The 136,266-nt window shown below is 38.6% G+C and overlaps 1 protein-coding gene across 3 annotated transcripts; it reads left to right on the top strand.

Moving 5' to 3' along the window:
* Window positions 1–42,290: 42,290 nt before the first annotated feature.
* Window positions 42,291–122,949, top strand: znf280d (zinc finger protein 280D). 3 transcript variants are annotated; one of them, XM_028823828.2, is made up of 22 exons: window positions 42,291–42,490; window positions 73,028–73,187; window positions 79,694–79,783; window positions 79,874–80,217; window positions 83,160–83,265; window positions 87,188–87,439; window positions 87,847–87,999; window positions 89,175–89,284; window positions 89,437–89,666; window positions 93,857–94,014; window positions 94,208–94,308; window positions 94,449–94,595; window positions 97,280–97,414; window positions 103,828–104,054; window positions 105,215–105,307; window positions 105,457–105,597; window positions 113,795–113,857; window positions 114,238–114,356; window positions 114,907–114,946; window positions 116,021–116,063; window positions 117,609–117,664; window positions 121,524–122,949. In XM_028823828.2, the coding sequence occupies exons 2-22, from the start codon at window positions 73,034–73,036 to the stop codon at window positions 122,164–122,166; spliced, it is 3,405 nt and encodes a 1,134-aa protein (XP_028679661.1). In that variant the 5' UTR covers window positions 42,291–42,490; window positions 73,028–73,033; the 3' UTR covers window positions 122,167–122,949. The 3 variants fall into 3 exon arrangements, with proteins under 3 accessions (XP_028679661.1, XP_028679663.1, XP_028679662.1); XM_028823830.2 differs by lacking the exon at window positions 87,188–87,439 and having other exon boundaries at window positions 42,292–42,490; XM_028823829.2 differs by lacking the exon at window positions 105,215–105,307 and having other exon boundaries at window positions 42,293–42,490.
* The last annotated feature ends 13,317 nt before the right edge of the window (window positions 122,950–136,266 follow it).

Here is a 136,266-nt window from a genome sequence, read left to right as displayed (position 1 = left end):
GCAGGCAGGTGCCAGACATACATAAGCACATGATAATGACTCATAGGATGTTTTTCAAAAGATTGGATAAAAGATCAAAAAGAATGAAAATAGATTAAAGATTTCTGAGAAGACAAGTGTAAAAATAAATATTAAGAGTCTAATGATTATATTATCTATGTATACATTTAAGACAAAAAAAAAACAAACTAACCAGTGTGTATATGCTTGTAAGAACGTGTGAAATACGAGTTTTGGCAACTTGCTTTTCATAGTTATCTAAAAGTAACTTCACTGACAACTAACCAGACCTTACCAGACCTTAACAATGGGAGGTCGAGCTTTTAGTTACAGGGCCCCTAAACTGTGGAATGGTCTGCCTGCTACTATAAGAGATGCCCCTTCGGTCTCAGCTTTCAAATCCCGGCTGAAGACTCACTACTTCAGTTTAGCACACCCTGACTAGAGCTGCTGATTAGCTGTACAGACTGCATCTCTGTTGTTAGTCATTAGCGCTAAAACATAAGGAACATGATAGTTAGAATTGGATACTAACCCTCACCTATTCTGTTTCTCTTCTCTGTACTCACATGTGGCACTTGGTGCCACAACCCACCTGTCAAGTTGTTTTGCCTGCCTAAGGTAAAGTCATCCCTGATGGAGGATCGCAGGAATCATGGGAAAGAGGGGTCCTTTCATCGGATTGGCTGGCCCAGCGCTGTTTCAGCTGTGGAATGGCCATATGGGGGAGGCAGCTTGAAGGATGAGGTCTCCAGGACTCTACACAAATCCAAATCTTATTATGGGATATATCATCTACTGTTAAATCCTGCTCCGTACTTCTAAATTTTTTTATTTTTATATTGTATTGAGGATTTGTTCTGTTCTGTGTATTGTATTGTATTGTATTGTATTGACTCCCTTCTTTTGACACTCACTGCAACCCAACCTACCTGGAAAGGGGTCTCTCTTTGAACAGCCTTTCTCAAGGTTTCTTCCATTTTTTCCCTACAATGGTTTTCTGGGAGTTTTTTCTTATCTTCTTAGAGAGTCAAGGCTGGGGGGCTGTCAAGAGGCAGGGTCTGTTAAAGCCCATTGCGGCACTTCTTGTGTGATTTTGGGCTTTACAAAAAATAAATTGTATTGTATTGTATTGTACCAGTTGTCTGGTTTTGGCTGGTGCAAGATCTTACATAAAGCAGCCGTCAAATGCACCCTATAAGGAAAAGGATTTTAAGCATTTTCAGAGACATCAGAACAACCATAGAGACAAGACAAATCTGTCAGATTTGTTATCTACCTTCTCTCCACGCTAAACTATCAAGTGTTGGGAAACATTACTTTTACAAATTCTGCAATTACTTACATAAAAGGTAAATATGTTACACAGTCATTTAGCCCGTTACAATAACGGGCGCTAGAACAGTAGTGCATAAACATTAGTAGGAACAGTCTATATTAAATGGCAAGGGACTTTGACCTCATTCTTTTTATTGGTCGTATTTTTCTTTCTTTCAGCCTTTCTTTTGTTGATGTTTACTTGCTGAGCTGCCTGTTCTTCGTGGGCTGCCACCGTGTATTGTGTGTCTTTAATTTTCTGTGACAGTAATACTGTCTTGTACGTCCGCTGGCTTGTACGTCCGTAATATACCTTTAATTTACTCTGGCGGTAATACAGGCGTGCGCGTCGGTAATATGCCTTTAATCTCCTCTGACAGTAATACTGGCTTGTATGCGGCTGTAATATGCGTCACTGTATTGTGTGCCTTTAATTTCCTCTCGCAGTAATACTGGTTTGTATTTCCGTAAAACACCTCTAACTTTCTCTGACAGTAATATCGCGCATTGCACCGTGCCCCGCACATGCGCACTTCACCGGAAGACACACACACACGGACAGCTGGACGCACATAGGGATTTTATTAAAGAGGATGTAATCCATTACAAACTTACAAAAAAGTAAATGTGTTATATAGTTTCTTATAATAAAATGTAATGCATTACAAATAGTGTGTTACGTTGACATTAGTTTTTTTCTTCTTTTGTACGAAAAACTGAACATTTAACTGGCCGGAAGTTGTTATTAAATCCTACACCCACATATGAACCTTAATGAAACTGTCCAAAAACACAGCTAAATTTGATAACTTTCTTATGTTTTTTAAATACATTTAGTACTTCATGTGCTGTGAAGTAAATAACATCCACCCCCTTTTTCTGCCCCCAGCGTGAGCCCCCAAAGATTCATGGTATGAACGCTAGCTGCTACATTGCCAGATATTTCTGCTTCAATAGATCAATAGCAAATAGCTGGATTAAAAGTAAACTGTCACTTTATTTATATGTTTTTGTTACTGGACAGCACACTCCTTTCTGATTGGCAGTGCCACTAAACCCTGCACAGGAGCGGTCCACAGTCCACCATGTTAGCTTCTTGCCTTACACCCACTGGTGCCACGTTAATCACTGACTCACTGTGACCCTAAACTGGGGAAATTAAATGAATCCCTCAGCACTTACAGAAATGTACAGTACTGATGACTTTTGTTCAGTTCTTTTCACTTGATTGCATGCTACACATGTGCTTAACCTCCTCTTCTGGTACAAGACGGCCACAGTACACATACATGGTGTTACACCGACAGCAGCAGGCTACATATTTGCAAAAAAAATACAATGCTTCTGCAAAATAGAGCAGTAATTTATTTCTGTATTGAATTGGCAGAACTTGCGCCCTGTGTTAGCTGAGATTGGCTCCAGCAGACCCCCGTGACCCTGTAGTTAGGATATAGTGGGTTGGATAATGCAGCGGTTCCCAAACTGTGGTACGCAGAGCCTTTTCAGGTGGTACGCATCACGGTCCCTGAAATTTAATTTATCTGTGCAACACCGTTTATGACATGCCTATTGTGAGCAAAAACCAATAAAACTGTTTAAATACAATAATACATGGATTCCCAAATTTAGTGTGGTGTGAAATTTTGTCATCTGAATAAATAAAACCTATTATTCAAATCAGTATTTAGTTCATTTAACGCTTTCATACTTCCATTTTGCGGAAGTCAACTTCTACTTCTTCACTGTTTGAGCTTTTGGTTACTAGATGAAAGCACAACGCCGACACTATTTAGTCTTCGGTAACTCTGCCTCACAGAAACCGCTCGCGTTTGTTGTTATACGTGTACTGCCGCTGTATCGCATCGTAGTCACTAGATCTAAGCACAAAGCCGATACCATTTCGTCTTTGGTAACTGCGTCACATACACGCCGAAGGCAGGATTTAGTTTCGGGCGGAATTTATCAATTTATGTACATGCACAAATTTTTTCATTAATTATATGCATAAATTCTTCCAATTCTTTAGCTTTTATTCACATTTCGGGGCGGTTGTAGTCAGTGTCATGAATTTGCTGTATATTACCTAATTAAGAATTAATCATTCATTGCAGTACTTGCTTTTTAATTTTTTTGTTAAAAATTCGGGTGGTACGCAGTGCAACTCACTTAACCTCAGGTGGTATATGACGTCCAAAAGTTTGGGAACCCCTGGGATAATGGATGGATGGATGAATTGGCAGGTATAAGCTTTCATAGTACTGTAATCCAGTAATCCTTGTCCGTTTTTTTTTAAGTAAAGAAAGTATTTTTACTTTAGGAAACATTGCATTTAGTTACTTGTTACTTTAAAAAGTAATCTGACTACGTACCCCATGTTACTTTTAATGTGTTATCTCCAACACCGCAAGCATCACACCTTGCAAAGACTGCAACAACTAAAGCTGTAGCCATCTGATATAAAGTTTGCTGTGTGACCCTGCTTTGAATCATTCAGGTTGTATGCTTTCATATCTAACATTTATGCCTGGTTTTACTGCAAATAAACATAAGTAATGGCAGAAATAAAGATTGGGTGTTACGTCACTGAAGTTGCCTTGTTGTTTACTAACACTTAGCAATGATTGGTACCTGTTAATAGGATGTGTTGTGTTTGTTCAGGATACGTTTTTTCAGGGATAGTGGATCGAGTGCAGGCTGTCATATTTATGGCACTGCAAGGGAAGGCTTTTCAAGCAAGCCCTTGGCTTCTGTTTGGGTGTCTGTGCAGCCTTTTCAATGGTAGCCATCTGGCAGCGGAAAGAGTCATATGTGCAGGAGTGTAGCTCTTGAACCGGCTCTTGGCCTTTGCTGAGGTTTTCTGAAGTGCAGCCCTTTTCGGAGAGTGCAGTCCAAAAGTGGACCAACATGTCCGTGAATCCCGACAGGAGTGTGACTCGTGAGGGGATCTGCATCTGCCCCCTGCTAAGGTGTTCAGTTTGTGAGAATGAAGTGCTATCAATCATAAAGTGTAGTGTGTTGGGTTGAGAACTGAGTGAGGAGTGAATATCAAAGAAGTATTGTGGCGTTTACATGTAATTTCAGGCTAATAATTTAGCTAATTCCAGTAATACCAGTAATTCCAGCAAGTTGTACAATGCTATATACTGTATACACTGCCGTTCTTTATTGTGAATTTCCCATTGGGATTAATAAAGTATCTATCTATCTCTATCTATCTCTATCTATCTATATTCTATAAGTGCCTTGAGCATGGGAAAGGCGCTATATAAATAAAATGTATTATTATTATTATTAATACCTTGTTCACCAATATAAAAAGAATCTTAGAGGTTAAAGTGAATTTCATGAACAATTTACCCTGATAAAACTTTTTTATATTTATTTTTTAACGATGATACCAGAACAACTGGCAAATACTTGACTTCATGAGCCACTCTGAATATCTGAGAAAAAAAAAAAACACTTTGTCTCTAGGATCATTTCTAACAAATAAACAAACAAAATAAAAAAAAAAACCATACAAACACAATAGCTAAAAACCTTCCAAAACAAAGTAACTCTGAATTGTATTAATTATTGCAATTCAGATGGCTTCACTTGTTCTTTCCAGAATGCTGTGCCATGTTGAAATCAGAGACAAATGTATGAATTTTAATATCCACCTGATTCATGTTCATTACCCTTTCTAATATAAATAATATATTCAGAATTAATCAATTGAATACAAACAATAATTATTACTATGTGAATGTTATTTTTTTATTCTATTGGATATTTTTTTTTATTGCAGGGCAGTCCTCACTGCCATGTGAGAGTTAACGCAGGCTGTCTGCATGTCAAGGCCTGACACTAACATGTCAAGTTGGGCTTAATAAAGCCATGGAGGGGACGGCTATAGTAATGCAAATAAAAGGCAATGAAAGCCTAATAAAAAGCAGAGTTATTAAAAAAAGATTTTCAAGATTTCAAAACTGAATATCTCTTTAAATACAGAATAAACTCATCCATCCATTGTCTAATCTGTTCAATCCGGCTAAGGGTTGTGGGGGCCTAAAGCCTATCCCAGCAGTACTGGGTGTATGACAAGAACCAAACCTGCACACACTGCCAGTAGAGAATAAACCTTGAAATGTCATGTCATACTTTGACAGGTCTCGGTGTGAACATTATTAGTAGCTCAACATGCAGATTTGTATTTACAGGAGAGGTGAATCACAACACGTTCTCCATCTGTTGTTTTGGTTTGTTTTAATGATTCAGTCTTCCTGTGACTTTTTTCAGTAAAAACAGTTGTACTTTTGATTATTTTCATAGTCAGCTTCAATGCACAAGGGAACTAAGCAGCTGCATCAGGCCTTGCGGCCACCAGGGTGCACTCCCATCTGCTCAGCCCGCCACGAAAAATGGAAAAGATGGGGATAGTGAAAGATGACAAATGACGACTAATAGCTGAGCGCCACACCTATGGGCAAAGCTTGACGTTTTGACTTGGGAAGGCCAGACAAAACATTAAAAAAAATGGACTGCTTCATATTTACATCACATCCATCCATCCATCCATCCATTTTCCAACCCGCTGAATCTGAACACACAGGGTCATGGGGGTCTGCTGGAGCCAATCCCAGCCAACACGAAGCGCAAGGCAAGAACCAATCCCGGGCAGGGTGCCAACCCACCACAGTTTACATCATATCTCATGTCAAATATTATTAAAGTTACAAACTGGACTGGTCTGATAACACAGTGGTGCTGTACAAGAAGGGCCAGAGCAGACTGTACTTCCAAAGGGGACTCAGGTCTTCTGATGTATGAAGCAAGCTGCTGGAAATGTTCTATCAGTCCACAGTAGCCAGCGTGTTGTTCTACACTGTGATCTCCTGGGGAAACACTTTGAGCTCAAAAGATGCACCAACTTATCAGGAAAACCTGCTCCATCACAGGGCAAACCCTGGACATAAGCTATTGCGGGAAAGAAGACAGTGGCAAAATTGGACACCGTCATGAAAAACCCCCTCTATCCCCTCTTCCAGAAGCTGCTTTCTTAAGAAGTGCCTGTGGAGGTCTTTTCTGCCCACTGCTATCGGGCAATTCCATATTTTCTCCAGATGCCCCAAACTAAATGCTGATACTCATTTTACAATTTTAATTATATGCATTATTGATTTAATGATTAATTGATTGTCCTATGAGTCTGTATCCTCATTTTTTATGTTTCTGCTGTGTATGCATTGTGAGATGTATCCAGTTCTATAAAACACATGGCTTATTTACAATTTAAACCCCACACACACACACACACAGTGCCCCATACCACTCACCCTTACATGGGCCTTTAAACGTCCGTGGGCCGCCTTGCTTCCTCTCTCTGGAGCGTCGTCCTCCTCTTGCACCCAACTCTCACTCCCGACTGTAGGAAGGTGGCCCCTTTAATTCTCACCCGGATGTGCTCCAGGTGCTCCCTGACGTCCTTCCGGCGGCATTTCCTGGTGTGGCGGAAGTGCCGCATGAGCACCCGGAAATACTCCGGGCGTCCCTGGAAGGTCCTCCGCCAACCCTCCCAGGTGTTCTTTCCAGAATACTGTGCCATGTTGAAATCAGAGACAAATGTATGAATTTTAATATCCACCTGATTCATGTTAATTACCCTTTCTAATATAAATATCATATTCAGAATTAATCAATTGAATATAAACAATAATTATTACTATGTGAATGTTGGTTTTTTGTTCTATTGGATATTTTTTTTTATTGCAGGGTAGTCCCCACTGCCATGTGAGAGTCAACGCAGGCTGTCTGCATGTCAGACAAAAAACTCCCTGATGTCCTTCCGGCGGCACTTCCAGGTGTGGCGGAAGCGCCGCATGAGCACCCGGAAGCACTCCGGTCGTTCCTGGAAGGTCCTCCGCCAATCCTCCCAGGTGTGGTGGAAGTGCAAACATCCCGGGCTCTATGAGGCTCGGGGCGTCCCCTGGTGGCGGCCACGGGCCCTAATGGGTTTGAGCCTCCACGCTCCATCCCAGTGGTCCCCACCCTAACCAGGGCGGTTGCCCCCTCGCGGCCCGGGGGATGTGTAGTCCGCCTCCTGGTCCTTCCAGGCGTCCCGGCTGGGTCTGACCCCCAGCCACCTGCAACAAAATTTCCCCTTCGGATTAATAAAGTTTATCTAATCTAATCTAATATGGTATATTGTTAGTAATTTAAATTTACAATATGAAGCAAGTCTCATTTACATTAACACGTTTAAAACGTTGAAATTACAAAAAGTACAAATACCATTAAACGATATTTAAATGACAGAAACCACCGCTTTTTTAAAGTCTGTGTGAGTATTTTAATTGTGACAAAGTAAGCACTTTCTTATTTTAACAAGTTGGAAAACGTATGCCTGCATGGAGTTTGCATGTTCTCCCCGTGTCTGCGTGGGTTTCCTCCGGGCGCTCCGGTTTCCTCCCACAGTCCAAAGACATGCAGGTTAGATGGATTGGCGATTCTAAATTGGCCCTAGTGTATGCTTGGTGTGTGGGTGTGTTTGTGTGTGTCCTGCGGTGGGTTGGCACCCTGCCCGGGATTGGTTCCTGCCTTGTGCCCTGTGTTGGCTGGGATTGGCTCCAGCAGACCCCCGTGACCCTGTGTTCGGATTCAGCGGGTTGGAAAATGGATGGATGGAAAACGTATGCATAGCATAACATTCAGGTGTGACTCGGTTAACTGATTTGAAAGTTGGAGTGCTTTTTGTTATTTGCTTCATCAAAGAGACAGAGATCACATTTTTGCGTTTTAAAAATTTTGTTACAGGGGTGAGTGTGACATGTAAGAAAAGGTTTGCTTAGACCAACATGTCGCTGTTTGCACTGGCAGGCTTGTTGCTGGGCACACGTACAAACTCTTAACAATAAAGGTGGCAGAGTGGTTCTTTAGAGCTGGGGTCCCCGACTTCGATCCTGTGGGACCACAGTGGCTGCAGGTTTTCATTCTAACCCTTTTCTTAATTAGTGACCAGTTTGTGCTGCTAATTAACTTCTTTTGAATTAATTTTAATTGACTTGCTGCACTGTGGGATATCCTGAGGATTCACGGGATCCCCTTAAGGTTGCTGGATATCATGGCCAGCCTGTACACTGGCACTGTGAGTGCTGTGCAGAGTGGAGGCAGGACCTCTTTGTTTTTCCCAGTTGATTCTGGGCTATGTCAGGGGTGTGTTCTGCTCTTATGCTGTTCAATGCTTGTATGGACTGGGTGTTGGGCAAGGTTGTGGGGTCCAGCGGCTGTTGGTGAAGAAAGATTCACTGATCTTGACTTTGCTGATGATGCTGTGATCTTCGATGAGTCAAAGGAGGCTCTGATCAGGACTCTCGAGAGACTGAGTGAGGAGTCCGAGTGGCTGGGCTTGCGAGTGTCCTGATAAAAACCAACATCAGGCCTTTAATGACCTCTTGGGCATGGCCATCAGCAGTGTGTCTGTCTGCGGAGAGAGTGTCGACCTCATCGAGAGGTTTACTTACCTTGGCAGTGACATTCATGTCTCTGGTGACTCTTCCTATGAAGTCAGTAGACTGATTGGGAGAGCATGGGGGGTCATGAGGTCGCTGGACAAGGGGGTGTGGTGCTGCTGATATCTATGCAAAAGGACAAAAGTCCAAGTCTTTAGAGTCCTGGTGCTTCCTGTCTTGATATATGATTGTGAAACATGGATGCTATCCAGTGACCTGAGACGAAGACTGGACTCCTTCAGTGCTGTGTCTCTCCAGAGAATCCTTGGGTACCATTGGTTTGACTTTGTGTTGCTCATGGGGTCCCGAACGAGGCATATTACCTTTATTGTCAGGGAGCGTCAGTTATGGCACTACGGCCATGTGGCGCGATTCCCTGAGGGTGATCCGGCTCGTAAAATCCTCATTGTTGGGGACCCAAATGGTTGGACCAGTTCAAGGGGTAGCCCGCATAACACCTGGCTGCGGCAGATAGAAGGTCATTTACGGAGGGTGGGACTGAACCACATGTTTGCCTGGGGGGTTGCCAACTGGGATCCCATGCTGTTTCGTTGTGTGGTGGGTGCGGCAATGCACTGTACCAGTGCGTGCTCCCCAACTTGACTTGACTTGACCTGCTGTTGAAGACTCAGACCCCTTAATTGCTTTTTTCCTTAATTAGCAGCCAAACAGTAATGAGATACAAAATGATCCAGCAAACTGTGTCTATCATACAATATCTGAAAATAAAGAAAGATGAAGGTCTCAGGAATGCTGATCTGCTCGGGTCCACAAAACATTTTATCAGTGCTCTTAGAAAAGAGAAAAATCAACAATTTCAGAAATGTCTGCTATTGCACAATGAGAGAAGCAACAAGCCATGGAATTAAAGAAGGAGTTTAATTAACAACAAGACTCGGCACCTAATTAAGCAACTGGCTGGAGTGAAATTAGTTGGAGTTTGAGGCCCTGACTTCGTTGGTCTCCTGTTGGCTCACTGACTTCACATTTCATTTCTGTTTGGGTGCCATTTAAGGAAAGAAATGAAGCAACTCAGAGGAACGATGAAGAACTTCAGGGGAACAAATCTTAAAAAAGCAAGTCAATTAAAATGAATTCAAAAGAAGTTAATTAACAGCAAAAACAAATTACTAATTAAGAAAATGGTTAGAATGAAAACCTGAAGCCACTGTGGTCCTCCAGGACTGGAGTTGGTGACCCCTCCTTTAGAGAAATGCCATATGTTACCCATTTTTTGGTTCCTAAAAGACCCATCGACATCAAGGTTCCAGAACGAACCTGCATTTATTTAGATTTGTAACCGTCTTCTTACAGTAAATAGCCATGAATAGATGGTAACAGTCAGTCAGTCATTCATTTTTTAACCTGCTTGATGCAGCTGGGGATAAGAAGTAGCAGCTTCAACATTGTGTTGGTGTTTTTGATTCCTGTTCTTTATTTTGCTTCTTTTTGATTTTTGTATTTACTGGCTTTTAAGTTACTGTTTACTGGTCCTGTAATGGATTTCTTTGCTTTAGCATCCACCATTTTGCTCTCATTTTCTTGCCTTGCCTTTTGTAATCTCTTATAAATGAACTTACTAGATATTTATAGTATTCCTCTCCTCCATTCTGTAAATTTTGGAGAATAAGAAGTTTAAAAAGCCTTAACTCCATTTTTGGGTCTGTGTAAGCCAGAGGTCTGCCATTTGAGTTTAGGATTAGGCTGCTAGGGGTAAATTCTGGGAGTAATTAAATGCCTCACCCAGGCAGATAAGGAAAACAACTAAGGGAAGGCGTCCAGGAAAAAAAAAGCACAAAATGGAAACAAAATCAAATAGTGGAGAAAAACCCTGGCAAAAGTGCTAACACAGACAGTGACCTAGTGATAGGTGAAGAAATTAATCACATGTGTAAAGAATGTGCAGAAAACACAGAGAGAAGAAAAGGAAATCAGACTGGGATGATGAGCACATCTTAAAAATAATTACATTAATTAATCAATCAATCTGTCTGCAACATAAGAATACTAAGCATTCACTAAGCTGAAAATCGAGACAAAAGACTAGACTGTAGATATCTGATGGTACAAATAGCAGGGATTAGCTGTCATAACACAGGTGTTACTCAAATCTATCAATACATCTTTGGTAAAGTTGACAACAGTTTAAAAGGCAAAACAAATAAATGAACGTTGGCACCATATTAGCTTCACTGGTGGATTATTGATGATTTTTGCACTTTTGGGATCTCACTGTAATGATATGAAAATATGAACATTTGCACCTCTGCGAAGGATGTGCACAGTGCGTGTTTGTTCACACCTCACCTAATAACAAGCAGGCTATGCATAATTTTACAACTGCACTTGTATTTTACAGAAGTGGTTAAGAAATTAGTTTTCCTCCACAGTAAATTACAGATGTGTGGAAGCCTGCAAAACGCATGTAGCCCTGGGCGAAATTGGATCGTCTGACAGATAATGAATCGAAACCCCTAGCAATGTCACACGGACACTGCTTGGCGCATCAAATTGACCGTAATTCAAACAGCAAGCGTTTTAATAAATAATGAATTTTTACTGTTACTTTCATCAAAAATAAATAAATCACTGCTCTTTACACAATGTGCTGTGAATTCCAGGGCATGCCACCTTTAAACAATTTTCCATAACTTTACCTGAGACACCTTGAAGCAGGCAATTAAATACACTAGTTTAAAAAATGGGTTGCTATGGAGAAGGAAGTGATAATTTACATTTTTTTCAAAAAAATCAAAAATAAACTCAACACGGGGTGCATTTTATAATCAAGTGTACTGTACTTGAATAAGAAAAATCAAGCTGCACTTGGATTTGCTGCTCACACAGCAGATGAAATAAGGCTCCAGGAAGTCGCACCTTGACCCCCATTGAACTGATAAATGGTATAATTTCAAATGGCTTCAGGCTATTGGTCTGTCAACCAAGCGTGAAAGATACATTTCCAGCAGTTTCAATTAAAAAGCCACAGGTTTATAGAAACGACAAATACATGGCAGGTAGCAATTGGTTTTGCCACTAATGAGATCTCTTAATGAACAACAACAACAACAACATTTATTTCTATAGCACATTTTCATATAAACAAAGTGCTCAAAGTGCTTTACATGATGAAGAAAGAGAAAGAAGACAAAATAAATAAGAGATATAATTAAAATTATAAGAGAGATATAAGAGATATAATTAAAATAAGAGAACACTAATTAACATAGAATAAAAGTAAGGTCTGATGGCCAGGGAGGACAGAAAAAACAAAAAAAAACTCCAGACAGCTGGAGAAAAAAATAAAATCTGCAGGGGTTCCGAGGCCACGAGACCACCCAGCCCCCTCTAGGCATCCAGGATTCTCATGGAAGAACTTGATGATGACGATCATGTGGACTTCTGGCCTTGTAATCCATCAATGTTGGGACATCATGGTGCTCTGATCAGGTGGTGGGGGCACAGATCCCCACTACAGAAAACCAGAAAAAGAACAGAAGAGAAAGTAGGGGTTAGTACAGATTATGGAGCCACCAGGAATGATATTGATAATTAAATGCATATACAGAGCATCAGAATTAAACTAGAATGAAGCTATGAGAAGGCCATGTTAAAGTAATGTGTTTTTATCAGTATTTTAAAGTGCTCCACCGTATCAGCCTGGCGAATTTCTATTGGTAAACTATTCCAGATTTTAGGTGAATAACAGCAGAAGGCCTCACCACTTCTTTTAAGTTTAGCTCTTGGAATTCTAAGCAGACACTCATTTGAAGATCTAAGGTTACGATTTGGAGTGTAAGGTGAACGACATTCTGAAATATGGGATGGAGCAAGATTATTTAAGGCTTTGTAGACCATAAGCAGGATTTTAAAGTCAATTCTAAATGACACAGGTAACCAATGTAGTGACATCAAAACTGAAGAAATGTGCTCAGATTTTCTTTTCCTAGTTAAGATTCTGGCAGCTGCATTCTGCACTCGTTACAATCAATTGATGGAGTGTGTTACAGTAATCTAGTTCAGTGGTCCCCAACCTTTTTGACAGCAAGGACCACTTTATTAGATGCAAATTTTTCCACAGACCGGTCGGGGGGTTGGTTGGGGGGGGGGCAGTTTTATACACAATTTACATAACATTTCTATTATTATTAAAGTTATTAAGCAGATTTTTCTTCTTTTTTTGCATATAACAAAGACATATGCTTTACATTTGCCAATCCAACAGATTGCACATCACAAACATTAACACTGCAATCTTTTTTTCGTGTCTGCTGTTTCTATAGGAGGATGACAATGAGTTAAATTCCAATGGATGTTTTTCAAATGTTGACAAGCAATAAGCAAAAGGAATCAATGAAAACCACAGACAACAAAAACAGCAAAAAAAAAAAAAAACAGTACGAGGAAAGTTCGAAGAAAGAGATTTTTTTACAATGTTTCTGTTTGGGGATCGTTGTGCAAACGTGCACAAGTGAGCTGCGACCACAGATCTAACTGCTCTGTGGATGATTCGTTCAGGCATTTCAAGGTCACTTCGTTGTAATGAAAGCATCTGTTGAATGTACGTTGTAGTAACGTGATTTCTATAGACTCATGTCATATGGGGAAACTGTCGGGACCATAAAAATACTTTGTTGTAATAGTCTCTCACCTCGGTCTCTCTCCTCTCTCTGCACCGCTGCAAAGCCCCACCCGCCAAGCGTTCTGAAAAGTCTGAGTGAGTTGCCGTTGCCGGCAGTTCTCTCGTGGCCCGGCTGTCAGATGGCTGTGGACCGGTAGTGGGCCGCGGACCGGGGGTTGGGGACCCCTGATCTAGCTGACTGAAAACAAAAGTGTGAACTAATTTCTCAGCATCTTAAAATGTTATAAGAGGTCTAACTTTTGCTATATTTCTTAAATGAAAAAATGCTGTCCTAGTAATCTGATTAATATGTGATTTAAAATTCAGGTCAGAGTCAATAGTTACCCCTAAATTCTTTACCTCTGTCTTGACTTTTAATCCTAATGCACTAAGTTTATTTCTAATAACTTCATTATATCCATTTTTGCCAATCACTAAAATTTCTGTTTTCTCTTTACTGTATTTAGTTTGAGAAAATTACTACTCATCCATTTAGAAACGGGGTCATCAGGCGCAATTGGTAAATATAGCTGTGTGTCATCAGCATAGCTGTGGTAGCTCACGTTATGCCCTAAAATAATCTGACCTAACGGAAGTATGTAAATCGAAAAGAGCAGTGGACCCAGGATAGAGCCTTGTGGAACACCATATAGAATATCAGGGGTCTTTGAAGTATAATTACCACAACCAAAAAAGAATTTTCTACCTGCCAGGTAGGATTCAAATCAATTTAAGACACTGCCAGAGAGGCCCACCCATTGACTAAGGCAATTTCTAAGAATATTGTGATCAATGGTATCAAATGTGGCACTCAGATCTAAGAGGATGAGTACAGATAAACAAGTGAGTTGTGTAATGAGCAATAGTGGATGATGAGGTAGTAGCAACACCTCCACCAACAATCCCCATTTCTCAAAGGCTTGGGGAGTTTATTTGTATCCTTCATTAATATGACAACTACATGACATTCAAAGAAATCCTGGCCAGAGAATTTTTTAAATTAAGATTCATGGCTATAGATGCTATAGACACAATAAAAAGAAGACTTAAATACGGTAAGGAAGTGAGCTGTTGTGCCCAAGGCTTTAGACTTTAAACTTGGATAAAGGTGCCATCAAACACACAGAAATAATAATATAAAAAAGGAAAAGTAAGTGACTTGTACAATTAATAGTTTCTGTTATCATTTTTTTTTTATTGTTCTCTCTCGTCATTTATCTGCTTATCAGAAGGTTTAGCAGTATGCAGGGGCAAAACCAGGAGGGGGGAAAAAGTACATGAAATGTAATTCTGTTAATCAGTCTGTTGAAAATGCCATAAGTATATTGTGAAGGGCTTAAAATGCAAATTCCCCTCTAAGGGGTTAGATAACTGCCAAAAGTCCAAACATTTTCTAAGCTTGCATTACGTTTTGTGCATAAGTGATACATTTTGCAAGCATTTTAAGAGCAAGTGGCTCATTTTAAATGTGACTAATATAGGTTCTTGGCTATATTCTTGCATAGCATTACTGCTAGACATCAGTGAGCGAGCATGACGTTCATTTGTAAGCACAAGTGACATTTTAAGGAAGCATTTTACGATTTGCAAACACATATTGCACATTTCGAGAGCACACCACAAGTTTTGCAAGTGCAGGTAGAACATTTTGAGCGCACACAACATGTTCACAAAGCGAACACACCACATTTTCAAGGTCTTCTGCCATAGTAATCTGGCCAATGAAAACTGAGAGGCAAGCATGGCACTTTATTCTTCTAGCCAATGGTGATAGTCACTGCTAACCAGCCAGTTGCGAGGCACACTTCCTTCCTCAACTCCAAATTGGAACACCGGTAATTTAAAACCCCCAAAAAAGTGTGATTTTATTTTTTTGCTAAGATATTAGCTACTTGCTGCTACTGTGGCATCCAGATATATACCCTATTTTCATCATGTTACATTACATACTGAAATGAGACAAAGTCTCCAGGGATTATTGTGAGAAGACAAAAAGACAAAAAAGTGTAAATGTAAACTAGAAATCGGAGTCAGTGCCAGACTAACGCCAAAAAGCTGGGAGATCAAAAAGAGCGAACAGGCAACCAAACCACTTGAGTGAGCTAAAAGTCAAAGTAAACTTTTAAAAAATGTGAAACAAACCTAGCATTTGGCCTACTTAGAAGGGATAAAACTATCACTAAAGTACTGTTCGTGTTTGTGAATTAACTGGAGGTTAATTACAAATGTAATTGCAGCCATGTTAATACTGGAAGTCTTTTGAGGTCAGAACCACGACAACCATATACCGTATATATATATATATATATATATATATATAAATAAATTACAAACATCAAAAAAAAATCCAAACAATTGAAAATCCGAGAGGGCAAATAAAGAAATTAATAATAAGCCCAATAGAGACACCAGAAGTATGTACATTTAATACACTAGCCACTTTACCTGTCTAAGATTTGTTGAAATGTAAGTAATCATTAATATTTGCAGTGCACCATCAATTGGAATGTATTTTGTAATGCAGTTTGATATACGATGTGTTGCATTTGTCATTCTAACAGATGCCGCAACACAAACATTTGTTGGAATGGCAAATGCAATGCATTTTATTACTACTAGTTATGAGCATTTTTGATTCACTTTACTGATTTGATTCTTACATTATCCATACTTTATTTTGATATACAGTATATGTTTGTGTGTATATAAGTAATATAATTGTTTATTAATTTATATATAACTGATTATATATAATTATTATATACAAATATTGTCACAAAAATGACACAAAGTCATCAAAAGGTTTGGGGCAGCCACCCGTATAATGTGCCCTGGCTGCAAAAGGGTTAAGTAATTGTGAGATGTTCACAACTTTGAGTCCAAAACAGAACTGACATTGGTTGCCAAAGATGGCAGATTTATATGACGAGAATGGAAGTGGCGTCATCAAAGGTGCCATTACTGGAAGTGACGTCATCAGGAGTGCCGGGACCGGAAATGACACCATCGGTGGCGCCGGTGTGGACGATCACTTAGACAAGACAGCAGGTGTGGTCATATAGCAGCTTTATTTTCACATCATCACAGTGAGCAGGTTTCAGAAAAGCAGGCAATCAATATTACATGACAGCGTCAGGGCTCTTCTGAACAACTGTTTGTTGGGTGGGGCAAAGTTTTTATACCCCTAGAATGCGTGATTTAATATTCATTATGAAATGCAACAGTCGACACTTTTATTTTACACAATCCTTGAGCCCCTTCAACGCCCCTTTTGCAACTTGATTTTCTTGGCCCCTTTGTTATGGCGTTCAGATGTAAACTAAGGGAAAACGTGATAAGGCAGTCTCAGTGTGGAATGCTTAGACCTTGAGTCCTTTTGACAAATATTTTTCTGTTTGCTCAGCAAAGCATGTTTTTAAAGCTTACTTCTGCTTAACTCCTTAGACAAGGATTAGTACAAGGGAACGAAGAGAACATTCATCTTCCACACCGGCAACAGAAGTGACATCATCAGTGGCGCCGGAACCATGCGGGATTTCCCGTGGATGGTCTGCAAGGGATTGAGAAAGAAAATCAGTGCACCTCGCCGCCCCCTGGTCTGGTGTGGAATTACTATTATTCAGGCCCTTTAGCTGTCTCCGAATCACACGTGTGTGGAAATATATAATTAATTACATATTTAATATGATAATTCATATACCATTGCCTTGTTTCCATACACAAACCATGATAACACATTTAAGATGCATCATTAAAATGTTTCATTATAGACTCACAAGTGAATGAGAGTTATACAAGTCATAATGATTCGGTTGAAAAATCATGTGAACTACTGTAGAGTCATTAGACTTATTCTTTGGTAGTCACTTGTTCCTGAATGTGATATTTTAGCTTGTTCTTTTTAATAAATTAGCAAAAATGTCTAAAATCCTGTTTGCCCTTTGTCATTCTGTAGTTTTGAGTGTTGCTTCATGAGGGAACAAATGAATTTAAATGATTTTAGCTTAAGGCTGCAGCATAAAAAAGAGAAAGATTGATGGGATCTAAATACTTCCTAAAAGTACTGTATCTGTTCATTTATTTATTCATTTAGTACTTCTCATTATCTCTCTGTTCATTGAATACTGTTTGAAGGAACCATACATAATACATAGTGCCTTTTCATATCTACGATATGTTACTGTAACAGTAAAACAGAGCACTTTCAATGGTTAAAATAAACATCAAGTCACGTCAAGTCAAGCTCATTCACATAAGGCATCTCCAGTTGACGAAAGGCAAAAAGAAAACAACATCTCCTCAATAAAATCAACCTCTAGGTTGGTCCTGGGTCAGTTACAACAGAACATGGTTATTGGGAGCTGGTGCCGATCCTGGCAGCACTGTGCACAAAGAGCAACCAACCCTCAGTACCAGTCTATCACAGAGCAATTATGAAAAAGGGAGATTTATTTTTAAAGTCCCTTTAGCACTCATCCAAAAGTAATTTTTTTCAGAGTTCTTGGAATGCAGCAATGATATTTGGCTTCCTTTACATTTTGAACAGACAAGCATGTTCAGTTTATATTTGTACTGCCACAAGATGGAATCTGGCAGGTGGGTAATTGAGTAGATCAGAAAATAAATCAAAAACCAAAAAACAAAGGGATAGAAACCAGAGAGGAAAATTATCATGCATCAAAGCCAATATATTATACAAAAATCAGAGTCAACATTTTCTAGCCAAAAAAATTAGTAACTCTTTTAAAAGGTTTTTAGAAAGTATCCATAAACTTGGACAATGAGAGAGACAGGTGTTGCCAGCTTAAGTATTGTCACACTGATGATGTAACATATTGTGATTTCCACGGCCACGCCTAACAGTAAGTCATTATGTCGTGACAATGAACACCCAAAATGGCTGTGTCTGCTGTAAAGCAAGATGGCATTGTGACGTTGCAAAAACATAATATTAAAACAAAACAAGTCTTAAATCAAAATGAAGGTAGACAACAAAAGTGAAATTAAGCTGTTGAGAATGCTGGTCTAAAAGGCAGAGCTTCAAAGAAAAAGTTGTATCTGGAATTGGAAAATTAAAAAGAAAAGATTATATTTTTTTGTATAGTGTATTTGGTACACTATGTTAATCCCCAAGGGGAAATTATCTTTTTGCATGACCTTTGGAGATCAGAGTGCAAGGTCAGCCTAAAACGGGTAAAAGAACACAGACATTGGATGGAAGATGATTGGAAAAATGTATTATGGTCAGCATACTGTAGGAACCCTGAACTAAACCCAGAACTAAACTTTAGGAATGGCAATACCTCACAACGGGCGGCACGGTGGAGCTGTGGTTTAGTGCTGCTGCCTCACAGTTAGGAGATCTGGGTTCGCTTCCCGGGTCCTCCCTGCTTGGAGTTTGCATGCTCTCCCCGTGTCTGCGTGGGTTTCCTCCGGGTGCTCCGGTTTCCTCCCACAGTCCAAAGACATGCAGGTTAGGTGGCCTTAGTGCGTGCTTGGTGTGTGTGTGTGTCCTGTAGTGGGTTGGCACCCTGCCCGGAATTGGTTCCGGCCTTGTGCCCTGTGTTGGCTGGGATTGGCTCCAGCAGACCCTCATGACCCTGTGTTCAGATTCAGCGGGTTGGAAAATGGATTGATGAATACCTTGCAACAAAGATTTCAGCAGTGCTAATGCAATTATGCAGGTCTCTCTAATAACTAATTAGCATTTATACATGACTTATTAAGGACAAGGGGGCTCAGCCCCCTGCTCGCTTCGCTCGCCTACTCCCGGCGTTGGGTATCCTGAAATACAATAGTCGAGCTCGTTTGTTTTGGAGCCGTGCCTGCTTTGCCCGCGGCATTTCAGACGCGCGTTGTAGGCGCCTCCGTTCATTGATTTTATCCAGGCGGGCTCGTGTTTGTATATCCGTCAGTCGAGGACGTTCGTTTTGAACCCGTGCCTGCTTTGCTTCCACAGTTTCAGACGCACGTTGTAGGCGCCTGCATTCATTGATCTTATCCAGGTGGGCTCGTGTTTGTATCGTTGAGCTGTATTGTGTTTGAATTTGGTGTAAAGCGTTCAGCGATTTGTACAATCCCAAGCAGCACATTATTCCTAACTTCACTCCGCAGTAGTGCCACTCACAATACGGCGGTGACGCCTGCACCTTCACTTCGCAGTAGTGCCACTCACAATACGGCGGTGACGCCTGCGCCTTCACTCCGCAGTAGTGCCACTCACAATATGGCGGTGACGCCTGCGCCTTTCGTACTATCTTTGTGGACCTGTGGGGCCTCTGTAGCCTCTAATGTTTGACTCTGGGGTGCAGCACAGAATCCTCTTTTTTGTGTGGTTGTGTCATTAGTGGTAGCTATGGGCGCCTTGTTGCTTCATTTCTCATTCACGTTAGTTGAGCTCTTTCGTTCTTGGGCCGTGACTCCTTCGTTCGCGGTGGATACGACTTTGCTTGCGGTTTATGGAACGCGCGCCTGCGCAGTACGTCTCATGGTCCCATCGCTGTGTCCCTGCGTCCATATCCAGTGTATTCTCGGTTAGTAATATGGATAAGCTAAGGGATTTTAGCGTTAGGTCACTGAAGGAATGGCTGATGAAAATGGGACTTTGCAGTCATACTTGAATAATAAATTAAAAAACAGTCATTTAAAGCAGTAATAGCCATTAGCAACACTAGTAATGCCTTGACTATATTTTTAAATAATAATAATAATTGATAAAACCCTATGACTGGATTAGGTACATTAAGGAAATTGATAGCATGGTTAGGTAGACCATAGTTTGCTTGATCATTTCAAAATATTTCTCTACATTTAATAACATACGCTTCCAGGTAGTAGAAATCAAGACATGTAACTCTAAAGCTAAGAAGTCTTCCACACAAACACAGGTATTTATCCACAAACTTGGATGAGACGTGACTACCAGATCCAACATCTTAACCTATTACATTTATCATGTTAGATGTTGTGACCTGTGTCACAGCCAGGAACCATGTCTTGACAACAGGACTCCAGACTCCATGACAAAGGTGCCATTGCGATGTAACACTTAAAAGGTCTAACTTTCTCAAAATGTTTTGTAGACATAATATTTGTGACCTTTATAGTTCTTGCATTTTAAAACTCCTAAACAGATATATACTTTAATAAAATCAGTTCCAGGGAACAAAAATGTAATGAGAATTGCTGGTCACAACATTGTTGATGTAGCAAGTGAATTTCCCCATGTGGATCAATAAAGTACAAACTACCTATCCATCTTACAATTACTTTCATTATATAGTGCCTTCCATATCTATCTATCTATCTATCTATCTATCTATCTATCTATCTATCTATCTATCTATCTATCTATCTATGTTATTCCTCTCTCTCACTATTTATCTACAACTGACTTAAAAGTAAATTCAAATAAATACTTAAAATACAGTTTTTCCACTCTGATAGTAAATATTGCACATTTTGACACTATCATTTAATTTTCTGCACTGGCAATTGAGAAATATACATTTAGTCAAAGCAAATGCTTGTTTGTATTCAGAATGGATTCCTGAAAATATGTATTAGAGGATAATCTGTTCAAAACTGTGCCTTTTCTTTTCTTAGAAAGATAAATGTAAACTTTTTATTACCTTTAGAAGTACAATACTTTCAGATAAGACACAGAGATGGCAAAGCCTGAGAGAACAATCTGTCTTTCTCATCCTGATACAAAACCCTTTTCTTTGAAATGCTTCGTGGTTCTGCTTATGGCTTTGCATTTTTTATCATCACGTGGAGGAGAAAACCAAAGCCAACAGCCAAGGTAAATAATCCTGTCAGGTGAAAGATTTGACTTCTCATTTCTAAAGAAAATTAATAAGGAAACATTACAGGATAAAAATCACAACTGCTGGCATTTACATTTTGAAGGAAGCTAAGCAGCAGTTCTTACTTTGAATAGTGCAAAGAGAAAGAGAACATGCCTTACAGTAAAATAAATAAAAAATGTGTAAAAATAATCAAAAAATATGCCTTTTGAGTTGTTTTCAAATCAGGAGCATAAGAAATATCCGTTGTATGCTGACACTACAGTCTATATAAGATATAAGGATAGATCATGTCACAAATGTGTGCTTGGGAATCACTTTTGAGGTTTCTGCTAAGGTAAGAGTCACCACTCCAGGACAAGAGGGGGTGCATAATGCTTATAACATTCTCTCTTTACCCTAAAGCTCCAAGAGACTTGATCCAGGGCTATAATGCAAGACGAATGACTGGAAAGGCGGCACGGTGGCGCAGTGGGTAGCGCTGCTGCCTCGCAGTTGGAAGACCTGGGGACCTGGGTTCACTTCCCGGGTCCTCCCTGCGTGGAGTCTGCATGTTCTCCCCGTGTCTGCGTGGGTTTCCTCCGGGCGCTCCGGTTTCCTCCCACAGTCCAAAGACATGCTGGTTAGATTGGCAATTCTAAATTGGCCCTAGTGTGTGCTTGGTGTGTGGGTGTGTTTGTGTGTGTCCTGCGGTGGGTTGGCACCCTGCCCGGGATTGGTTCCTGCCTTGTGCCCTGTGTTGGCTGGGATTGGCTCCAGCAGACCCCCGTGACCCTGTGTTCGGATTCAGCGGGTTGGAAAATGGATGGATGGATGACTGGAAAGAGGCATCTTTTTGGGACCTGACCCCTCTTGGGGACAGAGTTCCTGTTCAAAGTGTTTATGCTTAAAAAAAGCACTTATTTGAAATATTGCAGCCAACTTTTCTGTTGTGCCATTGTGATTGTTAAACTGGGTTTCACTCAGGTGTACTTATTTAATTAATAATTTATAATTAAATAAGTATGTAAATGAATTAGCAACAAAAAATACATTTCATGACACATTTTATACTCACCTATCATTTTGTTATTTTTTTGTTTATTTGCATATTTAATTTATTTATTTCGCTACGCTAACCATCAGGCTGCCAAGTAATTGTATTACAGCTATACTGCCATCTATTGTGTGTATACTGTCATACACGCATGCCTGAGAGACAACTTCAGGGCTTGTTGACTTGTAATTCCTCCCCGAGCCATGGGTTGGTGCTGCCTTGTAATGCCTCTCTTTTCCTTCCCATTGCAAATCCAGAAATCAACATCTCAAGGGCATGTGACATCAAATTTGGTTCTGAGGCTCCTGGACCTGCCCCTTCTGTGTCAGCACCATCTTTCACCAGTCTAGTCACAGACTCATGTCTGAAATGAACAAATTTGGGGCCCCAACCCTTTATAATCTCTCTTTGCCTTTTATTACAGTGGTGTAGTTGGCAGGATTAGACTGGGAAAGATGAGTTTACCAGTTAACCAGTGGTTGTAATTAACCAGTGGCTGCTGTGTTATCGGGGTGGAATTACAAATCAACAAGCCCTGAAGTTGTCTCCCAGGCATGTATGTGTGACAATATATTAAACTCATAAAAGACAATGTAAGTTACACAACTTCAATTTATTTTACACTCATTCTATTCAGTCTCATGGCATTTTTATACTAGTAGGTTATTGTGTGCATTGTTTTCTTGAAGTGTTACATTTAACAATTGTGTGCCGTCTGCTGGGCTGTGGTAATTTAAATTTGACTTGACTAAAAAGTATATTCTTCCTTTTATAGTTTAAAATTACAGATTACAAATTGCATTTCCATAATCCACTCAGTGTTTTATCAGTTTCTAACAAACTTTTGCTTGGAAACACAAAAAAACAGCATGGGGTAGAGATTAAATACATATTAAATGCAGTTAGTTATCAGCCATTTCTAATTTTTATAAAATTTTTATAAAAGTTAAAAAAATCATCAATGATATCTAATTTTTCATTCTATGTTTTATATATGATTTACAATCACTAACCAAACTGAAATGGATTAAATAAATTTGATGTGGTTGGACTAATGGATTTTGAATATGCTGTTTTTTATATATATACTTTATCCATATATTACAGGAACAAACATGCTCATTATTTATGACCTTGTGGAATGTTTTAACATTTGTGATCATTTCAGTGCTTGAAAAGTAGAATTTTAGCAGAACATAGAGAATGACATTGTGATAATAGTGATTACCAAAAATATTACTGGGGACTTGAAAGCAAAGTTAAAGTAAAGTGCTCAAAACAAGAATAGAATGTTTTACATAAAGTAACAAAACTTCTACAAATCACTGAAAATGCGTTAAATTAATCCCTTTATAAACTGTATTATGTACTTGGATTTTATAGAACTGTAGCTGGGTGTCCTGAAGAATCCAGTAATTAATTAAAGCACACTAAGAGAGAAAACATCACCAATTCCTTTTAACATTATGAAATATTGTTGAAAAACTCTCTAGTGTTCAGAAAGTGCCTTTGTACACAATGAGTAAGAACTTGAGTACCTCTAAGGTCAAATTATCCTGCAGGTAACGTGTTTAAAGTTCAGCAAAAATACATAGTCATAAGTGTTCTTATCAGCTTTTATATAAGACATAATGATCCATTGTTAACATTTGAAAACCTTAAAGCATGTGATTTTATTAAGAACTGACAAAGTGCTTTTATACCACAGAGGCAATATACTCCATTTTATGTGCTACTTTCTTCATGTTAAAACAAATGTTAGCATAGACAATAAGAAACCAGAACTACAAATCAAGACAAAAAAACAGAAAACAAATCCAAAAGCACAAATACACCAGGCACCCCAAGCCTGCTGGAACTTCTGGGAGTCTCCTTAGAGTCAGCATCTCCCTCTGGACTCCTGCAAGTGATCCACAGTTTCCCAGAAATTGATGCCAATTATTCGGCTAAGGACATTCCTGGATCAGACAATCATACGAGAACACAATATATAAAGTACCAGTAACGGCAAATCCACTTGACTTGAGAATTCCTAGTTTTCATTCTCTTTTTCTGTACGTTTACCATTCATTAGCTCAGAGGTTGATGCACTTGCTGCTTCCTAAGCAGCTCTTCTTTTCTCCACCCTAGTGGCCCACTTCTTCTCTTCTTTTGTCTGCATCTTTTTATGTTAAAACTGATTGAGTCAGTGTTTGTATTGCAATTATTTAGTATGTTTCCTTTAATTTTTCACTTAAGCTGGCACTTAAGTCTTCAATCTGCCTCAAGAATGATTTAAGATATGAAGAGCTAAGGGAAGTGACAGCGAAGGTGGTAGGGATGAGAATGGCGCCCGTACGCATGTGCCACACGGCCGCCCTACTGCCCGCTGCCGAGAGTTGATTCTACAATTAAATAAAATAAAAATAAAAAGAGGAATAACCTTTGAGGTCAATCATCACCCCGAAAGTGGATAGTAGATGTCACGTTGTATATGTGTACCAAATTTCATGTCAATCGGTCAAACGGCTTGCAAGCTACAGGAGATTTAAAATCCTGGACAGACAAACGAACAGCCACAGTAGCGTATTATATATAAAGATAATATATCTGTGATTTTCTTTGAAAACTGACTTTTGTAATGACTGTATGATATCAATTATTCCACAGCATTTCTTTCCTGTCTTTCTTTTTAAAACTGGTACATCTGATATACACTCATTGAACAAATTATTAGGGACACCTGTGCAACTGCTCATCCATGCAATTATCCAATCAGCCAAACATGTGGCATCAATGCAGTGCATAAAATCCTGCAGATACATGTCTGGAGCTTCAGTTACTGGTCACATCAAACACTAGAATGGGGTGTGAACTCAGGGATTTTGACCATTCCATGACTGTTGGTGGCAAGCGGACCTGTATTGTTTGAGTATTTCTGTAACTGCTGATCTCCTGGGATTTTCATGCAAATCCATCTCTGGAGTTTACTTCAGAATGGCACAAAAAACTAAAAACAGGAAACAGAAATGTCTTGTTGGTGAGAGATGTCAGAGCAGAATGACAGTCAGATTGCCACTCTTTACACCTGTGATGAACTCTTTTCACCCATATCTGAATCTAATAGAATATCCTTAGGATGTGGTAGAATTGGAGATCCACAGCATTAACATGCAGCTGACAAATCTGCAGAAATTGAAGGATGCTAATTATGTCAACATGGATCAGAATCTGAAAGAAATGTTTCCAACATCTTACGGAATTCATGCCATGAAGAACTGAGGCTGTTTAAAGAGTTAAAGGAGGCCCTACCCAGGATTAGTATAGTGGTCCTAAGAATTTGCACAGTATGCATATTTATTTGTCATTCCAGCTATGTGTTTCTCAAGACGAGAAAATGTGCAAAAAAGGAAAAGGGAAACCCACAGAAAGTAAATAAAAACAATACAAAGACAGTGCTAAGTTCACAAAGTCCAACCAATACCTGAGTTAAAAACGTAAAATAATCAATTAAATACTACAGTCAAAAATAAATGATTATGTGTATAAAAACTGGCTTGTTATGTGCATGTTACAGAGAGTTTAGCAGTCTTATTGCATGTGAAAAGAAGCAATTGCACATTCTGCCTCTTCTTGATTTTATGGAGCGATTTCTGCTACCAGATGGTGAGAGAGTGAACAGTTTCATGAGAGGGGTGTAAGGGAGCCACTCACAATGCAGAGGGCTTTCTTCTTGCATCTGTCCTTAAAAATGTCCTCAGTGGAGAGGAGAGAGATCGTACAATCTGACATAAGTTTATTTCTCTAAAATGAGAAATTAGACTACAACCAGGTCAACTTTGTTTTGGTCTACTAGGGCCACATTGTCAATACTGTGTTGCATCATTTAATTTAACTTTCTAAAATTAATATTATTAGTGTATTATTATTTGTATTACTCTCGTTATTTCTGCTACATCACAGCACCATTTTGTTTGCTGTTTGTCCATAGACACCACCCTAATGTTTATAGTGATGAGGCATGTTGCAGTCATGTAGACTTGGTGTCTGATGTTCAATGGATGTGTCCCTGTATTCTCTTCTTTCCAGTTGCTCCTGTTACTTTCTCTCTGTAGACTAGAGATCTACACCCTTTACCACTATTGTTGGAATACTATCTATAGCAGGGGTCTTGTAAAAATTCAGTCCTGGTGGGCACAGTGACCGATGGGTTTTGTTACAGCCCAATTGCTGAACTTGAGTATTTCTGATATATAGTAACAATTAGCTTACCCAGTTTCAGTTATTACACAGGTTATATACTGTATGTCTCCTCATCATCAATATTCAATGGAGATTTGCCTCTGACCTTTTCTTCTTTTCTAATACACCTAATACACCCCAATACTATATATATATGGTATGTTTACATCTTCTCCTCCTATTCATATCTTTTGGTTGGGTATATATTATCAATTTTCCTCTGTCACCATTTATCTTTATTGTGTTAGGCACAACTTCACTTACGATATCTTCTTCCCAAAGGAAAGTCTTTTATATTTGAAACCATTGAGGCTAAATGGTTGTTTGTTTTCATAAGGATTTCATTAATCCCCAGTACCAGCTAACCTCATTTTATAATTTCAGGTATTTGAAGCAGTTAGCGAGATACATTAAAGCACCTTCAGAAACACTGCTTACCTACTGTAGGAGAGAGTAGCTGGGATGTTAACAGCATTTTTCGGCGATGGCCCATGACATACAGTATTATAGATGGGCCTGGTGTTCTTTATTTGGACTTCCTCCATATATAGCAGATTTAGGAAGGATTGAGAATTGTGTTGTAGATTACATTTTAAATAAATACATTTACCATTTTGTGTCCCTCTATCTAAACACAGTAACACATAATAACAATATGAAAACATGTTTTTAGAAAAGTTTGCAAATTTATCAAAAGTCAAAAACTGAAATCTGTCATTCATTTATTCAGACCCTTTGCTTTAGCACTACAAATTGTGGTCAGGTGCATCCTGTTCACTTTAATCCTTTGTGAGATGTGTCTAGAACTTGACTGGGGTCCATTTATGGCAAATTGAATTGACTGGACATCATTAAGAAAGGCACACACTTGTGTATATACAATCCCATGATTCACACTGCATGTCAGGACATAAACGAAGGTCCATGAAGACCAAAGAAGTCCCTGTAGACCCCCACAATCAAATTGTGTTGAGTCATACATCAGGGCAAAGAGATAAGACCACTTCTAGCGCTTTGAGTGTTCCTAGAAGCACAGTGGCCTGAATAATTGTTAAATGTAAGAAGTCTGGAACTGTAGAGACCCTTTCTAGAGTTGTCTGACTGTCCTAGCTGAGAACATTCTTAGTTAAAGAGTGACTAAGCACCCAATGCTCACTTTAACAGAGCTTCAGAATTCCTCTGTTGAGATGGGAGACCCAAACAGAATGACTACCATCTTGTTAGCGCTGCATCAATCTGGTGTTTATGGTAAAGAGGGCAAGATGGAAGCCACTCAAACTTGAATAATAGGTTGGACACTGAGCATGAAGTAAAAAGATGCTCTGGTTTGACTGGACAAAAATTGAACACTTTGGGCAGAACTCCACCTACTCTGTCTGGCAAATGCCAGGCACTGCTAATCATCTGCCTTATAACATCCCTGTGGTGAAGCATGGTGATGACAGCACCATGCTATGGGGGTACTTCTCAGTGGCATGGACATGGAGACCGGTCAGATTTGAAGGAAGAATGAATGCAGACAAATACAGAGAGGTCCTTGAAGAAAACCTGCTCTAGAGCGCACACAGCCTCAACCTGGGGCAATGGTTCGCCTTTCAGCATGACAATGATGACAATGAACTAAAACATACAGCCCAGACAATACTGGAATGGCTTAAGAGAGAGGTTTTTAACTGCCTCTTAAGTGGCTCATCCAAAGCCCAGACTTAAATCCCATAGAACATCTGTGTAGAGGCCTAAAGATGGAAGTTTACAGATGCTTCCCATGCAATCTAACGAAGCTTTAATGAATCTGCCAGAAACAACAAACGGCCTAAATCCAGGTGTGCAGAGCTTGCAGAGACTTACCGAAGAAGACACAAACCTGGAACTGCAGCCAAAGAGGCTTCTACAAAGTACTGAATCATGGCCTGAATACTTATAGGAATGAGAGATTTCTGGTTTTGATTTTTATTAAATTTGTAGTCCTTTCTGTAAACATGCTTTCATCATTATAGGTTATTGAGTGTAGATTGATATTCAAAAATGGCAAATGTGTCCATTTAAAATTAAATCTACAACATAATAAAATGTGCAGAAAGTGAAGGCGTCTGAATATTTTCTGAATCTGCTGTACCCTCTAGGACCCTGGAAGATAGTTTTGGTTTATTGGTGTGCGTTTATCACATATGCTGGATGTTTCTTTTGTTATTAGCATTATCTTCCTTGTTCTAAATTTATAATTATATTTATTGTATTGGGATGTTGTGATGCTGGTTGTCTGTTTTTTACCAGACAAATGTTTTCATTTGAATTTTGTAATAAAAATTGCTACCCAAAGAAAATATCGCTAGGTGTTAAGAATGTGCTCCAAGCCTTGGCTAATTTTTATGTTTGGTCTGTATAATAAGTTTCTTGCAACCATCCATTTTCCAACCCGCTGAATCCAAACACAGGGTCACGGGGGTCTGCTGGAGCCAATCCCAGCCAACACAGGGTACAAGGCAGGAACCAATCCCAGGCAGGGTGCCAACCCACCGCAGAATATGTTTCTTATTAATTTTTATTATTCATATATCACCATTTTCTTTAGGGTTGATGATATTTTCTGATGTTTTGACATTGATATGACCATATTGTTTATGATGACAATGCCCATTTCTGGTCATGTGGGCATGACCTATGACATCACACGGGCATGACTTACAATATCACCACAATGTTATTATTGTAAGATGGTAGGGTACAGTGAGATGTGTCCAGAAATTTGCATTAACAATAAAATGCTCTGAAAATTTCTTGATAGACAGGGATTGGATCATAGATGGGCGGCACGGTGGTGCAGTGGTAGCGCTGCTGCCTCACAGTTAGGAGACCCGGGTTCGCTTCCCGGGTCCTCCCTGCATGGAGTTTGCATGTTCTCCCCGTGTCTGCGTGGGTTTCCTCCGGGCACTCCGGTTTCCTCCCACAGTCCAAAGACATGCAGGTTAGGTGGATTGGCAATTCTAAATTGGCCCTAGTGTGTGCTTGGTGTGTTTGTGTGTGTCCTGCGGTGGGTTGGCACCCTGCTCAGGATTCTTTCCTGCCTTGTGCCCTGTGTTGGCTGGGATTGGCTCCAGCAGAGCCCCGTGACTCTGTGTTCGGATTCAGCGGGTTAGAAAATGGATGGATGGATCATAGATCAAGTTTATGACATTTGAGCTGTTCTCTCATTGGAAAATTATAACTATACGATTTTTCAAGCTCATGTGACAATTGAAGGCTTCCTTTCTTAAGGCAGTTTACATTGTTTTATTACTAAAGGGAGAAGTGTTGGTTGGTGATATCTGTGGTCATGTTTCTTTACAAAATGAGCGTGTATTTCTTTTATTTTTTCTTCAACTAGTACATGGCATATTATTATTTCCAAAATGAGTCACCTCAGGGCCAAGTGAACTTCCATGGTTTCATCTGGGTTCATTGAAAGTACTATTATAAGTGAGTTTTGCTGGATTTTTAATTAATTCTTTACTTCTTTAATTCTAGACTTCTGGATTTCTGATCCCTTTGCTCTGTTTTTTATGACTGTTCTTAGTATTGTATATTGGGACTATGTTTGCTGCAGGGTTTCCCTGTAAGGCAGCTCCTTTTGCCTTTTCTGCTCTTTAGAGCTTCCTTGTGCTACAGCACATTTTTTCTATAATAAATACAGTAGTTTAATTTATAAAGATTCTATGCTTGCCCTCTCATTACTAGATGGAGTTTGAGGGTCCCCTCCACCTCTAGTGGGAATTTTGAATCTGCATTATTGTGACCTATCGTACTCAGGAACCTCAAGTTCATAACAGTAGTATATGAAGACCCTTGTCTACAAGCTTATGTTTGTTAATAGTGACTGCTCAGCTTCCTGTAATTTTGCTAACCTCAACTTCCAGCACCAGACTACTGTGATGTATTTATGTGTCATGTGTTATTTTGAAATGGCCTGTATATGGAACTGTATTTTTTAAATGTTCCATGTGTATGACTTGTGTATTCCATTAGGCTGTTCCACATAGTTGCTTGCCTGTTAGTTATCTTGGTAGTTGTTGTGACTTGAAGTCCTTAAGCATATAAAACCCAATGACTTTCAAAAACACTTCCAACACTTTCATCTTGCCTGAAGAAGGGGTCTGAGTTGCCTTGAAAGCTTACATATTGTAATCTTTGTAGTTAGCCAATAAAAGGTGTCATTTTAGTTAACTTCTCACTACAGTCATAATGGCTAACACAGTACAACACCCTAGTACAGGGGTGTCAAACTCCAGGCCTGGAGGGCAGCAGTGGCTGCAGGTTTTCATTCTAACCCTTTTCCTAATCAATGACCAGTTTTCACTGCTAATCAATTTTGTTTCTCTTCATTTTAGTAGCCCTGTTTCTAAGGGTTCAGTCCTCTGAATTATTTTCTTCATTAAATGACAGCCAAACAGAAATGAGACGTGAAACAAGCCAACAGACGACAAGTTAAATTGGGTCTTCAAACTCCAACCAATTTCACCCCAACCAGTTATCTAATGAGAAGCTTATTCTTGCTGTTAATTAAACCTGTTATTTAATTCCATGTCCTGTTACTGCTCTCTTTCTATCACAGCAGACATTTCCAAAACTGTTGATTTTCTGTTTTTTCTAAGAACACCATCAAAATGTTTTGGTGACCTGAGAGATCAACCTTACTGAGACCTTCACATTTCTTTATTTTTAGATGTTGTGTGATGGGCACAGGTGAACTGGTCATGTGGCGGCTTGTTTTGTGTCTCATTATTGTTTGGTTGCTAATTAAAGGAAAAGAAACTATTAAGGGACCTGAGTCAAGTTAATTAAAACTAAAGAAAAAGAAGTTAATTAGCAGCAAAAACTGGTCACTAATTAAGAACATGGTTAGAATGAAAACCTGCAGCCACTGTGGCCCTCCAGAGACTGGTGTTCGACATCCCTGCCCTAGTACTAAAAAAACTTCCAAAAATGCCCACTAGAGGAGAGTATACCACCAAACCCTGGCTAGATACAAGGGTGACACAAAATCTTTATAAAGAATAAAAATGTTTATTTCCACAAAAATACTCTGAAACAAAAGCATGCTCCATATAGAGCACCAAAGGCAAAAGAGAATCGCCTAAAATAAAAGGCAATCCAGGTGAACAAGTTCCCAATACAGATATCCAGAGCAAGGTCAAAAACATCCAGTAATCCAAGAGTTCACAAAAGCTCAAGAGAAAGACACAAGTAAACTCACCACGCCTATGTATGTTTGAGATGAACCACCAGGAACTGTGGAAGACGTTCCAGATTCATAGGCGACTGGCAGTTGGCCATGCCTTTTGGGGGACCACCCACAAAACACACAGAACATAGCAAAGGCAACTAATATACATAGATAAAACTAAAAATAAAGAATGATAAATATTATCAACATAATTCAACTTATCAAAAATTAACAAAGGAGACATAAAAGATGAATTTAGACCCCCTGAGACATGAGAGTAGTTCTCTGAGTGATACAATACAATTGGAATTCCTTTTGTCAGCTGTGCTATTGAACACAGATACTGCTAATGGTATCATTCCTTTTTTAATAACAAAATCAAGCCAAAACAAGGTCACATGACTCACAAGGAAGCCGGCCCTACTAACCGAGACCAATGAATTTAAAAAAATAATCTTCCACACTATAGTGCCAAGGAGATAAGTAAGAAATCAAGTGAGACTCTTGCAAATCAACTGAAAAGTAAGATATGAGCAAGCAGAGTAAATGCCCAACAGAGAGAATGAAAATGCATAAATTAAAGGGAGAAAGTACGGCTAGATGACAAGAAACACAAAGCTCAAAAGGAGCTGTAAAATGGCTGGCTATCCATCCTGCATTTTCCTTCAATACATATTTTTATGATTTTTCCACAGCTAATTTACTTCAGACTTAAAAAACAGCTGACTTTTTAAAATTAAACATTTATATCATTAAGCCATCTGTTTTAGGCTCTGTGAATATACAACAGTTAGCATTTTACCAGGTATAATCAGTTGTGATATTTTTAATTTTTATGTAATGCTTTTTGAGTTGGTTGTGAAAATAATTTAATGAATTATTTTTAACTTGGATACAAATTGCTAGACATTCTGTATATGTTTTATTTTTTATGTTTTTGTAAAAAGATGTGCCGACCAAATTAACAATGACTCATTTCTGCAATAATTGATTAGCTTTTATAGCTTTAAAAGTAATTTTTTAAATTTAAGAAATTCTAAGCCAGTTAAACTTAAAATTCTCATCTCATTCTCAAACCCACTGTGGTACAGTGTGTCAGGGGTCCATGGCGAATCTGGAAAGCCTATCTTAACTGCACTGGCTCCTCACAGGGATCTCACATAATGCACTGAGTGTGGTTTAATGGCTAATTCATTAGACTTTAAACTTCAAGGCTGCTAGTTCAATTCTGATCTGTGATTCACTTTGCTGCAGTAAGCAAGTGATTTAACCTTCATGTTTTTCATGTGTATAAAAACATATTTATAGCTATTGTAGCTATTTGTACAGTATACAGATCATGTAAGTCAACTTATATAAAGGCATATTGCACTCTCTCATAAATTAAATCATTACTTAAACAAATATGTAACTCTACATGATGTGGCTGGACTCTGGAATATCTGGAGAACCCACAAGGACATGAGAGGAATATGGTCATGACACAGGGACTAGGACTGATTCCTGGAGCTGTACTATCATGCTACCCAGTATTATAATCAATCAAGTCCTTTTATATAGTGCATTAATTACAGCAAATACTTCACAAAACGTCTAAGAATGCAAAGCAAAGCAATAAGAATATTTAAATACATGATGATGTATGGTGATATAAACATCTGTACATACATTGTAATGTTCAGTCTCTTGGGAATCTGTCACATGGTATAACCATCATTCTGCAAAAACAACAGACTGACATGCTGAAAAGACTGTTTCATTTTGACTATTTCTGAACACAGAACTGAACTTTAGGAATGCCAATACAGAACAGAATAACAGGTTACAGGGGTTATAACATTATTACAAACGTTTCTCTAATAACCAATTAGCAGTTAAAAAGGTTAATTAAGGACAAGCTAAGGGAGTTTATCATTAGGACACTGAAAAAATAGCTGCCAAAAACAGGGCTTTGTAGTTATATGTGAATAATAAATTAAAAATCAATAATTTTAAGCAGAAATAGCCATTAGCACAACTAGCAATGTCTTGGATGGGCTTTTAAATCAATTTAATTGTATATTTAATCCATCCATCCATCCATTTTCCAACCCGCTGAATCCGAACACAGGGTCACGGGGGGTCTGCTGGAGCCAATCCCAGCCAACACAGGGCACAAGGCAGGAACCAATCCCGGGCAGGGTGCCAACCCACCGCAGTGTATATTTAATGAAAAAAGGTATCAATTTCTATAAAAACATGAACATTTCTCAGTGTGCCCAGACTTTTAATTGGCATTGTATATTGCCAAACACATAGGTGCTATGGGCCTTTTACATGGAGAATCTGAAGCCAGAAGACAATGATCTGGAAGAGAAGCAATGACCTCAACTCGGACATTGCCTCTTGCCCTGCTTCTTCTAGTTTTACGACTTTAAGGTTCCCCTCCAGAGAATAATGGTGTCATTGCAGCCTGACCACAGAGAAAGGCGCACCAGTCTGTGTTGCCTAGTTCTGTTATTTCCTCCTTATATTTTTACTTCAACTTCTCCTCATGATCAGTCATTAAACAAAGTTACCTAGTAGTACTGTGACAGAAGTAATTATATACAGTATAAAGGACTACATGAATAAACTGAGACAAATGCCTTGACAGTGGCCTAACTTCATGCAATAAAAATAAAATAATTACTTTAATGAAATGGAACCTTGAAACCTGCAAGGACGGGAACTTCTGTTTTTGCAGTATATGACCTTTGCTCCACTTTTTTGATAAAAAGGTTTTTATTGATTGTAGTATCAGTGTTCTCTTCCATTCTTAAGACCTGGCCTTGAGGGTCGGGGAGAAGGGAAGGTATAAAATAAAGAAGGTGAAAGGGTTACAGTCTGAAGAACTGTGTTATGTTATTCGGACATTTACTTGTCTTACCATTACTCATGTTTTCTTGTTTCTTTTATGAAATAACTGTCAATCAAAGCTAGGCCAAATATGACTGAATCATTGGGAAGAGATCATTAGGAGTTAAACACTGGGATTTAAATATTCAATGTGAACTTGGCTATAAAATAGCAATGTCAGGGCTACCCTGACACAATAGCCATAGTATTTTTATTCTGCTCTCCTGGTTGGCAAGCTGAACACTAAAGTACTCTCTGATATGCCATCTCATTTTTACTGAATAGCTTAGTGAAATTTTACCTTAGTGATCGCATTTGTATATTTGTAGTTAATATCAACATATTTTAAATTGTTTTCTGGGTGTCTAATTAATATTTTTGAGAAATAATATACTAGTGGGGCGGCACGGTGGCGCAGTGGGTAGCGCTGCTGCCTCGCAGTTGGGAGATCTGGGGACCTGGGTTTGATTCCCGGGTCCTCCCTGCGTGGAGTTTGCATGTTCTCCCCGTGTCTGCGTGGGTTTCCTCCGGGCGCTCCGGTTTCCTCCCACATTCCAAAGACATGCAGGTTAGGTGGATTGGTGATTCTAAGTTGGCCCTAGTGTGTGCTTGGTGTGTGGGTGTGTTTGTGTGTGTCCTGCGGTGGGTTGGCACCCTGCCCAGGATTGTTTCCTGCCTTGTGCCCTGTGTTGGCTGAGATTGGCTCCAGCAGACCCCGGTGACCCTGTGTTCGGATTCAGCGGGTTGGAAAATGGATGGATGGAATATACTAGTATAATTTTTATGCTTATAGGAACAATACTGTATAATATAACACATTCAGTTTATTTAGTTTTTATTTTTATTCCAATGTTTTGGTAAAAGTGACTTATTGATTGGAGTATGCTATTTTGTTTATTTTTGCATAATGCTCTTCACTGAATGCAGGCTCATATGCATCAAGCAGATCCAGCCTGATTATCAATTCCTTCACTGACCACATGGCAACAGTCTTGAATTCTTGTAGATATCTAACATTTACAAGATCTGACTGCGTCTAACAGAGATGCAGCACAACTACTGGTCCAGTCATCGGTCATTTCACATTTGGATTACGGCAACTCTCTGCTGGCAGGAGTACTTGTATGTGCTACCAAGCTGCTGCAGATGATACAAAATGCAGCAGCATGTCTTGTGTTCAACCAGCTGAGATGTGCACATATCACTCCTCTTTTCAGGTTAGTATACTTGCTCACTGTAACAGCATGTATTAAGGTCAAATCCTTGAAGCTTGCCTAAAGAGTCGTCAATGGGTCAACACCTACGTATGTAGAAACACTGGTGAGGTCCTTCTTGCTCACTTAAGTTTGCTAGTGAACAATGTCTGGCATTGCCACCTTTGTGTGGCATCAAATCTCAATTCAGACTCTTCAGAGTCTTTTCATGTGTAGCTCCTAGCTGGTGAAACAAACTGATCATTTCCATCGGAACTGCTAACTTGCTGAATTTGTTTAACAAGTGCTTCAGGACTTTTTTGTTCTGTAAATTTCTAATTGATAATGGCTTGATAGGTTATTGTAGCTAAGGCTATGTCCAGACTACTACACTTTCATTTAAAAACTAGCATTTTTAGATTAAAAAGATCTCCATCCACACTATCATTTTCACATTATCTACAAAACTGTCTCCTCCAACATTAAAATGACCAAAAACACATATGATGTAGTAGTTTCCCTACACAGGTCATGCATACATAGACAGAAGCATTTATTTGCAGCGGAGAAAATGTAATGAGCAAAACCCAATCAGGGAAGGGACATGTAATAAGCAAAAAACCAATCAGAGCACGATTAGAGTCTGAATTTTAAAAACTCTTGTGTTTTCACCCATCACATTATAATCCTGACATGTCATTTTCAGAAGTAAATGGCTATGGGGAGCATTTTCAAATGTCTCAATTTTTGGGATGTCTATGTTTTAAACAAAAATGTAGTTGAGTGGATGTAGCCTAAGGAAAGAGTAAACTAGTCTTGTGTTTCGTTTGGTTTAAAGCTCTTCACTTGCAATGATCAATTTTTTAACTTTGTCCTGTAATACTTGTTCCTAAACAGTCCCCAAAACTGACATTTACTCGAGTATCTTGACGTCTTTTGTAAGTCACTTTGGATAAAAGCATCTGCTTAATAAATAAAAAATAGAGAGATATGCCGGACTAACACTGTGGATCATTTAAAAAATCTCCTAAATACCCACTTTATTATTTTTTTCATTGCTACATTTTAGTTATATTCCTAATTAACCAAATATTGAAGGAATTAACATATTCTTCAATGAACTTGCAATTCAAAGGTCACACAAAAAAAACATTGGGGATTAATAAAGTGTACCAAATAACAAAATCATTATTACGATAACCACTACTTTTCTGTTTTTTCCCCCTTTTCCCGTGGTGGAACCACCTGATCTCAAAGTTCTCTGCAGCTGTTTGTGATGTGTGAATGAAAGCAGATAATTCAAGCTTCCACAAGACCCACTTTGTCGAATCCTCTAAGGTGAAGTCTAAGAAACAATAAGGTACTTCTTAAGAACATTTACAGTGGTGTGAAAAACTATTTGCCCCCTTCCTGATTTCTTATTCTTTTGCATGTTTGTCACACAAAATGTTTCTGATCATCAAACACATTTAACCATTAGTCAAATATAACACAAGTAAACACAAAATGCAGTTTGTAAATGGTGGTTTTTATTATTTAGGGAGAAAAAAAAATCCAAACCTACATGGCCCTGTGTGAAAAAGTAATTGCCCCCCTGAACCTAACAACTGGTCGGGCCACCCTTAGCAGCAATAACTGCAATCAAGCGTTTGTGATAACTTGCAATGAGTCTTTTACAGCGCTCTGGAGGAATTTTGGCCCACTCATCTTTGCAAAATTGTTGTAATTCAGCTTTATTTGAGGGTTTTCTAGCATGAACCGCCTTTTTAAGGTCATGCCATAGCATCTCAATTGGATTCAGGTCAGGACTTTGACTAGGCCACTCCAAAGTCTTCTTTTTGTTTTTCTTCAGCCATTCAGAGGTGGATTTGCTGGTGTGTTTTGGGTCATTGTCCTGTTGCAGCACCCAAGATCGCTTCAGCTTGAGTTGACGAACAGATGGCCGGACATTCTCCTTCAGGATTTTTTGGTAGACAGTAGAATTCATGGTTCCATCTATCACAGCAAGCCTTCCAGGTCCTGAAGCAGCAAAACAACCCCAGACCATCACACTACCACCACCATATTTTACTGTTGGTATGATGTTCTTTTTCTGAAATGCTGTGTTCCTTTTACGCCAGATGTAACGGGACATTTGCCTTCCAAAAAGTTCAACTTTTGACTCATCAGTCCACAAGGTATTTTCCCAAAAGTCTTGGCAATCATTGAGATGTTTCTTAGCAAAATTGAGACGAGCCCTAATGTTCTTTTTGCTTAACAGTGGTTTGCGTCTTGGAAATCTGCCATGCAGGCCGTTTTTGCCCAGTCTCTTTCTTATGGTGGAGTCGTGAACACTGACCTTAATTGAGGCAAGTGAGGCCTGCAGTTCTTTAGACGTTGTCCTGGGGTCTTTTGTGACCTTTTTGAGTCGTCTCTGCGCTCTTGGGGTAATTTTGGTCGGCCGGCCACTCCTGGGAAGGTTCACCACTGTTCCATGTTTTTGCCATTTGTGGATAATGGCTCTCACTGTGGTTCGCTGGAGTCCCAAAGCTTTAGAAATGGCTTTATAACCTTTACCAGACTGATAGATCTCAATTACTTCTGTTCTCATTTGTTCCTGAATTTCTTTGGATCTTGGCATGATGTTTAGCTTTTGAGGTGCTTTTGGTCTACTTCTCTGTGTCAGGCAGCTCCTATTTAAGTGATTTCTTGATTGAAACAGGTGTGGCAGTAATCAGGCCTGGGGGTGGCTACGGAAATTGAACTCAGGTGTGATACACCACAGTAAGGTTATTTTTTAACAAGGGGGCAATTACTTTTTCACACAGGGCCATGTAGGTTTGGATTTTTTTTTCTCCCTAAATAATAAAAACCATCATTTAAAAACTGCATTTTGTGTTTACTTGTGTTATATTTGACTAATGGTTAAATGTGTTTGATGATCAGAAACATTTTGTGTGACAAACATGCAAAAGAATAAGAAATCAGGAAGGGGGCAAATAGTTTTTCACACCACTGTATGTCTAGTAAAATGCCCAGTGGGAGCTGGGTGGTCTTTTGGCCTTGGAGCCCAGGCAGATTGTTTTTTTTTTCCCTGCTTATCTGGATTTTTATTATGATCTCGCCAGCCATCCAACCTTATCATCGGACTCATCTTTAGACTTAAACAAAATGATTCTACATATAAGGATTTTTACAATTATATATCTATTTTCTGTAAATGTGTATTATTTCTTTTTTTATGTTATTTATTCATTATACAGAATTGAGTTTAAAATTTAACTGTTCATCCCTGAATGATTTAGCCCCATTTTATCTTACTGACCTTTTACTTTCCTTCATGATCGCTGAGGTCCTCAGACATCCCTTATATATAAATACACTATGGGGCTCTGCCCCCTGCTCGCTTCGCTTGCCAACCCCTATGTGCTAGTCACTTCCCGGATCTGCCACTTGCAACGAATCATGATGTGCTTTTGCATAAACATGAATATCAGCTCTGTCTTTGATATCTCTGTCTTTCGAAACTATTATCGCTGACAATTCGTCACATGTTGGTTTATTATATATGTGAGGGTGATCTTTCGGATTCATATAGAAATTCAAGAAAACTTCTTTGTCTGTGTTTTTCAGATAAATTTTGTGTAAAGTGCAATACTTTTGTAAGTATGGATTTGTATCCATTATTGGCTGTAGAATTTCTAATACGTCCGATCGTTTAACTCTTTTGATTCTATGTTGCATTGCTTCTCTATGATCATAAATATAAACCTGCCCGAATTGTGGTTTCTTTGAAATTAAACTTGTCGTAGCTTTAATTGCTGCGGGACCACAGATTCCCATAGCGTATGGTCCTGAATCGTGTAAATCTACGTTTTGAGCATTGAATGATGTGAACGCGAACAGATTATTGTAGATTTGGACATTTTGCCTGTAGTGTTTGTGGATTTTACTTTCACCAAATAACAAATCTTTTATTTCTCGCGGATACGCCTCTTCATTGGGAAGAAACACTACTTTTCCCTGATGGCAACACAAATTAGACAATCTATAAGTCTCTGACTTAAACTTTAAAGCCAAACAATATCTACATACTTCTGTCATATCACCTATGCCTATACATTTGATCTCTTTTTGCTGTTCCATTATTTCACCGAGTAGTAATTTCCGTTTGTTAGCGCTAATGCGTGTCAATTCTTGTGGGACTTGAAATTATTTCTCTGACAATGTCTCGTCTCATCTCTCTCAAAAAGTCTCATCCCAAGGTTTTTTATGTAATAGTGAGATATACTGTATATACTGTTTGCATTGGTGTATTTATGGAAGCTGTACAGCACTTCGGTCAACTTCTGTTGTTATTAAATGTGCTCTATAACTAAAACTGACTCCACTTCACTTAATTATTCATATCAAATTTTTTTTTTTTTTTTTGCTTTTAACTATTAATTTGACATCTTGTAGAGCATTTTGAGTTACATCCTGTGTATGAAAACAAGGGGGCTCTGCCCCCTGCTCGCTTCGCTCGTTTTGAACCCGTGCCTGCTGGGTAGCCACGTGTGAGGATGACGCACGTTTAATACGGAGAGCTTGCCCGTGTCACTCTGGGGCTCTCCACTGTTAACACGGAGCCCCGTACGTACCTGATTATATTTTCCCTTTTTCGAGTAATAATTTTCATTTGTTTACGATACTGTGATGTTTATCGTAATGTTAATAATGCATAACTGTAATGTGATTCACCTATGCCGTATAGATTGGATGTGTGAGGATGACGTATGTTTAATACGGAGCGTTCGCCCGTGTCCCTGTGGGTCTCTCCACTGTTAATACGAAGCTCTTTCCGAACTATTATGCGGTGCATTGTGGAGCACTGCGGACTTTGTAGTGTTTCCCGTTTCACTTCGTATATCGTTTAGTCGAGCTGTTTCTTTTTGGAGGAGTCTCTGCCTGGTTTGCGTCATGTCAGACGCACGTTGTAGGCACTTGCGTTTATTAATTATATCCAGGCAGGCGCGTGTTTGTATCTTGGTAACTCGAGCTGTGTCGTGTTGAACCCATGCCTGCTTTGCCTATGCAGTTTGAGATGCGCGTTGTAGGAATTTCCCATTGGGATTAATAAAGTATCTATCTATCTATCTATCTATCTAGGAGTCCACGTTCATTAGATCTACGCATTAGTGCCACTCACAATATGGCGGCCACGCCTGCGCATTCCGTATTATGTCGGTTCTTACCATGCTGTGTAGGCGTATTTGCCTTTTGTACTTTACTGGTCTTTGTGACGCCCGATGTAGGTGCCTGAACCTTCAGGGTCCGTATCCACTGTGTGGTGTGGACGTTTAACTGTCGTTGGTTCTGCCTTTATATTGTGTATCTCGGTGTGCATGTGTTTAGTGCCTAGGTTTTTTTGTAGCTATTGCATTCCAGGTTTCATCATCTGTAACCCGCTCTCCATGTGTTCGTCCCCGTTGTTTAATCCCATTATGAAGTTTTACTTTGTTTCCTACTCTGTGTTTTATTTCTGACCTCGCTTTATCCTGCTTGCGGCATGTCAGACGGTTCGTAGTCTCTGTCGTTGTACTCTGGGGAGGGGGGCTTTGTTCTGTAACCTGCTCTTCATGTGTTTGTCCCTGTTCTTTATCCTCTTTATGAGGTTTTACTTTGTTTCCTACTCTGACGGTTCGTAGTTTCTCCCGTTTTGCTCTGTTGTGGTGGGGGGGGGGGGCTTTGTGTGGCACCTGCGCAGTCTCTCCCGTTTCACTATGGGGGGGGGGCTTTGTGTGGCGCTTGCGCACTATGACTTTTGCGTCCACGGGCACGACCCTGCGTCCATATCCGGTTTACCATTCTCGTTTAGTAATATGGAAGTAATATGGATATGCTATAGAAATAAAAATTGTTATTGTTGGCCTTGGGCAAGTGTACCTACAATTAAACTTTATTAAAGCCAGGTTGGTATCTTGTGATCTTCTAATAACATAATATTAATAATATAATGGTACACCGGATGAAGGCAACACAGCCGAAATGTCTTTTACTTTTTCTTTTTCAACATTGAAATTATCTTATCCTTTTCCCCTTACTTCAAAAAAAGTCATATTGCACATTTCACATGTTACCCAATATGACAAAAAAATTACAATGCTAATTATAAGTATTAAAAACTGGCATAGGCAACATAGTGTTTTTCTTACGTGTGCTTTTCTACCACAAATGCAAAGCATCAAGTCCCATGTGATTTTAAAAGATTTTAGTGTTTTTGTTTTTTTTCCCCAAAAGCCTAATTACTTTTTAAAATAATAAACACAATACTTTCTGAAATAAATGCTGTCATTTTCAGCAATCACACAATACTTTGAGCAAAAGAGTGCCATAGTTAGTCGACGTCTGTGACGAGCTGACATTTTGTTTTCAACAGCATTCTAGAATCAAATCCCTCCATGTTTAAAAAGCCGATCGGCACGTTTTGTTCTAGGTAACAACGAGCATCAGAAGCGAAGAACATCGCGACTGCAGGCCGAGATTCACTTCTGCAGCGGGTGGCTGGGTGGGGGAGGTGCATCTTTTCCTGGGTTTTTTTTTTTTCTTCCCGGGAATGAAAAATAAACCCGAGTCGACCTGAATTACCCATCATCCACCACAGTACGTTCTAGCGATCTCCCAGGGAAGGCGTCCCGGTGCTACCTAGAAAATGCTTTCTGTTAACAACAAGAGGCTTTTCATCTAATTTACTCCGTGAGATCGCACGGTAAGCTCCTCTTTCCTCTACCTTGGCCTCTTACACGAGCCGGGGCGCTTTTCCGCTGCACTCGGGATACAGCGGTGCATCGGGCTGCCAGTCCAGGCTCGGGGAGAGGCGGGCAGCGTAGCCTGTCCTCTTGTCTGTAACCGAGCCGGACGCCATTTTTGGTTGTTTTTTTTTTTTTTTTTTTGCGAGAACAGAGCGGTGTCGCGTTGCCTATTTAACCAGACGACTGACACCGCGAGGAAGATGAACGGCGAGACAGGAAGCGGGAGCTGGAGAGTCCGTTGCCTGGTGGCAGGAGGCCTCTGTCCTGCACTTAGGTGTCGCACGTGAACGTTTCGACGTGCCTGCTTTTGTGTTGAGGATGTGCGGTGCTTCTGTTCGGAGCCCTCTTGGACCCGGGGCGGGGGTTTGCAGCGCCAGCTGAATGCGTGCAGCGCTGCGGTATTGCACGATAGTTGCGTGGGTGGAAACGCCGCAGGTTGTTTTTGTTCGGTGAATATCACATTTAGATGTTGCGTGAACTAGGAGCCGGAAACACATGGCGCAGAGTTGCGGGAGATAAATTGGAAAATCGCAAACTTGTCCTGTGCAGTGCACACAATCACAATTGTTTCAGAGTGCACCTTAAATGTTAATTCACCAAATGTAAAATAACACCTCGACAGGGGCAGCAAATAAGAAATTTGGAGCGCAGTGCCATGTCTAGCATGTTTATTGTCACGCAACAAGCACATTATGAGTAAATGAAGAATTGCTATGTATTAAATTAGTATTAACCCAAGAGTTCTTTCGGATGACATTGTTCGACAGGTTTGTTGACATTTGTTGACACTCTCCTAGCATTCTTAAGCTATTTTCAGAACAATGAAGATGTAACCCACCCTGGCAGCATTCAGTGCAAGGCAAGGATGGGACACTAGTCCCAAGAGCTAATTTATTATCATGAGTAACCGACCATGCCTGACTTGGAAAGTAGGAGTACCTGGGGAATACAGTGAGTAGGTGCAGGGTCCAGATTCATGATGCTGGAAGCGCAAGGTAGCAGGTGAACCAATGCACCACCCTGTAGTCTTTTTTTTTTTTTTTATACAGTTGGACCACTGGAAGTTTAAATTGTCTGCTTTCGCTCACAGAACACATGTGCACAAACAAGCTTGTAATTAGAAGTTTTCTGGCTTAGCTTGCTGGCCGCACTAGGAAGTGGATTACTACAGTCCTAATACACTTGCAAGAAATAATAGACCTCTTGAACATTCTTGTATGTTTTAAAGATGAAAAATATTACACAATAGCCATCATTGCAAAAATAATGAGCAGAAAAAAGGTCAAAATATTATTTAACCAAGAGTCAGTGTTGCTTTTGTTTTATCCATCCTTCCATCCATTTTCCAACCTGCTGAATCCGAACACAGGGTCACGGGGGGTCTGCTGGAGCCAATCCCAGCCAACACAGGGCACAAGGCAGGAACCAATCCCGGGCAGGGTGCCAACCCACCGCAGGACACACACAAACACACCCACACACCAAGCACACACTAGGGCCAATTTAGAATCGCCAATCCACCTAACCTGCATGTCTTTGGACTGTGGGAGGAAACCTTTTGTTTTATGTATGAGAGAAATCCTACTTAATGTATTTTAGTTTTCCAAAGTACACTCGTGGCCAAAGGTTTTGAGAATGACATAAGTATTGGTTTTCAGAAAGTTTGCTGCTTCAGTGTTTTAGATCTTTTTGTCAGATGTTTCTATGGTATACTGAAGTATAATTATAAGTACTTCATAAATTTCAAAGTCTTTTATTGACAATTGCATAAAGTTTATTCAAAGAGTCAATATTTGCAGTGTTGGCCCTTCTTTTAAAAGACCTCTGCAATTCGCTCCAGCATGCTATCAATCAACTTCTGAGCCAGATTCTGCCTGATGGTAGCCCATTCTTGCATAATCAATGTTTGGAGTTTGTCAGAATTTGTGGGCTTTTGTTTGTCCACCTGCCTCTCGAGGATTGACTACAAGTTCTCAATGGGATTAAGGTCTGGGGAGTTTCCTGGCCATGTACCCAAAATTTCCAGGTTTTGTTCCTGAACCACTTAGTTATCACATTTGCCTTATGGCACAGTGCTCCATCAATCTTGGATGGTTGGGAGAAGTTGCTGTCAGAGGATGTTTTGGTACCGTTCTTTATTCATGGCTGTGTTCTTAAGCAAAATTGTGAGTGAGCCCACTCACTTGGCTGAGAAGCAACCGTACACGAATGGTCTCAGGATGCTTTACTGTTGGGATGACACAAAACTGATGATAGCGACCATTTCTTCTCCGGACAATCTTTTTTCCAGATTCCCCAAACAATCAGAAAGGGTATTCCTCAGAGAAAATAAGTTTACCCCAGTCCTCCGCAGTCCAATTCCTGTACCTTTTGCAGAATATCAGTGTCTGATGTTTTTCTTGGAGAGAAGTGCCATCTTTGCTGCCCTTCTTGACGCCAGGCCATCCTCTAAAAGTCTTTGCCTCACTGTGCGTGCAGATGCACTCAGATCTGCCTGCTGCCATTAATGAGTAAGCTTTGCACTGGTGGTACCCCAATCCCGAGCCATGAAAAAAGAATGGTACCAAAACATCTTCCGAGAGCAACTTCTCCCAACCATCCAAGAACAGATTGGTGACGAACAGTGCCTTTTCCATCATGATGGAGCACCGTGCTATAAGGTAAAAGTGATAATTGTGGGTCCATGGCCAGGAAACTCCCCAGACCTTAATCCCATCGAGAACTTGTGGTTAATCCTCAAGAGGCGGGTGGACAAACAAGTACCCACCAATTCTGACAAACTCCAAGCATTGATTATGAAAGAATGGACTGCCATCAGTCAGGATTTGGCCCAGAAGTTGACAGCATGCCAGGGGAATTGCAGAGGTCTTGAAAAAGAAGGGACAACACTGCAAATATTGACTCTTTGCATAAACTTGTCAGTAAATGCCTTTGAAACTTATGAAATGCCCGTAATTATACTTAAGTATACCATAGAATCATCCGACAAAAAGATCTAAAAACACTGAGCGCAGCATACTTTGTGAAAACCAATACTTGTGTCATATCCTCTCGCATATCTCTGTGGGTTTTATGTATAACTTTCATGCTTTGGTGGATATAAGGAAAGTAGCTTTGTCCTGAATTGTTGCCATATTAACTTAATAAAAAAACGTAAACTCTGTAGAATTTCCATGTTTTATTTTTTTGAGTGGCATAATATGAAAAGAAAACCAAGAGTGTTAGTCAGGTTTATTTTCCATCTGGCGTTCAACCTAACAAGGTCTAAATATTTAATTAGCTATTTGGTTAAAACTTTGTGGATATTAACAAAGTGAGTTTATTCAACTAAATGGATACTAAGGTGCCACATAGAGATTAGTGTTTAGAAAAATAAAGTTTTAGTCATTAGGTTAAAGAACATAAACTAAATAATAGACTGGTATTAGTAATGTATATTGGTTAGAATTATTAAGCTCGTATTATATCCCTGCACATGGGTCATGCATTTTCTTATCCTAGGAGTAGGATGCATAGCATCCGAATTGTACAGTTCAAGAACTGTCTGACAATAGTTTTGTTTATACCCTCTGAATGGATCTGCATCAGATTATACCAAAGCAGTAAACTTTCTTGTAGTAATGTACAGTCCTTGTTTTTAATCTAGATGTTTGTTTAAAGGCAGCCTCATAATTAGCCTGCCTTTAGTAGACTTGTGTAAAGCTCTCGTATGAACAGGAGTTACAGATGGAAGTGTCGCCACATCAATCGAAAGATGAGTTTACAAAGTAAGTGTGTGATGCTTGTATCAGTTTAAAAAAAAAAAGGCAATCCTTTTTCACAGTGCACTGTCTTTGCCTATATTCCTCTGTTTTTCTTACTATCCTGCTAAACTGTAAATTCTCCAGTCTACTCATTTCAATTTGATCAAGGCCTAGTGTTCCGTGTTGCCTTGTCTGGTGCTACTTAGATTGGACATTGCACCCCATGACCACGAATGAGAAAGTGTGCTGCCTCACAACCTTTAGAATAAACTGTAATTGTAATATTTTCTTTCTTTACTCACTGGATTATTCTGGATCAGGTGCTGTTTAATCATAAAAGGTGTGTTTGGTGTTCAGACCGAGTATTTTCAAACACACTGCTAAACTGGTTATGCCACACATACTGCCAGCATTTGTTATATTCCAATTATCTCAGGGTGCAAAGTCAGATTTATTAATTTTTTTTAAATCATCTTTCCTTGAAGCATTGAGGAAGACAAGCATCAAGCCAGGGTCTTTACTCATTCAGTCAGTCAGTCACTATCTGAGTGAGAATACATCCTACAGAATTAGATCAGTCTGCACCTGTATTATCTTATGAGACTCATTGCAACTATATGTTTACACAATGATCCCACCAAGTAATACTTGAACTGGATTGTACATTGCATATTCAATGTATTTTAAGCCAGGTTTACATATTGTTTAGTACTAATTACTTTTACTAAGTTGTCACTTTGCATAAAAGTATTCTCAAAATAAGCAGAAGGGAAGGAATTAAACAGCACACATTACCTGAATTTCACATCGGATGTGGCCTGCAGTTCATCACTTTGTATGAAACCTGTGCCTGAAAACTTAAAATCTAAGAGATCTACAGTAGTCTTATGAGCTAAAGAAGAAAGTATACATTTTGAGTTCCCCTGTCTTGTAACTGAATTGCACATCACAAGGATCATTTGAATTGCATATCTAGTTTGGAATCCCCTGGTTGATGTTACAAGAGGTTTTGCCTTCTGTAGTAGTTGTTAGCTCATAGTGAAGTTAGGCTTTGCTCAGATTGTAGATGGTTATATTTTGCATGACGCAGTCATATTTACACAAGTATTTTTCTTGGTTGCAGTAGAGTGAAGTGCAAGATGTTCTTCCTTCAGAACCTTGTATACTGTATATCCCATGTTTGTATCTCACATTTTCCTATGTCGTAAAAGCTATACTAGTTTTATTCTATGGTTCTTTGCCGGAAGAAATCAGTAAGTTTATGAGGCACTAGCCAATAAAAGATAAACCTGCATAAAACTTTAACATATCAGTTTAAATGTCAGAAATTAAAAGCTTTTATAGAGACCATACTTCTGTCTAGTGAACTGATATCCTTTAGATACTTCTAGATATTAAGATGGATTTATTGTTAGTTAATATTAATATTTAAATTGAACATCTACTCAACTTTTCATTCGTTTGTAATTTAGTCCTGCAGCTTCACAATGATTTTCACAACATCACTGCTATGTGATGTATCTTAGGGCAAAAACAGCACAAGTAATTTGTAATTGATTTGGGGAAAAAAAATCTTTGTATTCAAGGAAGTTTTGCTTCAAATTGGTCTTCATTTTTATGTAGTACTGTAAAAAGTATGCACTGTCAAATTGTGATTTACAGGGTTAAGGACGTTAAACATTATCAAATTTGACATACTTGCCAGCCACATGTTGACTTAACAGTGCTCAGTTGTGAACGTTCATGGCTATTTTAGTATATTAGCTGGCATACCATCCAAGACCATTTCCAATCTTGTGCTACTGCTGCCAAAACAGGCTAACAGATGGGTGGAATATGTAAGCATATATGTTGCATTTTGAAAAATGTATCATAAATATATAATTTTTTTATTTGGCATGTAATATTATGCATGAACAGAATGTTTTGTTGGTAGTTGTAAATCCCCTTGATGGTTTGGTGTGCTGAGTGTGTGTCGTCATGCATTGTGCGGCTTTTTTCCCCCCATTTCAAAGGAGTCATTAACAGAGACATCATGGGCTAAAATTGATGCAAAAAAGCCAGGCAGTTTCTGTTGTTTTTTATTATGATGTTTGAATTTTTGTGACCGTGACATACTGCCAACATTTCATCAAATGTAACTCTAGACTTTGGTTAGATTTGTGCTGGATTCGTTTCACTCAGGGTTTGAATTTCTCATAAACTGTAAAGTGACTCAGTCCTGTAATATGGTTTCCAAGGCTGTTTCTTTTTCAATAATGTACGGTTAAGTTGCTTTTGTTTACTCCTGAAGTGTACCTCCAAATCACTGTTGCATTTTCAAGGAGTATGTGCAAATAATATAACTACATGTAGCCAAATTGAGATATGGGAGTAATAGTGGAATCTTAACAGTGAAGATGTTTTTTTGACCAATGATTTCTTTATTTTATTTTATTTTTTTTTTAAAATTGTTTTGCTGATGCTTTTCTCTAATATTGCTGCAGTGTTAAGTCGGGGTAGATAGATAGCTACTAGGTCTTGCTCCACTATCCTTTATGCTGGTGCACCCTATATACCCATGACTAAAACACGATTAAACATCATTGGATACGTTTAGTTTACGATGTATAACTCGCTAATTGTTCTTGGGTTTAATGGCCTGTTTTAGTTAATATATTTTTTATGTACTTAAACTATGGTTTAGTCCATGGGAATTCTGGAGTTATCTGATGCCATGATTGTTTGATTCCACATTTCATAATACCTTCAGCAGTATGTACGGTAAGTAAACATTTTATGCAATTTATCCTAGGGTTCATTCACATCACAGTGGAACCTCGGGTCACGAACGTCTCGGACCATGTACAAATTGGGTTACAACCAAAAAGTTTGCCAAACTTTTGCATCTGTTCACGACCACACACTCGGGCGACGAACAAGCCAGTTTAGTTTCCCTTCCGGTTCATACGCTCCAATGATTTCCGCACATGCTCAGTCCCTCCCTGTGCATTCCCTGTGCAGCGAGAGAGAGAGAGCTGGCCGTGTAAGGCCGAGAAAGCAGTTAAAGAATGCACAGGGCTTGTTTTTAAAGAGACTGATTTGAGCATTGTTTTAACCTCGTATTTAATGAAGACTTTTTTTCTATTGGATTTTAACCTCCACTTCACTTCTGTTTACAGCGATCGGTTCGTAGCGTGCATTCTTGCAATATTACTTTTCTTGATTGTTTATTAAATTACGGATTTTTTCAAATGTTCATGTTTTTCCCTGTGCTTAAAACTCATTAAAAAAAAAAAAAAAAAAAAAAAAGTGTTTACAGCGAGTGGTTCATAAGGCTATAGCGTGAATTCTTGCAATGTTACTTTTCTCTGTTCAAGGTTTTCTCAGTGTTATTCAATGTTTTTACATTTAGTTTACTATTACACTGTGCATTCTATGGTGTTATTAACTATTTTTGTGCTTAAAAATCTTTAAAAAAATATATTTACAGGTGCTGGTCATAAAATTAGAATATCATGACAAAGTTGATTTATTTCAGTAATTCCATTAAAAAAGTGAAACTTCTATATTAGATTCATTCATTACACACAGACTGATGTATTTCAAATGTTTATTTCTTTTAATGTTGATGATTATAACTGACAACTAATGAAAGTCCCAAATTCAGTATCTCGGAAAATTAGAATATTGTGAAAAGGTTCAATATTGAAGACACCTGGTGCCACACTCTAATCAGCTAATTAACTCAAAACACCTGCAAAATCCTTTAAATGGTCTCTCAGTCTAGTTCTGTAGGCTACACAATCATGGGGAAGACTGCTGACTTGACAGTTGTCCAAAAGACAACCATTGGCACCTTGCACAAGGAGGGCAAGACACAAAAGGTCATTGCTAAGAGGCTGGCTGTTCACAGAGCTCTGTGTCCAAGCACATTAATAGAGAGGCGAAGGAAGGACAAGATGTGGTAGAAAAAAGTGTACAAGCAATAGGGATAACCGCACCCTGGAGAGGATTGTGAAACAAAACCCATTCAAAAATGTGGGGGAGATTCACAAAGAGTGGACTGCAGCTGGAGTCAGAGCTTCAAGAACCACCACACACAGACGTATGCAAGACATGGGTTTCAGCTGTCGCAATCCTTGTGTCAAGCCACTCTTGAACAAGAGACAGCGTCAGAAGCGTCTCGCCTTTGGACTGCTGCTGAGTGGTCCAAAGTTATGTTCTCTGATGAAAGTAAATTTTGCATTTCTTTGGAAATCAAGGTCCCAGAGTCTGGAGGAAGAGAGGAGAGGCACAGAATCCATGTTGCATGAGGTCCAGTGTAAAGTTTCCACAGTCAGTGATGGTTTAGGGTGCCATGTCATCTGCTGGTGTTGGTCCATTGTGTTTTCTGAGGTCCAAGGTCAACGCAGCCATCTACCAGGAAGTTTTAGAGCACTTCATGCTTCCTGCTGCTGACGAACTTTATGGAGATGCAGATTTCATTTTCCAACAGGACCTGGCACCTACACACAGTGCCAAAGCTACCAGTACCTGGTTTAAGGACCATGGTATCCCTGTTCTTGATTGGCCAGCAAACTCGCCTGACCTTAACCCCATAGAAAATCTATGGGGTATTGTGAAGAGGAAGATGCAAAACGCCAGACCCAACAATTCAGAAGAGCTGAAGGCCACTATCAGAGCAACATGGGCTCTCATAACACCTGAGCAGTGCCACAGACTGATCGACTCCATGCCACGCCGCATTGCTGCAGTAATCCAGGCCAAAGGAGCCCCAACTAAATATTGAGTGCTGTACATGCTCATACTTTTCATGTTCATACCTTTCAGTTGGCCAACATTTCTAAAAATCCTTTTTTTGCATTGGTCTTAATTGATATTCTAATTTTCCGAGATACTGAATTTGGAACTTTCATTAGTTGTCAGTTATAATCATCAACATTAAAAGAAGTAAACATTTGAAATACATCAGTCTGTGTGTAATGAATGAATCTAATATACAAGTTTCACTTTTTGATTGGAATTACTGAAATAAATCAACTTTGTCATGATATTCTAATTTTATGACCAGCACCTGTATATGTAGTTCATACGGTCTTGAATGGATTAATTGTATTTACATACAAACCTATCGGGGAAATTACTTCGGGTTACGACCAGAATTTTGGAACGAATTACGGTCGTGACCCGAGGTTCCACTGTACTACTTATATTTAAAAATGGTGTTTTTAAATGAAAACTATCCATACCCATACTAAAATGACCAAAGATACATATGACATAAGTTGTTCATCTACACTGGGCTTGTACCCATCGGGCAAAAACAGAAATGTTTTATTCTTTGCACATGTATACAGTATTGAAACTTTACAAAACACAATTTAGGTGCATACAGGTAAGCAACACAACAAGCACCATGGAAAGCACCTCCTGCATGTCTGCCTTGTCAGGGAATGAGATGTTGTAATGAGCAGGATCCAATCAGGGAAGGGCCACATGATAAGCACATATCAATCAGAGCACAACTAGACTCTTTGTTTTCAAAACTCTTTGTCTTTCACCTTTTCACAGTGAAATACTGAGTTGGCTTTTTTGAGAAACATACAAACTCTGGAGAGCATTTTAAAAATGGCTGTTTTTTGGGGTTAAAAATGCTGGGGTAGTGTCAACAAAAGATGAAATCAGAAACTAATGTCTGCGTTTCTAAACAAAAATGTAATAACATGGATGTAGTCCTAGTTTACATGTGCAGTTGAGTTCCAAGACAAAACCAATGATGGCACAATTTCAAAGCAAACTGTAGGGCATTTGCATCTAATTACAGGGAGATGAGAATGAAAGTACACTTCATTTCAGACAAAACTAATAGTCTAAAACTAATAACAGATTTTACTTTCTCATTATGTTCTACAAAAATAGACCAACATACAAAAAATTAAAAAAATAAAGAATAAGATGTTCCTGAGTAAATGGTGTTAATGAAGTTGGTCATTTAAGTGAAACATCCATCCATCCATCCATTTTCCAACCCGCTGAATCCGAACACAGGGTCACGGGGGTCTGCTGGAGCCAATCCCAGCCAACACAGGGCACAAGGCAGGAAACAATCCTGGGCAGGGTGCCAACCCACCGCAGGATACACACAAACACACCCACACACCAAGCACACAGTAGGGCCAATTTAGAATCGCCAATCCACCTAACCTGCATGTCTTTGGACTGTGGGAGGAAACCGGAGCACCCGGAGGAAACCCACGCAGACACTGGGAGAACATGCAAACTCCACGCAGGGAGGACCCGGGATTCGAACCCAGGTCCCCAGATCTCCCAACTGCGAGGCAACAGCGCTACCACTGCGCCACCGTGCCGCCCTAAGTGAAACATGTATATACTAATTGCTAACTGTAACCTTCCCCCAAATTACAACATTGTGCAATATATAAATATTTTTATGGAATGAAACACAAGTTTTTTGCAATTATAATCATGGAATAGTGTAATAAGATTAACAAAATCACACTTTCAAGGCAGAAAGAGCCTAAACAAACAGTAGCATTGACAAAGTAGAAACTTGGCTTCATCAGTTCTACAGGCTATCACTGGATGCATACAGACACTGTAGCACTGTTTAGTATTCTTTGACAGCTTTTGTTTGAGCAATTAGAGTTAGTGTGAGCCCACAGTGGTGAGTGCTAAGCAGAACACTCATCCACAAACTTAAGCCTTTAATGCAGTTTCTATGTGCATATACATAATGAGGCCTGTAACGAAATTGAGACAGATATTAAAGAGAATTTTATTGTAAAAATAGTTACATGTTGCTTCATGTCGGTTCCTTCAACCCTCTAACTGTTGTTGGAAATTGTCCGTTTTGTAGTCCACTAGTCCATCGGTTATGGTGTTTCGGATATTTTCATTTAGTTACATTAAGTTTAAGCTATATTTTGTTTAAATAAAATATGTACATACAAATACATACATAATGTATGTATGAGTGTCTATGTCAGTGGTTCTCAATCTGTGGGGTGGGCCCCCCTAGGGGTCGCGAAGATGTGAGAAAAAGAAAACAAGAATCGAAAATATGAAAAATACATCTATTGAAACCAAAACAAACTACATTCTGATACTAGAACAATAAATACAGAGTTAGATAAATGTCGATAAAAGTTAAGTAGGTATAATAAAATATGAATCTATGATGTATCATTAATTAAAAAAGAACAATTTGGTATTAGTGGGCTCCTTTCAAAAAAACGTTAGGGGGCGCAATTAAAACTTTTATGAAAACTCGGGTCGCAAATACTTAAAGGTTGAGAAACGCTGGTCAATGTATTTATATGTGAATGTAATAAGAGCGTAAATAGGGTCAATGTATACAAGAAAGTTTTATTATTTATTTATTTTTAAAGAAGTTTTCACATGTTATTGTTGTACATCATTGAACCACAGTGGATCTGTCTTTTAACATTAACAGGAAAAGACTGATGTCAAAGTACAAACATCTTTTCAAAGTGGCCTAAATTAAATATATAACACACAGTAATTGATTGAATATGACATGCCTAAATCATTGGTGCTGCAAACCGATTTTTAAAGATGAATAATTAGCAAAATGGAGATCACCTGTCTCTAGTCAAGGAGTTTTGCCTGATGATATCTGGAAGAATAGCAGACATCAGGGGTTGGAAGCAGGAAAATTAAACAAGGCACTGAATATCATTTGCTATTTATGTAAATCAGTCGTTAGGAAATAGGACTATGGCACAGGTGTAAATCTGCAGGATGTCCACAAGAACTTGGTGCTTGTGCAAGAACACTTGTGAGGGAGTCATCAAGAAACCTCTGAGAACAATGAATAAGTGACAAGTTACAGTGTCTGAGATCAGTGAGACTCTGCAAACCCCATCTTTACCTGGGTGCTTCCGCAATTACAGCTTAATGGTAGAATGGGAAAGAGAAAGCCACTATTAAAAAAAACAAAAAAACAAACAAACAAAAAAAAAACGCACGGCATCTTAGCTGGCAGTTGCCAGAATGCTCAGTGAAGTTCACTGGAAAAATGTTCTATGGTGTAATGAGTCCAAAATTAGGTTTTTGGGTCACCAAATTAAACACCAAGTTTTGTGTAAACCAAACACTGCACATTATCAAAAACACACCATCCCATAGTGAACAATGGTGGTGGCAGCATCATGGTTTTTGAGCAGTTTTTTTAAAAACGAATGGGAGAAAGTAGCAGTGTCCAGATGTGCAAAGTTGACACAGACAAAAAACTTGTATATTCAGGCACAAGGCTGTCATGGCTTCCAAAGTGCATCTACTAAATACTGACTCAAGGGGTGAACACTTACGCAAACAATTTTTTGGTGTTTTAATAATGTTAATACATCTGCCCATTTAACTGTTCTCCTAAGCTTTTCACACATAACCATTTCAGGGATTTACTGAAAGTGATGCAAAAGCAAAAAAGCATTAATGATGGGCTATCCTATGGATACAAACAACTTGTGATATGGTCAGTTCATATATGAATAGTGTGAACAATACAAGCAAACAGTCTGGTCATAACCAGGCAAATCACAGCCTAATGTAATCTAAGGATGCAACATTAAGGCACTGTCAAATTACATGACTCTCTAGAACAGTATAAAGGGAACACAGTTTTCAAATTGTAAATGGTAATTTTGTGCCTTCATTGTGCATTGTCGGTGTAGTCACTGTTTGCAAAATAAGCACCACACTCATATTTACCTTGATGTATTGCCATATTTCACCTTTAAATAAACAGCAAGCTGCTGTGAAAACAGAGGCTAAAAAGTTTGTTTCATCAGTTCAGTAGCAACAGCAAATTATTTCATGAATGTATATATTCCATAATTGATTGTTGATGTTTTTGATGCAGTAATTCAGCCGGTAAAAATTGTCTTTTAAAATTAACCCTTAATAACAAGATGCGTTTATCCTAATGTAAAAACAAAACTGCAAACAAAGACTAAACGGCATACTGTTTAAGCAGCTAACAAATTTTTCATCCGTACCAGAGCACACTTATTTGGTGTCAAAGAACATCTTGAATTATAGGTAAACTTTCAATTTGTTTCAAATTTTACTATCTACTTGTGGTGTGTATTTGCAGTGTTCAAAATAGTGATGTCATGAGATGCCTTCCTGAAACAAGGAATGTTCACATTTAAATAAATATTTTAACTAATTATATATGTCCATTTTAAAATTAAAGAGTCTTTCTATATTAAGCCACAAATCAGTAATGTAGTACATATTTCAAAATATGTCAGTAATGAATAATATGTCACATTTGCTACTGAGGTACTGGAAGGATATTGCTATTTCGCTTAATTAACAACTGCAAAGCTTGTAAAGCCTCAATACTCTTACACAATCCAGCAGGAATATGGACATTGTGAATTATTAAAACTGTGTAAAAATAAATAAATAAATAAAAAAGTGTCAAACCAAAAGTCTAAGTCAAATTTTTAAGTCACAGCTTTGATCAAGGACAAGCTAAATATTAAATACGCAGTCTTCTCTGAACAATCCAGAATATTTTCAACGTATCAATGTGCTGTGTTACCGTCTCTTTATGTGGTGGATGTATGATAGTTTGTTAGCACAAGTCTCAAACGTCTGCAAGTTTGCCTCTTGGAACTTTTTAAAGCAACCTTAGCAGAATTATTTATGCACTTTTTCAAAATTATTTTTTTTCCTAATTAACCAATTAGCCATGAAGGTCTCAAATCTATAAATCCTACAAAAAACTTCTCTCTGGAGTTTAAAATTTGTACACTCTCAATATTTCAAAATAAACTGCCATCTAACTTTACTATATATTTGATACAGTTATCAAGAAGCATGTTGTACCTTGTTTGGCATTTAGAACATAATGGAATCTACAATGTATAGGATGCCTTGTTTAGGAGTGTTGTACCATGCACAAATTGACTGCTGCAAAATACAGCTGCAGTCTTACTGCATACAGCCCTTTCCCAATCACACCAAAGATACTGGATATAAGTAAGATGTTAGGATTGTGCAGATCACTGAAGCAATAAAAAAAATATGCTGCAACATTTCTAAAACCATTCAGTGACAATATGTGCTTTATAACAGTGCATTGACATGCGTTAAACTGTAGGCATATGAAGGGTTGGATCTGCAACAGCATTCAGATGCACCCTCCCATTCAGATGGGTATCAGCAACCCAAATGTGTGCCAATAAAACATTCCCCACACCAACACATTAACAACACTGACCTCTACTGTTGCCACCAAACAGGACAGCTACATAGGCTAACGTTGCCTACATCAAATTCTGAACCCTCCATCAGTATCAAGCAAAATGGAAGCTGGATTTGTAAGATGTTTCCACTCTTGATGCTTCCATGCCTACAGGATATGCACTTTTTGTTTCTCGCTGGCAACCAACATGGTCTTTGGCTGCTGCAGTGTATTTTAAGCAAGGTCCCTTAAAACTGATGTTAGGATGTCATACATAATTGCTGTAGTTGCAGATCTCGTCATCCAAGTATGTCTTATTACATGATAAGAAATTGCTGAGGATGTCAAATTTCAAGACTGCATGAGGACTTTCTAGCAGTTTCATATTTCCAAAGTATCGCAAGCTCACCCATTTTCCTAATAGCCAACAACATTCTGCCTGATGAGTTCCATGCTGATGTGAAGGTTTACAGGTACTGAAATTTCAGCCACAATCTCTGTCCTGCTTTTTCTTTTTTCCATTCTGTAGAGGTATGGAAAACACTGGACATAAGACAGACAAATCTCTCTTCTGTTTGCAAGGTCCAAAATACATACATTTCCTTATTCTTCATCACTGTGTCATATGCATTGTACTTCCAGGTAACCTCTCATTGGTTGTCGACTCTCGTGCACAGACCTATGACCTGTTTGAGTTAGTTGGGGCGAGTTGCAGGGTAGATCAGACTACACAACTGTCAGTCACTGGAACACACAGGATGTGGCTCGCTGGATCCTCATTGTTGAGAACCCTAGTGGCTGGACCAGGCCAAGGGGACGCCCACATAATGCCTGGCTGTCTGCCTGGGAGGGTTGCCAACTGGTATCCTGCAGTGTTTCTTCATGTAGTGGATTCAGCAACACGCTGTACCAGTGCATGCTCCCCAGCCCGACCTGTCATGAGTATAAACAGAATAGTCACATAATCTTTTAATGTGTTTACTATGCAACTAAACGTAAAAGTGTTTGATAGTGTTCCAAAAAACAGCAATTTGTGACGGACCAATTTGTTTTTTATGGCATATTAACTGAGATTTAATGAACTTGGCCCATAGTACTCTTGCTTTATCTAAGTATCTGAAGAATCAAATTTATATACTTTAAGCCTTTTAACAATCAATCTACAATCTATATCTTATATATAATTCACTAAGCAGCCAACCATGGATGCAAGACAGAGACCATGGGATACGCACGACAGAGCCACGCCCTCCAACTCACAGAGCCCCGCCCACCAACTCTAACCCTCCTCCCGCGTCATGTGTTACACACGACCGCATCCACCCTCGCAAGCTGTTTTACACGCTGCATAAAGCGATTTCCGTCCACGACAAATATGCTTCTTCTTAGATGGTCCTGCAGGAACAGGGAAAACCTTTGTCTACAAAAACCTGATTCATACCATACTAAGAGCATAGTGTTTTTGTTGACTTGCCCACCGCAATGTACTGGAGTGTAAAACTATCGCAGCTGCTATCTCACAAACTGTCCTTATTCCCCGGATTTCCCTGACCCCATCAGATTCAAATTTGCCTTTTACTTTTACACTCTGCTACAGTCCACATGCACCTCTGAGCCACGTTGACTTTTCATTGTTCTTTTCGGTTCCGGCTGCTTTTCTATATATAATCCACTAAGGCGCCCGACTATGGGATACGCGCACACGCAAGACAGAGCCCTGCCCGCCAACTCTAACCCTCCTTCCGCGTCATGGGATACGCACAACAGAGCCCCGCCCGCCAACTCTAACCCTCCTCCTGCGTCCACCCTCGCTCTTAAGGCATGAGCAGGCAGGGCGCATGGGGTACACACGACAGAGCGTTGTTCTTAGTCACGGAAGCATAGTCATACAGTCTGCTCAACAATACGCTGACTACATGAATACTTCCGGAGTTTATGGTGGTGAGGAAGAAATTGTGGCAATGTCCCAAATGCTTCCAGCTACTATCACCATTCACTTCCGAGATATCCCTGACCCCATCAGATTCAAATTTGCCTTTTACTTTTACACGCATACAATTTTCCTGTTAGATTGGCCTTTGCAATGACAATTAATAAGGCACAGAGCCAAACTTTCAAAAAGATATGCCTGTATCTGCCAAAACCAGTTTTCAGTCACGGACAATTGTATGTTCCTCTCTCCAGAGTTCCATCTTTTCATTCACTCAGCCGTATCCTCAAACCCACCCCATTTGGAGAAATGTGTCTTTCAGGAAGTGCTCACCCATCAATAAATAATAATAATTGGCTAGTATTTATTTAAAACACCTTTATAAGTAAAAATGTAAATCTTTTGATGTCCTTTCAAATGTTTCAGTATTGTACAGCCAAAGAATGTCAACCTCCTTTAACATGTTGACAGTCCCACCCCCCCCCCAATAGCATGTCATTTGTTCCAGTACATAGCCCATGGTGTATTTAAGGCCATCTGACATTTTACCTAGCCTGCAAAGAGGGAAAAGACACTGTACCTGACAGATTTGAGCTTGTGGCTTTCATTTTTTTCATGGCTAGCACACTGTCCATATATATATATATATATATATTTTTTTTTTTTTTATTTATTTATTTTTTTTTCCTCTGAACCTGGTAAATATTAGAAATTGTTCATTGTGAGTAATCAGTGCCAATTTTCAGTTCAGTTGCATGTACTGTTTCATAAAATGTCTAAAGATACTACAAAATGAAACTGCAGTATTTATTACTGTTAACATATTTTTGAAATAGACAACAAAGGTATAGGTTTTCACTCCTCTTCATGGTTGACTATACTTCAAACAACATGCTTATTTACAGAGTTTGATTTTAGAGAAGCCTAAAGGTATATGTCTGCAGCATTGTGTGGAATGAGAAAAATAGAATAACAGCTTGTGTACTTTTAATTTATAAAAAAAAAAAGGTTGTCTATTTCTTTTAGCCCAAATATTTTTTGTCATTGAAGAAAAGACACTCGAATCATTTTAAATTTGTAGTTTAAGTGTCTCAGAAAATGGAAGTGGCTGGCTCATTCTTCTGTATGGCACACCTTGTCTGACCCTGTTGATTTTTCTGTTTATTTAGATCTATATTTAGATATTAATTTATATTTGTTCTTTTACAGATTTTTTTTACAAGACAATGGTGCTGGTGTTTAAAAAATACAGATTTGTGAGGCTTATATTGTACAAAATGAGAAGAGTGTGAAATCTATATTACTAAACCACAGTTTAATTTATGCATGGACGGCGGACGCACCGACGCGCATGCGCACTGCGCCTCAGCGCCCCAGAGTCAAACCCAGCGGCTTCCCAGAGTCGGTAGGTGGCGCCCAAACAACACAACCTGTAAATTAAACTTGCTCTAATCCACTGTGCCAGCAGTCGGTGTCAGCAGAGGCAAAGGAGTCACGGCTCCAAATGGAAAGAGCTCAACGATTTGTAATACAAAACCAAGCCCGTAGTTCCCAGAGTCGGTGCGTGGCACCCAAACACCACCACCTGTAAACTACACCTGCTCTAATCCACTGTGCCAGCAGTCAGTGTGTGTAAGTTGGAGTATGCTTCCTAACAGTAAACAACTTCTACCTAACGACACAGACACAGAACAACAAAGACGAGACCGCATGGATAAAAACAATACACAGAGGGCTCCTACGACGTGCTTCAGACACACCAGAAGCAAAGACGTCACAGCTCCACAATGAAAGAGTTCAACTAACGGAAATACAAAACGAGCCCGTATGGATAAACACAATGAACGAACGCGCCCACAATGTGCTTCTGACACAGCAGAGGCAAAGGAGTCACGGCTCCAAATGGAAGGAGCTCAACGATTAGTAATACAAACACGAGCCCGTATGGATAAAAACAATACAAACACGAGCCCGTATGGCTACGACCTGTAAATGAGCCCGTATGGATAAAAACAATGAACGAAGGCGCCCACACAAAGAAACCGCTTTAGTACAAATATGTTTCTCACTGACGACACAGCCATAGAAAAATAAAAAAAAGAGAATGCATGGATAAAAACAATAAACAAAGGCGCCTACAACACTGGAGGGCGGCATGGTCCGTCACCAAAGTGAATTCCCGTCCCAACAGGTAGTACCGCAGGTGGGTTACTGCCCATTTAATAGCCAAGGCTTCCCACTCCACCGCTGCAGACCTTGTCTCCCGGTCCAGCAGTTTCCGGCTCAGGTACTGCACGGGATGCTCTACACCATCGATGCTCTGGCTCAGCACGGCACCTAAACCTGTGTCCGAAGAATCGGTCTGGAGAATAAAGGGTAAAGAAAAGTTAGGAGTGCGCAATATAGGTGCCGAGGTTAGGGCCCATTTTAAGTCACAGAATGCACGGTCCGCTTCCTTGGTCCATACCACAGTAAAAGGAGTCAGTTTCTTTGTGAGATCCGTCAAGGGTGCTGCCAGCCAATCCTAAGAAGGCTTGCACCTGTTTCTTGACCATCAGACGGGGCCATTCCAAGATGTCTATTTTTAGTGCACTGCGTTTTAACTAATCCTCCTCCCACTAGGTAGCCTAAATAACGGGTTTCGTTCATCCCGAAGTAACATTTTCGAGGGTTGATAGGAAGGCCAGCCTTCGCTAGCATCAGGAGAACTGTATAAACCTGCACTACATGTTCCTCCAAGGTGCCGGAATAGATAACCACGTCATCCAGGTAGGCAGCACAATAAGACTGGTGGGGCCGTAGCACTCGATCAACAAGACTTTGAAAGGTCGCTGGTGCCCTGTACAGTCCAAATGGGAGTACCTTATAGTGTCAGTGACCGTTAGGGGTACTAAACGCCGTCTTTTCTTTTGCGGATGCCTTTAAGGGAATTTGCCAATACCCCTTCGTCATATCAAGGGTAGTCCGATATCGGGCCATCCCCAGTCTCTCCAGGAGCTCATCCACCCGGGGCATGGGATAGGCATTGAATTTCGAGACCTGATTAAGGCGACTGAAGTTGTTGCAAAATCTTCATGACCCATCCGGTTTGGATACAAGGACGATAGGACTAGACCAAGGGCTATGGCTCTCCTCGATGATATCCATGTCTAACATCCGTTGAACCTCTAGCTCCACTTCAGCATGTTTCGCCTCAGGGAGGCGGTAGGGGTGTTCCCTGACAACCACCCCTGGGGCTGTCACAATGTCGTGCTTAATCAACGAGGTCCGGCCAGGTGCCTCGCTGACCACCTCCGAGACAGACAGGATGGCTCTTTCGAGCTCCTATTGTTGTTGGGGCAGCAAATCGGAGCCAAAGTTAAGGGGTGTTTTTTCTGAGAAAAGGGAGAGAGTAGGGCCAGGAGGAGGGTCAGGTTCCCGTTCTCTCCACGGCTTCAGAAGGTTGATGTGATAAACCCTCTCACTCGGTTGACGATTTGGCTGGCTCACCAAATAATCGACGAGTCCTTTTCTCTCTTTAACTTCGTATGGGCCCTGCCAATGAGCCAACAATTTAGAGTGCGAGGTGGGCACAAGCACCATTACGCGATCCCCTGGCCAGAATTCGCGTAAAGATGCATTCCGGTTATAATTCCGGACCTGCGCTGCTTGATCCCTAGACATGTGATCTTTAAGTAAAGGTCTAATTTTCCCCAATCTATCGCGTAATTGCGCGATATATTCCAATATATTGGTGGAGGGACGGGCCTCCCCTTCCCATCCCTCTTTTAATATATCCAATAGGCCCCGGGGTTGACGTCCATATAATAATTCAAAGGGGGAAAACCCCTGTGGAGGCCTGTGGCACTTCCCTGTACGCGAAAAGTACTAGTGGTAAAAGCTGGTCCCAGTTTCTACCGTCCTCTCTGTCTACCTTGCGGAGCATCTGCTTCAATATTTGGTTGAAGCGTTCAACTAGTCCATCCGTCTAGGTATGATAAACGGATGTCTTAAGATGCTTAACGCGGAGTAGTTTGGCAACTTCCCTGAACGTTTCCGAGGTAAAGGGGGTACCCTGATCCGTGAGGATTTCTCTGGGTATGCCCACCCGGGAAAATAGTCCTATCAATTCCCGTGTGATGTTTTTTGTATTAGCAGCTCGCAGGGGAACTGCCTTGGGGTATCGAGTTGCGTAGTCCACCATTACTAAAATATATTTATGACCACACACGAGGGTTCCAGGGGTCCCACCGGATCGACACCGATCCGTTCAAAGGGTATATCTATAAGGAGAATCGGGATCAGACGAGCACGGTCCCTCCAAGGAATCGGTCGTAGTTGACAAACCGGGCAGGATTGGCAAAAACGTCGGACCTCCTCATTGATCCCGGGCGAATAAAACCGGAGCTTAACCCTCTGCAATGTGTTTTCGGCCCCGAGATGGGTGCCTAGGAGGTGGGCATGAGCTAGTTCGCAGACTTCCTGCCGGTAAGTCTGTGGTACTAACAGCAACTCCCGCACCTCGCCTTCATGCTCGGCCACTTGATACAATAAATCATTTTCAAGTACAAAGTAGGGTCCGTGTGGTGTGGAAGCCATAGATGATATGTCGTCAGCGGACGCTATAGCATTTTTGGCGAACTTCAAGGAATCATCGTTCCCGTTTGAATGACGCCAGGGTAGACTGATATTGTATGTCTAACCCGCCGAGAGTATCCACTATTGGGTCCGTGGGAGCTCTCGACTGCTCCGGAACTCCACCCGAGGCCAATTCTGGGTCAAGGTCCGGCACGAAGAGCGTTCCCCCGAGCCCCCTACGTCATCAAAGCTCGCCGAAGTGCACGGCGTGAGAGCAGCTGGGAGGGCTTCCTGACCTTCCATAACTAGACCCAGGTCGGTTTTTGTAGTGGTGACAGTCCTACTGCTTTTATTGTTTAACCAGTCCCGTCCCAATATTACTGTGAAGGGAGGCTCCGGCATCACGGCAACCATTAGTCGTTTCAGAGTCCCTTCCCAGGAGATGTAACACACTGCGGACCTATAAGATCTGGTCTTCCCATGCACACATTTGACCCCCAAATGCTGTGCGAGCCACTGTCGTGGTAAGACATAACGGCAAGCAACAATGGTAATGTTACTCCCGGAATCAAACATTGCCACCACTAAGTGCCCATTCAATAACACCACTCCTGTATTAGTAACCGTGAGGGGATTAGACAGTGCACAGTACCTTTCCTCTCAGGTCCAGCTGCAGTCCATGGGCTCCTGGTTGAGTGGGCAAGCTGGCAGCATGTGTCCCGGCTCCCCACACTTGAAACAGCGCGGGAGCGTGAGCTTCTACTCCTTGGGTTTGGCTGGAGCCTCAGCGGCGTGGCGAGTGGGCTCGGAGACAACGGGCCGTCCCTATCGGGACCCCCAATTGGAGCCATCAGACCCCCCCCGACTTGGTTTACCGCCAGTTGTCGCTCTAACACCTCCAGAAGACCATTCATATCCTTAAATGGGTGCCTCCGGACCTGTTGGGCGAGATAGTCTGGCATTGCATAAATCAGCCCCTCGCATGCCACTTGCTCTACCACCTGGTGAGCCTGGTTCTTATCTGGCCGTAGCCAGCGCCCTAGCTTACCCCAGTACTCAAAGGCCTGGGCTCTTGCTGGGAGTGCGGGGTCAAATCGCCACTGCCGCCAGATGCTTGCCTGCTGGCCGGAGGTCACTCCGTAACGCTGAAATATTTCGGCCTTCAGGAGGTCGTATTGGGCAGCTTCCTCCTCGGGGAGGTCGTGATAAGCCCGCTGTGTGGGCCCCTTCAGGTAAGGCGCCAAAATGGACGCCCACTTATCCCGCGGCCACTGGTTTCGGGTAGCCGTTCACTCGAATATTCCAAAAAACGAGTCTGTGTCGTCATCGCCCGTAAGGGCTAACATTGGAGGGGGAGGAGGCCTCGCGGGCTCCGGCCTTACCACTTCTGCTGCTGCCAACCGCCTCCTCGTATCCGCGAGCTCTGTTTTGGTCGCAGCTGCGTCCTTTTTCACTGCTTGCAGCTCCGCGACTAGCGTGTTGAGGACCACGTTCAGGTCCTGTCCTTCAGTCATTTTCCGGACAGTAGTAAACCCTGCCGACTACGCCACTGTGAAATAAATACAGAAAACGGAATAAGGGTTGGGGTTTTTAGGCCCCGTATACTGTAAATCAAAAGGTCAGTTCAGTTTCAGCAACTCAAAATTGACCATCAAAATAGGGAGGACGGACATTTTATAAGGGCGGACAGGAAATAACTTGGAGGGATGCTGGGAGTCTGACGTCATCAGGGTTCGTCAGATGTTACAAAGGAACCCGGAAGTGTGCGTTTCCTTGATATGTCTGGGCGCTTTTTATAGCTCCGCCACCTCGGCCTTTCTGAAGAAGTAAAGAGACAGGGATTAGTACACTGTCGTAGCTCCCTCGCGGGACGTTTTATGTAACATATCGGGTCGATCAGCTGCTCCCTAATCGCTCGTGCGTGACAAGAGATAATTACATTAGTAAATGCTGAGTACTTCTAAGTGGTCCAGATTCTCATTTCTCAACAATTGAAGCCATGATCGTTGTAGACTTGTTCCTTTCTTCACATGCTATGGGAGTTTTTAGAGTGGATCTCATGATGTCTTACCTTCCCACTTCATTGTCTTCACAGGAATTTCAGTTCAGATCTTTGAGAGACACATGAGGATGCTATTGTTTTATGAGCTGGTCTGTACAGAAATAATTTTTATGTGAATTTAAAAAAAAAAAGCAAACCCTTCAAATGTGGTGTTCCAAATTCAATTAGAACACAAAAGGCAATTTTAGCTGACCAGATTATTTTTTTAAGTAGTATATTGACAAGTGAAAATACAGTGTTCGTCTGAACACAGGCTCGTCTTGAGTAAATCCTATAAGTTAAAAGTTCTGTTTAAATTCTTACAATTTTTAATGTTAACTGGTCAGGCAAAGACCCTATCAGGTTACACGACTTTTCAAACAATTTTGACTTGAAGATTTGATCTACAGAATCTTGGAGGCAATCATGCCATGCTCCTGTGACATGCAGCTGTGTAGTCTGACATACCCAGAAATTCAATCTAATTACTCTTTGACTCCCTGTTTAATTTTGTCTTAAGTTGTATTGGTGAGCTCTGTGTATGCCAGAGTTGAGAACCAATGAGCACTTAGTCGGAAGTACAATACAAATAATGCAGCTATGAGGAATAAGGAACATGGGTGTTTTGGACCTCGCAAACAGATGAGAGGCTCATCTGTCTGATGTCTCGTGTTTTACATGCCATGGCAGAAGGGATATCACAAAAACTGATACTTTGGTACTAATGTTCAGAAAATGTAACAGTATCAGCTTTCTTTCCATTATCGGTACAACTGAGAAAGTTAGTACTGCACTCATGCATGACTGCAGTTGGACAAATTACTCCCGAAGGCACAATAAAACATGAGGAAAAACTGAATAAAATCTAAATATAAAAAATGTCTCCCTGTGGTAATTATGCAGCAATGCATCAACACAGGCCGAAAAGAAGAACGTCCGAGGTCATGTATGGAAATGCTTTTGTGTTCGTGCATGAAAATTTTGGCATGTGAGTGCAGGAATTGTACGTAATTTAGAAAATAAAAAAACACACTCGCAGGGTTGTCACTTTTATCTCGTTATGGAATACAGATTTGTGCATGCTTTGAGTGTGAAATAATGTCACCGATCAAATGTATTGTCATGCATTTGTAACGAGGTTAAAAAAAAAAGATAAATAACAAGAATGTTCTATACGGGCTGGATAAATGGAGGCTTCACATTCATTCTGATTGTAATGAGCACTTATACAGATGTCTGTCAGTTCAAGCATCTGTCCATTTTCTAATTTGTGTAGACAGTGCAGGGTTGCACAAGTTACACACATCCAGAGTTATACATATAGGATTGTGATGTGGGAGGACTGTCAGTGCTAACAATTGTAGGAAGAAACGTCAACATAGTATTCAAATGAAGTGGATATTTGGCATGTCTGCAACAGAGATAATAAGATCTGCTCCATATGTTAATATCCATATTACTAACCGAGAATGGTAAACCGGATGGAATGGACGCAGGTACACGGCGATGGGACCATGAGACATACTGCGCAGGCGCGTACAGCGTGCGTCTCATAAACCGCATGCGAAGTCGTATCCACCGCGAACAAAGGAGTCACGGCCCAAAAACGAAAGAGCTCAACTGACGTGAATGAGAAATGAAGCAACAACGTGCCCATAGCTAACGACTAACGACACATCCACACAAAAAAGAGGATTCTGCGCTGCAGCCCAGATTCAAACGGAAGAGGCTTAGGAGGCCCCACAGGTCCACAAAGATAGGGCGCAGGCGTCACCGCCATATTGTGAGTGGCACTACTGCGGAGTGAAGGTGCAGGCGTCACCGCCATATTGTGAGTGGCACTACTGCGGAGTGAAGTTAGGAATAATGTGCTGCTTGGGATTGTACAAACCGCTGAACGCTTTACACCAAATTCAAACACAATACAGCTCAACGATACAAACACGAGCCCACCTGGATAAGATCAATGGACGCAGGCGCCCACAATGCGCGTCTGAAACAGCGGAAGCAAAGCAGGCACGGGTTCAAAACGAACGAGCTCGACTGATATGTAAATCACATTACAGCAACCTGCAAAGCGCATCTGAAACTGCGGAAGCAAAGCAGGCATGGGGGGGTTGGCGAGCAAAGCGAGCAGGGGGCAAAGCCCCCTAGTTAAAATAGAATATATTTAGTGTTTCAAAAGACAAGGTGTAACTCCTGATTAGTATGATGATGTAGCGGATGCCACATGTGCTTTATTCCAGGGGCAGTTTGCTGCCTCTTTGGGTGCATTTCAGGAAAGAAGAATACTGTAAATACACCTTTAAGGGGGAGGTCATAACTCGGTCAGGGCGGTTAAAAACCGGAAAAGAAGGGGAGAAAGAGAGACATCTTGTGGTGGAGCAAAGAGAAGAGACGAGGTAGCGCCAAGAAAAAATATCTGCTGGAACAAGTTCTTTTTTTTGAAGACTCAGCGACACAAGGGAGACGCGTCTCTGAAGACGGACCTTTTTTTTTTCTTCCTTTGATTTCGCTGGAATACTTGGACTGGTAGGATTGAACTTTTTTGTTATCGGCTCGATGGCCGGCGTATTCCCGTATGGTTTCTCTTTGCCCTGCAGAATAAGGACAGTAATTCCGCTTGGTCAAACTGGTTTCTATGATTTATGAACATTGCGCGTTTAAACCAGAAAGGAGGGGGGGTTTGATTGTTATGTATTTTTTTGTTTTTTTCATGTAAGATAATATATGTGTTATTCTTTTGCTTCTTCTTTGTGTTGTAATATGACTTGTTGTTAATGCTAAGCTGGGACTGGTGGTGGGGAAATCAATAAAAGGACGAGCGTTGGTCATGTTGCCCGATAGATTTTATATATTGAACTGCTTTACATTAGCAGTTTTCTAATCGTGCTTATCCCGGGGTTTAGTTGTTTCTCGCAGGGCAGCGGTACAATGTGTACTGTGTTAGCAGAACAAAATAAAGTGGCATACTTTATTGCTAAATATGATTCTGCCAACACTAAATTTGTGTCATTTATTTGGTTTTTAAGGGCAATGTTCCATTTATTAGTATAATCTACTAGGGGGCTCCGCCCCCTGCTCGCTTCGCTCGCCAACCCCTGGTGTTGGGAAATTACAAAGAGCGTGATGTTTGAATGAGATATAGCATAGTGTGAAGGTGTAGATGACGCAGATAGGAAGCAAACAATAAAGTGTTTGGCACAGTGTAAAGGTTTATTGGAAAATTTCTTTGTAAACAACATTAGTAGTAAAGATGGTGTCTTGTCCTTGACGTGAACGTCGAACTTGTGAGAAGGCCACATAAAGTTGTCCATGTCCAAAAACGGGCTCAGATAGGTAGATGCCAACCTTGTCCATGGTTTGTCCCTGTGATTTGTTGATGGTCATGGCAAAGGCAGGTTTAATGGGGAATTGTTTCTGTTTAAGTGTAAAAGGTAATTCCAGGTCAGAACTTGTAAGGTCAATTCTAGGAATTAGAACAGTATTGTTAGCATGTGATGCTGTAAGAACTGTTGCTTGAATAACATTGTGTGTCATGGTGTAGACGACTAAACGTGTACCATTGCATAAACCCTGTTTAGTGTTAAGGTTTCTTAATAGCATGATTATTGTTCCGTTTTTAAGGCTAAGACTGTGTTGTGGTAATCCGGCTGGGTTAATAGTGTTCAAATATTCTAAGGGGAAATTAAGATGGTCATTGTCGTCATCAGAGTCAACTTTGTCAGAGCTTAGAAAGTGCCGTGTCTCTCCAGGAAGTAATGAAATGACCTGGTTATTAATGTGATGAACATTAATATTTTTTGGACATAATATAGTGTGTTGTGTTAAAAGGGGTATTTGGTCTAATGAGATTGCTGTTCCAAATATCTCTAACTAAGTCGTCGCAGATAAAGGATTGAAGAATTGTAATAATATCTGGGTGAAGTCCATCTGTATTGGTGAGTGTACCATTTCCCAGTTGTAATAACCAATTGTTATATTCTGGATCTGGACATCGCATGTTGTGTACTAACTGTATCGTTTGAAAGCAATGCCAATTGTCTGCGTATTTTAAGGTGGACTGAACAATAGCTGAGCGCATGGCATGTGGAACAATAGCCAAGCATTGTCTAAAATCACCTCCTAATAAAAGTACTTTTCCTCCAAAGGGAATATTATTATTCATCAACGTTTGTAGAAGTTTATCAATGGTGTTGAGTAAGTGACTGGATGCCATTGTACATTCATCAATAATTAACAGTTTTGCAAGACGGATGTCACGGCATTGCTACTGTTTATGTTCATAGTGGATACCGATGTCTCTGTGATTGGGACCGGTATTTTGAATAAGGAGTGATATGTATGACCATTTTGTTGTAGGCGCCGACGTGTATTTTGTTTTTTCATGCGGGTTCGTGTGTTTGGTCCCGTTATCCGAGCCGTATCGTTTTGTACCCGTGATCGTGAATTCATGACTTGTTTGTTCTTCAGCGTGAGAAATATGGATAAGTAATAAGGAGGATCGCACTCACTGTTAATATGGAGCCTTTTCTGCGGTTGAACGGTTAATAGTGCTTCATTGTAATGAGATCCACCTATGCTGCATAGTGTGAAGGTGTTGAGATGACGTATGATTAATACGGACTGCACGTCCCGTTTCGTGTGCAATGGGATTCGTGCGGCGCTGTGTGCGTCGCCGGCGTCTGGGGGGTGGGGGGTGGGGGGGGGGGGTTTGTGGGGCGCGAGCGGCTTCTTTTTTTTTTGTGTGCTAGGGGCTTGTGGAATCCTCCTCTTTGTGTGTGTGTGTCCCGTTTCGTGTGCAATGGGTTTCGTGCGTCGCCGGCATCTGACTCCTTTTTTCTGTGGTCGCGGCGCCTCATTTCTTTGGGCACCTGCGCAGTACGTCTTTTGCGTTCACGGCCCATGGCCGGATGTCCCTGCGTCCATTCGGTTTACCATTCTCGATTAGTAATGTGGATAAGTGAAAGCACACATCCTATATTTGAATTGTGCATTTAATAATTTAATGCTGTCTCACAGTTAACAAATTTTATTGAGTGCAGGTAACCACAGCCAAGAAATTTTCAAATTCTGGATTTGTACCCAGGCATTAGAAATAACAGTCTGATCATTCACACAAGAAACCTTGGGATGGGCAAAACAAAGGCTGTATAACAAGACTTCTGAAATAAAGGAATAATGTAAAACTGACAACTTTGATTTCACACAAGAAGCTTTAAAGTTGGGACACGTCTTTTTTAAAAATACATGTTTTAAATTTGTTTTAAAAATTGTTACTCGAGTGATTAGTCAAATTAATTCAAATTACAAATGTCAGAAACTCGTGGTGTTTTAACTTTCCAAATCTCTGCCTTTTTATTTTTTTTTATTTTGAACAATATTGTGTCCTGTCCTGTAATACAGTATTTTTTATATGTATTATTTGTGCAGTTCAATAAAAAAAAATTGAGTGGGATTCCTGTTTTTGCTGTGGTATTGAAAGGTATTGATATTGAATACAAAGACTCTGGTATCGTGCCAACACCTACATGGCAGAAAAAAAAAAAAGAAAAAACGGAAGAGATTGTGGATAAACTCCTCAGAAGAGAGGGGTAAGCTCACGATACTTAGAATATGTGAAACTATACATGACTCGGTGACAACTTTCCAGCAATTTGTAGGTGATGCAATCAGCAACTGAGATGTCAAGTTTGACATCAATTAGAGTCCTATAATAAGCCACAGACTTTAAAAAGCAAAAGTTACTTTAAATTATGAGTAATGGCTGCAATTTTTTATTCAACAGTTGTACTTTGTGTACTTTTCTGTTAGTTGTAAAGTGTAATGTTATTTTTTTTCTCTTTAATTTTTAATTATCCAGACTTTCCAAATAAGGACACTTCATGATTTATCTGATCAGGGCAAAATATTATTGCACGCAGTATTGCTTCTGTTGCTTGTGATGTGGTGATTAAGATTTTTTTTCTTTAGTTTATTTTCCATTTATCTTATTTGTTTCTGCTTGACAGTAAATGCTGTGCTACGTTTTTGGAAAGACATGTTTGTTGCTCCAATTAGAACACATTAGTATGAATTGCAGATTAAAACTGCTCTTCTATTGTGCAATAATTGTTAAAAATATTTTAATTCATTTTTGCATTTCCTTTTTACTTTTCCTTTTAATACTCTGGAAATATCTACCAAGAGCATATTCTAGCATGCTGTGCAGGATTTGTTTTCAGAACTTTGTTGCTCTGCTCTATAATGTGAAGTAACAAACTTGTTCCTTCACTGCTAAGATCCTGGTGAAGGTGTTTATTTTTTAATTTAATAAAATGACTCTACTTGACATCTTTTCAATCATTAGAATTAAATATAACAGCTGGTATATTGCATAATACAGTATAAAACATACTGCATCTTGCATGTTTTTATGTTGAAATAGAAATATTGCTGTTGCACACGCTCTTTAAATGTATTTTTCATTAAAACAGCTTTAGAAATTGAACTCCTTAACTTCACAGTGCATATTTGGGGGGTTACTTTAAGTCCAGTAATCTGTTTCTTTCTAAAGCAAGGATTTGACTTAGTTTAAATGCTAAATAATGCATTCTGGAATTACAACCTAGTCATATTAGCCTGTGTGGGCTACATTATTACTGTGATAGTTATTTCAGTATTGCTGCAATTTTGACTTTGCCTTTTGGAAAAAATTCAGAGTTTGATTGTAAAAATTCAAATGTATAGCTTTCAGTTGTTTTGATTGCAATGTTCAAATTACAGAAAAAATGTGTTTGAATGTATTCTTTGAAAGTTTAAATTTCCATAGCTCCTCACTTAGTCAATGCAAAATTTCACTGAAATTGTTTGTGAGAGATTTTATAATGCCTCCATAATTGATAAGAATATGGCGCAAATTACATACAAATTATACACAAGGGACTGCTGGTACAGTGTTGAAAATAATACAGCTTTGTGTGTTCTTTTCTGTTTTACATCTTTTAACCTTTCAAGCTGTACTGTGATGATAATCAGGTGTGTTTGAGTTTCACGGCTACCAGTCAAAGGTTGTTGAAAACTTGATGGTTTTGGTTTAGCATGTTTTTGATTACTTCAGTGCTCAGTTTTACACAAAGAAGTACAGTAAAACAACAATCACCAATATTCAAAAGTCCTCAATATGAGAACAACAAAGTTCATGACCTTGTAACCTGTGGTATTTGTGAAAGGTGGGAAAAAAGTAGTGTGGTTTTCCTATTTTTACAGATAGATTTGTGGTTGTATTCTAGTTATTAATCAGATTTTAAGAGAGCAATGGATGCTGCAGATAAACAGGATTTCGAGGCAAAGATGAGGCTTGAAGTATATCAGGTTTTGAGATCTTGGGGTTGTATCTCTGTTGTCTCTAGGTTGATGTTCTTAAGAGATGGCGGTTGAAATTAATATAGTTCACTATTGCAATACCATACACACTAACAAATATTAAGTTTTATTTGTAACTCTTTATTAATTTTGGTACTTCAGAAACTATTGATATTATTATGCAAGTCCCTGAGAGGACATACTTAATTCTTTTTATGCTCAGATGAAAACCAAAATAGCCTCTGAAGAATTTTCTTAATTTGTACAAGAAAAGCAATGGTAACAGCAAATGTTAGTATTCATAACTTGACTTTGATATTTCCTAATCTTTCCTAATCTTTCTGTATTTTTTTCCCCCTTTTCTCTGTTGCAATTGCTTGTATTATACTACTTATTCTCTGGGTCCCATGCTTTTTTAAATTATAGCAACATTTACTCCATATTCTTTGTGGGTAATTATTTTTTTTCTGATCTTACATTATCATTTCTTTTTATATATTATATATTTTGCTGTATATTTTAAACTCTCTCTGTCCTTTGCCATCATACAAAAATAAGTTGCTACAATTGCTTTTCTTGGATCTGGTCAATTTTTATGAGACCAATATCAGTATTAATGGTTTAATGGAAAAAAAATATGTATTTTTGTTTTTCTCGTAGCATATAATGGCTGAACTTTTTATGGAATGTGAAGAGGAAGAGCTGGAACCATGGCAGAGAAGACTACCAGAAGTGGTAGATGATGATGATGATGACGACGACGAACCCATTTTTGTTGGAGAGATTACCAGTTCAAAGACTACAAATTGCATGCCTCAAAGTAAGAAATGTTTTCCATTTGGAAGAATTTTTATTTCACATCACAAACAAGATGATAAAATACCTACTAAGAAAGAACACTTGCATAAAGCAAAATCAATTGGATTAGTTACCTAGTTCACTATATTTGTTGTAATTTACTACAAATAATGTAAATGAACTTTTTCTGAAGTTAATGTTCATTCTTATAACCTTAAACAACACAGTACAAATTATGATGCTTGTTTAATATAGGGATTTGCAGACCCTCCATCATCTAACTTGCACGTATGATGGTGTGGAGGCAAGTTAAATGTATGGGCTTTAGATGGTGGGTGTGGGGTAAGTTGCTGAAGATGGAATAGGTGTACAGTACACCTCCAAAATTTGTGGTGGTTACGTTCCTAGAGCACCCACGAATTGTGAAAAAAACGCAAATTTTGGATGTGGTTAAAAAATGCCTATTTTTATAGTTTAAACACAGGAGATTGTAGAGACAGGACCTTTATTCAAACACTTCAAACAAACATGTCTCTTTCAGAAGTAATACGAGCTCAGTATGCAGTTTGTCTATTCTTTAATTGAGAACTAACATCATAGGGGAGCACAACGGGAACAGGACCCCCAACAGGAGCAGAGGCTGTCTGGGAGAGAAGAGAGAAACAAAGCAATCAGCCAAAAAAGACAGGCGCTGTTCAGGCTTTTAAGTATGCGTCGTGTGAGAAGCATATCACGCGACAGAGCAGGGTTTTTTGAGGAGCGTCCGTGTCTTCTAGGGGTGCGTTCAGCTCCCCTGCTCACAAGGGGCTGGCAGTGGTCATGAGCTGGCTGCTCAACAAATGTACGGCACTGACTGATCAGCTCCTGCATGCTCACAAATGGCACTGGGAAACGACTATAGCTGGTTGTGGCGGTTTAAGGGTTAAGAGAAACAGAACAGAAAACACAAGAACACTCGGCTGGAGATGCATCACAGTCCATCAGCAGCAAGGAGAAATAAATAACGCTGTAGTGGTCCGGTGCCACTAAGATTCACACCATTGAGAAGACGGTGATTTATTTATTTTTATGGTAGAGATTCCAGGGATGCACCCAGCCTTGGCCCGACCCACACACACTCGCAAACAGAGACAAAAACAAAGCAAACTGGTAATCAAACAGCAAATAAAGAATGTAATGAAAACAACGATACCACCCCTATTCCCCTATTGGCGATTACACATTAAATACAACAAAGCACAAACAAAACGCACACAGTAAATCATGAAAAACGGCAACGGATGAAATGTAATGATGAAAATAGATAGTCCAGAGATCCGCACGTTCCTGAAATGGTGAAGACGGGTGGATGAGTTCAGGAGCGCTCCTTTCTTTGCAGGATAGCCATGAATCCACTTACAGTCCTCATGTACACAGGCAGATGGCAGACAATCCAGATGCCAACCACAAAACGAGCCAGAACAAAACGAATAAGTACAGGTAACCCAACAGAAGGCAGACAGACAGGAACTTGAAACACAAATTACAAAAACTTTTTTTTTTTTTTTGCTTTTGGTCACCGGCCCCCTTTTTAAAAGCCGCGCAGACATCCTGCAGACATCCTGCAGACAGCCCCAGCACCCTCAGCAGAAGACCAATCAGAACCACTGCAGGGACTGCTGGGAGTTGCAGTTTCAAATTCTATTGGCTACTTTCACCATCCCAAGCCGCTTTTTCCTCTACAGTTGCTTCCTGTTCTCTCTACAGTACAGTATTGCCATGAAAAGAGTCATAAAAATTGCGAAGGATATTTGTGGTTTGTGCTAACAATTATTAGATAGGTTCTAAGGAAAAATCCACAAACAACTGAAGTTCAGACGAACTCTGAACCGTGACTTCGCGGGGGTCTACTGTATTTGCTTATAATTGTGCAGTGTTTTAAATTTTGCATTATTTATTTGCTAATACAATAGTTTTTCTGTTACATTTTCTTTTACTATCCATAAATAACCATAGATTAATTCCTAGAATGGTTGTTACTTCTGTTCACATGCTGTTTGACTGTAGAATAATTTGGTTTACTCTGTGGTCTTTGTCTTGTGCTTTCTTTAACTAGATGTGTTCTCAAGAGTGGTTTTGGTGTTGGGTTTGGTGAATTGTATATTTTTGCACTTTATGTAAGTGTACCTTTATGTATGTAATACCTTATAAAGTTAAAGAAAGAAAACTGTTTCTCAAAAGTGGAAAATGTGCACAATAGAATGTGCTTGTGTGTGTGTGTGTTTTGTGTATATAAGTTTGTGATAGCTGTATAATTCTATCAATTACTGGCAGTTTGAATTGGATGGAGTTTCAAGGATAAGAGTAGTAACAAAGATGTAAATCTTAGTGTGGGCCATTTTCTCTCCCCAATTATTTTTGTTTTAATCTGGGGTCTCAGATATTACTGCTGCTGTTAAGAAATTTCCTCAAATGTAATTGCTGTACTAACACTGGATTCTATTTTTTTTTTTCTCCCCATTTTTCAGAGTTTACTGAAAAACTTGAAAAGCAAAAGCTTTAGGTTTTGGTGTAATGCCCAAACTCAAGTAAACATTTACAAAAAGACAGTTGGCCTTTTACCATTGTGTAAGGATGTCAGCTCCAGAAAGGAAAAAAAGTGTTAAAAATTAAGCATGAAATGAATCATTGCATTGCTAGATATTCTGAAACATATAGCATGGAAATTGGGAAATAATTGCTTTTTTTGATTGCTGAAGCTAGTTTTGCTGTTAGTGTAGCACAAACTAAACAGCTATTTGACAATATCCATCTCTTTTATTCCTTTTATCCTTGTTAAGCCACACCAATAAAACAAGGTTTAGTAAAATACCCTTTTCTCCTTTTTTCCCCCTCCTTATTTTTGGAAGGCTTTCCTAGTAGTTGTTCATAGACCTCCATATCCCATGTCATCTTCACATGGAGCACTGCCTGATTATAGCACTCATTTGAGCTTTCCCTGGGTGGTTTGTCAGAGGTGGTGGAACAATTTTTCTTGTATGGCTGTTTCAGACAAAAAGAGTGTCACTCTATCATGCTGATTTAGTTGAGCAATCAATTAGTGTAATCCTCATATTACAGTGTATGATCCATCTCCCATCCATTTTCTAACCTCCAGTTTAGGACTGTTGGGTGCTGGTCTTATCTCAGCTGTACTTGTTGCGACGCAAGAACATATCCTAGATAGCGTGCCAGTCATGCACATACTCAGAGTCATAGACACTGGGCCAATTAAGAGTCACCTGTTAATGTAACCTGCATATCTTCAGTTTATTAAGTGTCTTTCACACAGCTGTCAGTTTCAGGCCAATGTTTTTATATATTTACATATTTATGATCTGTATATCTCAGTGTTCACGATATACTGTACATGCATTTCATATCTACTATCTTTCTGCCTTCATAGCAAAGTAATTCACTATAATTCTATTAGTCATAGTTGACCAAAAATAAAATACTGATAAGCAGTTTAAAGAACATAGTGTCATAAAAACAAGTGAAGTAGATTACATTTTGTTATATGCAGATTATGGTAGGAAAAGAGTAATATAGTTACCTAATTTCTGATGTTTTAACCCTTCTAGTCATTGGGGGCAGTAGACTAAAGAGAGGCTTTATTTATTCTTCAAATTAAATCAGATTAGTTTAATCTATATGTCACATTATTGCAAATAAACCAATGCAGCTAGAACATTGATCTTGGTCTTAATCGAAAGCTATTACCTGATATGTAGCGGAAATTGAAAAAAAAAAAATGTTATGTAACAGGAACCTGGTGACGACTTGTCAACATAACGCCCTCTCTAACTTGAAAACCTCCTTGGGGCCAATTTATACTTCACGCTCAGAATGCATACACGCATGCATCATGGCTGCCACGCATTCACAGCATTCATTTGATGTGTCCTTTGAGCATGTCCACAGAAATTCACGCAACACGTACCTGAGTTGCAATACCAGCTAAAAATTGAGGGACACGGTGTGTTCAAGTTAGTACGTGATATCGGAGTTTCTTGTTTACTGTCAACGTGTGACAGCAAGCTACTTTGCAGATCCTACAGGATCAATGTGTGTGCTGTTTGATGAATAGTTTGATGTGGTTAAGCAAAATGCTGACATACAAATGTATTCGTGGTGCTTTTATTTTCAAGCGTTGCATACTCCCCATCGTAATGACGTGATACATTTTAAAGTTCTCGCATACCATCTTGTATGCAGATAATACTCAGCTATACCTTTATTTTAGACCATATTACATTTCACCTATAGTCAGGTGAGGTTGGGGAGCATGCACTGGTACAGCGTGTTGCCACACCCACCACACAACGAAACAACTCGGGGTCCTGGTTGGCCACCCCTCAGGCAGACACGCAGTCCAGTCCCACCCTCCGGAAATGACCCTCTATCTGCTGCAGTCAGGTGTTACGTGAGCGTCCCCTTGGCCTGGTCCAGCCACTCGGGTCCTCAACAACAAGGATCCTGCGAGCTGGATCACCCTCGGGGAACTGATCTTGACTTTGACTTAAATAATGAATACTGTTATTAAATCATACTGTTAATAATTACATGTTTGGGTGGCAGGGTTGCTTTGCATGGAGTCATGTCCCTGGTGTTCCCTGCTTGGAGTCTGCATGTTTTCCTGGTGGGAAACAGCGTGCTCTGGTTTCCTTTTAAAGACATGCAGATTTGGGGATTTGGTGGTGCTAAAATGACGCTAGTGTATGTGTGTGCTTGTATTCACCTTGCGATGAGCCGATGCCCTGTCCAGGGATTGTTTCTTCCTTGCGCCCAATTCTTGCTGGAATGGGCGTGTCCCTGGATTGATGGATGTAATCATTAAACATCCATTCTTTTCAGAGATACCTGTGGCAAGGTGTCCTCTGAATTTAATGGATTTTTTAGGCAATTCACAACACAGTGAAGCCGAATGTTGTTTTCTCACCACGATGACATCTTGCACTGCCACCTGGTAGAATCTTCAAGATTTACGAAAAGTATGTGTGCAAGTAAAAACATTACACCACTTGCGTAGCAGTTGCATCTGCAGGTACACGCGTTGCGTTGTGTGAAATATAAACCCGGCCTTACTCATCATTATAGGACGAAGAAGAAGAAGAGGAATGACATCTCCCGAACATCAATTTAAACACAGAAGTTGCTTAAGTAATGAAGAATGAAAAAGAATAAGAAGAAAAGATGCTAAAGCACATAGATGAGCAAGAAGTAAATATAAAATGTTGAGGTCTGTCTGTCTGTGACACATATGTAAAATACAAAAGCTCTGTGTATCTGTCACGTGATTACACGCAAACTAGTGGGTAAGACCTTTGATATTAATACAAACGTTCTGGCCTTATTATGTTAAGAAAACTTTATAAACATTTTTAGGTAGTGGCATTCTGGTGGCCACTTTACTAGTAGCCAGAAAAATGTAGTGTATTTACTGAAAGTGATAGAAAAATCACGTGATAACCACTATAATGGCAGAAAGAAAAAGAAGAGTAATGTCATCTGCTGAGTGTCAAGCAAATCTCGAAATATTATTAAGTGACAAAGAGATTGAAGACCATAGACAAGCAAAAAAGTAATCCTAAATATAGCCAGGTATGTTTTGGAAATTTAAAAAAAAATTTAGGTGGCAATTTTACTGGTGGCCAGAAAGGTTTATTGCAATTGCACAGTCCATGCAGGCCTACTATAGATAATCCCCCAGTAGAACGGTACATATGTATTCAGAATTTATAATCAAGTATAAATATTGTGTTTTCTGATCATCAAACATCATTAAATGTAAATAAATGATAGCAAGGTTTGTGTGTTTACAGAAAAGTGATTTAAAATCCAAGTGGCAATCACCATAATGTGAGAAACAAACAGAACAGTGACATCTGCTGACAGCAGGCAAATCGCAGAATATGGTTAAGTGACAAAGAATGAGAAAGAATAAGAAGAGAAGACAATGAAGCACATAGACAAACAAGAAGTGATCCTGAATATAGAGCAGATGAGCAGCAGGCAAATGCTATGGCTCATAGGCATGCAAGACAAAGCCCAAGCTACAGAATGCAAGAACAAGAAAGAGGCTGAAATACTCAGCAACAGTTGACATATGAATAAGCATTGCACTACTTAGCAAAGTTACATCAATAATGTGATCAATGTCAAGCTGTATTTTTTAATAATGAAAACAAAAGAATGTGTTGCCAAAATAGAAAAGTCCAGCTTGCTGTATATGAGCCACCAGAAGTAGTAAAATACATTTTAATTTCTAGAGGCACTGAAAAAAGTAACTATTTAGAAAACATAAGAAATATCAACAGCTCTTTAACTTGGTATTCATTTGCATTTTATATTAGGACCATAGGTCTGTGTTTTTCACTGATACATTTGTTTTTATATTACTATTCAAATTGAGTTTAAAGTATGTGTTTTATTTTTGTATTACCCTTAACACTGCTATCCACTACTCATGTATCACAAAAGTGTAAAGATTTTTTTTAACCATTACAGATAACATAAATAGATCGAATTATGTTTCTAACCAACGAGTTCACAATGGAACGCTTAATAGATCTTCAGCTGTTACCCCTTGTAATACAGGTGTGTATTTTATGTTTTATTCCTCAAAGACGTCTTGAATATCATATAAGTAATGTAACAATTTTTATGGATTCTTTTGTTCATATCTAGGTTCAAATGTTAATTATAAACCTGCTGTCCAGCATAGTTCTTCTGCTACAACCAACTCGGTGTCTCCTGCCTTAGCAGTTTATCAGCCTACAGTAAGGCCAGTATTGATGAAGGCTGCACCAAGATCAACACCAGCTTCCCTACCAAATCAATCAGTCTCCCGAGGCCATATCAGCCCCACAGGCTCCCAGACAACAATCCGATCTGCTACATCGCAGAATGTGACAAGATCTCTGTTTGTTCCCGTTACAACACAGTCACTGCCTAGACCTGCGACACAGCCTGCAGCAACACAGCAGATGTCTCGATCTGTGGCAGCACAGCCAATAATAATAAACAATCAGGTAATATATGCTCGTGGATTTATTTTATTCTGTTCTTGATAATGAGGCTTTAAGTATGTGTACATAGCAAGTCTCAAATATTCTATCTTTTTCAGTCAAAATACTGCATCTACAATATTTTCCACATATCACGTATGCTTTTAATTGAAAGACTGCAGAATTTAAGACCTAAATCTTACAATTGTCTTGCTTTTTTTCTTTCTTTTAGCAAATCTCAAACCTCTATCACGTAAACTTTAATAGCAGTGAAAAAGCTGAGGTTTATTATCATGTTTTGTCATCTACCCAACTCCTTAATTTTAAATTTCAGGTTTTAAATTGCATTTGTAGCAAATACATTAGAATTTTATTTGTACTTGTTATGTCATAAACACATACATGTAGACATGTAAAAATAAAGGGAAAATACTTTGGTATCTAGTCATACAATGCACAATATAAGTGCTTAAAAAAACTTTGAAATGTGAGTGACTATTTTGTATTAAAAGTCACTGCAGCACAATGTATACTTTTGAATTTAAAGGAGAAGTAATGTTAATATTCATTTCTGAGACTGAAGATAAACAGCTGGAGAGCAAGCAGCATGTAAACTATTGTGTTTGGGCCCTTCAGAGTAATTGTGCCCAGGATGGTGTTCTGCAGGGCCCTATAAGTGTGACCAGATGCTAGCAGTATTGTGGGATATATTCATGACCCCAGACTTAATTCTAGGCATTTGCCCATCAGTGAAACCTTGGTGAATTTTAAAAGTGGCACCATTTTATCAGTGACCTGGGGGAAGATTCACTGGTAAGGAAGAAGAGAGAAGTCAGAAGTTCTGAGTTAGACACTGATAACCCAGTGTACCATATCACTCAGCACTGTTGTACTGGCCAGCTGTTAGCTTTCCATTTTTTTTCCCTTCAGAGGTCATATTAGCTTTTTTTTTTCCAATGTTCCCTTTGCCAAAAATGGATCTGAATGTTTGCTGAATGATCTTGGATAGTCACTTATTCATAATATACCTGTGAAACAGTCATTTAGTGAATACCCCTTGCTAAGTCTTGTTCCTGATACACCCATGCAAGTGTATATTGCACTCTTCTCATTTCTGCATTTAAAGCTACTTTAATTTTTAGCTGTGATTATTAAAATCATGCACAGATAAATATAGAGAAGGTTCGTGCCTACATGATTTACAGTGCATCCAGAAAGTATTCACAGCGCATCACTTTTTCCACATTTTGTTATGTTACAGCCTTATTCCAAAATGGATTAAATTCATTTTTTCTTCAGAATTCTACACACAACACCCCATAATGACAACGTGAAAAAAGTTTACTTGAGGTTTTTGCAAATTTATTAAAAGTAAAAAAAATTGAGAAAGCACATGTACATAAGTATTCACAGCCTTTTCCGTGAAGCTCGAAATTGAGCTCAGGTGCATCCTGTTTCCCCTGATCATTCTTGAGATGTTTCTGCAGCTTAATTGGAGTCCACCTGTGGTAAATTCAGTTGACTGGACATGATTTGGAAAGGCACACACCTGTCTATATAAGGTCCCACAGTTGACAGTTCATGTCAGAGCACAAATCAAGCATGAAGTCAAAGGAATTGTCTGTAGACCTCCGAGACAGGATTGTCTCGAGGCACAAATCTGGGGAAGGTTACAGAAAAATTTCTGCTGCTTTGAAGGTCCCAATGAGCACAGTGGCCTCCATCATCCGTAAGTGGAAGAAGTTCGAAACCACCAGGACTCTTCCTAGAGCTGGCCGGCCATCTAAACTGAGTGATCGGGGGAGAAGGGCCTTAGTCAGGGAGGTGACCAAGAACTTGATGGTCACTCTGTCAGAGCTCCAGAGGTCCTCTGTGGAGAGAGGAGAACCTTCCAGAAGGACAACCATCTCTGCAGCAATCCACCAATCAGGCCTGTATGGTAGAGTGGCCAGACGGAAGCCATTCCTTAGTAAAAGGCACATGGCAGCCCGCGTGAAGTTTGCCAAAAGGCACCTGAAGGACTCTCAGACTATGAGAAAGAAAATTCTTTGGTCTGATGAGACAAAGATTGAACTCTTTGGTGTGAATGCCATTTGTCACGTTTGGAGGAAACCTGGCACCATCCCTACAGTGAAGCATGGTGGTGGCAGCATCATGCTGTGGGGATGTTTTTCAGCGGCAGGAACTGGGAGACTAGTCAGGATAAAGGGAAAGATGACTGCAGCAATGTACAGAGACATCCTGGATGAAAACCTGCTCCAGAGCGCTCTTGACCTCAGACTGGGGGCGACGGTTCATCTTTCAGCAGGACAACGACCCTAAGCACACAACCAAGATATCAAAGGAGTGGCTTCAGGACAACTCTGTGAATGTCCTTGAGTGGCCCAGCCAGAGCCCAGACTTGAATCCGATTGAACATCTCTGGAGAAATCTTAAAATGGCTGTGCACCGACGCTTCCCATCCAACCTGATGGAGCTTGAGAGGTGCTGCAAAGAGGAATGGGCGAAACTGGCCAAGGATAGGTGTGCCAAGCTTGTGGCATCATATTCAACAAGACTTGAGGCTGTAATTGCTGCCAAAGGTGCATTGACAAAGTATTGAGCAAAGGCTGTGAATACTTATGTACATGTGATTTTCTCAGTTTTTTTTATTTTTAATAAATTTTGCAAAAACCTCAACTAAACTTTTTTCACGTTGTCATTATGAGGTGTTGTGTGCAGAATTCTGAGGAAAAAAATGAATTTAATCCATTTTGGAATAAGGCTGTAACATAACAAAATGTGGAAAAAGTGATGCGCTGTGAATACTTTCCGGATGCACTGTTAATAGCATTGATAGGAATTATGAGGGTACTACTCATTGAGTAGTTTATTCAGTGATAAGAGCAGCCATACCTAAAAATAGCTACTTAGATTGTCTTTGTTTTCGATATGAACATTTTTTTGTTTTGACTTTTTCATTTTAGAGTTACATTGTGAGTTCAGCTCCAATAGCTGGTAGTTCAAACGTATTATTGGGTATCAAACCATCTACGCCTGTAGGACAATATTCTGTGACTTCGGTTTCAACAGGTAAGAATGTATTAAAATTGGTAGCCTAATGCTTCATTATATCACCCTCTGTCTGCCACTGAAACATTTCATTTATAACTGGGAAACATCTTTCTTCAGTTCATTTCATTAAGTACTCAAATTTATTTTAAAGAAATAGATGCAGTTATTCAACAAGGCTTTTTCTCAAAATATATGAAATTTTCCTTTTCTGAAGTGCTGCAGGCAACTTATTTTCTTGAAGGGAAAACTTCCAGTAGATACTGTATATAGAGGTTGGCATGTCTGAAAGAATAATTGAACAATATAATTTACCTTTGATAATTTAATACTAGATACCAAGGATTAAAGGCCAGAGTCCGGAGGGGTGAAATGTCAAAGATGCGGTACACTGAGTATTCAATTAGAGGCCCTCACAATATGAGTAATGCGAGTCAGAAAGTATTAGTCGACTGCAAACCTCACAGTGATTAGAGAACCTCTTGGTTAAGACAAAGTTGTGTTAGCAGCTAGGAAATGACTGTGTTTCAGAAATTTGTGGAGTACCACGACGTTATTTACTTTGTGGGCATAGAATAATGGGAAGGCCTTTGTGAATGAGCAGAAAGTAAGATGTATTGCTTTATCACTCAGCAATGAACACTGAAAATCATTACATATATACAGTATAATGGATTCAGAAAGTTTTCAGACCCCTTTGTATTTTTCACAAATTGGCTATGTTGTAGCCATGTGCTAATGTCATTTACATTTTTTTTCAACAACACTTTGTACCCCAGAAAGAGAAACTGAAAACAGGAATTTGGAATTTTTTTCAGATTTATTTAAAAAAATAATAATAATAAATATATGAACGATGTGATCCTCAAGCTGACCATCATCAGGGCAAAATTACATTTAAATTGCTCAGATACGATAGTTTATTATGTACTTAATTAAGCATTTATTTGTAACAGTCTAGACTGCTAGCCAGTATTGTGGATGCTAAATTAGTATACTTAACTATATGAGAAATGGGTCTAAAACTTTTATAGTGGAAAACAACGTCTAGCGTTCTTGCAGACTGTAGCAACTTTTGCTTCATTTTCATGCCTTCCTGCTCTGCTTCTGTTTGCTTGTTGTGGTCACTCCTCTTCCTCTATTAATTTCAGCACCTCTTCAACAACAAGTGTGTCTTTAGTCCAGTCAAATCTCATCTCTTCTCTGAACTCACTTTGATGTCAGTCTGGAGAGCCCACATCCAGTCAAGCCAGGGCTTTCACTCCATGCTGCGTGGGATGAGCACATCAGTGCTGACAGGCTGCCTGCTGTCAATCAAAATCATGACTATGGGAATTGATTGTTATGAATCACTAGATGAAATCCTGGGACTTTGAAATGAATGTACAGCAACACTGGATTTTATGTGAAAAATACTAAATACATTTCACAAATGTATTTTATGAAAGGCAAAGCAGAATTATGCCCACGGGTGATAGTCAAGTGGTCTGCTGTTAGATTTGTCTTTAGCAAAGTGATCCTTGTTCAAAACTGTTTGGATATCACTGAGCTAAGGGAGTGCTTTATTTTCCCTTTGCACTTTTCAGTATTGCTAGAGTGCATAATTGTTGTTGTGTTTTTTTTTTTAGTTATTTCTCATATATAATATGTTGTTTTTAATGGGCAGGTTTACATTTTTCACTTGAGCAGTCGCTGAAGATACCTTACAACATAAGGTTTCAACTTGATTTTTCTTTTAGTAAATCCCTGTTCTGTTTCTCAGGTGTCATTTTCTAATTTGACATTAGAGAAATATAGTCTGTTCTATTATCTTTCATTCATTCATTTTTACCAAACCTGCTTATTCTGTAATAGGATTGTGAGGATTTGGAGCCCATAACAGCAGCATCAGATACAAGTCTAGCATCAGCTTCAGATGGGTTGCGTATGTATCAGAGAGGATACTCGCTTACACTCCCATGCTTGTTCATACATGGCTAATTTAGAATCAATCATGTCTTAAAATTGCTGGAGTAAACAAGAGAAACTGGGGAAGACGCATGCAAAACTCCAGACAGATAGTGGCCAAATTGAAATTTAAAGCTTAGATTCTATGGGCATCAGTTTTTAAACTTGACACTACTGTGATGCCCTCTTTTTAACCTAAATTGCCATTATATTATTTACCTGAAATCCTAGTTGTTCCGATTTTGTTCAGAATAAAGATCACTGAATTAGCAAGTATAGAATGTGTGGTCGAAGATAAAGGATCTTCCATTTTACTCCAGATCACTAGGAGTGTAATGGAACAGAATATAGGAGAACTGCCTGTATATGAAGTATCTTTGTATTCCCTGAATGGTCACTTTACTGTATTATGTCCACCCACAATTCTCACATAATTGTTTGCTGAGTAACATCATAAGCTAAAGCAAGTCTTTTAAAATGGGTTTCCCTGAATGTGTATGTATGTGCAACTGAGAAGACTTAAGTAAGAATGATGACTTAAGGACCTGTCACACTACACAACTTTTCCAGTGATTTTTATTTTTTTCTTTTCTTTCAATCAGAGACTTCATTTTCATAATATTACTGAGTCAGATGCCTTTGCTGCGCACTCTCTGCGACAACCTGTTGTGTAGTCCAACATATGAGTCCTACCAGTCTGCGACTTGCCTCGACAAAATGAAACAGGTTTTAGTTTGTCTTAAGTCAAAGGTGTGAGCCCTGTGTGTGTGAGAGCTGAGAACCAATGAGTGTGCATACAGGAGTACAACATGTATAAATGGAGCTATGAGGAATAAAGAATGTGGATGTTTAGGACCTCACAGACAGAAGAGAGTCTTGTCTGTCATGTTTTACATATCACAACAGAATGGGAAAAGAGAAAATCAAGAGCCAAGATTGAGGCTGAACTTGGAAAGCATTCAGACCGTACCGGCTTTGTCAGGCAACACATTATTGGCTGTTAGAAAAAGGGGCAGACTTGTGATACTTTCGGCATGTGAAACTGTGCTGGCATCTAATCACAGAGCCCTGTAATTTCTAGTTACATAAACTGACCTCCATGGGTGACAAGATCATCAACTTTGACATTCTTTCCAAATGGAAGTTTATGTAATGTGTCTCTGGTTCTAAGTGCCTTTGCATGCTGCCGGATATGTAGACTTGAGTGTTCCTGTAGCAGAAAGCCTACTTGGTTTCCATGCACTAACTATGCAGTGGGTGTATTGGAAATTGGCTATTACCCTAAAAGTCAATCAGATAAGAGAGCCTTGCAGTCAGAAACAGACATTACTGTGTCAGGCTCTGAAGTACAACCACTGAACATTGGAGAACTTAAAAATATGGTCTGGTCTCGGGAATCTTTTTGTGTTTTTATTTATGCTGATGTAGAAGGAGTGAAAGAACCATGAATCTAAGGCTCTGTCCTGTCCATGCCGTCAGTGTCACAATAAACATTCTGTCCCTTCATATATGAAGAGCAACATTTAAATGCCACATGATATCTGATTGTAGTTCCCAATTAGGTACATCCTTCCTGGGCAGTAGTGTACCCATCTGTGAAAAGGTTTTCAGAAGGAAAATTCTTCTTGCTGAAAAGTCCTGGAATAGCTCCAAGAAAATGTCCATGAAATACTGCTTACTGCTGTACTCACTGACACTTGCTCAAACAAACATCTGTGGGATTAGGTTCAAGGTACAGATCTGATCCCACCCAATCCGCAATAACTCGAACATTTTATAATTAATATGGGCCAGTATTCTTAGCCCACACTTTTAACACCTTAAATCTTTTTCCTGACGAATTCAGGATTTCCAAGGGCATACGTGGGAATATATTCACACGTAAAGTGACCACTTATGGATATAAAAGTAAAAGTGTTTTAAAATGGCTAAGTGTATTTAAATAAGGTTTTTGTCATAATTAAGAAAGCATTTTATGTATCTGTGTGTAATGCAGGAGTTTCTCCTAACATGGGCAGACCAATTCAGCCGCATTCTCAAGTACGCCAACCTTTACCCTCAAGAACAGTATCAATTGGTGTACAAAGACCTCTGTTACAACCTACTCAGAATAATAACGTGAGATTGACAAGTGGACCAAATTCTGCAAAACTGCAGACGCCAATACAGGTGAATTCTCCAAGGATACAGTCTCCTCACATAAGCTCTCCAAGACTTCAGTCAGCAACCCAAGTTGTAAATAGAGCAGGTATGTGCATCTGTTTAAAAAAAAAACAAAAAAAAAACACAGTTTGCAGTTACTGAGACAATCTCTGATCCCCATCCTGGCCACTGTCTGTATGGAATTTGCACATTCTCTCATGTCTGCACATGATGGTGTTTGTCTAGGTTAGTCCAGTTTCCTCTCATACCACAGTGATTTACATACTAGATTAATAGTCACTGATTTGGTTAGTATGAGTGAGTGTACACTGTAGTAGATAAGCCTTTATCCAAGACTGACACTGACCCTCAATTTTTGTTGCTGGAATTGACTCCATTTCCCTGCAACCCTGTATTGGAATCATTACTTAAGATGGACGGACAGATGTACATTTGTTACAGTGTTTTTATTTGATTGTATATTTATGAATGTTCCTTGTGTTATTTTCATAGGTAGCGTGATGGGTAGTTCAAGCAGTAATTTGATAAAACGTCCCGCTACATTTGAGATTAACGCCACAAATCCAAAAAAGCAAAGTCTTGAGGTTATTACTCCTCATCTACCATCTACTATTTCAACTACTCTTCAAAATAATATTTTAAAAGGTAATACCGCTATCATACAATTTCTTTTAGAAAAGCCGTTTGATTCTTATGTCAGATGTTTTTATTGTTTTTATGTACTGTGATGTAGATGACAGCTTACAATGTACTGTACATAAATCTGTGTTTCATCTGCTCAGGATTAATTAGTGGAAAAACATTTTCAGTTATCTTGGGTGAAGTTTTGCACATTTGTTTCTAAATATAAAATGTAGGAATTTATATCATGAGTTCGTTAACAACAGCTGGAAGGATTTTCCATGATCTCCCTCCTTTAGTCCAATCTCAGGACCTCTTTCAATGCAGATCAGGCAACTTGGGAACCTTTAGCACCTAGTGTTTTGTATGATTCATGCATATCCGTTAGCAGCCGCACAGCTTCTGACATCAGTTTAGTTTTCAGAATATAGCTTAACATTGAGTATTTCTGAACTTGACATATTATAAGAAAGTAACCATTTTTATTCCACCTTTTTATTTCTGACACCAGTTGTGATATTATTAGCCTTGTCAAGTATGTAGAAGTTGACTACACAACTGACATTATTTCAGTTGATTTTCTTGGCATTATGAAACAACTAACTTGTTGATTCTCCCGATTGCCTTTCTTAGTATTGGTCTTTATATCTTTGTTTTGTGTAGTTTCAAATTGACAGATGGGTAATTGTTTCCCCATTTTGCCAAGTAATGAACATATTACAATGCCATGAAAAATTATTTGCATTTTTGTGATTTTTCTGTATTACTGCAAGCATTTTCATGGAATAGTTTCAGATCTTCAATCAAAATCTAATAATAAAGAGCACAGGAATGAATAAAACGTTTAAAATAATTTAATAAATAATTGAAACTGTTCAATGAATAGTTTTTGATGATTTTATCTAGACATTTTATGTCAAAGAATAAAAATATTGAAGTCCATTAAACAGATACATAATGAAGTCTTATGTAAATTGCTGCAGTTAGTTCAGTTATGTTAAGCAATTGTATCAAATATACACATTTTATCCTTTAAATTTGCCTTTGGAATCCATGCTTCAAAATACTCTTTGCCCCTTAGTGTTTACAGAGGACTTTATTTAATCATAGTGAGAAAAGTGATTTGTTACATCATTCCCTTACATAATATGTTAATTGGCCATTTAAAAAGTAGCTAACTAAACATTTTTCTGTTTTAGATACATCTGACTCTACTGGTTATACTAACAATGGAGAACCTATTATTAAAGCTTGTCCAAAGTGCAATGTACATTTCAACCGTATTGGGACCCTTAAGAATCACATAAAGGTTGGTGTGAGTAAAAAGGGATTTATTGCTTGTTGTCTATTTGTGTATTCAATCTCTAGCACAGTATCATGAGATGGTTTTCTATTGTATAGAAATATTTCAAATAATTTATAAATTCTCTCACATTTATTAATCTATTTGTTTTGTTTCAGTTTTGTTGCCCTGATATGATGAATGACTATTTTCCTACAACATCTAAACAAGATATGCCATCCTCTCCTGTTAAGCTTGCTGATGCAGAAAAAGGAAAACTTGTCATGTTAGTACAAGACTTCTATTATGGAAAGCATGAAGGAGACCTGCGCTTTTCTCTGCAAGAGCAGAAAACAAATACCACATTCAAGTGTTGCAGTTGCCTAAAAATACTCAAAAACAACATAAGGTGATAATGGTTATTATAATTCCATTACATTGTTTGATTAATGTTTTTGTTTTACAGTGTGTCTAATTTGCCCACTTCTTAATCAGTTGAGATTTATTTTACCCCATGAGCTCAGTTTCCAAAGTTAACAGTATCATGTTTAATACTGTGTTGCTTAACATAATAGTGGATGCAGAGTTATTATTGTCCTGTCACATACATTTCAGAAATTTAACACTAGTTTAATTTCACTTTTGGATGTAATCATTTAGTATTTTATATATTTAAACATGTCACAATGGTGTCATACTGAAGCTGTAACTTGTTATTTTGGTATAAATTTTAACCACAGCAAAGCAATACTGTTTAAAAACTCAGAATTTAAAGTAAAAAAAAAATCAGATAATCATATTAAAGTGTTTGTTTGTGAGTGAGTGTATGTGTGTAGATATATACAATATGTGAGACATAAAAAAAAAAATTTTTACTTAACTTTTTTTTATGTTTTTTCATAAAATTTGTTATTTGATTTTGGTATACTTTTGTTAATCCCAAGGGAAAATTGTCCTTTTGCATGACCTTTGGGGGTTCAAAGCACATGATCGAGCATTGTACAGTGCTCCTGGTGCAATCTTTCAGGTTAAGGGCCTTCTGGCAGTAACAGAATTTAAACCAGCAACTTTCCAGATATCAGTGCAGTGTGTGTGTAAAAAGAAAAAAATATATATATATATTCATTGCATTCATAGTCGTGAGTCCCAACCTGAATTGTGTGGGTGGTTACCTACCAGGTAACGCTTGTGGTTGGTCTGCCATTCAGCAAACATCCGCCACGGTGCCCTCTTCAGTTGCGAGAAGTGTGTATATATGCATCAAATCAAATCCTTTTTTAAAACGTTGATATACACTCACCTGCCACTTTATTAGGTACACCTGTTCAACTGCTTGTTAATGCAAATATCTAATCAGTCAATCACATGACAGGCACTCCATGCATTTAGGCATGTAGACATTGTCAAGACGACCTGCTGAAGTTCAAACCGAGTATCTGAATGGGGAACAAAGGTGATTTAAGTGACTTTGAATGTGGCATGGCTCTAGATGCTGGACAGGCTGGTCTGAGTATTTCAGAAACTGCTGATCTACTGGGATTTTCATGCACCACCATCTCAAGGGTTTACAGTGAATGATCCGAAAAAGGGAAAATATCCAGTGAACAGCACTTGATGCCTTATTGATGCCAGAGGTTGGAGGAGACTGGCCAGACTGGTTTCAGTTGATTGAAAGGCAACAATAACTCAAATAACTACTTGTTACAACCAAGGAAAGCAGAAGAGCATCTCTGAATGTGCGCAACACGACATACCTTGAAACAGAAGGATTTCAGCAGTAGGAGACCACACCGGGTGCCACTACTGTTAGCTAAAAAAAAGGCAACTGAGGCAACAGTTCACACAGGCTCACCAAAATTGGACAATGCAAGATTGGAAAAATGTTGCCTGGTCTGACGAGTCCCGATTTCTGCTGCAGCAGATGGTAGGGTCAGAATTTGGTGTCAACAATATGAAAGCATGGTACTGGTACTAGCAAGGTGGACCTAATAAAGTGGTCAGTGAGTATATACAGTATGTTTTGATGTGGCACCTCCTACTGCCACTTTTTAGGTTTACATGACCGAACAGGCAAAACATTATCAAAAATTATTTGTTCTACAAAATAATGCAAATGGAGAGATGCTGAAAGGGAGAATATGATGTAACAAATAAATATACAGAGAACAACCCTAGTTGTGTCTCACTGGGCCTAACTGTACAGGTTGGGACCAAGTCTGTAGGGCGAGTGGTCTTTCCACTTGTTTACTGCCACAAGCACAAAACCCAGTCTCCAGCCCTATTCCCAAACTCTGTTTTTCACATTGCACTGTCCACACTACTTCCCTGCCAGTTCAGCCTATGTCCCATTCTCATTTGCTGGCCTCGGGCTCAGATTGCCACTGGCTATGGGATGACTTTTTATATTCTTTTTTCTGGAGCTATGTCTGGGATAATCCCTGGTGTAACTTTTGTGGTAGGTAGTCCTCCAAGATGTCACATGTCCTTTCTCTTAGAGGTAGGTCTGATAACCATGTATCTCCCGGCACTCCTGAGCTTACATATATACTTAAATGTCCTTGTACTCTCTGTGTCCCCTTGCTCACCTGTTCCTTATTATTGTGCAGTTGGTTGCCTTGTACTGCTAGCTATCATTTTAAGGAAACCCTCACCTATTTCTTTACCAGTCTCCTAATCTCTCTCTTAACCTACTTCCCCTCTGTGTAGTGTCTTCATTTCCAGGGCTCTTCATGAACTTAGGAGGTACCTCTAATCCTCATAGCCATCTATATAAATACAGCACAGTATATAATTAATAGATTTTACATGCCATTTGCTCAAAAGTAACCCAATGTGGTTTTAAGCTCCACATTATTCTTTGAATTGAATATTTAAAAAGAAAAAAAAAAAAAGACCCATTGTGGTCAGCCTTATGGTCTGAACCATACTGGTGAGCTCTGCTTTTCCAGTGCCTGTTCAGTCAATTTGTTTCACAGTTAATTCTGTGCGTACATATGACATGGTTCCCAAAGGCAAAGTATGCTCCTTCTGGATTGGAATTCTGGACAATTCTTTATTTTGGTTCTTTACAATACCACCACTTTATGGTACTGTGGCTGGATTCTAAAGTTATTCCAGAAACATTGTAGTCCTGATTATCAATACAGCCTTGAACATCAATTTTTTAATGTGAGCTTATTTATCTATAAATATGTTTAATTGGGTCAAATTGGGAAAAAAATGTTCATTATATGTGTAATTTTCTGTTTGTTGCTTTAATGGAAGCTCAAAAATGTAAGTAGGTGTGTGAGTGAAAGTATGCTGATAGACTCTAGGGAGAGTGATTAGATTATACAAGGCTCAAATAGCATGAAACATTGCTGTTTCCACATACAGATTGATGACGTTATCAGTAGACTTCAGCGCAATTCCCTTTTGGGAACAGCCATGAATAATAGTTGGTAGTTTACCCAGTGTAAGAACTGTTCTTTTGATTAAATAACTTTATTTTCAAATGCAGCAAAAAGCTTCTGCAAGCTGTTTTAATGGGTAGCCCCGTTTGTATTGTAGGCTTTCTCTGGCAGCTAAGGTCATAGTTCTATCGCGTAAGAATCCCTTTTATAGGAGCTGAAGTAGCAGAATGTGAAACTGAAAAATGGGCCATGCCTAGTCAGGGAACAGCATATAGGATGAAATGAGCAGACTTCAACCAGCAGAAGAAATGTACATCATTAGGTAAAACAAAAGGTTCTTGTAATTGCTGTTATTACAATAGCTATTACATGCACTTAGAAAGTAAGACACAAGGAGCAGCTTTGGTAATTCATCTTTTAAGCAGGTGGAAACAAATGTACACTGTCAAGTCCCAGAAAGGGTGCACTCTTGTGACTTGTGCATTCTATTTTCTGTGGAATACGCAGTCCATTAGTAGTCATGCGATGAAGTAATTGTGAAGAGAGCATAAAATAAGTTACCACTTGTTTTTTTTATATGGTATTGTAATTCTGCATTAGTTTACAATTGTCTGATGCATTTATCCAGTGTCACTTACAAGATAAGTTACTAGTTTTCAGATTTTTTTTTTCCTTTTATATTGCCTTATGTAACTTGCCCAGGGTCATACAGTATAGCAGAGGTAGCAATTTAACCAGAAGCCTTTGGGTCCAGTGCCTTAGCCACTACACCACACTGCCTGAGTACGGATTAAATATGTTACCACTACAAACAATAGTTTAAAAAAAAAAAAAGAGAGAGAATTAAATGCCAGATCCACTCCTTGAGATGAGAGAGTTGGTTACTGTTGATCAACTAAGTTGTGATCTGCTACACTTACAACTTTATTTTCACTTAGTGTCAGCTTCCTGCCAGAGATGGTAGGCTGTTGATTATAGAATTTCAACTGCTGAATAATTAAAAAAAAAAAAAAAAATTCCAAAAGGTTAGTTAAAGAGAATTACAAAGTGAACTGTATTGCTAAACATGCTATTATAAACTAATGATGGCAAAATTCATTTTTTATGCAAGTAATACCAGATATTATTCTAGTTAATATGATGCATGTAGAATGTCCCCAGCAGTTTTGGTTTGCTCCTAAAATATTGTGCTGTATTCTCTTCACAGATTTATGAACCATATGAAACATCACTTGGAACTGGAAAAACAAAGTAACGAAAGCTGGGAAAACCATACAACATGCCAGCATTGTTATCGCCAGTATGCCACACCGTTCCAGCTGCAGTGCCACATTGAAAGCTCCCATAGTCCTTATGAATCTACCAGTATGCTTTGTTCTTGTATATAAAGTTCATAGACCTCTATTGAATATCCATCCATTATTTTTCCACTTAGAAGTATTTTGCTTTAATATTTAAAATAGAGGCAAGGGAGTCTTAGATGAGTATTGCTTATTTTTGTACAGCTTATTTATTTATTTAAATAATTAAGAATGATGTCTTTTTTTTTTCTTTCCAGCCACTTGTAAAATATGCGAATTATCTTTTGAATCTGAGCAAGTGCTTTTACAACACATGAAGGACAATCATAAGCCAGGGGAAATGCCCTATGTCTGTCAGGTAAAACAAAGAAAGAAAACATTTCTATAAGCATCAGTTAGCTTTTCATGTATTCCTTAACACACCCATTGCCACTTTTATAGCTGATCCTCAATTTGTAAATATTTGAAAAGGATAGCAATCTCTGTTTCTGTTCACAGGTGTGTAACTATAGGTCATCCATTTTTTCGGATGTGGAAAATCACTTTCGCACAACTCATGAAAACACCAAAAATCTGTTGTGTCCATTTTGCCTTAAGGTGATTAAAAGTGCAACACCATTTATGCATCATTATATGAGACACCAGGTAAGCTTGGATTGTTGTTAAAATGTAAGTCCCAGCAGCTTTTTTTTTTCATTCTTTCTAATATGTTACATAATTTGCTGTACTGCTTAGTAGCAGTCGACACACCTGTCACTTGAGTTAATAAGACCGTCTGTAGTTGGCAGCTTTTCATGTAAATAGGACATTGTCCAATTGCTCTCTGTTCTTTGAAATGTGATCCATCTGTCATTTTTTGCTTGAGGATCTCATAGCTCAGAAAATTTGAACGTAGTCAGCATAACAACATAGTCGCCCGTGAATTGCTCTGTTCAGTTTTGTTCTCAACATGGATTGATTAGTATTCCATTGAGCACCTTGCTGCAATATATAATGGGCTGACAAATTCGACAAAAATGTTGTTTTTTTATTTATTTTGCTGTTTAACTTCACAAAACAAATTGTTTCTAAAACCTAAGCTCTGAGAAGCTATTTTTCTTTGTCAGTGGTAATTGTGAGATGTTTCTGAAAGAAAGAGCAGTTAGCTGGATATTTATTGGTGAAAACCATGTCCTGCGTATAGTTAAGTTTACAGAAGATGGAGGGAAGGAAAGAAACCACCTTATCAGGACAGGTCTATGTATTACAGAATTACAAAATTGTGAAATTTCAACTATTGTCGTCTTAGTTACTGTTGTTAATTGCCTCTGTTGTATGCCCTTTTAAACAGATAAGATATTTTGCGGTGTTTAGACTGCTTCTTTTTTCATGTACTCCTGTTAATAATTTTTTTTTTTTTTAATTCCAGTAATGTAAAATGCCCTAAAACGGTGTTTACAGTAGGGCATAGTTGTTCCTTAGGCAAAGTTTTGTCTTGGGTGTTGTGAGGGTCCTTCTTTCCAAGTTGCCAGCAATTATTCCTTTATTTAACTAACTTTTAAATGAATATTTTCATATTACTCCCTTGTACCTTTTAAAGTACAAGGTATTTTAAGTTTAAACACTATCATTTTAACAGCTGTGTGTGGTGTTTTGTTTTTTTTTGTGTTAAAAAAATATATATCCTTGGTAGCATTCTAGCAGCGCAAGCTTTGTATATTTGGAGTTGAGATTTATGGATTGTAAAGATGTACTTATGGCTCTTAAAAAATCATAACTGCACTTGTCAAAACAACATTATGTAATTTACAAAAACGCAAACTTATTTTTAATGTTTATGCCAAAACGAACTCTGCTCTGTTGGGCCCTTGAGCAAGGCCCTTAACCTGCAATTGCGAAGCGCTTTGAGTAGTGAGAAAAGCGCTATGTAAATGCAAAGAATTATTATTATTAATGACAGAAGTAACTTAGTGTAAAGAATGTACCATTGCAGAAGTGATGGACATTATTCTGAATGATTTAATCTCTGCCTGTACAAAATGTACTGTATATTATCTGTAAGTGATGCCATTACTACATTACATTCATTTAGTACCTATAATGCTGTTAGATTTTTAAAGACATTTTAACATGTGCCACAGCATTATGCTTAAAATTCATTTGGTGTCACACATTAGTGAAAGGTTAATCGTGACAGACCACAGGTATTTCTTGTGCGTGGTACCTTATTATGCATGTTAAAGAAATTGCTATAGAATATGAATCTTTTTTTACATGGGCCAGTCTGTACAAAGATTTGATGTGTTAACTTGTGTATTCACACATGTATATATAAATTTCACTGTAATCTCTACATGATAATAATGACCATATAAATTTATTATTCTCAGTAGCATAAAAATAACCATTTCCTCTGTAGTTTAGTAGACAAACTAGTATTCTTAGTGAATTTTTATTAGTGCTTTATTTAGTAAATGTACTGAGTGTATGGATTTATGTTGAAAGTTAATCCTCCACCTCTAGTTTTGTTTATAGTATTTTTTTTTTTTTTAAGAATCAAGGATAATGTCTGTCTGATTATTAATTGTCTGAAGCAAAGTGCAAGAGTTAACCGTGTGTCACTTCCATATACCTCTGCTGAGAAGGTGAACATAGGCAGTTTTGAGTTATTTTCTGTTACTGTCTAAAAAGCTAGAGCTTGAACAATCATTCGCATGGCGCTTTTATTTTGAAAGGAACCATGTGCCAATGTCATCACTTCTTGGATAACACTGTTAAAGGTTTGCTCCAAGAAATCTGTTGTTCAGTTGTTTCCAAGCCTATCTGCCATCTGTACTAAATAAATCAATGAATGCAAGCCCTTGTTCATTTAATCCTGTATCACTTCAGAACTTGTGCAGAGCTAAAGTGCAATCCTTCCATGTGGGTGATTACTTTGGCTTTAAAGAATTTTGAAATTGCTTTTTGATCATCCTACCCCTTTTATACTGCTTTTTAATTCAACATAAGTTGGTTTTTAAAAAAAAAATGTTAGCCATTGGTATACTGAATGTTGATTTGTACTCATTTCAATTTAATGTTTTCATTGTTTCGGTAGCTTATTGGTTTCCCACAAGATTTGTAAAGAAAATAATTTGATTACAGAAAGTTAAAAAAAAAAAAAAAAAATGCATAAAAAAAAAATATTTTAACGTAGGATAGAAAATCTATTGCATGCCTGGCTGGGGATTTATGTGTTTAGTTAATAATGTATACATCATGTTATACATGAAAATATATTTTTTCTTTTTTTTATAATGTATATACATCATGTTATACATGAAAATATATTTTATTTTTATTTTTTTAAGAAAAAAGGAGTACATCGTTGTACAAAGTGCAGACTGCAGTTTTTAACCTGCAAAGAGAAAATGGAACATAAATCTCACCATCATCGATCATTCAGGAAGCCCAAGTCCTTGGAAGGTCTGCCTCCTGGAACCAAGGTTAGTTGGTGTCAAGTTGTAAGTAGCCAAGTCCTGAATATTCTAAAGTCACAGGTCTGAAAATGTAGGCCAGTATTTCAGTACATCTCATGGTTCATAACATCCCATGGTTTAAGGCCTCCTGTTCTTGCCTTGTTCCATTTCTTTATCTGTTCACGTATTCAGGCAACATTCTGCTATTCTTGATACTGGCTATTATGCTAATTAAAAAATAGAAGAGTAATGAATCATTCATAAAGAATAGTCTTTTCTTGAATTATGTTTTAGGTTTATCTTTTTCACTTCTTTAAAATGCTATTTCACAAAAATTCTGATTGCAATTCTTGTCAAAAATAACTCTAAATTGTGACTTTGGTTATCTAAATGCATAACTGCTCTAGATGTGAAATAATTATTAGTTAAAGCTGTCCAATATTTCACTTACAGGGTGTTTTAAATTGCATTACTCATATATTACATTTTTAGCATTTATATTGCATACATTTTATAGGATTTCCTCTAGAAAGCTTGGAGTAAAATCAGTATACACTTTGTGCAAACCAGTCAAGTTCATATTGGAGTAAACACTAGTTAGAGAGGTTGTGTGAAATTTGCTTGACTCAGACTTTTGGCTCACATTGCCAGAAGTGTCAGTAAATGTGATCTCACCTTGAGTGCTCACATGTTAGTGTGATAAGTTGCACATACAAGCACTCTGGGCATTTTCTAGAAATAAGGTGTATCTGTCTAATGTAGAAAGTTTTTGTGTTTATGTTGTCATAACACATTCTCAGCCTCTGGGCAATGTTCTGTAGTAATTAAAAAGACTAATAAATTGTGAGATTCACTCCCACAAACTGTAGAATATAAATCAAGCTAGTCTGTATTCAAACTCCACAATTTTCAAGTGATTCTTCCTTTTTTATTCATTAGAACAAATCTTGTTCACTTGTTTGTAGAGCTGCTGTTAGTTCTGCCCAGGAAAGAATATCCAGATAACATCTCTTGGGGGGGAAAGATTTTCGGTCTCTATTTTTGAAGAGGAGAGCTTGAGCCAGATTTTCAAAACTTTGAAATGTGTTAGCAATGTGAATCTAGGAGAATTATGTCAACTAAACTGTGATTCTGACAGTCCAGAGTACTTGCTGCAAACAATAGTAAAATTTATGGGAGGCTCCAACTTGGTAACACGAAATGGGGGAAATAATAGTCTAGAGCAAACTGTACAGGCCATTGCTTTAGTGGAGGTCAGTTTGCCTTGTTGGGTAGAGCCAAATGCTGATAATGTCAGGGTTGAGTTTTTGATCACTGTACAGGGTTTTTTTTTTTTTTTTTTTTTTTAAAGATTCAGATACAGCAAAACTGACATGTGACATTGAAGTTATAGGTATACCAAATAACTGGAAGGCAATAAAATCAATTCATAAAGATCTGCACAGTCTTCAAAACAGCATTAGAATTTTGAAAATTTACTTAAAGTCGGACAAATAAATGCAATGTTATTTGCATGTGAAAGGAACCCCTGATAAATTAGACTATATGTGCGAGTACCTGAGGTTACCTGAGCATTGCTGAAAGTAAATTTTATAGCAATATTGAGTTTTATAGTGTTTGTCAAATAGGACATGATTGTACATGGGTATGTTCATATGGCTCACATAAATGTTACGTTTTTTACAATGTATCTGGGCAGCATTGGACCTTTTCTCATATTACCATGCCTGCTGGAGTTTTAAACACCACAGAGAAAATATGCAAACTCCAAACCGACAGCACTCGGGCCAGGATTTGAAGCCATTTCTCTGGAGCTGTGAGATACCAGATCAAATCACTGTGCCAGTAATGAAGGAAGAAGAGGAAACAAATATAACCTTGTTATTTCTTTCTGGAAACATTTAACAGTAATTAATCATCATTATGCAAGTATAATTGTATTATTATTAATCTAATCCCTTGTTGTCGTTTTATTCTTACAATCCTCATTTTAGCAAAACATTTTTGTATAAATTTGTATATTAAAAAAAATAAGATGAGTTGACATGGGGAAAATTGTGAGGGTTTCAGGAGAATTTAAATCTTCAGATACTGAGGCAAGTAAAAAGAATATTGACTATCCTAAAAAAAATGTTTGTTTATAAAAGTCACACCTGCTGCAACACACACTTAACTAAAAACTGGAGTTACTGTTACAAGCCTGTAAATCTACATTACTTAAAAATTGCACAATATTAATAATTTAAAATTTTATTGAGGTGACTAAGAAGGAATGACTAGAGATGTGTTTACATAGCAGACCAATGCCTACTCTGAGGAAGCTCATCATACCAACTGACAAATACAAGTTTTAAAAAAACTGCAGTTACTAAATAACAAATAAATCCTACCAATGGCAACAAATTAATGCCAGGACAAAGCTTTACAATACACTGAGATACATAGCTTTCCAATCAGTTATGTGTGTTGCTCCAGAGTTTAAAGCAAAAATACTTCAATATTTTTAAATGTTCATGTTTATAATGATACCATTTGTCACATTGTTTTAAATACCTTTCCCATAGTTATTAGAATTTAAAAATGTTCAGTTGTGCTCAAGCAAAATCAGGTATGTCTACTAGTTTTAAATATAAGATGTTAATGATGATATGTACAGGAAGCAGTCTATGTAAAAGGTATTCAAGGTTAAAAAGGACACTCTGTAGAAGCTAGGGTTGTTAGCAATTAAACACTGTCTGATTATCTTCCATTGAGTATAAACCAGATAATCTTACTGATTATATTTGACTCTGGAAATTTAATTGCTTTGCTGTTGTTGCAATACCTAATATGGGATTTCTTTGAAACATGGTTTTCATTCAAATAGACACACAAAGGCGGTATTTAAGCCACATGTCAGATCATTTCACGTACAGAAACTGAATAGATGCCTTCAGTCAAAATAAGACCTACTGCAAGCAATTTGAATTTGGAACTTTACAAATAAAAATGTTACAAAGTTTACTGCAGACTGTGCAATCTGTGTTAAGACAACAAAAGAGCAGGACTACCATGTACAAAATAAGCATGCAGTTTGCATGGTTGGACTATAGCAACCAGTCCATCTTAACAGCACTGGTAGAAAAAACCTACAAGACAAGATTATAAAGTGTTACGCAGTAATAGAACATGACATATTACCCATTAATTTTGGTAACGGACACATTTGGCAGTTAATCAGTTATCTTGAGCCAAGGTATCAAAATCCATCAATGAGTACCGTCACTAGCCGTATAGATAAACATTTTACCAAGAAGATACAAGAGCTGAAAACTCATTTTGACATACGGGACTATAATTTGAATATGATTACATTATATAGGCTTGTAACTGATTTTTGCACTGGTCTAGTAACCAAGAATTACATCACTGTAATATACCACTATATTCATAAGGAATGGAAAATTCAATTCATATTACAGGCACAACATTTTTCAGCAAAAGACTGGAAAAGCTAACTGCAGGCGTATACTACGGGTGTTTTGCTGGTTAACTGGTTTTGTGTGTCCCTCTTTGAAGCTCTTTTTGACTTCTATGAGAGAAGGCTTTGTTGAAGCCTACTGCAGGTTTCCAAATTATAAAAATATTTTAATAAATTAAATAGCAGTTAAAAATCAAGTGGAAGGGTATTTAAAGTGGAAATTGTTTGTACATACAGAGTAAGAAGTATATGAGATATCTGGATAACTAGCTATAAGCTAACCAGACAAGTTTGATGGACAAAGGATTCCTTTTTTTATACAGTTCTTAGCTATGATTTTTGTGAATCTCATCATCTCTCTAATATTTTGATAAGTGTTGTAATAATAAGACAAGTGAGGGAAACAGAAAAGAAAAACTGACCTATTGGTTTCATCTTGTTAACTGGTTGGGTGGGGAAAAAACTGAACAACCCATATCATTATCAAAATAAACCCTTTTTTATTACATACGACTTTTTAACATTTTTAAACTACAGTGTATTCAGATTGTTTGGAACATTCAATAGCTATCCATCAGAGATCACATAATAATTAGCTGTGAAGATAAGGGGCTTATGTCCAAATTTATTATCAAAGTTGGTAAAAGTCTACATACATTGGTACCTCTGGTTATGACCATAATTCGTTCCAAAACTCTGGATGCGACCCAATTTGGTCACGACCCGAGCATAATTTCCCCATAAGATTGTATGTAAATACAATTAATCTGTTCCAGACCATATGAACTGTATGTAAATATATATTTTTTAAGCACAAAAATAGTTAATTATACCAAAGAATGCATAGTGTAATATTAAACTAAATGTAAAAACATTGAATAACACGGAGAAAACCTTGAACAACAGAGAAAACTAACATTGTAAGAGTTCGTGCTAGACCCTTATGATCCACTTGCTGTAAACACTTTTTTTATGAGTTTTAAGCACAGGGAAAAAAATTAAATGCCACTTTTCTTGCAAAACTTTTCAAACCATCCTCTACTGGCTTTACATTCCTCACCTTCGCCACTCGAAAAAGGATTTTTTTTTATATATATATATATATATATATATATATATATATATATATATATATATATATAGCAAATCACCATGAATCTTCCTGGCTTTCTCACTTACGATTGGCTTGCTTATGCTATCCCCTGCATGTTGCTTCTTGTTCAACCACACTAGCAACAGTTTTTCCACCTCTTCCAGCCCTTGAGGCCTCAGCTTGGTTAACATTATAACTCCTTTTGTAACGTCAGCTGCTTTGTTAGGCCCAGTATACGCAAACAAAAGAAAATGGGAACAGAGAATGGCAAATCATTGGCATGTACAAATACGCGTAGGGAAACTGGCTGCCAGTGTTTTTGTTCGCCACCAGAGCATGTGGTCGTGGCAAGATACAAAGTTTTGGCAAACTATTTGATCGTAACCTGATTTGTACATGTTCAGAAACGTTCGTGACCAGATGTTCTACAGTATAAGATGATCTTAAAACTGTTACGTTTTCAAGGCCATAGAATTAGACAGCTGTCTTTTTCCCTTTTTCTTTGTCATTGGCAGTTATGGAAACTTGTCCTATCTTTTCCCTGGATTAACAGAATATTGTTTTTATATTAAAAAAAAAAAAGAGTACTAAAGTAGTTGTAGTGGTGGGCACAGCTGAGAGGTTTCTGATCTGGTCTAGGAAGGAAGATGGAAACAATAGAGTTTCTGTTCTCCCCAGTAAACATGGTTGACATATTCACCTTTGACATACATAGCACAGTTTATGCCTTCAGTATTTTTTAAAAAACTCTGGGGCTCGGCCCCCTGCTCGCTTCGCTCGCCAACCCCCGTGTTTGGTTTACCGGATATACAATACAATACAATTTATTTTTTGTATAGCCCAAAATAACACGAAGTGCCGCAATGGGCTTTAACAGGCCCTGCCTCTTGACAGCCCCCCAGCCTTGACCCTCTAAGAAGACCAGAAAAAACTCCCAAAAAAAAAAAAAACCCTTGTAGGGAAAAAATGGAAGAAACCTTGGGAAAGGCCGTTCAAAGAGAGACCCCTTTCCAGGTAGGTTGGGCGTGCAGTGGGTGTCAAAAAGAAGGGGGTCAATACAATACAGTACAATACATAGAACAGAATAAATTCTCAATACAGTATAAAAATAAAAATTCTAGAAGTACGGAGTAGAATTTCACATTAGATGATATCACATATCACATAATAATGCTGCTCTTGTGGGGGGGGGGCATCTGAACACATGCTAAGGATATGTCTTTGGATCATTTGCTGTCTTTCTGCTGCTTGCGAGCTGTCTCTTCTGCCTGTTGTATGTCGTCGTTTTAAGACCTGGGAGCACATGATGCTTGTCTGCCAAAAGCAATCCAACAACTGCTTGGTTAGATGTCTGTGGACTCCTTTTAAATGATGGCTCACTGTCTGGTTTCGCATGACGTTGTAAAAACAATACTTGTCCTTTATTTCTGGCCCCGGGCGTGGTTAAATTCTTTCTTGCAGGACGTATAACGCTGCTCGTATTGTCGGCGTGGTTGGGTGCTGCTGTCGCGCTGCCCTTCGATCATTTTAAAGCCTGTACAGCCGCTGTCCTTTTTTGCTACAGCCCTGGGACAATCTCTTGGCACCAAGTCTCATGTTTACGGTACCCGCGAGGTGGACTGTGGCAAGTCTGTTTGGTCTCGTGGGTCTTTTAAATGTCTTCCGAGAAGATCACATATCGTCACATTGCTTTTGCTTTCCAGGACAGGATTTATTTTTATAACAGAGAGATAAGTCTAAAACCAATTAAATGGATGAGCAGAAGTCTTCAGTTTTGATATATGCTTAACATTTCTGCTTTTGAAACCTCTCAACCCTAAACCCCCACCACATCCCTACCACCTCCCAAAATATAGCTTGAATCGTTTTTTTGTAATTGTCTTCTAGGTTACTATTCGAGCATCTCTGTCTTCCTTAAGTGGTTCACCATCATCTCCCAGTGCAACCAGCAAATCAGTTGTCAGCCTTGTTCCTGACAGTCCTTCTACTAAGCAGATGATCAGACCTCAAACAAATCAAGGAAAATCAAGATCAACATATTACCAAAAAAAGCAGGACAGATTCAGTATTTCTAAATCCTCCGAGCAGCCTATTGTGTCATTAAGGAATATAAGGTAATATTAAATTGGGGAGTTTTCAGCACTGATGCAAGTGGGTTGTTTTTTGTATATGTCATTGTTAGTACACACAACCATAGTGATTAATTTATTTTTGACAATTCCTAAAGTGGCATTTTTGCATTCTTTTGAGGCATCTTCTTTTTGGTTTCCTGTCTAAGTTTATAGAATTTCCTTTTAATAATTTGGTAATGTACCCTTCTTTTTAAAAATACGCATATAGTTTTACATATTGTATAGGTTTGAATTGTGTAGCAGTTATTAAATGGCTATATACATTAGTCAGCATAAACAGATTTCTTGTTAGTTTAAATTGTCTGCCTGCTCTGGTCCTGCCCAGCATAGTAAACTATTGACTGATGACATATTTTATAGCATATTAGTTATCATTCATTTCTTGATTAAAGCTTACATTTGCCTTAACCTCAACATCACGTTATTAGGGTTAAATTAGTTTATGTTTTCTGCCAGGCAAGTACACATTCTATATGACTTTATAATCATGATGTTTTACATTTATTAAATTGCAATTCAGGGTCTGCACCACTTTAATGTGACCTTCAAGTGATTAGCCTTTGTATCAGCTTACTAATTAATTATCACTTCTAGAAGTAATCATTCTTAAATCACCTTATCCAGTTGCAGTATGTAGGTCTCTAAATCCTTTGCGGGCAGTATCAGGTGAAAGATAGAAACTAGCCAACTCTGTGAGATGACAACAATTTATCGCACTCCCCTACTATGGGTTTACTATTTAGACACTGATACACCAACAGGAAATCACTTTTCCTGTCTCCTTTTGGGGGCATGGCATTTGAACTGACAAAACTGCATTTGCTCAGTGCCTTTGCCGTACCAAAGACTGACCCTTCTTTAGCACTCCCACCTGCTATCATGCTCATAATCAGTTTTAACTTATATACACAAAATTACTGAGTGCTAAATGATAGGTTGGATTGACAGTCACTAGAAAAATAAAGTATTAGGGAACCCCAGTTGAGGCACAACTGTGGTGATGACCAGCTAGCATAGGTATGGTTTACCCAAAGCAAATCTGCAATCTTGAAGTTAAATCTTGTAATACATCTTAATAAAGATAAATATTATGAAGAGAACAGCCTCTGATTGGTTTACATAAATTTACCACTGACTGACAGAAAGCAAAGGAAGAAGCAAACAGCGAGGTCTGAAAGGTCCATCATGAACCAAACAAGAAAAGCAGGCAGAACCAGAGTACAAAATAATTCGAGGTATGCAAACTGTTTTTTTAATCCTCTCCCCTCCTGGGTTTTCTGGTGTTATACTTTTGAGGACTTGTAAAATTCCCTGTGAATGCTTTTAATATCTTCAGAAATTAAGATCTTCCTTTACACTTCTTTTTTTCTTTTATTTTTTTCAGAGGTGGACCTGGACTCCTGAAATGCATTGAATGTTCTTCTGTTATTAAGGATTTTGCAGCTCATTATCCTTCCTTTGTTAAATGTCGTATGTGTAGATATAAAACCAGTTGTAGCAAAGCCTATGGGAATCACATGATACGGTATGTATGTACAACAACATATATTCATATAGCACATTTTCATATAAATGGTGTAGCTCAAAGTACTTTTCAAGATGAAGAAGGAAAAGTTTATATGAAACAAAAATAAGATTAGGCAATACTAAGTAACAAAGAATAAAGTAAGATCAGATGGCCGGGAAGACATAAAAAACAAAACAAAAAAAAAAAAAACTCCAGCTGGGCCAGAGGAAAAAAACAAAATCTGCAGGGGTTCCAAGGTCAAGAGACCGCCTAGCTCCCACTGGGCATTCTACCTAACATAAATGATCTAAATCAGTCCTTTTTGCTTTCAGGCTTCACATGAAAGAATTTCATGATGATGGTCTTGTGGACATCTGGGGTACTGCCTTCTATCAAATCAGTGTAGGAACTGCATGGTGCCTTGATCAGGTGGCCACCACAGAAAACTGGAAAAAGAACAGCAGAGAATAGTAGGGATAGTACGGATTGTGGAGCATTGATGAAAATGATAATTTAGTGCACATATAGCTTAACAGGGATACACTAAAGTGTGGCTACGAGAAAGGCATGTTAAAATAATGGGTTTTTAACAGTTTTTAAAAATGCACCACTGTATTAGCCTGGCAACTATCTATTGGTAAACTATTCCAGATTTTAGGTGAATATCAGCAGAAGGCTGCCTCACCACTTTTAAGTTTAGCTCTTGGAATTATAAACAGACACTCATTCAAAGATCTAAGGTTACGATTTGGAGTGTAAGGTGACAGGCATTCCAAAATATAGGATGGAGCGAGATTATTTAAGGCTTTGTAAACCATTAGCAGTATTTTAAAGTCAATTCTGAATGGCACGGGTAACCAATGTAATGACGTCAAAACTGGAGAGATGTACTCAGATTTTCTTTTCCTAGTTAAGATTCTAGCAGCTGCATTCTTCACTAGTTGCAAATGATTGATGTCTTTCTTGGGTAGTTCTGAAAGGAGTGCATAACAATAATCTATTCTACTAAAAACAAAAGCATGAACTAACTTTTTCAGCATCTTACAAAGTTATAAGGGATCTAATTTTTGCTATATTCCTTAAGTGAAAAAAATGCTGTCCTGGTAATCTGATTAATATGTGATTTAAAATTTGAGTCAGAGTCCATAATTACCCCAAAATTCTTTACCTCCGTCTTGACTTTTAAGCTAATGGATTAAGTTTATTTCTTTTTTTTTTATTATTACAGTGATCCCTCGCTATATCGCGCTTCGCCTTTCGCGGCTTCACTCCATCGCAGATTTCATATGTAAGCATATTTAAATATACATCGCGGATTTTTCGCTGCTTCGCGGGTTTCTGCGGACAATGGGTCTTTTAATTTCTGGTACATGCTTCCTCAGTTGGTTTGCCCAGTTGATTTCATACAAGGGACGCTATTGGCAGATGGCTGAGAAGCTACCCAACTTACTTTCTCTCTCTCTCTCTCTCTCTTGCGCTGACGTAGGGGGTTGTGAGCAGGGGGGGCTGTTTGCACACCTAGACAATAGGGACGTTTCTACCTTCTGTGTGCAGCTGCTTCCTGAAGGACATGCTGCACAGTGCTTGGCATACTTAAAAGCTCAAAGGGCACGTATTGATTTTTGACATTGTTTTACTCTGGCTCTCTCTCTCTCTCTCTCTCTCTCTCTCTCTCTCTCTCTATTTCTCTGCTCCTGACGGAGGGGGTGTGAGCTGCCGCCTTCAACAGCTTTGTGCCGTGGTGCTTCTCATACTTAAAAGCAAACAGCCCTATTGATTTGTTTGCTTTACTCTCTGTCTTTCTGACAGACTCTGCTCCTGACGGGCACTCCTTTGAAGAGGAAAATATGTTTGCATTCTTTTAATTGTGAGACGGAACTGTCATCTCTGTCTTGTCATGAAGCACAGTTTAAACTTTTGAAAAAGAGACAAATGTTTGTTTGCAGTGTTTGAATAACGTTCCTGTCTCTCTACAACCTCCTGTGTTTCTGCGCAAATCTGTGACCCAAGCATGACAATATAAAAATAACCATATAAACATATGGTTTCTACTTCGCGGATTTTCTTATTTCGCGGGTGGCTCTGGAACGCAACCCCCGCGATGGAGGAGGGATTACTGTATTTTTATTTTATTGATTTTATTGAAATCAAGAATAGGATTGAAAACAAATCAACCCCCACCCCACCTCACTATATCAATTTTTTCCAATAACTAAGATTTCTGTTTCTCCTTAATTAGTTTGAGAAAATGTATTACTCATCCATTCAGAAACACAAGTAAGACATAACTTAATGAAGAATCATTGCCAAGTGAACAAAACACCAGAATCACAAAATTAGGAAGACCATGTCTGACTAGCTCCATTAGACACTGGTCTGTTACGTAAACACATCTCCTGTCATTCCTTCTTAAAATGATATTTGCATGCAAAGGAGGTCTGAGACATTCTCAAGCAAAATAAAATCCTATTTGAAATTTTTTGATTGGGCACTGAACAAAAATGAAAACTCTTCCTTTATCCTACCTATCCTGAATTGTGGTATAAAGTCATTAAACACATGTCTCACTGACCTCATTTAAAAGATTCAGCATATTGGGACTCGAAAGATTCCAAATATTGTTGTTACATAAGTTCTGAAATAAAAGTGAAACTAATGAAATAGCAACAATTCAAAGAAAAAAAAAATTTTAAAGTGTGTATCCGGAAAACCAAACAAGGGGGTTGGCGAGCGAAGCAAGCTGGCGGCGAAGCCCCCAAGTACTTGAATAAGATTCAGATCCTTCGGGAGAGTACTGGTACACATAATAATTAATTTTTACTAGGGGGCTTCGCTCACCAACCCCCCAGCCTGTGCTTACGCGCCAGCCGCTTTGTGTCTCTTAAAGCTCGCGTATGTGGATTTCACTTTCTCGATCTTTACTATCAGTTTTTTGAGACTTTTGAATTTTAGTACTTTCATAATCTCTAATCTAAGCTGCATGTGTATCACACCAATGTTTTTGAACCTCTTTATGACATTCTACTTTCTCTTCTACTCTTTGTCTTTTATTTCCGACCCCACTTGGAGCTGAGAGTGCAGTAACTGTCTGACAATAGCATTCACATGGATTTCACATTCACCAAACACCAAATGTTTTAATTCTCATGGATACGCCTCTTCGTTGGGAAGAAACACTACTTTTGCTTGATGGCAACATGAATTAGACAATCTATAAGTCTCCAACTTAAAGTTTAAAGCCGAACAATATCTAAATACTTCTGTCATATCACCTATGTCCACATATTCAATCTCTTTACTATCATTTTTTGAGACTTTCAAATTTTAGTACTTTCATTAACGACATTCCACTTTGTCTTCTACTCGTTTGCTTTTCTTCTTCTACTGTTTGTCTTTTATTTCTGCCCCCACTTTGACCTGTTGGGTTTTCACATCATCTTTTGGCAAAAAGTCATGTCTTGCGGGACATGAAATTATCTCTCTGAAAATGTCTTGTCTCTCTTAAAAAGTCTCATCTCGTCCCAAGATTTTTTTTTTATATAATAGAGAAATATTACTCTTAATGAGAATATACTAAATTTGTTACATTCCTCTGATTTTTCAGTGGGTGAAATATCTTGTGTGTGTATGTGTGAATAGTTTTCTGGGGTTAGAATGAGGTCACTGTCCCTCTTGCTTATAAAAAAAAAAAAAAAAAAAAAAAACGAGGATGGCATCAGGATGGCCATCTAGCTGTAAAAATTTCTGCTCCAGTATTACTTTTAACGAAGAAAACTGGGCAACCTGGATAAACCCATAAAATTGTAATTAAGCTGACCTAGAAAGAGAGAGATAGCACAGTGAGGTTTTAACAGTTACATGTAAAAATCATATAAAGCTTAGTAAGTAAAGGGATTATAGCTCTCTACTCTGTTTTCTGACCATTAATACTGCATTCACTGTTGAAGAGAATTTTCTGAGATATGTTTTGCATAATCTTGTATCATTACTGTGAGAGTTTGGAGAGAATTGTGTTGGTGCTTTTTACGGTTAGGTCTGCACAAAAATCAAGATTTGCTATAATTTGTATTTCTGGAAATTAATAAGGAACAGACATGCATGCATTAAGAGGGTATTGCTTTGCACCAAATGCAGCATGACTGTCAGCACAGTTTCCGTTTGAGCTGGAGTATTTTTTTTTTTTATTAATTTTATAAAATGAGACGATACGCTACAACTCGGGAGATTTCAGTATAAAATCATCTCTGAATTGTTTTAATTGTTTCACTAGAAGCTTCCACTTGCAAGGGCATTTATATGAAGTCTCTCATTACTAATCTCATATTTCCCATTGTGTATGAATTCTGAAGAACTCCTCAGCCTTACCAAGCACCAGTTTTTAAGCTGACAGTCAAAAATGTCCTCTTATCCCTAATATTAAGCATCTTCTATTGTTTGCTTTTTAAATTTGTTGTATTATGTGCATAATTTAGAAATTGTTTAAAAGTGCAAACAACTGGATATTTAGCAGTGATATCAGCCAACCTCACACACCCTCTCCTATTTTGTTTACTTTACATAAAGGCACAAGCTGGAACACCGTGACATGCTATTTCATTTGTAAATGTGACTCCTCTGGGGAATCCAAAGCTTTTTTAAAAATAGAAATCAGTCTTTTCAATGAACATAATGATACAGATAATCATTGCATGACATGTATGAAAAACAATCTACAATATTCTTAGTGTATCTATCAAATTTTTTTGAATATGTGGGCAGCTGCTTTAGGTAAGCAATTTGACCCTCTTGTCTTGACACCTTAATATACTTAAATTTTGTTCTTATTCTTTATTTACTTCTATATTTATTTGAACAGTATTAAAATCACTAGAGCATGGCAAAATAAGAATGTTTTATGGTTACAGAATTGCACAAAGCGAAATCTAATATATTTTTTAGTTCACAAGTACAGATTAAGCAGTATATGAATGTTGATCATTCAGTAATAACTTAAGAAAGATGCAGACAGATGTGAGTAAATCATAGAAGTTCTGTTTCTTTGGGCTGTAGGACTGTGTTCTTTTCAGAATGTCTTGGTCATTATTATGGGGGTGAAAGTGAGTTAGAACTTTTGATAATGTGGCTTGTGTCACCACACAGTTCCACTCACAGAGCTCGAGTGCTCTGTCCTTGAGAACAACTGATGTAAAGCTGATGAGCCAACCAAGTTCAAGTATTCCAGTCTCTTTAAATGTTACTATGTGTTATCAACAGTATAAACCCTACTTGCAAAATGCTTCATATGTTAAATTGTTTTCCTTTAGAGCAGTTAAAACAAAGCAGAGCCACTGTTGACACAGAGAACTCTGTGGGCATGAAAACAGATGTGCCATATAACCAGTGGCAATTTCGTCTTTTACTACTATTTTCAGGAGACCTGAGCTGCATATGAATGCAGCAGGGTAAATGCAGCAGTCATATGAGAATATAGACTTAATCTATAATAATAAAAGGCAAAGCCCTCACTGACTGACTCACTCACTGACTGACTGACTCATCACTAATTCTCCAACTTCCCGTGTAGGTGGAAGGCTGAAATTTGGCAGGCTCATTCCTTACAGCTTACTTACAAAAGTTAGGCAGGTTTCATTTCGAAATTCAAAGCGTAATGGTCATAACTGGAACATATTTTTTGTCCATACACTGTAATGGAGGAGGCGGAGTCACGTATCGTGTCATCACGCCTCCTACGTAATCACGTGAACTAAAAACAAGGAAGAGATTTACAGCACGAGTCACACGCGGGAACGAAGGTAAATGACGTTAATTTTTGACTGTCTTTTAATACTGTGTAAGCATACATATTAACACATGTGCAATTAAACGTGTGCATTTACGGGGTGATTTCTCAGGCTTAAAAGCTCACCTTTTATCAAACGCGGGAACAAAGGTAACTGACGTTGTTCACTGTCTTTTAATACTGTGTAACCATACATATTAACACATGTGCAATTAAACGTGTGCATTTACGGGGTGATTTCTCAGGCTTAAAAGCTCGCCTTTTACTAAAAAGGTAAATGCAAAACTATTTTCAATCAGTTTATTGAAACACTCCCGTTAAGGATTGCAATAACATATTCGCGAGATAAAAGAACGAAGTAGGGGGAAATGGAGGAAGAGCCGGAAACAGCGAAGAGCAAAAAATTAAACAATTGAGAACGGAGCGAGTGAAGCATACAAGCATGTTCATAAGGGAAACAAAGCACGGTGTAAAACGTAAGTTTAAATTAAGTTTATAGAAACGCTCCCGCTGCGGATTGCAATAACATATTCGCGAGATAAAAGTTTAATGAGAAGACACGAGGTATAAACGAACCACACGCCGTGGCGCAACGTTAGGGGCAACAGTTTCAACCATTCTATGATCTGCTTCTCGCAACTGAAAGACGGCACATGGCGGAAGTTAGCCGACTTGCTGACCGCAACGTTATGGGCTTCAACTATGGCGCTGACGCCACATCTCAGTGCCAACACTTTGCAGACTCTACTTAAAAGACACGCCCTCCTCACTGGACAGTTAAAAAGACCAATCAAACTAACGATGACATCAAGTATTACCCAATCAAAAGTAGGAAAGGAGGCATCTTCATAAAATGCGTGTGGGATGATTTGCATGACACGCTGCTTTAAAAAAAAAAATGATAAAAAAAATACGGGATAAATCCCGTCCAGTATTGATTCAAAACGGGACGCGCAATTTCATTCTCAAACGTGGCACGATTCCGTATTTTAAACGACGGGTGGCAACCCTACAGTGCCAGGTAACCACCCATACAATCAGATTGTGATTCAGACTAGGAATGCAATGAATGTAATTACCCCGATCTACATACAAAGCGAAAGTCTTGCAACATTCAAAGATGATGGTTTGGGATAATTAGTAGATAGATAGATAGATAGATACTTTATTAATATTAAGTACACCATGGCACATAAAAGAGCTTATGAAGCCTTGAACCGAAAAAAGCAAGATCTCAGAGATCGTAAAAAAAAAAAAGGAGGTAATGTCGTTTTACTCGCTGTACATTTTAGTCAGACATTACCAGTTATTCCACGAGGGAGACCAGCAGATGAACTCAACGCGTGTTTAAAATCCATGCTTCTCCCACGCTCGGTTATATGTCGCGTGTTCTCGGGTAGGTACACCAAAAAATGTATACATTTAAGCATGTAATGGGCAAACAAAAAATGAGGTATACCCGAAGGCACTGCAGTAGTACTCAATGTAACTTTACTTCTTAAATGTTAATGTTTTACTGTTTAATAATTTATACGCTTCTTATATATTGTTCAAATTCTTTTATCAAAATACCAGTGACAGCGCAATGCACGATAACATGGAGTGAATACACCATACGCATCTGCCCACGGCCGCCCTGGTGTGCACACATAGGAGTTGATTCTAAAATAAAATAAACATAAAAAGAGTAAGACAATCATCACCCATAAAGCGGATAGCAGACGTGACGTATTATATGTGTACCAGATTTCAAGTCAATAGGTGAAACGGTTTGCAAGCTACAGGTGATTTAAAATCCTGGACAGACCAACGAAAAGCCACGGTAGCAAATTATAGAAGAAGATTTTACTGTTTAATAATTTATATTTATATGAAATGTGCTTCTTATATATTACTTCATATTCTCATATGATAATGATGTTAATGTTGTTTATATTGATTTCTATGTTATTGTAAGTGCATCTATGTGTGTATATGTATGTATGTATGTATGTATGTATGTGTGTATATATATATATATATATATATATATATATATATATATATATATATATATATATATATAAAAATATGTGTGTGTATATGTATATATATATGACAGCAACACTCATAACAATGACAACACAATTACATTGACAATCATGTTACGTTATTTTTAAAATGTTTCCTTTACTTTTTCATAACCTCTTTAACACACTACTTCTCCGCTGCGAAGCGCGGGTATTTTGCTAGTTAATATAATATTCTTTGCATCTATTTGAGCTTTAGACCACTCAAGGTTACATAGTAGTGTTTAGAAATCAAGCTCAAGCTTACATTTAAAGTTAGAGGCCAACAGGCAACACTGCCTTCTAACCAAAGTTGAATTCATGAAAAAAAAAAACAGTTTATATATTCTTTCTTGTTTAAAATAATTCAATTTTATGTTGGTTGCAGGTTCCACAGTACTGTTTCAAAGGAGCGCCTTCGGAAAGAGAAGAAATATTGTAATTACCCAAGGTATTGGACCTTTCTTTTTATCTGCTTGTCTATCTACCCATAAAATCCATTATCTTTTGAGTTATCTTTTTTAAAAGATTGTGTGCTTAACTTTAAATAGTAAAATGATAGGCTTTGTTTTGCTTTTTCTAAGCAAATGGGTGGATATGCTGTTGATAGCCATTAATTTCGCCTTATTCCTATTCAGTCAAGGAACATTTGTAGCTAAAAAAAATGAAGGCGCAAAACAATATTGTAATTGAAAAATACATATAGCAAGTACACTGTAAAATACATAGATATCGTAGGTATAAGTTTAGATTTTTGCACCTACATTTTTTTGTGGACTGGATTATTAATGCATTAAGTTGTTAATTATTTCTTATTTCTGTCCTTCTCAGTGGTGTCACGCTAGTTTGTCTTAACTGTGATTTTCTAACCGATGCTGCGGGTGCAGATGACATGAGTAAACACCTTAATGACCGACAAAACCACACCTGTCAAGTTATTATAGAGCCAGGTAAGTGTGTGTTTAGGCACATGATACTTGGTATAACTTAATGAAAAAGTTTAATTAAATTCACTACCAATTTTCTGTTTTTGTCATAATAGTGCCTTAAATGTAACCTTGCTCCTTTTGGTAAGCATTGCTTTTAAATTAAAAAGCAGTTTTGAAATTGACTTGTACATTCTAACTGTTCTTTAAACCGTTTTCATATTTTTCCAGTAAAAGTCTTGATGGGTTCGGTGACTTGGTCAGGGTCACCCTGAAACTCATTTGTGGGTACTAAATGGGTAGCTTTGTACTTTAGCATTCTAATTTGAGAGTCACTGCATATAAAGGTTTATGGGCACCGCAATGCATTTTGATTTTCCCCTCTACTTATGCTTTGCTATTGTAATCATTCAGACGCTTGATTCAAATCTACAATTTTGTCTTAACTTATTAAATGAAGCATGACAGCAATTGCTACATTTCTTAATTTGTTGTTGTTTCTCTCCAAGTTATAATTACTCAAATCATCAAAGTCGTCATGTAATTCTTATTTAATGTTCTCTTAATATTTTAGATGCACCTAAATCCCGCAGAGAAAAAACACAAAAGGTTATGTAAGTAAAATGATCATCCTCCATTCTCTTAATAGAAATGCCATTCCTGTCCTGTGTTTTTTTTATTTAAATATAGTTGTGTTAATTTTCTCTTAACCAGTAGTATTTAGTTTATGGATGTGTTGTTCTTTTGCCACCTAAATTCTTGGCATAAAAGTAATCATTATTTGTTTTTTTTTAATAATAAACTGCAGTATCTATATATTGAAAGACAACTGCAAATCATTGTTACTGTATGTCCTTTTCCTTGGCTAAATTCAAGAGAATCAGAAATGTGCAAGGCTTCTCAGATATTCTTATGTGCTTTTTGTTGGGAATGTTCTGTTCAGTCAGTTACAATTATGAATTTTGATATTTTAAAGAAGATGTATAAAAGTCAATTAAATGTTGGTACTTTTTATCTGGTATCAGTTTGGATTTCCTTGCTCTCTTTGCCTGTTGGTAGGAGAAAAACATAAGGTCTGTGTCCTGAAAGTGTTCCCTTAAGCCATAATTTTTCTAGTATTGAATTGGACTGAAATGTACTTTTCTGAGCACTCTTACTGTATCAAAAGTGTTTATATAAAAAAAAAAAAAAAAAAAGGAACTGGTCATCTTTGTATGTAATACAGAAAGGCCAGATTCTTGGGATGCTTTTTTTAGCCTCGGGTAAAACCTGAAATGAACAACTAAATTGAGTATGCCATCTGTCAGTTCGGTTGTCCATTTTCGTGCATGTTTGTAGTCATTCAAAACTGTAAAGAACTGTGTTATGTATGCAGACTAGGGGTTACTTTGTCAAGTATTCTATTATAGAAGCTAGTTTTAGAGCTTGTTATATAGGTCTTAAGAATCATTTACCTTGTGATTAGTGACGCTCCAAGCTGAATGAATAAAAATCTTGTGCTTTTAGCATAACTTATAAACAGTATGCAATTCTTGCCAACTCCAAAAACAAAGCTTTTGAATGGTTAACCTTTGAGTTGCAAGTTTTGATGTATGTCTGAATTTTGTATTTAGATTTCTGTAAATATATGTATATATATGAAGATGTTAATGTGCTTGGTGTTGTGGTTTTTCTTTTTTAATTTTCAGACCCCAAAATACTACTTCAAAGCTAGAAGCAGACGCATGTCGGGTAATGCTGGTTTTAACAAAATTCTTTGCTCACTTCTGTTTTATTCTCAAGTCTTTCTAGTATTTTCTGAAACTCTATACCAACAAATTTGGACATATTTTTCCTTTGAGGTATACTTTATGTAGAAGTGTTTCTGTTAATAACTTAGCAAGGTGCAATGAGAACGCATAGTACTGCTGTCTTTTCTCTTTCAGGACCTTGATTCTGAAACAGAAGGCACTGTCTGTGTGGAGTTAACAAATTCTGCCTTATTTATGTGCCTTGTTTTTTTTAAATTGGCAACTGTAAATTTGTGTATAGTAAGGGGATATCTGTTTGGGTCTTTCCTCAAGGCTTTTCAGTTTTCTTCCCACATCCCAAGGGCCTTGTGTTAGGTTAATTGGCCATTCTTAACTGGCACTGGGTGGGTTTATATGTGAGTGGGCCTTATAGTGTAGTGGGCTGACACTCTGTTCAATGCTGTTTTCTGTCTTGCACCCAATGCTGCCAGAATGTTTTTTTTTATTATTTATTTATTTTTCCCTTTCTTACTATGGCACTGTAACTGACCAGGTACATAAAATTGGTGAATGGAAGCATCTTGAGAGCTGAATTAACAGTAATATTAATATTAATGAGTAATATTTGTGAAGTCTTTTGTGTGTTATACATTATTTGATTGTTTACTCTTCAAATCCACTCTTGCTGTGCCACTCATAATCCGAGGATACTTTTCTTGTTCCCACTTTGTAAAGGACCTACAATCTATGTAAATTATTCTACACATTTCTCAGCTTGTGAGTGATGATTTGGATTGGTGAAATTACGCTAAAATCAACACAAACTTTAGACCATGTCTGACTTGAGACCATATGTCCACTCCTATGGTTGCCATTACATTGCCCTGTTTCAGTTCAGATGCACAGTGGGCCCAAATCTGGTGGTAGTCTAAGCTTGTCTTTCCTAGAACGTTCCATTCTGATATATTTTTGCCAGGATATGACAGGCAACAAGTAACCTTTGTTCACCTTATTAAGCAGACCAGAGCCACTTTTGCAAAAATAATGTTTGATCAGAAATAAATCACAAACAATTACGCAAAGTGAGAATACATTGCAGTTATTCCAAATTCAGCCAGGATTCATTTTATACAGCACCTTTAGTAGTAAAAGACTGCACAGAACTCTTTTTTTTTCCCCCTCATGCTGAATCCTTTTCTTTTATTATCTATCCAGATAAGTAGAATGATCTACTGGATTATGGAAGACAAAGAGTTTGTTCATTTGGCACTAAATGTATACCCATAAAGCTTTGCAGCACCACATAATGCTGATTAAAAAAAAATTGTAGCCTTGAGCAGCTAATTACTTTCATTATTTTATGGAAATGTTTTCATTTACTTTGTTATGGCTTTTGTTTAATGTGCATTAACTGTATACCACTACTCTCTTAAGATCAATACACTTTGCTTTATTAAAAATCTAAAAAATGTTTATGAAGTTGTGAAATATTTTAATTAAGTAATATGCTAATTTCGTTTTACTTGTCATCTTTTTTGGATTTCAGACAAGCAAAAGCACAACCGTAGTTCAAGAAGAATCCACTTCTCTGCAATGTGAAAGGTAATTTACCTTAGCCAGAAATAAAACAGAAAGGGTGAGCTTTGAGGGTGTTATTCATTACAGCACTGGAACTTACCAAAAGAAAATCTACAGTCCCATCAGATTAAGGAAGTTTTTTCCCTGGTAAAATTGTTCTTGTTCCTCAGCATTGCTGTTGTTTAGTGGTGGAATACTTATTTTGAATGAGGTTGTGGTACAAAAATAGCAAGAATGGTAGAAATAAGTATTTAGGAAATTAAATCTAATGAGTGTAATAATTTAGTTCTTACTGTGCCTTAGCATTTTTGCCTTCTGGCATACAGACTGGAGTGGCAAAAGTGTATCACTCACATGCATTTATTGGTTACTTCTCAAAAAAAATATTAACTGCTGATGATGTAGATCATTTTGTCTGTGCTGAAATTCCAAACAGAGAGCTATCCTGAATTATGGTACAAAGTCATTAAACACATGTCTCACTGACCTCATTAAAAAGATTCAGCACGTTGGGACTCGAAAGATTCCAAATATTGTTCTTACAGAAGTTCTGAAATAAAAGTGAAACTAATGAAATAGCAACAATTCCAAGAAAAAAAAAATCTTAAAAGTGTGTATCCGGAAAAACAAAAATGGGGGTTGGCGAGCAAAGCCCCCTAGTATTAATTAAATACTTCCAGAAAAAGAAAGTAGTCAACAAAAAAGATGATTTTAACATGGAATTGCACTTTTGAATTTAAGACTGTATTCTTGATCAGCAAATGAGGGGATAGGAGGGTCTTTAATTCTAAAGTACGGCTATCACTAACACACCACATGATGTAAGTAACATATAAAAAGTAAAGTTTTTGGGTGGAGTATTCCTTTAAGATCATTTTGTTTACAGCTATTTTACATCTTTACAGTTATAAGGCAATTGATGCAGTTTTAAAATACAATATGTGGATTAAATGAAGTATATCATTCATCTCTTAATTGCACCTGTCTATGATAAGATGTCAAGATATTTCTTCTTTGGTGTTGTAATATTTTATTTATTTGGTTTTTTTTTTTAATAAAACAAATACAGCACCTTTCTATTCTAAATAACATCATAAGGGTACTTTACAATTATGTAGTGTAGTTTTTCATAAATATTTTGTACACTTGGAGAATAGGCTAGTAAGTCAAAAGATGTGAGGACTGAAACCTTGGCCAAAGTCCAGTACCTAAAGAACTAGACCTTGGTCTCGGGAATTAAAGCATCAGTCTGTCCATTATCAAACCTTCTTAATTCAGTTCAGGGTTGTGGACCTGGAAACATCAACTTCTAGCAAAGAATTAAATTATGTGTATATTCAGGGACTGGCAGTATACCCAGGGAAAAAAAGGTTGGTGTGATTTATTTGTACTATTTTTAGGTTCTATAGAGTCATTATTGTCACATGTACAGATCACAGTGAAATTTTAACTTTCATGTGCTAATCAACATGAACATGTCACCACTGACCACACAAGAGAACTTATGTTCCCAGAAGAATCTAACGTGGCGTAGTCTTTTGCTCAGAAGTCCTACATTGAGTTCCTGGCTTGTTCAGAATCAAAATCTTCTGTGTATGCATATCATAATCAACTGCTGTAAGAGTTTAATGCACATAGTGTTCAGTAGTAATGTGTAAAATTCCTCTTAACAATTTGATTCATTATGTTCAGTTCACTAAAATGATTCAAATCTTTGAATCACTGATTCGTTCACTTGAAAAATAACGAGGCTATATATATATAATATATATAATATAATATAAAAATACATAATATAACAGTGTAACAACTTCAACCACCAAACAAAATATAAATCAAGCAACAAAATAAATAATTCACATATATTCAAATAGACAAACATTTTTATAGCCTAGATGTCGAAAGAAACATAACCTGTTGAGTGCTTACATCTTTTATGACTAAATAAAATTGATTTCAGTTTTGGATTAAGTTAGCCTATAACCTAGATAGAGGTTGGGATAGATACATAGAATGGGATATGTTGTGTATGACAAAGTTCTATGAGCCTGTAATATGCTGTTAGTGTATGCTAGAATTGTACTGTTCATTATAATTGTACATTTATAAATGTAGCTCTGTAAAAATATTAGTTTCCAGCAGATGGTCCTCTAACGCATCCTCCAGTCAGTCAGTTGTTGTGACTTTTGCACAAATGCAGATAGGATTAACAACATGTGTCATTTATTCAGTATATATATAGCAAGAACGATAATTGAACCTTCCAAAAACAGCAACAACAAAATAAAAAAGTAGCTTCCTGGCTCTCAGTCTTCATCCTTCTCTGCATCACTCACTGCAGTCTCCCGCAATTTCCTTCTTTTATATCCTGTCCTTTCTGATGCAGTCTGCCATACATATATCATCCGTGAACAGAACTGAGATTCATTGTACTGTGTGACATGGGTCTGCAGTTTGTTCCTCTGTTCAGTACACAAACTGATTCTTTCGGTAAACTAGTTCAGTGTACTTTACTGCAAGTCTTTTGTCTGCAGTTTGTGAATGAACTTGCAAACAAACTTGTAATGGGTCTCCAGATCAGTAGGGGTATACTGGTTCACTGTACTGAGACAGTCATAGTCAATCAGTCAGATTGAACCAGTCATTGGCTAGTTGTCATCATGACCATTTTGCTAAAATGGTTTACTGATGGGCTGTTTACCATAGACAGCAGCCATTTAAGTGAAGTTAAGGCAATAGCTCCGAACTGTCGCTGAATGCAGTATAAAACGATCCATGCACTGTGCATGCTTCAAAAAGATTAATTCTTTAAAGTCATTGTACCAGTACATTCATCCAGAGACCAAGACAACTACAAAAGAACTAGTTTGTTCATTCATTGCATATCACTAGCATTCACTTTAAGAATAACATTTAAATAAATAAGTACTTAGTAACAGCAAAATAACAATTCACATAATTTATTAGGGATGAAAAAATATATTAAATAATTAATTTAAAAAAACAGTAACAGTCCGTTGTGGTATAGGAATACAGTAAATATCAAACTGTCACCAAATCCACTTAATCCTATTCAGAATCATTAATAACATTTGACTTTTATTAATGTCATTTCAAACATTTTTGTCAGATGAAAATGTCCTTCCTCCACTTTAGGAACTATCAGAGCTGTCACAATTTTCTCTGCATTGTTTGCTCTTATGGCATTCTTGTGGCATGTTTGAGCAAGTTGTCCACCTGTGACTAGTTGGTGGAAATGGTTAGCACTGCTGCCTCATAGTTGAAGTGACGATGGATTCCATCAGCTGGTTGCTATCTGAGTAAAGTTTGCACCTTTTCCCTTGCATATGTAGGAGTGTTTCTCTATATAGTTTGGTTTTGTACATTCCAGACACATGCCTATTAATTACTAATTCTGATTTAGCTGAGTGGTGGTCCCAGCAATCTGTCCAGGGATGGTGGTTCATGCATTACGCCTATTGTTGCCTTGAACTAGATTATGCCAGCTTCAGAATGTTACATATTTATCACCAATGTCTTGATACTAGACATCTCCTCTTTTTCAGTCATACCTCCTCCAGGTAGACAATCACTTTGGCTACATCCTTTCACTCCATTGTTTGAGATGCAGATTCAAAATGTAACTTATTCTTACAAATGTTTGAAAATTAAACATGACACTATTTAAACACCTTATGGCATTTTCATCATTCAGACATACTGTCTTTAAAAAGAAGACAGTTTCTCTTTTAATTTAATTGGGGTCTTGCCAAATGCTGTTGGCCTAGGGTAGAAAGCAGACTTGAAAGTTAATGCTTCCATGACATTTATACAGTTGTTGTTTTTTTTTTTTTTTTCTAATAAAGGCTTTCTTTTTTGTCAGCATTGTAAACGATTCAAGTTTGGAGGAAAACAAGAATGAAAAAAGTGAAGCTGTTCCTGAGGAAACAGACAAGGCAACTTCAGAAAACATAGGAAAGTGTGAAGTGCTTGAAGGATGTGACAAAAATGCAGAAAATCTAGATAAATTAAAAAATAAAGACAGTTTTACAGCCAAGGAAGTGCCAGAAACAACTGAAACAGATAATGGTGAGAAGCCTGCATCATGTGAAAACTCATCTAAGCCAGATGAAACGGAGGAATCAGAAAGTGAGAATAAACTTGAAAAACCTTCTGCAGCGGAAAAGGAAGAAGATGATGTAGATCAGAAAGAAGATGCAGAAGAGGCTGTTCCCTTTGAACAGTTTTTGCGGAAGGTAGACGAGCCACAGTCCGTTAGTTCTGATGTTAGCGAACAAGGCAGCGTTCATCTAGAGCCATTGACTCCTTCAGAGGTACTTGAACATGAAGCTACAGAGATTCTACAGAAGGGTAATCCTGGGTCTTCTGAAATGAAGACAACACCTGTTTATGAAAAAGAAGATGATGATGATGATGATAACACCAATAATGATAACAACTCGCCAGTCTGCCCTGATGCTTCAGAGAACATACCTGCTGAAGTAGAAGAGAAAACTGAGAGTTAAAGGATAAACCAGCGTTCTTTGTCACCATTTTTATTTGTCTAGTCTCCAGTTCCAAACAGTGTGAAAGCATGTGGTTAACACAAAGCTTTAGGTTCTTTGGAATTGAGATATATATATATATATATATATATATATATATATATATATATATATATATATATATATATATATATATATATATATATATATATAATATAATGTGTAAAATATGCACACGTCTATACACCTATATGAGGGTGTAATTCTGCCAGGCTATAAGCTTTCTAAGTAAACTTTCAATGAAAGTTGGATCACATAAGCATTATGTAAATATATCATTAAGCTTCAGTGCGGAAAATGGAATAGGACACGATTAATTGAACAAAAAGCAAACTAGTTAGAAGTTTGTTGGTACTGATTTACAAGTCTGGTTTTGCTTGGGACCTGTTGGAGTGGTTAGTTTAACCAAAGTATAGATCTTGATTTTTCCAGACATTTTTAAAACACTGTATATATTTTTTTAAATGGCATGTGTTTTACCATATGGCAGCTACTTCTAGTTAACTGTATGTTACAGTAAATGGCTTCTAGGCATGTAGCAAGAATGTAAAGTGAAAACTAAAATGCTCTGTAGAATTATGTTGTGTATTGTATATGAGGAGGAAGCTTTGGAACTGTGATCTTGAGTATTTTTGCTACACCTTTGCTCGTAGATCTAGAATTGTTGACTGTGGGTGAGTTGCATAGCTTGCATTATATCAGTTTGTTAAACTGTTTTCCCCATATAAAAATATTTTTTTCGTATTTGGTTTTAATGGATTTTTTTTCTTATATATGTGTTTATTTTCATCTTTTTCAATGCAACATCAGAAAATTCTGGAGCCTAACTTGTCACCATCCAGCAGAAGACAACAGCCAACTCCAAATGGAGTACCAGTCCTTCACAGGGCATACTCTCTCATACAAGGCTAGTCTAGATTTTCCAGTCATACCAACCTTCACATGTTTGGGACAAAGAACTAAATAGGAGTTCCCTAAGAAGAAAACCACATAGAAAGAAAAGGGACTGTAACAGTATAGATCACCATGTCATCCTTTATTTTGAACTATGGGCTACCAACATTTCCCAAATGCAGATTTAGCACTGATTTATTTCTTCCAGAAGCAATTTATGAACCCTCTTCTATCACTGTTGATGATATTTAAAAATAAAAATTCTATATGTAACCTTACATTTAAAAAAAGCACAAATATATACAGTAATTAACACTATTTACAGTAGACCCTATATTGTTTAGTTTTAGGTAGTTTACATTTAAAGTGCCACACTTTCAGACCTTGCTTTTGACCTTCCTTACCACTTGTGCTGTGTGCCTCTGGCCACTCCCCCATTTATTTATTTATTTATTTTTACTTTTTGGCCACTCCCTCCTTGTGTTCTTTGTACTTCGGTCACATTTCCCAACTTGTACTTGCTTGACAATTGTAATTATCTGACTTGCAGTAACTTGACACCATTTATGTAAGATTTAATCATTGAATTTGTGGAACATCTTTTAGATTTTGTTTAAGCCTTTTTTTTGGTTGGTCATACAGTGTTTTTACTTTTCCTTCTCTATTTATTGAGTTTTGCCTTTGATTGCTTGCTTTTGATTTTTTCTTCAATGTGGGGTTTTCAACTCTTGCCAACCGTTTCACTGGTTTAGCGATTAACCTTTTTGTTTGTTTTTTGACTGTTTCTTTTCAAGCAAGTTTTCAGTCTTATACCTCCACTTACACCTATAACACACTGTCATCGCCCATTCTGTCTTTCTCCAGTCTTACATTAAGAATGGGTCCAAATTTGAGTTAATCAGGAATCCTAAAGTGGGGCTGTAGGTGAGGCCAGTCTGGTGTTGCTTTGTTGTTGCTTAGAATAGAAATAATTCTTGCATCAATATGGAGGCAGATTGCACAAATGAGCTGTGAACGATTTTAGGATCTTCACACTGCACCAATAAAGAAACTAAAAAAAATCTTACTGTCAAAAGGAAATGTTTAAACTTCACCAAAATACTTATTTAACTTGCAAATTTTGAGCTCAGTATTCAGAGTTAATGTAAGCTGAAGTGTCATGTTCACTGTGGATGAATTGGTGCTTTTTAATTTCATTTGTTTTTTATCAGATGGTTGTTTTTTAATCTAATGAGGACCACAGCTTTCTGATGTTTAAAAAAAACAATAAAAAGCTGGTTCCAATGAAACATCAGCTAAAATCAAAATGCCTATTGCTTCAGTTTCTTACCCCTTCCAAAATATGTTTTGTATGAGTGCAAGTAATATACACAAAGTCGGAGCGAGAGATGAAACATTGTAAATTTAGCAGCCTCTCGTATTTACAATCAGTTTTTCTGTTTACACGAGGAATTGGATTTATACAGTAGAGGGCATCGTGCAGGCCCTTTCAGATCAAATCCCAATATCTGTTCCATATGGCAGAGTTGTTTTACGTTATTTAAAAATATTTATATACAGTATACGTTAAAAGTGACACTGTCTCCATCAATAAGATAATTTCATGAAAGCAGGACAGCTTCTTTCAAAGTAGTTGGTTAAGAGAAACAATCACAATGCCATTACACCAGAAACGATGATGAATCTAACAGAAGAGGACATTTGTGAAATAAATCGCTATGGAACTGTTCCCATTACAAGGAGAATGTGTTTCAGCAATAAGAGAAATCTAATGAGGAAGTACCAAAATATTTAACAGTGAATACCAAAAGGTAAGTCAGTGTTTCTTATTATATTTATAAAAGTCAATAGAGAATACATGTTTTGACATGGACTCCTAGTTTATTACAAATGACATTATTAAAGAGTCTCTTTGTGTCGATTAATGCCAAATTAGACAAATTAAATACACTGATTCTGTGTTATATAATAATGAAATGTGAAATCTTCCAAGGGATGAATATATTTTAGAGGCACTGAAAAGTTTATTCCAGAGCACTGAAAAATGAATTGACTCCATCAGTTCATCACTGAGTGAGTCAAGTAGACTAAACAGGCAAATGTGACTTTGTTTAGCATCTTTCTCCGGTGAATGGCATTCCACAAGTACAGAACTGACTAAATAAACATTTGACAGTTGGAGCTTGGGCGTGTTTGGGGTCAACAATGGCATGGCGACCAATTGATTGACTCATAATTGGTTAGTGGCTTTTTATGGTGAAAACCATTCTAAAGTGACAAGCCCAACACTATTTAGAGGTTAATGTTTTACAATTGGGGCACATGCTGTGGATGGTGAGGAGTACCATCGAAGTTATCCACAATTTATCTAGACCTGTTGATATCGAGATTATCCCCTGGTTGTCATCTGTCTTAAGTGCTGGATTAAGCTCTGCTCAGGGGAGCCAGTGTCATGTGAATTGAGTCAGCAGCCCTGTATTTTATATAGCACCTTTCCCTAGTGAACGCCTCCCAAGTAAAGAGCAATGGAGGGATTGATTATAGAGGCTGGAGCAGCAGCCAGTTAAAGCTGCTTCTGGTCATTATCGAACAAGTCATGTAGCCTGAACAGTCAAATGTGACTTTATATAAAACATTTAGACAAACTGATGGACAGATGCCACTGTATTTGTCCCAAGGAAATTGCAAGGTGTAGCGCTATTGATTACGTTTGATTTGCAATTGGGAGTTCAGGCAGGCCCAAGTAGCTCTCGCAGTGAGAAATAAATCAGAAAACTGGAACTAGCTAACATTTGATTTTAATATTGTGTCTTTCTATAGGGAATGTCATCTCAAAGCCAGTAATGTCGGTATATTCACCAAAAAAAGGACAAGTGAGTTGAGTCGCTCAAGGTTACTGGAGATTTTTTTTACCTATGTATAATAAAACCTGCAATGCCAGAGTCCTGTTAATAGATGACAGCTCAGCTTTTCATACTTTTGCACCATCAAAGCTGACCACCAAACTTCTCAGTTTAACACAATGAGTGGATTGGCAGCATCACATCCTCCAGCCTGATCCTTAACACTGGCACACCTCAGTTTAGTTTGCTAAGCCCCTTTCTTTACTACCTGATCACCTTTGACTGTGTGCCTAAACATGGCTACAACTGCATTATTAAGTGTACTGATGACCCCACCATCATAGGTTTGACCACCACCAATAATAAGAGTTTCCAGGGAAGATGCCTGCCTGCTGGTGCTGTGGTGCTAGAGCAACAATCCACCACACTTAATATCTGCAAAACCGAGGAACCGGTCATAGACATCACAAAGCAGAAGGCATACCACAGTGACGTAAACATTAGAGGGTGAGCAGTGTGACCATCATTTATTAACTACAGTGGACACAACATATTTTGTCAAGAAATCTGAACTCTTTCTCTGACAACTAAGCAAAGCTTAGATTCCTCCTCCTGAACTCACAAACCTCTTCTGGTGCAAAATGGAGTCCATCTATCACATTCTAGTATGACATCTGCTTGGCCCAAGAATCAAAGCAGTGGAGAGGGGGGGCAAGGAATATTACCAGCACCCAGCTGCCTTCTGTTCAAGACAAATTCAACACTCGCAGACCTGGAAAGGTAAACAGCATAATAAAGCCTCGGCCATCCTGTGAGTTCACTTTTGTCACTTCCCCCTTCTGGACCTAGTAGAGTCAGGGTCAATCTTCTCTCAAAGGTCCTAAATAACTGAACAGCCAGACATAATGCCATATGATGTGTTGTGTTATATACAGGACGACACAGGGAAATGGGAAGTTTTCAATTAACATTCAATACATGAATAAACATTACAAAATATATTTAATGATAAAATGTACCGGATGTGCAGTTAATGATGGCAATCAATATTCATGTTATGTTTTGAAGAAAATCTCATGTAGGTGGTGTAATTTCTCTGTATGCATTCCGACAGCCTGTTGTGGAAATTCTGCATTGCTCAATGTAACAAATCAAGATGAGTGCCAGCGATTGCCTCTTCAATCCTCCTTTTCTGTTCAATGGTTGCAGGATGTGTGCGGTATAGTTGGCTTTTAAGATGTCCCCACAGATAAAAAATGACACGGTGAGATCGGGGGATCTCTGAGGCCAATGGATTGTCACCGTTGCATGAAATGACACGCCTGCCAAATAATCGTCAATTACCTGCCATCGATTGTCAGGAAGTATGCGAAGTGGCTCCACCTGGGGACTTCTTTTTTAACTCTTTCAGGGCTGATGTCGACTTTTGTCAAAATTCAGGGGAGGAGGACAGTAATCAGCTGTAAAGTGCATCAAAACTTACCTTTACGTTTTAGTTTGACTCTCTTTACTAGAAGGAAAGTTACATAGCTTTGTTGATTTAACTTCGATTCCTTACGCATGCATGAGTAGCGAAGAGCAAACAACCTCTAAAATGGCACCAACATCTGGCGAGAGACCAAAGCGATATGCAAAGCAAAATACTGCATGGACGTTTTACATAATTTCGATGAATAGGACTCTGACTTGTTGGACTCTGAATATAATGCAAGTGATCTGGAGATCAAAAATGAAAGTGAGGTACCAGCATCATCCGATTGGTCCCCAGCTGATCGTGGTGCTTAACACTTCTGGGTAGCTGATGCGCCTACAGCAGCGTTTGCATGGGAGGACCACCACTTATGATGACAAGAGGTACAAACCAGATTGCATTACACTGCAACCGCCAACGCCACTTACCTGCTGTGTGAATACAGCCAGGCAGCTGGCCCACTATGTATTCCTGCTGACCAGCAAGGTGCCCCCAACTGTCGCCAGAGATGACGAACGTGCGCCAACAGCAGCCGCAGCACATAGCAACAGACGTTTTATGTTGACTTATGTGTGAAAGCATTGCTTTGTGTGCTTTTCAGAAAACTTGAGTTTTTTGGAAAAAATATTCAGCCCTCAAAGAGTTAAGGCTGAACCCATTTCTTTGAAATTATACAGCCATGTTGTAATCGCATGAGCAGACGACACGATCATGAAGTTCTAACTGGTTAGGACGCCGAAATTCCCTTTGCGCAGCAGTCACACTATCGCCATTCTTATAAAAGGCTTTCACACCGAGAGTTCGTTGCGCACCACTCCACTGCTCCATTATAACTAATGGCAAGGGTCCCAAACAACTGCCGACACCCCAGGGTCGCCAACACCTAGTTCCATAATTTCCTGTTTCCCTGAACCACCGTCTACTATATGGCCATATGTTTTTGGACACCAGACAATCACACCTATCTGATCTTACTGGACATCCTATTCCAAAACTATGGGCACTAATATGGAGTTGAACCCCCCTTTAAAGCTATAACAGCATCAACCATCTGGAATGACTTTAAACAAGCTTTTGGAGTTTATCTATGGGAATTTGTGTCCATTCAGTCAAAACTTCATTTAGCAGGTCAGGTACTGATGCTGTATGAGAAGACCTGACTCACAGTTGGCATTTCAGTTCATCCCAGTGGTGTTCAATAGGATTGGGGTCAGGTCTCTATGCAGGCCATTCACGTTTCTCCATGTCTTTATGATCCTGCCTTTGCACACTGGAGCACAGTCGTGCTGGAACAGGTAGACAGCCTTCAACAAACAAGTGCGCAATTGTAAAAAATGTCTTTGTATGCTCTCGCATTAACAGTACCATTCACTGAAACCAAGGGGCCTACTCCAGAACCTGCCATTATCCTTTTCACCAAACTACGGTAGGGGATATACAGTCCAGAAGGCAATGCTCTCCTGGTATCTCCCAAAGCAAGATTTGGCCATCAGACTGCCAGATAGTGGAGTGGGACTCATCACTCCATAGAACATGTTTCCTCTGCTCCAGAGTCCAATGATTACATACTCCAGCCAACACTTGTCATTGTCAATTGAGATCTTTGGCTTGTGTGCAGCTACTTGTCTATGGAAACCAGTTTCATGAACCAACTGATGGCTCAGTTCTTGTGCTGACCTTGCCTGCAGGGGCACTTTGGAACCCTGTTGTGAATGATTATTGATTTTTACACTCTTCAACACTCGGTGGCCCTGCTCTGTGAGTTTGCATAGTCTACCACTTTGTGGTGGAGCTGTTGTTTCTCCTCAGTGTTTCCACTTCACCATCATAACGCTTGCAGTTGACCGGGCCAAATCTAGCAGAGCATAGTGACAATGAATAAAAGGTGGCATCCTAACACAATGCCACATTAAAAAGCACTGAGCTTTTCAGTGTGACCCATTCTACTGAATGTCAATGGAGACTGCATGGCTATGTACTTGATCCTATGCAACTGTTGACAATGAAACACCTGAACTCGAAAAATTGGACGGGTGTCCACATACTTTTGGGTGTATATTGTGTATGTATCCACCTTAACAAAAGGATAAGTATCTCTTTGTGTGTCTGTCTGGTTGCTACGCCTCTGTCATTCCAACAGATGGCACATCAGAAACATTTGTAGTAATAAACTGCCTTGCTTTTGCCATTCCAATAGAAGGTGCATCACAAACATTAGATAGATAGATAGATAGATAGATAGATACTTTATTAATCCCAGGGGGAAATTCACATACTCCAGCAGCAAAAAATATTAAATTAAAGAGTAATAAAAAATGCAGGTAAAAAACAGACAATAACTTGAATAATGTTCAACGTTTACCCCCTCTGGTGGAATTGAAGAGTCGCATAGTTTGGGGGAGGAATGATCTTCTCAGTCTGTCAGTGGAGCAGGACAGTGACAGCAGTCTGTCGCTGAAACTGCTCCTCTGTCTGGAGATGACACTGTTTAATGGATGTAGTGGATTCTCCATAATTGATAGGAGCCTGCTGAGTGCCATTTAACAAAGTCCTTGATGAGGTTTCTATACTCCTCCTCCTGCCCACTCCTGATGCAGCCCACGATAGCAGTGTCGTCAGCAAACTTTTGCACGTGGCAAGACTCCGAGTTATATTGGAAGTCCGATGTATATAGGCTGAACAGGACCGGAGAAAGTACAGTCCCCTGCGGCGCTCCTGTGTTGCTGACCACAATGTCAGATCTGCAATTCACGAGACGCACATACTGAGGTCTGTTTGTAAGATAGTCCACGATCCATGCCACCAGGTATGAATCTACTCCCATCTCTGTCAAATTCCATGCCACCACTACCTCCTCCTTCTGCATCTTTTCCCACTTCTATGTGAGGTCGATGTTCTTGATCAACCTCCCTAATCTGACCTTTCTCATCTGGTCTTTTACTTTATCCATCCGCCTCTTCTTTGGTTCCCTCCTTGACTTCCATTCCCATCACACTTTTGCCCACGTTTTCTTTGTCTCTCCTCTTCACGTCTGTACCATTTCAGTCTACTTTCCTTTACTTTCTTAGCTATAACCCACTTTTGTTGTACCTCTGATTGTCTCATGTCTTATTCTGTTTTTTTTCCATAACTCCACACATCCATCTCCACATTCTCATTTATGCGACCTCCAACTTCTTCGCCACCGCTCCCTTTACTGCCCATGTCTCGGCTCCAAACATCATTGCTGGTCTTACCACAGTCTTGAAAACCTTCACCTTTAATTCACACAATACTCCTGATACCTTCTTCCAATTGCTCCATCCGCACTGCACTCTATTTTTCCATCTTGGGATACCACTGATCCTAGATATTTAAATTTATCTGCTCTTTTCAATTGCTCTCCTTGCAGGCGAACATCTGAATCCTGATCAACATGAAACTAAAATCTAAAGTCTTCTTCATATTTAGATTCAATCCTCTATCTTCCAAAGCCCTTCTCCATTTATACAACTTCCTCTCCATTTTCTCTTTCCAAAAAAATGGAAGAAACCTCAGGAAAGGCAGTTCAAAAAGAGACCCCTTACCAGGGAGGTTGGGTGTGCAGAGGGTGTCAAAAAAAGGGGGCAAATACAATACAATACACAGAACAGAACACAAGTCATTCTCAAGACAATATAATAAAGCAATAGAAATACTACAAGTACAGAGCAGAATTAGAACAAATAATACGATTTATATGTTTGTGTGTGGCTTTGGCATTATTCTACTGTCACTATTCTAAAGGAGACATGCAAGTAAGAATTCATGTGTTCTGTGTATGCATCCGTAAATGTGAGCCAGTTGAGTAAGTCATGTAGACTGAACAGGCAGGTGTCATTTTTAAATAGCACCTTTGTATACAGAACAGAACGCCATCCCAAGGCATTTTAGAGAAGGAGGCTGAGTGATTTACAGCTGAACATAAGCAAGCTAAAATTCCAGGGGTCGCCAAGTCCGGTCCTGGAGGACCACCGTGGCTGCAGGTTTTCATTCTAACCTTTTTTTTTTTAATGACTGCCGTTTGTGCTGCTAATTAACTCCATTTTCTTTCATTGTAATTAACTTGCTTTTAGGATTTGTTCCTCTGAATTGCTTCATTTCTTTCCTTAAATGGCACCCAAACAGAAATGAAATGTGAAGTTGAGTGAGCCAACAGAAGACCAACGAAGTCAGGGCCTCAAACGCCAACCAATTTCACTCCAACCAGCTGCTTAATGAGGTACCAATTCTTGTCATTAAGTAAACTCGTTCTTTAATTTCGTGGCTTTGTTGCTGCTCTCATGGTGCATTAGCAGACCTTTCCGAAATTGTTAATTTTCTCTTTCTAAGAGCCCTGATAAAATGTTTTGGTGACCTGAGTAGATTGACATTCCTGAGCCCTTCATCTTTCTTTATATTCAGATATTGTACTTCGGACACCAGTTGTTTTGGCTCATTTTGTATCTTAAAGGAAAAAGAAACAATTAAGGGGGCTGAGTCTTCAAGAGCAAGTCAAATAAAATGAATTCAAAAGAAGTTAATTAGCAGCAAAAACAGGTCACTCATTAAGAAAAGGGTTAGAATGAAAACCTGCAGCCACTGTGGTCCTCCAGGACCGGAGTTGGTGACCCCTGAGCTAAATGACCTGCTCAGGGTCAGCCGAGTGTCACTTGGGAATCATTTCAGCAAACATGAAATTTTTATATTATAAAATTATTACTTTTAGCAAATTTCTATAGTGAACACCAGTCCAAGGCACTTTACTAGAGTGACTGACCACAGGCAGGCTCTTATATAAAGTCATATGAAAAAGTTTGGGACCCCCTCTCAGCCTGCATAATAATTTACTTTCAGCAAAAAAGATAACAGTGGTATGTCTTTCATTTCCTAGGAACATCTGAGTACTGCGGTGTTTTCTGAACAAAGTTTTTTAGTGAAGCAGTATTTAGTGAAATTTTTATGAAATTAAATCAAATGTGAAAATCTGGCTGTGCAAAAATGTGGGTCCCCTTGTAATTTTGCTGATTTGAATGCCTGTCACTGCTCAATGCTGATTACTTACAACACCAAATTGGTTGGATTAGCTTGTTACGCCTTGAACTGCATAGACAGGTGTGTCCAATCATGAGATATAAAGGTATTTAAGGTGGTCAATCGCAAGTTGAGATTCCTTCCCTTGGACTCTCCTTTGAAGAGTGACAGCATGGGATCTTCAAAGCAACTCTCAAAAGATCTGAAAACAAAGATTGTTGAGTCTCCTGGTTTAGGGGAAGGCTACACAAAGCCATCTCAGAGGTTTAAACTGTCAGTTTTAACTTTAAGGAATGGAATCAGGAAATGAAAGGCCACAGGCACAGTTGCTGTTAAACCCAGCAGGTCTGGCAGGCCAAGAATAATACAGCAGCAGCATATGAGCAGGATTGTGAGAACGGTGACAGACAACCCACAGATCACCTCCAAAGACCTGCAAGAACATCTTGCTGCAGATGGTGTATCTGTACATCGTTCTACAATTCAGCACAATTTGCACAAAGAACATCTGTATGGCAGGGTGATGAGAAAGAAGCCCTTTCTGCACTCACACCACAAACAGAGTCGCTTGTTGTATGCCAATGCTCATTTAGACAAGCCAGATTCATTTTGGAGCAAAGTGCTTTGGACTGATGAGACAAAAATTGAGTTATTTGGTCAAAACAAAAAGCACTTTGCATGGCGGAAGAAGAACACCGCATTCCAAGAAAAACACCTGCTACCTACTGTCAAATTTGGTGGAGGTTCCATCATGCTGTGGGGCTGTGTGGTTAGTTCAGAGACTGGGGCCCTTGTTAAAGTCGAGGGTCGGATGAATTCAACCCAATATCAACAAATTCTTCAGGATAATGTTCAAGCATCAGTCACAAAGTTGAAGTTACGCAGGGGTTGGATATTCCAACAAGACAATGACCCAAAACACAGTTCGAAATCTACAAAGGCATTCATGCAGAGGGAGAAGTACAATGTTCTAGAATGGCCGTCACAGTCCCCTGACTTGAATATCATCGAAAATCTATGGGATGATTTGAAGCAGACTGTCCATGCTCAGCAACCATCAAATTGAACTGAACTGGAGAGATTCTGTAAGGAAGAATGGTCAACAATACCTCCATCCAGAATCCAGACACTCATCAAAGGCTAGAGGAGGACAGCGTCTAGAGGCTGTTAGTTGAGCCTCCTTTTGTAAATCTAAGTATTGGTGTCATATCTCCGTTGGGGTGCCCAAATTTATACACCTGTCTAATTTTATGATGCATATTGCATATTTTCTGTTAATCCAATAAACTTAATGTCACTGCTGAAATCCTACTGTTTCCATAAGGCATGTCATTTATTAAAAGGAAGTTGCTACTTTGAAAGCTCAGCCAATGAGAAAGAAAAATCCAAAGAATTTAGATAGATAGTTGCTTTAGTATTCCCAAGGGGAAATTCACAAGTAGTAAAAAGTGTCCAGGGAATGAGTCCACATAAAAGAAAGTGGTAGGAGTGATCAGTGAAATAGATAAAAAGGTAGAAAGACAAAGTCGTACACGGAGCTGCTGGAAAGGCTGCCACTCGCAGCGGCACCTGAGTCATCATAGAGGGGTTCCCAAACTTTTTCATGTGACTGTAGTGCCTTTCAGAATATCGTACATCTCAAAGCTAAGTGGTGATGTATGAAACACTTGGTCATAATAATAATAATAATATAATAATATATTTTATTTATTCATAGGCGCCTTTCTAAACACTCAAGGACACAGAACAATAGATAAAAAAGATAGATAGATAGATACTTTATTAATCCCAATGGGAAATTCACATTCTTCAGAAGCAGCATACTGATACAATAAATAATATTAAATTAAAGAATGATAATAATGCAGGTGAAAAACAGACAATAACTATGTATAATGTTAAATGTTAACGTTTACCCCCCCGGGTGGAATTAAAGAGTCGCATAGTTTGGGGCACGAACGATCTCCTCAATCTGTCAGTGGAGCAGGACAGTGACAGCAGTCTGTCTCTGAAGCTGCTCTTCTGTCTGGAGATGATACTATTAAGTGGATGCAGTGGATTCTCCATAATTGATAGGAGCCTGCTGAGCGCCCTTCGCTCTGCCACAGATGTTAAACTGTCCAGCTCCATGCCAACAATAGAGCCTGCCTTCCTCACCAGTTTGTCCAGGCGTGAGGCGTCTTTCCTCTTAATGCTGCCTCCCCAGCACACCACTACATAGAAGAGGGCGCTCACCACAACTGTCTGATAGAACAACTGCAGCATCTTATTGCAGATGTTGAAGGACGCCAGCCTTCTAAGGAAGTATAACCGGCTTTGTCCTTTCTTGCACAGAGCATCAGTATTGGCAGTCCAGTCTAATTTATCATCCAGCTGCACTCCCAGGTATTTATAGGTCTGCACCATCTGCACACAGTCACCTTTGATGATCACTGGGTCTATGAGGGGTCAGGGCCTCCTAAAATCCACCACCAACTCCTTGGTTTTGCTGGTGTTCAGGTGTAGGTGGTTTGAGTCGCACCATTTAACAAAGTCATTGATTAGGTCCCTATATTCCTCCTCCAGCCCATTCCTGATGCAGCCCACGATAGCAGTGTCATCAGCGAACCTTTGCACATGGCAGGACTCCGAGTTAAACAAAAACTAAATATAAAAAGAAAAGTTAAAATCAGATAAAGCAATTGTAATCAAACAGAGAAAGCAGTCTTAAAACAGATGAGTTTTAAGTTTAGATTTGAAAAGTGAAAATGCTCAGATGGTATTGAGTTCCAGAGCTGGGGAGCAGAGCAACTGAATGCTGTGCCCCCCATAGTGGTAAGACGGGCGAAGGAGACAGTCAAGTGGATGGAGGAAGAGGATCTACGGGTGCAGGAGGGAATGGCAACATGGAGGAGGTCAGACAGATATGGAGGGGCGAGGTTGTGGAAAGCCTTGAATGTTAACAGGAGAATTTTGAAGTCAATGTGGAACTTAACCGGAAGCCGGTGAAGGTGCTGCAAGACGGGAGTGATATGGTGAATAGAGGGGGCTCTGGTAATGATGCAGGCAACTGAATTCTGGACCAGATGAAGCTAATAGAGGGATTTGTGAGAAAGACCAAAAAAGAGGGAATTGCAGTAATCCAGGCGAGAAGTGACAAGGCAATGGACAAGGATAGCAGTGGTGTGGGGAGTGAGGGCGCGGCGAATACAGTGCCTTTTATAACATAGTGCATCTCTAACTTGTAGTTTATGAAATGAATGCTCCTTAGTCAGTCTTACTCTTATATTGTGCTTTTCATACGCATGATTATAAAATAAAATGTCAGCTTGTGAAACACATGGCCTTCAATCAATGTTATTCTTATATAGTGCCTTTCAGAATAAGTTGTGGAAAGTAGGCAGCTGATAATTAATCCACCAAGATGGAAAGTCCTTTTTTCCGAATTCGCAGCTTTACAATCCCAATAAATCATTAGTTGGTGTTGACATTGACAGAGATCAGGAAATAAATGCAATGCATATTCCTGCCAAATGGAAAAGGTAGAAAGTTTTCTGCCATGTCATTCATGTCTCGGCTCGGCTGTCCGTAGCCAGCAGGGTTGATTAATCTCAACGGAGGCTCATAAGCGCGAGGTATCAGGGAGCAGCCCTACTACTGTATATGAGGACACATAAAACTGATTTATTTTCCTGATAAATCCCAGGCCGCAAGGAGCACAATGTGTGCATTTTAGTGCTTGCATCGAGTTTAATTGCAAGCGAGTAGAAAGGACGGTTCTCGAGCACAGAGATCAAAAGCAGAGCTGGAGATGGGCTTGCATCTGTCCAGCCATCCAGCAGT

The sequence above is a fragment of the Erpetoichthys calabaricus genome, chromosome 17 (genome assembly GCF_900747795.2).
Source record: "Erpetoichthys calabaricus chromosome 17, fErpCal1.3, whole genome shotgun sequence".
In the NCBI taxonomy this organism is placed as follows: Eukaryota; Metazoa; Chordata; class Cladistia; order Polypteriformes; family Polypteridae; genus Erpetoichthys; species Erpetoichthys calabaricus.
This window is presented reverse-complemented; position numbering and strand designations above follow the sequence as displayed.

Bases quoted from the DNA above. Each gene is read 5' to 3' on its own strand.
- znf280d (XM_028823828.2), top strand. From the start codon at position 73,034: ATGGCTGAACTTTTTATGGAATGTGAAGAGGAAGAGCTGGAACCATGG. The intron at 94,309-94,448 runs GTAAAACAAAGA...TTCTGTTCACAG, and splicing joins AAATGCCCTATGTCTGTCAG to GTGTGTAACTATAGGTCATC. The intron at 117,665-121,523 runs GTAATTTACCTT...CTTTTTTGTCAG, and splicing joins ACTTCTCTGCAATGTGAAAG to CATTGTAAACGATTCAAGTT.